The sequence below is a fragment of the Crinia signifera genome, chromosome 12 (assembly GCF_055691185.1).
Source record: "Crinia signifera chromosome 12, ASM5569118v1, whole genome shotgun sequence".
Lineage (NCBI taxonomy): Eukaryota > Metazoa > Chordata > Amphibia > Anura > Myobatrachidae > Crinia > Crinia signifera.
The window spans coordinates 83,165,085-83,303,546 of record NC_139228.1 but is presented as its reverse complement, the minus strand read 5'-3'; the positions used below and the strand labels follow the sequence as shown (position 1 = coordinate 83,303,546).

Genomic DNA, 138,462 nt, shown 5'->3' with positions numbered 1-138,462 from the left:
TAAGCTCACGGGGCTCGCCACACTATATAGAAGCACCTCCATGTCGACATGGATAGTGGGGGTATGAGCGTAGTAACTATAGTGGGCGCCCAACTAACATATAAGTACCCGTCATTCCTCCATAATGTTCGGACGAGTTATTCCTTATACAGTCCATGAATGATATGTAGTCCCGGCTGTCGGCTTGTGCGTACACCCGATGTGTCTGTGAACGCAGCCAATGAAGCATTTGCATACGCACTGCCATCCGAACAAACTATGTGCTGGATACGGTTGGAATATTAGACACCCTTTTGGTAAGTGCATATGCTCATATGCAGTCAATGTGACCTTTATCAACCAAAAAATGTAGCAACATGAGCTAAATTATATAAAGAAAAATTAAAAGACCATGCGTGTCCAAACTGTAGCCCTCCAGCTGTTGTGAAACTACACGTCCCAGCATGCCTTGCCATGGTTTTCGCATTCCCTAATAGCAAAACTGTGGCAAGGCATGATGGGACTTGTAGTTTCACAACAGCTGGAGGACCACCGTTTGGCCATGCCTGCTCTTCAGCGCTGGTTCCTAAACTGGGTACATTCAGGCACTCGCAGAGGTGCCCTTGGTTGGTGATTCAGGACTATTTAAAATTATTTATGGACAATGTAATAGGTGAAACTACACAGGCCGATGAACCACCGATATCTGCCATTCAAATGTATATTTGAATGGTGGATATAACATATATTTCTTGTACGTGAAAAACAAAGCGCACTATAACTAGGGTGCGCGATCCTGGGATTAGAGTTTTCATTCACTGCGCAGTCTAACGCCGGGTAGCGTCTGAGCACCTGCTTCAGACGCTGCCAGGCTTTTCCCGTTCCCTGGCATAAAGCTCTGTATAGCGTTACAGTCAGAGGTCACGCTGTGCAGGCTGCACCGCTCAGCCCCTTCTGGCGTAACCCGCAGCCGCCTGTTTTTGGCAAGAACACCAGGCCCGCACCGCCGAACTGCCCTGGCGCCCGCACTGATTGGCTGCCACTGCTGCACCATGTGAGTATGTGCCGTGTGTGTGTGTGTGTGTGTGTGTGTGTGTGGGTTTAATTAGGGAGGCCAGTCCCGCGGATCCTGGGATTGCGCATTTTTCAATCCCGAAGCCCAGGATTGAAAAAAAATGCCTCTGAATTGGCATCCCTTAATATAACACTTTGTATGTACAGTCCTGGTGTCCCCATCAGTGCGCATCAGGCAGAGTAATCTGAAGAACTGCACTGTACTATAAAATGTACGGACACCAATTTCATGTGATCAGACTTTTCCTATTGCATCATAATCTACCGCTCCGTTCTGATTCGTCTGTGGCATAAATGAATCCTGCTAATGAGGAGACATTATATGTGTGAAGCACAAAATATTACCTCGGAAATGTGGCGCTTACACATCGTTCTAGCATTATATCTTATGGTGGAAACCTAGTATTCATATTAAACCATGTGGTTTGTTTTTCAGATGTCAGGAAAAGGTCTTGCTTCACTGTGGGCAATAGCAAAGCCATACTATGCCCAGGCTTACCAAGAGATTTGGGTTGGTTTCTCCCTGGTGGCTTACTCCTACTATAAATTATCATACGGAGGTAAGTTTCTCATTTGCATACTTGATACAATGTCAGGTCCTGTATGCCAGCCTTGTCCAGGCGGCTCCCAATATTCTAGTTACAGAATGTTTGTGTCCTTTTTTGCTGAGCTTTCACATAATATATTGTAACCTGATTCATGCAATTAATGTGTGATTAATTACATATATACAGATGGAGCGGGTGTCCTCTTTGCAGGGGCTGGCACGCGCCTTGCCGCCAGCCCCCACCACGGGAAACCGGGACACGCATCCCAGTCAGATGTAGTGTCCGCTTGCCAGCGGGGGTGGTCTGGCGAGCCACGGCATTGGATGAGCAGCACTACATCTGTACATACACATGAAAATCCTGGATAGTCCTTATGGCCTCTTTATGTGTGTGCATAGAGATACCAACATTAGTCACCTGCCGGGTTGCGTTTGGACCTCACACAATGACACTTTTTTAGTTGAGTCTCTTAAGTAGTGGCCTCGAGAGTGGTGGGGGTTGCAGTGCCTTCTGCCAAGGTCTGCTGGCCCGCTCCCTCCTTGCAAGAAGCCAAGCATTCGGTAGAGCGATGACAAGCTGCCACAGCAGCGCAACCTCTCTTCTCGGCTCAGCACACGCGGCTCAGTGCCGTGTGCTGACCTGGGGAGAGAGACCGCTACTGCGCTCATCTATCCGCACAAATTACAAGGTGTTTTTTATTTTTTCGGGGGTCGTGGCTGTGCCCCTTCCTTTATTTTGCATGGGTCCTGCCAACCTCACACTAGGCCATTTTGAAATCAAAGTATCTCAGTCTTCCTGTTTTTAGTCACTTTGAGCTCAAATTCTGCTAGATTGTATGGGCAGGCGATAAGCGCATCATTGCCGGCCGAGTAAAACCACTGACCAATTTATCGTTCAGCGATTTTCACATCATCGCTCGGCAAAAACAATATAAAAGAAAGCCACGCTCATAACTCTAAAAGCCGGGATGGGGAACCTTCAGCCCTCCAGCTGTTGTTGAACTACACATCCCAGCATGCCCTGCAACAGTTTTAGTATTGCCACATAGCAATGCTGTAGCAGAGCATGCTGGGATGTGTAGTTCCGCAACAGCTGGAGGGCCGAAGGTTCCCCATCCCTGCTTTGTTATGAGCGTGGCTTTCTTTCATATGATCGCCTGCTATGTGCGCAGCTGCGTATCGCACACGGTTCTGCTGAAACATTGCACCCCCATTACCTGTCCATTTGTACATACAACACAAATATAGGCCCTTATTCAGATCTGATCGCAGTACAAATTTGTTCTCAAAATGGGCAAAACTATGTGCACTGCAGGTGGGGCAGATGTAACATGTGCAGAGAGAATTAGATTTGGGTGCGGTGTGTTGAAACTGAAATCTAAATTGCAGTGTAAAAATAATGCAGCCAATATTTACCCTGCACAGAAATCTAACTCTCTCTGCTCTGTTACATCTGCCCCACCTGCAGTGCACATGGTTTTGCCCATTTTGAGAACAAATTTGGGTACTTGTTTCCTAGCATGGCCACAATCGCATTGATCTTGTGCCCTTAATAGTGGTATGCGATGGCCCCCGACGCGATGTACCCGATTTCCCATTGAAATGCATTGAAAAGTTAAAAAATCGCGTCGGTCGCGTCGCATGCGGCTAAATAAGCATTAAATGGTCCCGACGCGATGGCCCCGATTTCCCATAGGGAACAATGTTAAATGGCTCAATTTACCCAAATCAACAGGGAACAATGTTAAATGGTCCAGAAAACCCCAAAAACACCCCAGAACAGTGAAATGGCCCCCCAAAATTAGTTAACGCCACCCCACGATCAACGTGAACCCGAAGCGTGGCGAGCGCAGCGAGCCCACGAGGGGCGGCGGTACGCGTCCTCCGACCTTTTCATACCCCCACTATCCACGTCGGCGTGGAGTTGAGAATAGAATAGTGTGGCGAGCGCAGCGAGCCCGAAGCGTGGCGAGCGCAGCGGATACCTTCACAGGTAAACGTGAAGCCCGCGAGGGGACGCGTATAACTGTGAAGGTATCCGCGGGGCTCGCTGCGCTCGCCACGCTTCGGGCTCGGTGGCTCGCTGAGCTCGCCACACTATTCTATTCTCAACTCCACGCCGACGTGGATAGTGGGGGTATGAAAAGGTCGGAGGACGCGTACCGCCGCCCCTCGCGAGCTCGCTGCGCTCACCACGCTTCGGGTTCACGTTGATCGTGGGGTGGCGTTAACTAATTTTGGGTGGCCATTTCACTGTTCTGGGGTGTTTTTGGGGGTTTCTGGACCATTTAACATTGTTCCCTGTTCATTTGGGTAAATTGAGGCATTTAACATTGTTCCCTATGGGAAATCGGGGGCATCGCGTCGGGACCATCGCATGCGATTTTTTAGCACGCATGCAATGCGACCGATGAGATTTTTTTACCTGCGATGCCCCCGATTAGAATCGGTGTGGCCGTGCTAGGAAACAAGTACCCAAATTTGTACAGCGATCAGATCTGAATTAGGGCCATAGTTGTATATACATGCTTATGGAGTATAGATCTGTCTCTGTAATGAATATTCATTACTGTACGTTGCCTTTTTTTTCATGCCCATCACCCTCCCCCACACACTCCATCTCCTAGCTGTGATGCAAGCAGAAATCCTATAAAACTAGGGTTGTGTAAACAAATGCTGGTACTTGTGACTGAACACCCGCGAGTGCCGGCCTTCCCAGACCTGGCAGCGCACTGATTAGAGTAGCAGCAGGAACTCCCTCCCCTAACGCCATTCACATGGTTCTGAATAGAACCTGCCGTTGATCTGTTGACGCCTATCACTGGAGAAGCGTCTGTGACCAGCCCTAATGTGGACACATGCACATTGTCATACCCCAGCAATCCAACCCAGGTGATGATCAGGGTTGGACCAGGTTTGCACCTGGGATAAGGGGTAGTGGAATCGCTCCCGACCCGGTATATTTATATACAACAGAGCTGATTGGAGCTGCTGGGGTATTGTTATGTGCGTTTTGTACGTGTTTATTGGCACTTTTACGTTTGAATATTTGGGACTAAAATAAAAGTACAAACTTTTTTTTTTTTTCATAAAAATATTTATGGTCTCTTCTTTAACCCCTTCACTGGCACTCCCAAGACTTTTCTGGGGTATGCGCCAGTGCGTGGACTGGCAAACCCTGAAAATTCTCGGGAGTGCCACTCCCTGTGCTCCCTCCCGCCGGGCAGTGCCGCTGAGATCAGCGCTACACTCAGTTTAAGCAGCTGCCTGGCCCCGGCTCTCTCCCCCAGCTGTGTGTGGCGTCATGCCGAATAGCCGAGGGACGGGCAGTGGCTGATGGACTGCCCCAAGGAAATGTTTTCTTAAATGGTGGCGCTTCACCAAGCCTATAGGAAAAACCAGGACTTACTTAAGTGTAAATGGGGCTGATCCAGCAATTTACCGGGTAGCACTGTAGTGGAAGTGTGCCTAAAACCCAGGTCCAGTCCGGTATCGGTCCAGGTACAAATTACCGGGTCTGACCCATGTTTCTAGTGGAAAAAGGGGTAATGTTTAATACATGAAGTATCTTATACTGTGAGCACCAATCTGTACCCTAATGGCTTTTTTGTTTCCTTACAGGCAAGAAGGCTGTAAAAGACAGCAGTAAGTATAGCACGGGCCTCACCATAGCACTGTGGGGAGCATCTGATTCTAATCCTTATTCATTCCAAATGACCTATTGCCAGTAATTACCCAGGTGTTAGATGTGTGTGTGAAAGGGGTATTCCTGTCCATGAGCATGCAGCCCATCTGTTCACTGGGGGGTATGGGTCATTGGCTCCACCCACTGAAGGTCGACAATGGCTATGTCGACAGCCAAAGGGTGGACATGAGTGTTTCACTCTTTTTTTTTTTTTTTTTTTTTTTTTTTTTGTCCCCTATGCCGACATGGACACCGTCAAAGTGTACCACGTCCCTGTGCATGAGTCGCCATGCTACGGGCACACTATTATAATCTCTCTCCACGCCCTAGTGCAGGCATGTCCAAACTACACATCCCAGCATGCCTTGCCATAGTTCTAGCATTACCTAATAGCAAAACTGTGGCAAGGCATGCTGGGACTTGTAGCTTTACAACAGCTGGAGGCCATAGTTTGGACATGCCTTCCCTAGAGGATGGTAAACACATAAACAACTCATGTCGACCTTGCCATTGTCGACCTTCCAACCCTGTTGACCTTCAGTGGTCGACCCAAGTGTTTCCTGAATAAGATCTGCCTCAGTGGTCTCGCTGGTCCTGAGGGTTCAGCCGGCAAATAACCGCCTCCGTCTGGGTGTGTGACCGGCCCAGTTCATTCATACCCACCAGTAGGTGCCCATATGAAGGAGGGGAAATACGGGTTCTTGTTTCCTAGCACGGCGCCCACCATATTAAGTTGTATGACATCTCATCGCCTTGCATGCGGGCATATGGCATGCCATGCGATTATAAATTGTATAAGCCCCTCAATGGGTGCTTACAATGATAAATGCACCCCCCCTGTCAACGTCATCCCGAAGCGTGGCGAGCGCACGGTACGCGTCCTCCGACCTTTTTATACCGCCACTATCCACGTCGGCGTGGAGTTGATTTTATATAGTGTGGCGAGCGGAATACATGTAAAGTAATACGCGCCCCCCTCGCGGGGCTTGCCACGCTTCGGGCTCGGTGGCTCACTGCGCTCGCCACACTATATAAAATCAACTCCATGCCGACGTGGATAGTGGCGGTATGAAAAGGTCGGAGGACGTGTACCGCCGCGCTCGCCACGCTTCGGGATGGAGTTGATAGCACGGGTGGCGTTGGTGGTGCTTTTAACATAGTAAGCCCCCATTACGGTGCTTATACAATTATTTATCTTATAGGGGGCACATTTAACATTGAAAACACCCATTAGGGTGCTTATACAATTTTAAATCGTATACCATTGTATATGGCATACAATGCGATGGTATACGATTTTAAATTGCATAACATTGGCTGCCATCGCGTAACATTGCATTGCATACCATCGTATGCCTTATGGTCTGCAATGCGATGGGCGCCGTGCTAGGAAACACGTATCAAAATATAAGAAATGTGGTTTAACAGCTTTGGTTCTAGATGCTGCAGAAACATATTGATCGGGATAATCGTTAATTTGAACCTTATTTTTTTTGTTTCAGAGTCCTCTGGGCACCATTAGAACAATTACCTGGCATGTCCGTTATCCCGAATCCCCTGTCTCCATCTAGGGCGCAGGACTGGTTAAAGCACAGAGAACAGCCTGATGCATTCTGTGATATTTAATAAAGTTGTTTTTTCAAAATGTGTTCTGATATTCCGTTGTTTGCTTTACATCCTATGCAGCTGCTTAGCAACTAGTGGCTCTACGGCATGCAGTACAATGGTGATCATGTGACCAGGGACTGTTGTGCTTTCCATACACTAGTGCAATTTGGCCCCTTTTCATCCGATTCCGACGGATTGGGTCGAGAAATTGTGTGAAGTGGACAAATTGCAAGTGTTGGATCCGATCGGATGTGTGGTCCTGTGCGCATCGGAGTTGCTTTCAAATCCGACCTTCGACTCGGACAGACTCTCGGCAGCGTGAAATGGGATTGCATGCAATATATCACATGAGATCCTGCATCCCGGGAAGTTCCCGGCGGCTCAGTGGGGATCGGCAACGAGAGCTTCTTGGGAGAAGACATTGTAAGGTATGGGGGTCTTAAGCTATAGTTCCTGTGCATTATTAAACACCTCCACAAAACCTGTTGGTTAAGTTGAAAACTCCTGGCATAGTGTACTGAGGATGTACCTGAGGTTTTGGAGGAAAACTCTGCTGCACCCTCCCTATGGAATGCCAGCATCTTTGTGAGGCACCTAACAAAAAATTATTGTAATTTGAATCTTTAAGGGTGGATTTAGTAATTTCCCTTACACCAACCTCAAAAAGCAAATGAGGAGGATTTGTGCTCAGCTGCCTATATCTTTGGACAGGTGGACTGCTAAATAATTGTATAGTGTATACTGCAGGGGTTCCCAAACTTTTTTGAATCGCGGCACCCTAGAGCATTAAAATATTTTTAAGGCACCCCTAGGCCAAATGCTTCTATCGAGAAATTCAGAAAAATAATATTAAATGAAGTGCATTGTGTTTATATGTCACAGTTATGTGGTGAGGGACAGGATTTGCTTCTGTTTGTTCCCATATATTATGATTGGCAGCCACCAGCACTGGTTTTGCCTGGTACATTGAACATAAATAATATCAATTGATCTTGGTCCACCAAGGCACCCCTGCAAGTGTCCGAGTAGAAATCGGGGCCAGAGACCTGGGAATTCTGGCACAGGTTGTCCTGTTCACACTTGAAAGGCAAATTACTGGGTCGACCTGCTTGACCTGGTAATTTGTTTGGCAGTGACCACATGTATAGCAGTCCTGGTATTTTGTAAATCTGTGCTGGGCCACCGGTGACGTAAATAGTTCCTCAGTCAAACTGATTTAACCATTGGTAGTGCTGAGCCATGGCCAGGACCGTTGGGGTTCCTTGGGACTGGGAACCTCTGCTAGAGCGTATGCCCAGTTTATGTACAGAGGGTGGGTAGGGTTATTAGATCTCGGCTGACCAGTGGCTCTACAACTGCTGTGAAACTGAAAATCCCACTATACACTGATCAGCTGGTAAAGCATGCTGGGACTGGTAGTTTCACAACATCTAAAAAAACATCACAGTTTGGACAGGACTGGATTATGTGCAGCGATTTGGAGTGAAAGGGCTTCTTAACAGGCCAATATTATTATTTGTCATACCGTAAGAAAACCTGCCCTGGTAGTGACTGGATTTGTCAAACCCTGATAAACGGTAAGAGCTGAAAAATAATCGAATCAATCTGTAACTGTTGTGGCTGTTCGCAAGTGTGTCCCCAATGTGTGGCTTTGTCTTTAACATTATTACCGCCATAAGACATTGGGCTGAGTCCACAGAATGACGCTGTTGGCTGCATCTCATAGGCTGTTCCATTTTCCCCATAGGTGATTCATGTGTGTGACGTAAAGACTCATCCCGGCCAGCAGGTGTCAGTGTTGCATTTGTTATCACAGTAGTGATAGAGCGAGGCCACTTCTCCATTGTGCACCAGGTGCATTCAGATGTATGTATATTTAAACAATGTTAATGTACTGTATAACCGTGGTTCCCAAACCTTTTTGAGCCAAGAGTATCAGTATTTATTATTCACAGCTTCTTATTGTCATCCGTAGGGTCAGATATGTGGTGAGGGACAAGATTTGCCTCTTTTTGTCCACATATAGGCCCTTATTCTGGTTTATTCGCAGTGGCTGCTTGTTTGAATGGGAACCGATATTTTGTGTATGCACAGTCTGATCCCTGGATCTGGGTCTCTTTCTAAGGCATGGGTCTTGAACCTGTGGCCCTCCAGATGTTGTGAAACTACATGTTCCAACATGCATTGCCACATTTTTTCCTATAAGTGCATGCCAAAACTGTCAGGGCATGCTGGGACATGTAGTTCCACAACATCTGGAGGGCCACAGGTTGAAGACCTGTGTTCTAAGGGGCTCAGTTATCTGCAGATTACAAGTCAGGACAGGCAGTCAATGGACCCTGCTGACTGCCTGCTACATGGGACTTCCCCTGGAGGGTCAGGTCGCCACCGCCTTCAGTGCGCTACGCTGAACCCAGCCATCAGTGCCGATGACTTGCCGTCAAACTACCTCCGCCACCAGGATATCCATTCGGGGGAATGGGCTCTTCACCCGGAGGGGTTCTCTCAGGTGGTTCACTGTTGGGGTTGGCCACAAATAGATATGATGGCCTCCAGGTGAAGCCATGAACTTTCACTGTAGTGTTCCCTAATGCGAGATCCAATGGTGGTATGAAATACTGCCTGTTGGCACAAGTTGTTGACCTATTTCATGGTTGACCCAATATATGTTGACCTAGTGACCGTATCCCTTACAAATAGTGATTTTTGCTTACTAAATTGACCATATATTTTTTGAATTGATCTTGGACAACCAACCCAAGGCACCTCTGCAAGTGTTTTAGGGAACCTATGGGAACCATTGATATATTGTTAATAAAATGATGATAAATAATTGTGCTTGAGTTGGTGAAAGTTACATTAGTGGCTGGGACAATGGTAAGTTTGGGGGCACAGCAGCCCCCATAGATCTCTATGGGGGCTGTGTTTGGAAAGGAGGGTACACAGCAAATATCAGAGACCGGTGCTGTGTTCCCTTCATGTAACCACTTTGGAATAATTAATATTTGCTGATAACCCCCCTGATAACGTGTTTTCAAGGTATATGCCATAAATTTACTAGAATGAATAGTGCCCATAGCCAGGTCAGTGCAGCAATTCTGGTGCATGTAATGCTCCCATCTCTGCTTCACACATGTTTTCTGTATAGTTCCAGAATTTTGCTGAGTGATAACCTTTTGAATTGACTAAATTGCTTTGATCCAGATCTGTCCTTTGTGACCACTGACACAATTCGAATGCATTTGTGAGTCAAGTAATAATTATTTTCTTGCAAATTGTTGTCGATATAACAATAAAACAATAATTGATGTAATTAGGTTTGTGTACACTTCTGATTCAGGCCTATGATTCATCCACAGTAGAAGGTGGCGGTAATGGGGCATACACATGGGGCGTTTTCTAAGCTATCTACTGGGGACATGATATGTAACTGGCACTACTGGGGATATGAGATGTAACTGGCACTGCTGAGAGCATCTGTAACTGGCACTACTGGTGATATGATATGTAACTGGCACTGCTGGAGATATGAGATGTAACTGGCACTACTGGGGACATGATATGTAACTGGCACTACCGGGGACATGACATGTAACTGGTGCTGCTGGGGACGTGATCTGTAACTGGCGCTGCTGGGGACGTGATCTGTAACTGGCACTGCTGGGGACGTGATATGTAACTGGCACTGCCGGGGACGTGATATGTAACTGGCACTGCCGGGGACGTGATATGTAACTGGCACTGCCGGGGACGTGATATGTAACTGGCACTGCCGGGGACGTGATATGTAACTGGCACTGCCGGGGACGTGATATGTAACTGGCACTACTCGGGACGTGATATGTAACTGTTGCACACTGCCGTCCGGGATCCCCAGCACCCGGACGGACGGCGGATGCTGTGCAGAGGGAGGCGGCCCAAGCCTCGCTCTGAGGCGGGGCGTTGCCAGGCAACGTCCCTGAACTTCCGCCCGGTGGCCGGGAACGCGCGCGCCTGACGTCACGCAGGCGGCGCGATTTTCAAATAAATAGCCAGCGTCTGCTGGGCACAGACGCCGGTTATAGCTTATTGCTTCTATATACGGTCCCCGGTGCCCCAGGTTCCTTTGCCGGAATTACCTTTCCTTGTGTGTTCCTGTCTCCCAGCTTCTCGTGGGTGCCTTGCGTCTCATCCAGTCCCTGGTAAGAGCCTGCGTCTGATCCACGTTCTCCATCTCCCCGTGGGTCACGTAACTGCTCCAGTGGAGCTCGGTCATTCTTTCCTTTTGCTCTGTAGCCCCCTGAGGCTTTGCCCCTCCGTGGGCCTTCTGTTCCCCTGTCTTGATATTTCTTTTCACTTCCCTTCTGGATCTCCCCTCAGCCTGCCTCCATTAGATCCATCTAGGCAGGGATTACCTCTTCCATCCTGGTCCCTGTTTTGGGGAGTCACTGTCTGGTGTTGTACCACTGTTTGGAGATTCCCCTCTGTCTCTGGTGTCTGCGACTAGGTCGCAATCCCGTCTTTGGCCTGGTGCCGGCAGTCAGGGGTCATTTCCCAGCTAGGCCCATTAGTTAGACTGTCCTCTTGAGCTTCCCCTTGGCGATCGCTCACCCCCTTGTCTATACCTAAGACCTAGCTGCATCGGGGTTGGAGCGGGCATAACTCGCTCCTTCGGACGCGGCGGCCACAGGTGAAGCCTAGCTCTGCAGGGGTTTGCCATCTGCCCGGGGGATTCAATAGAGTTAGAGTAGGATTCGCTGTGGCCGGCGGTCCCGGCTACGGGCTCACGCCTGAACTCCAGACGCAAATATCCAGCAGTTTCTCCCTGCGCCCAGGCGGGCATCGTAACAGTAACTGGCACTACTGGGGATATGATATGTAACTGGTACTAGTGGGGGACATGATATGTAACTGGCACTAGTGGGGGACATGATATGTAACTGGCACTAGTGGGGGACATGATATGTAACTGGCACTAGTGGGGGACATGATATGTAACTGGCACTAGTGGGGGACATGATATGTAACTGGCACTACTGGGGATATGATATGTAACTGGTACTAGTGGGGGACATGATATGCAACTGGCACTAGTGGGGGACATGATATGTAACTGGCACTAGTGGGGGACATGATATGTAACTGGCACTAGTGGGGGACATGATATGTAACTGGCACTAGTGGGGGACAGGATATGTAACTGGCACTAGTGGGGGACAGGATATGTAACTGGCACTAGTGGGGGACAGGATATGTAACTGGCACTAGTGGGGGACAGGATATGTAACTGGCACTAGTGGGGGACAGGATATGTAACTGGCACTAGTGGGGGACAGGATATGTAACTGGCACTAGTGGGGGACAGGATATGTAACTGGCACTAGTGGGGGACAGGATATGTAACTGGCACTAGTGGGGGACAGGATATGTAACTGGCACTAGTGGGGGACAGGATATGTAACTGGCACTACTGGGGGACAGGATATGTAACTGGCACTACTGGGGACAGGATATGTAACTGGCACTACTGGGGACAGGATATGTAACTGGCACTACTAGAGATATCTGTAAATGGAACTACTTGTGACATGATATGTAACTGGCACTACTGGGGAACGTGATATGTAACTGGCACTAAATATGTGCAAGAGAAATGGATTACTTAGCATTCAAATTCGGGTCCTGAGGACACAAACTTTTTTCAGGCATAAAAATGTATTTGTGCGTATTTCATTTGTTTGATGTGTTTATACAACGTAAATGCATTTTGTGTTCCCACCTGAGTCCCGTCCTCTGCGCCTGTCCCCTATTTGGCGACCTCCAACAGAAATAAAAGTCAGTGTAGACTGACTTATTTCCAAAGGGGAGAGAAATAATTTGATGGTCGGCAACCATGGAAGGATTCCTCTCCCCTACAGCCGCATGAGAGGGGATGTATTCCCGTACATCGCTGCTTAGCGAGTGATACTGAATAACCCCCTCTGTTCAGTCTCTTCTTGCATGTTACTGACCGCTGAAACCATCATACAGACTAGACTAGACGATGTCAGATTGTAAAAGGAGACTTTCTACTGAACAAGTCATGAGTGATCCTATAATATGCAGTAATTGCCGTGTTATTTATACATAAATTAATCCTAATTCTTTGCTGCTGACTCGCATATATAAAGATGTCACAAGGGCAGTTTATAGTCCTGTACATAGGTATCTCATAACCGCAGTGATTTGGAAAGGACAGAGATTTCTTGTGTCAGCCAATGGTGCAATTCAGGCGGTACGGCGTACCACTATATCCCAAACCGCCGGTACGCCGTACCGCTAAGAGAAATCCACGGGCAGCGCTAACTGCGCATGTACAGGAACACGGGCAGCGCTGACTGCGCATGCGCCGGAATGCGCAATGACTTCATTGCGCCGGCGCGTCCTGCGTGCCGCATCCACGCTTAACATATTCAGAGGACGTCACCGCGGCCAGACCATTTGGCGCCGGCGGGAATCCTCTGCAGCCAGCCTGTGACGCAGCAAACGGGAGGGGGACAGTCGGCGGCCTGAGAACTTGAAGCAGCTTGACTCGTGTGCCGCGCCCGCGCTTACTTATTAGAGAAGTTAAGTAAGTTGAACAGTTTCTCTGTAATCAGCCCTGGCTGCCCCCCAGATGTATGTACTGGCCCAGAAGTGTGGTCAGACAGCGTTGCAGAAATGTTTAATTATTAAACATTTCTGCAACGCTGTCTGCACCACACTTCTGGGCCAGTACATACATCTGGGGGGCAGCCAGGGCTGCTATGCTAGCCTAGTGCCTTTGTGACTTACTGTAAGCCCAGAAATAAATATGTATTAAAGTTTAAGGCACTAGGCTAGCATAGCAGCCCTGGCTGCCCCCCAGATGTATGCAAAAAAAGTTAGCAGTTTGCAAAAAAAAGGGGCTGTAAATTTGGTTATGCATGCCCCCTTTGTCGTGTAGCCACTCCCACTAGCGTCATGACCACACCCACAACCACGCCCACAACCACGCCCAGGCACAGTACCACTAAGACATTAATCCTACTTGCACCACTGCTGTCAGCAGGACTGACAGATCTATCACTACTTGCCACCATCTATTCCAGCGAACACTGTAATGTAGTGTTATTCTCTGGAAGGGTGTATGGCATCATATCACTACTTGCCGCCATCTATTCCAGCGAACACTATAATGTAGTGTTATTCTCCGGAAGGGCGTATGACATCATATCACTACTTACCGTCATCTATTCCAGCGAACACTGTAATGTAGTGTTATTCTCCGGAAAGGTGTATGACAGCATATCACTACTTGCCGCCATCTATTCCAGCGAACACTGTAATGTAGTGTTATTCTCCGGAAGGGTGTATGACGGCATATCACTACTTGCCGCCATCTATTCCAGCGAACACTGTAATGTAGTGTTATTCTCCGGAAGGGTGTATGACATCATATCACTACTTACCGTCATCTATTCCAGCGAACACTGTAATGTAGTGTTATTCTCCGGAAGGGTGTATGACATCATATCACTACTTACCGTCATCTATTCCAGCGAACACTGTAATGTAGTGTTATTCTCCGGAAGGGTGTATGACATCATATCACTACTTGCCGCCATCTATTCCAGCGAACACTGTAATGTAGTGTTATTCTCCGGAAGGGTGTATGACAGCATATCACTACTTGCCGCCATCTATTCCAGCGAACACTATAATGTAGTGTTATTCTCCGGAAGGGCGTATGACATCATATCACTACTTACCGTCATCTATTCCAGCGAACACTGTAATGTAGTGTTATTCTCCGGAAAGGTGTATGACAGCATATCACTACTTGCCGCCATCTATTCCAGCGAACACTGTAATGTAGTGTTATTCTCCGGAAGGGTGTATGACAGCATATCACTACTTGCCGCCATCTATTCCAGCGAACACTGTAATGTAGTGTTATTCTCCGGAAGGGTGTATGACATCATATCACTACTTACCGTCATCTATTCCAGCAAACACTGTAATGTAGTGTTATTCTCCGGAAGGGTGTATGACATCATATCACTACTTACCATCATCTATTCCAGCGAACACTGTAATGTAGTGTTATTCTCCGGAAGGGTGTATAACAGCATATCACTACTTGCTGCCATCTATTCCAGCGAACACTGTAATGTAGTGTTATTCTCCGGAAGGGTGTATGACATCATATCACTACTTACCGTCATCTAGTCCAGCGAACACTGTAATGTAGTGTTATTCTCCGGAAGGGTGTATGACATCATATCACTACTTACCGTCATCTAGTCCAGCGAACACTGTAATGTAGTGTTATTCTCCGGAAGGGTGTATGACATCATATCACTTCTTACCGTCATCTGTATGACATCATATCACTACTTGCCGTAATCTATTCCAGCGAACACTGTAATGTAGTGTTATTCTCCGGAAGGGTGTATGACATCATATCACTACTTACCGTCATCTATTCCAGCGAACACTGTAATGTAGTGTTATTCTCCGGAAGGGTGTATGACATCATATCACTACTTACCGTCATCTATTCCAGCGAACACTGTAATGTAGTGTTATTCTCCGGAAGGGTGTATAACAGCATATCACTACTTGCCGCCATCTATTCCAGCGAACACTGTAATGTAGTGTTATTCTCCGGAAGGGTGTATGACATCATATCACTACTTACCGTCATCTAGTCCAGCGAACACTGTAATGTAGTGTTATTCTCCGGAAGGGTGTATGACATCATATCACTACTTACCGTCATCTGTATGACATCATATCACTACTTGCCATAATCTATTCCAGCGAACACTGTAATGTAGTGTTATTCTCCGGAAGGGTGTATGACATCATATCACTACTTACCGCCATCTATTCCAGCGAACACTGTAATGTAGTGTTATTCTCCGGAAGGGTGTATGACAGCATATCACTACTTGCCGCCATCTATTCCAGCGAACACTGTAATGTAGTGTTATTCTCCGGAAGGGTGTATGACAGCATATCACTACTTGCCGCCATCTATTCCAGCGAACACTGTAATGTAGTGTTATTCTCCGGAAGGGTGTATGACAGCATATCACTACTTGCCGCCATCTATTCCAGCGAACACTATAATGTAGTGTTATTCTCCGGAAGGGCGTATGACATCATATCACTACTTACCGTCATCTATTCCAGCGAACACTGTAATGTAGTGTTATTCTCCGGAAAGGTGTATGACAGCATATCACTACTTGCCGCCATCTATTCCAGCGAACACTGTAATGTAGTGTTATTCTCCGGAAGGGTGTATGACAGCATATCACTACTTGCCGCCATCTATTCCAGCGAACACTGTAATGTAGTGTTATTCTCCGGAAGGGTGTATGACATCATATCACTACTTACCGTCATCTATTCCAGCGAACACTGTAATGTAGTGTTATTCTCCGGAAGGGTGTATGACATCATATCACTACTTACCGTCATCTATTCCAGCGAACACTGTAATGTAGTGTTATTCTCCGGAAGGGTGTATGACATCATATCACTACTTGCCGCCATCTATTCCAGCGAACACTGTAATGTAGTGTTATTCTCCGGAAGGGTGTATGACAGCATATCACTACTTGCCGCCATCTATTCCAGCGAACACTATAATGTAGTGTTATTCTCCGGAAGGGCGTATGACATCATATCACTACTTACCGTCATCTATTCCAGCGAACACTGTAATGTAGTGTTATTCTCCGGAAAGGTGTATGACAGCATATCACTACTTGCCGCCATCTATTCCAGCGAACACTGTAATGTAGTGTTATTCTCCGGAAGGGTGTATGACAGCATATCACTACTTGCCGCCATCTATTCCAGCGAACACTGTAATGTAGTGTTATTCTCCGGAAGGGTGTATGACATCATATCACTACTTACCGTCATCTATTCCAGCAAACACTGTAATGTAGTGTTATTCTCCGGAAGGGTGTATGACATCATATCACTACTTACCGTCATCTATTCCAGCGAACACTGTAATGTAGTGTTATTCTCCGGAAGGGTGTATAACAGCATATCACTACTTGCCGCCATCTATTCCAGCGAACACTGTAATGTAGTGTTATTCTCCGGAAGGGTGTATGACATCATATCACTTCTTACCGTCATCTGTATGACATCATATCACTACTTGCCGTAATCTATTCCAGCGAACACTGTAATGTAGTGTTATTCTCCGGAAGCGTGTATGACATCATATCACTACTTACCGTCATCTATTCCAGCGAACACTGTAATGTAGTGTTATTCTCCGGAAGGGTGTATGACATCATATCACTACTTACCGTCATCTATTCCAGCGAACACTGTAATGTAGTGTTATTCTCCGGAAGGGTGTATAACAGCATATCACTACTTGCCGCCATCTATTCCAGCGAACACTGTAATGTAGTGTTATTCTCCGGAAGGGTGTATGACATCATATCACTACTTACCGTCATCTAGTCCAGCGAACACTGTAATGTAGTGTTATTCTCCGGAAGGGTGTATGACATCATATCACTACTTACCGTCATCTGTATGACATCATATCACTACTTGCCATAATCTATTCCAGCGAACACTGTAATGTAGTGTTATTCTCCGGAAGGGTGTATGACATCATATCACTACTTACCGTCATCTATTCCAGCGAACACTGTAATGTAGTGTTATTCTCCGGAAGGGTGTATGACAGCATATCACTACTTGCCGCCATCTATTCCAGCGAACACTGTAATGTAGTGTTATTCTCCGGAAGGGTGTATGACAGCATATCACTACTTGCCGCCATCTATTCCAGCGAACACTGTAATGTAGTGTTATTCTCCGGAAGGGCGTATGACATCATATCACTACTTATCGTCATCTATTCCAGCGAACACTGTAATGTAGTGTTATTCTCCGGAAAGGTGTATGACAGCATATCACTACTTGCCGCCATCTATTCCAGCGAACACTGTAATGTAGTGTTATTCTCCGGAAGGGTGTATGACAGCATATCACTACTTGCCGCCATCTATTCCAGCGAACACTGTAATGTAGTGTTATTCTCCGGAAGGGTGTATGACATCATATCACTACTTACCGTCATCTAGTCCAGCGAACACTGTAATGTAGTGTTATTCTCCGGAAGGGTGTATGACATCATATCACTACTTACCGTCATCTGTATGACATCATATCACTACTTGCCGTAATCTATTCCAGCGAACACTGTAATGTAGTGTTATTCTCCGGAAGGGTGTATGACATCATATCACTACTTACCGTCATCTATTCCAGCGAACACTGTAATGTAGTGTTATTCTCCGGAAGGGTGTATGACATCATATCACTACTTACCGTCATCTATTCCAGCGAACACTGTAATGTAGTGTTATTCTCCGGAAGGGTGTATAACAGCATATCACTACTTGCCGCCATCTATTCCAGCGAACACTGTAATGTAGTGTTATTCTCCGGAAGGGTGTATGACATCATATCACTACTTACCGTCATCTAGTCCAGCGAACACTGTAATGTAGTGTTATTCTCCGGAAGGGTGTATGACATCATATCACTACTTACCGTCATCTGTATGACATCATATCACTACTTGCCATAATCTATTCCAGCGAACACTGTAATGTAGTGTTATTCTCCGGAAGGGTGTATGACATCATATCACTACTTACCGTCATCTATTCCAGCGAACACTGTAATGTAGTGTTATTCTCCGGAAGGGTGTATGACATCCTATCACTACTTACCGTCATCTGTATGACATCATATCACTACTTCCCGTCATCTAGTCCAGCGAACACTGTAATGTAGTGTTATTCTCCGGAAGGGTGTATGACATCATATCACTACTTACCGTCATCTGTATGACATCATATCACTACTTGCCGTAATCTATTCCAGCGAACACTGTAATGTAGTGTTATTCTCCGGAAGGGTGTATGACATCATATCACTACTTACCGTCATCTATTCCAGCGAACACTGTAATGTAGTGTTATTCTCCGGAAGGGTGTATGACATTATATCACTACTTGCCGCCATCTATTCCAGCGAACACTGTAATGTAGTGTTATTCTCCGGAAGGGTGTATGACATCATATCACTACTTACTGTCATCTATTCCAGCGAACACTGTAATGTAGTGTTATTCTCCGGAAGGGTGTATGACATCATATCACTACTTACTGTCATCTATTCCAGCGAACACTGTAATGTAGTGTTATTCTCCGGAAGGGTGTATGACATCATATCACTACTTGCCGTCCTCTATTCCAGCGAACACTGTAATGTAGTGTTATTCTCAGGAAGGGTGTATGACATCATATCACTACTTACCGTCATCTATTCCAGCGAACACTGTAATGTAGTGTTATTCTCCGGAAGGGTGTATGACATCATAACACTACTTGCCGTCATCTGCATGACATCATATCACTACTTGCCGTCATCTATTCCAGAGAACACTGTAATGTAGTGTTATTCTCCGGAAGGGTGTATGACATCATATCACTACTTGCCGCCATCTATTCCAGCGAACACGGTAATGTAGTGTTATTCTCCGGAAGGGTGTATGACATCATATCACTACTTGCCGTCCTCTGTTCCAGCGAACACTGTAATGTAGTGTTATTCTCTGTAAGGGTGTATGACATCATATCACTACTTACCGTCATCTATTCCAGCGAACACTGTAATGTAGTGTTTTTCTCCGGAAGGGTGTATGGCATCATATCACTACTTACCGTCATCTATTCCAGCGAACACTGTAATGTAGTGTTATTCTCCGGAAGGGTGTATGACATCATATCACTACTTACCGTCATCTATTCCAGCGAACACTGTAATGTAGTGTTATTCTCCGGAAGGGTGTATGACATCATATCACTACTTACCGTCCTCTATTCCAGCGAACACTGTAATGTAGTGTTATTCTCCTAAAGGATGTATTATATCATATCACTACTTACCGTCATCTATTCCAGCGAACACTGTAATGTAGTGTTATTCTCCGGAAGGGTGTATGACATCCTGTCACTACTTACTGTCATCTATTCCAGCGAACACTGTAATGTAGTGTTATTCCCCGGAAGGGTGTATGACATCATATCACTACTTGCCGCCATCTATTCCAGCGAACACTGTAATGTAGTGTTATTCTCCGGAAGGGTGTATGGCATCATATCACTACTTACCGTCATCTATTCCAGCGAACACTGTAATGTAGTGTTATTCTCCGGAAGGGTGTATGGCATCATATCACTACTTACCGTCATCTATTCCAGCGAACACTGTAATGTAGTGTTATTCTCCGGAAGGGTGTATGACATCATATCACTACTTGCCGTCATCTATTCCAGCAAACACTGTAATGTAGTGTTATTCTCCTAAAGGATGTATGACATCATATCACTACTGTAGTGTTATTTTCGGGAATAGTGTATGACCTCCTATTACGCAGAACGCACCTTTCTCTATTATTTCCTCTTAGCTGAAATATAATGGTGAAGAAATGGCACAATGCTGAGAACTTCTACATGTTGGAGAGACTGTGACCATACCTGCCTGGTCTACCAGGATATCAGGAAGACTCTCGAATCTCGGGGTACTCTCTTGGACACCTGGGAAAGTAGGTAATACTTCCTAGTGGCTGCCCAGGGAAGTGGGTGGATCTGTGTGGCTCTATTGACCAATCAATACGGGGTCAATGACAGTGTAGATCTCCTATATCACACTACATGCAGAGATTCTGACTGCTGCATCCTAAGATGCCATCGACGGTCAAACCACTGAAACTTTTACCAGCCCTATGACAGCTGCATCCATGTATGAACTAGTATGTGAGAAGTTGAGCATCTGTGTACCCAAGGACATCAGAACGCATTTACGTTGAGGGGGGCAAGATACAATTTTATTTCGGCACTCACCCATATGGACTGATGTCACCATGCATGGAGGGAGGGCAAGGATGACGAGGAAGGGACTACCGGTCTACTTTGAAACACACACACACACACACACACACACGGGATGATTCTGGTTGGTTTGCAAAAGCAAATTATGGTACTCTTTACCTAGAAGGGCGGGCATCGCATGCACATCGCATGCCATTTGCGATGCGGCCGATGCGATGCCTGCGATTTTCCATTGAAAACCATGTTAAAAATGTAAATCGCGTCGGTTGCATCGCATGCGGCCAAAAAAACGCATGCGATGCGACCGACGCGATTACCGCGATTTTCCATAGGGAACAATGTTAAATGGCCCACAGACCCCCAATTGTTAACGCCACCCCACGATCAACGTGAACCCGAAGCGTGGCGAGCCTGCGAGGGGCGGCGGTACGCGTCCTCCGACCTTTTCATACCCCCACTATCCACGGGGTAAACGCGTCCCTTTGCGGGCTTCACAGGTATCCGCGTCCCCTCGCGGGGCTCGCTGCGCTCGCCACACTATCTATTCTCAACTCCACGCCGACGTGGATAGTGGGGGTATGAAAAGGTCGGAGGACGCGTACCGCCGCACCTCGCCGGCTCGCTGCGCTCGCCACGCTTCGGGTTCACGTTGATCGTGGGGTTGTGTTATCAATTGGGGGGGCCCAGGGTGGCTATTTGGGGTCTGTGGCCCATTTAACATTGTTCCCTATGGAAAATCGCGGCCATCGCATGCGATTTTTTGGCCGCATGCGATGCGATCAACGCGATTTTTTTACCTGCGATGCCCATGATCAAAATCGTGGGCGCCCTTCTAGGTAAAGAGTACCCAAATTCCTTCTTTAATGGACAAAACCATGCTGCACTGCAGGTGGGGCAGATGTAACATGTGCAGAGAGAGTTAGATTTGGGTGGGGTGTGTTCAAACTGAAATCTAAATTGTATTCTAAGAATAAAGCAGCCAGTATTTACTCTGGACAGAAACAAAATAACTCCCCCAAATCTAATTCTCTCTCTGCACATGTTAGATCTGCCCCCCCTGCATTGCAGCATGGTTTTGTCCATTAAAGGAGATTGCTCTTGCAAACCAACCATATTCACCCCCACCACACACACACACACACACACACACACACACACACACACACACACACACGCGGTGGGACTTAAATGTATGCACAGTAGCAAATAATCACTCTACGACACCATATTCTCTTATTGTTATCATCAAGCTTCAGACCCACTTACACAAAGCACTGTGATTTGTGGGTCCGTGGGGAGGAAGTGGGGCTTTAATTACGTGAATTGTGACATTTTAGCCCCGCCCCCTCCTGCAGACCTGTGATTGGAAGGTAATTAAATCTCCATTCTGCCCACTAGCATGCAGGCAGAATGAGGGAGGACTGCCTGCTCTTCTGGGGGTTTGGGGATATACCTGAAAAGTCTGGAGCATCTCAGAACTTTGGGGAGAGTTGGAAAGTATACAGTATGTCCAGTGAGGGCCAGAGAGGTATTTGACATTCTCTTAATGCAGAAAAGTGAAATAGTCTATGGTGGACGAGTTAAAGTTTCTATGCCCAATCTAATACTATCAAAGCCCCATACACACGAGACAATCATGGCTGAGGCCGATATAGCTGACTATATCAGCCGCAGGAAGTCAACTCGAGTGTACGCACTGAACGATATTGTTCAGTGATGTCATTGGAAGACACTAAACATTAAGGTCACTGGCTATGGAGCCAAAATCGACCTGCAAGTTCTGTAGACAGGAGGGGTCGTTAACGGTGCGCATCGTTAACGATACTGAGTGTACACACACTGTTTTAAAAGATAGTGCTCAGTAGGGACTCGTTATGAAATCCCAGTGGTCAAAATCCCGACATTTAAAATCCCGACATTGTCAAAATACCGACATATAGAATGTACAGGTGAAAAAGTCAACATGACTTTCGGTTGACAGGTCGCGAGATTGACGTGGGTTATTTCACAGTTTTTTGCCCCGAATGTCAACACAGTCGACATGGACACAGTTGGAAGTGAACTGCAGCCCCTCGCTTCGCTCGCAATGCTTCGGGCACACTATTTTATTCTCCCACCACGCCCTAGTGGATGGTAGGGCATGATATACCGCCTGTCAGCACATGTTGGTTAAAAAAACTGAAAAAAACCCATGTCGACCTCGCGACCTGTCGACCGAAAGTCATGTTGACTGTTTCACCTGTACATTCTATATGTCGGTATTTTGACCTTGTCGGGATTTTAAATGTCGGGATTATGACCCATTCGGGATTTTGACTGCATCCCCTCAGTAGGCCCTCTCTGAGGGATATCTTCTACAATATCCTCTAGTGCCCATGGGGTTTGATACTGCCGATTATATCTTTGTCAGGATCCCGGAGGACTCGGAGAGGCACATTCCTATATAAATGACAGAATCAGGAAGCTTGTACGATGATTAATACTTTGGGAATGTTACATTCACTTTTATAGCAGACCGTATGGTAACGTGACCTCCTGTTACACAGATGAGATGAGGCACACGTTCTGTCACTTGATAAAAGCATATTATTAGCACAAAGGGCCTGATTCTGGGGCCTTCAGTCCCCGGCGTCTTCTCACAGGGGACCGATGTTTCCACCCTGTGCATGCACATATTCTCATATGCCCAACATTAAGAAGGGTGGATGAGGGATGCTCTTGTGTGTTGAAGGTGCGCCCACAAATTTTGGGGGCATGGCCCAGCGGGAAGGGACATGGCCCGTACTCGCGATGCTCCCAAACAGCCACGCCCCGTTTTCGCCACTACGGGGGCATGAATAGATGCTGTGCAGAGTGCGTGTATTCATGGATGTCAGGGGGGACTCCCAATTGCCAACCCTTACCCCCTCCCCCCCCCCGCTATGGGACACTGCCGGCCATGGGCGGGACGTAGCCAATAAACAGGACGTTCCCGTGGAAAGCGGCACAGTTGGGAGGTATACATATGTGCATGCGGCTTCGGGACCGGAAGCAGGTGACCCGCCGCGGCTGATTCCTCTTGCGGCGGTTGGAGCAGTTGCTGGAGGGTCTAAACACTTTACCAATATAGGGTAAGCACATTGTTTATAATCCTTGTTCTCACTTTGAAAATGTGGTGCATGTTTCCCCGAAACTTTGGGCATAGAGATATTTGTCACCTGAATGCATTAAAGAGTTTGCTGCTTCACGTTGATGAAGCCTCCAGAGTGCCACCGCTTTCTACAATCTGATACATATAGAAGGTTATTCTGGTTCACATGCACCCAGCAAATAATCTATATCGTTGTGGCGGTTCGCACACAGCAGCTGCACATGCACATACATGACTGCACATGCGCAGTCGTGAAAAAATCGGCGGTAATCGTGTGGTAATTAGAATAACCCCCATAGATTGTATCACTGCTTGGTACAGATGGAGCCCCTCTCATTCAGGCAGGGGCTGGTGGAAGATTCGCCAGCCGCCGGAAGGGGATGCGCGCACACGAAACGCACGTGCATTCCCTTCAACCGGAGCTCCCCCCGGGTCCCCGCCGCCGTCCCCCACCTCCCCGCTCCCCACCTAACCCTGCCCGTCTCCCTGAAGCTAAGACGGGCAGGGTTCCCATCCCCTGTCGAGGGGAATCTGGTACATGCGTGTGGGGCGCTTGCACGTCCCAGTCGGATGTAGTGTCCGCTCGCCAGTGGGGGTGGTCTGGCGAGCCCCAGCACAGATACACTATCCAGTAGGATCTCTAACATCTAGTCATCTGTCTAGTAGGCCTAGCATCTGTCTCCTCCAAGGCGGCGCCATTTTTGGAGGGACAATTTCATATGGACAGCCAGAGCCATTGGAATATGCAGAGACCATGTGACCCGACTAAATGACCATAGATGAGATATCTGATGTAGTCCGCTTACTGGGAACTGGGAAGAAATGACGCTGATTTCCTGCTACTGAGATCACAGTTTGTATCTTCCCTTTTATGTTCGCAGTCTAGATGCCCCCATACACCAAGCCAAGGTTTTGCATGCAGCCTAGCATGCGATATCTCAGTTACCGCATACGATACCTCGGAGATTCTGTGCATTGCAACAAATGGCCACGCCTCCTGGCATTGTGCCAAAACCTATGCCAAGAGAAAATCCAGGGTTTTTTATCTTGGCATCGGTGAACCCGATGCTGGCTAAGCTAATTTGTCTTGAATGTGGGTAATCCAGACACGGTTCGGATGGAACAGTCATTACCCCAGGAGTAAGGGCCGTATACCCAATCTACTGTAACATGAGTGCCACAAAGTCAATGAGTTATTTTGGGAAACAGTTCTTGTTAATCATAATGAGGTTCTGCACCTTGGTGGGTACCGGCAGTGAGCTCACTATGGTTTGAGGTTTTGTAATCCTAGCATAGATAGCGCCTTGGTTGTCAGAAGTGAAGGTTCTGTGTATTCATGGATCATTGGAGGAATAAGAGAAGACTCTCCTGCCAATCACCTGCAAGGGGCAGATTGTATGGACTGTGGTGGCAATCGTTCCTAAGCTGTGAGAGATTGGAATAGGGGTGCCTGGGCTAGATGAGCAGCTCCAAACATACAGCTGCCAAGGTTTTCCTACAATCTAGCCATGCTTAGTACATAGGACGAAACATACAAATAAATCCCAGGCTGACTGGGTATCACCTAAACATTATAGATTCCCTTTCTTAGGGTGGTAGGGGACCTGACACCCCTCCCATAAATATGCACATATTTGGGGTTACCACCTTCTCCCCTTAATTCCAGACACATATTCATTACACAGGTTCTGTGGCTGGCTGACTTGAAGACTCCATTTCACCTGGCTTTAATCAGCCACAGAACCTGTGTAATGAATATGTGTCCAGAATTAAAGGGATGAGGTGGTCACCCTAGCACTGGGGTAGCCAACCCTAGTCCTCGAGAGCTACCAACCGTGCATGTTTTGCAGGTCTCCTCACAGAATCACAAGTGAGCTAATTAGCTCTATCTGTGGATCTTTTAAAATGTGTTAGTAAGTAATGAGTGCAGCTGTGCAGCAGCTAGGTTGTCTGGAAAATGTGAACTGTTGGTAGCTCTCGAGGGCTAGGGTTGGCTACCACTGCCCTAGCACATATGCGTACCTGACAACTGCCCTGATTACAGTGGGACAGTCCCTGTCCAGTAGCTCCCCCCCCCCCCCTTCTTTGAGTCCGGGCGTGCCCTTGGGGTGGCAGGTCCTGATTTGAGACTGGCAAAAGTTGGAAGGTGTGTGTAAATCACTGTGTCTCATTACAGGCATGCTGCCTGTTGGCCCGGGTATCCTATGAGTCCAGCCCAGATAAGCCTTCTATTCTATAGAAGCAGGCAATAACTAGCCTGTTCTTAGGCTAAAGACAAGAAATGGGCATTTTCGATCGAGCCCTCCCTTCTCTCTCACCTCCAGATCCCCAGAGCCCATTATATGACTTTTACTAAAAGACCAAACTTTAATCAGGTCTGTTCCTGGGGGTCTAAAATGCATAGGCTGAAAACCTGGGACAAACATATCTCCAGAGCCTCTATGACAGCTTATATACCAACGGATCATGTGACCTTAGAGTAAGTCCAACTGGATATACCGGCAAACCTCCGTTTTAAAGGATATGCTAAAGGGAGAACAAGATCTAGAACGTGGAACATGTGACCACTCCCTGCAGCATAGTAATGATACTGACCAAATCAGAGCGCCTGTGAAGGCCTATCTTACAGCAGTACAGCATTTTAATTGGCCACCAGTGTCCTGGGTTCAGCACACTGAGTGCAGCACAGCAGAGGCAGTCTGGAGTTTGCGGTGCGCAAAATACACTAAACGGGCCCTTCCAGAGTCGGGGCCCGGGACAGCTGTACCCACAGCACTCCCCTATTGGCGGCCCTGTTAGTATGTACAGGATTGTGAATCATATGGAACTGGGAGATGATTGGTCAGTATCAGGCCTATACTTAGGACACGCGGCATGTACTGAGGCTCAAGGATAAGTAATTCCGTACTGAAATAAGAGGATTCTTCAACATTAGATCAGTAACATTCTGGAACTCATTGCCGATGGGGTGGTTACAGCAACTACTGTTACTACTGTGCATTTTTGCCCACTAAGGGAACCGTATAGATATGACTTACTCAAGTCAGTAGTTACAAGTTAGGTTGAACTCGATGGATTTACGTATTTTTTTCAGCCTTAATTACTATGTTACTATGTATGTTATATTTAAGGCCTTTTAAGGGATTTTGTCAGTGTGACCAATGCCAGACAGTGGCCGGGTACTAGAGCGTTGCTCTCTATTAGAAAGTGACAACATTGAGAGCATCATATTCTGCTAATATTACTGTATTTCATCAAAAAGAAATGTAAAATTGGTGGAGGGGTTTGCATGCTTCCACTACAAAGCAAACAAAAAAAAGGTAGCAGCGCTTCAAAGCAATTAAAAGGAGAAATTGGATGATCTTTACAGCTAATTTAATACTTTAATCTAGACAAAAACATACACAACTAAAATAAAAAAATAAGCACAGAATGGATATAATTAAAATCCCATTTCCACACTATAGTAACAATGAGGAGAGTCCGTTCCTAGTACTCCCAGAATGTCAAGATGGAAACTTTTTTTAGGTATATAAGTGAAAGGAGAAAAACAAAAAGTGGAATAATAAGACTAAAGACAGAGAGTGGAAGTTTTCTTGAGGGGGACAATGTAATAGCAGATAATATTAATAATTATTTCTGCTCAGTATTCACTGCTGAAAGAGAGGGGAAGGGGCCACAATTAAGTTGCAAGTATAGTCAGAAACCTGAGGGAGAAACAAGTACATTTACAGAGGAGAAAGTCCTCCCAGAACTCTCAAAACTGAAAGTGGATAAATCAATGGGGCCAGATGGGAGACATCCAAGGATACTAAAAGAGCTCAAAGGGGAGCTGGTAAAACCAATAACAGAATTATTCAACCAGTCACTAGCTACTGGAGTAATCCCAGAGGACTGGAAAACAGCGAATGTAGTCCCACTGCACAAAAGTGGAAGCAAAGAAGAGGTAAGCAACTATCGACCAGTGAGCCTTACATCAGTAGTAGGGAAATTGATGGAAACACTCTTAAAAGAAAGAGTTGTAGAATATCTCAAAACCAGCAATTTACAGGATCCAAAACAGCATGGGTTTACTGGGGGAAGATCATGTCAAACAAATCTTATTGACTTTTTTGACTAGGTGACTAAAGTAATAGATCAAGGTGGGGCTGTAGATGTAGCTTATCTAGACTTTAGTAAGGCTTTTGACACTGTCCCACATCGCAGACTGTTAAATAAACTTGAAAGCTTGGGATTGGATTCTAAGATAGTTGAATGGATAAGAGCATGGTTGCAGGACAGAAAACAGAGAGTTGTAGTAAACGGAGTACAGTCAAAGGAGGGAAAGGTTACAAGTGGAGTACCCCAGGGATCTGTACTTGAACCAGTGCTTTTTAATATCTTTATTGGTGATATTGCAAATGGAATTGAGGGTAAAATGTGCCTTTTTGCAGATGACACAAAGGTATGCAACAGGGTAGACACACCAGGAGGGGTAAAACAAATGATTGATGATCTAGGTAGATTAGAGGAATGGTCAAGAGCATGGCAACTACAGTTTAATGCCAAAAAATGCAAAATCATGCACTTGGGTTGCAAAAATCCAAAGACTAAATATAGTATAAATGGCACTATAATGGAAACTACTGAGGAAGAGAGGGATCTAGGTGTCACTATTTCAGGGGACTTAAAGGCAGGTAGGCAATGTAACAAAGCAATGAAGAAGGCAAGTCAGATGCTTGGTTGCATAGGGAGAGGTATCAGCAGTAGAAAGAAAGAAGTAATAATGCCACTGTATAGGTCATTGGTACGACCTCATCTAGAGTATTGTGTTCAGTTCTGGAGGCCATATCTCCAGAAGGATATAAATACATTAGAGCAGTGTTTTTCAACCAGTGTGCCGTGGCACACTAGTGTACCTTGAGCTGTTCTCAAGTGTGCCCCCAGATCTAGAGATGCCCAAACCCATTTACAGCTACCACCAGTTCAACTGTTATTTACTGGTCTCTTGTTTTCATGTAAAGGGCCAATGTATTTTATTTTTGTTACCTGTGGGGATCAGTGTGATTGTTTTTAATGAGGGGGCCAATAGTTTTTTTTTTTTTCCTGTGGTGGCCAATGTATTTTGCCCTGTGGGGATCCTATGGTGTGCCTTGGCAATTTTAAAGTCCTATTTAGTGTGCCGCAAGGTAAAAAGGTTGAAAATCACTGCATTAGAGACTGTACAAAGAAGGGCAACTAAAATGGTGCATGGCCTACATCACAAAACGTACCAGGAAAGACTAAAAGATCTTAATATGTATACTTTAGAGCAGAGAAGGGAAAGGGGGGACATGATAGAAACTTTCAACTATATCAAGGGTTTTAACAAGGTACAGGTGGGAGACATTCTTCACAGGAAGTGGAGCAGCAGAACACGAAACTAGAGGGAGGAAGATTCAGGGGAAATTTGAGGAAGAATTACTTCACAGAAATAGTAGTAGATAAGTGGAATAGCCTCCCATCAGAGGTGGTAGAGGCAAATACAGTAGTACAATTTAAACATGCTTGGGATAGGCATATTGATATCCTTACAAAAAAATAAGGATCAAATATGGTTTGAGGTAACATGTTTAAAAAAGGGGCAGACTAGATGGGCCAAGTGGTTCTTATCTGCCGTCAAATTCTATGTTTCTATAGTTACCGCTTCAAATGAGTAGATTGGCCCTTATTCTGATCGGTGCGGATATTCCCGCATTCTTACGGAGCGGTCCGCACGCCACGGTGTTCTGCCGCGTGCGGCCATCGTCCGTAGAAATGCCCACGGGTCCTCCGCATTCGGACGGACTCACTCTTTAAGAACAGGGCGTGTTTACGGACGACATACAAACCATGCGTGTGCGGGAGAAACACTCAGATTCTGCACGGTATTACAGAGTATTACAGAGTATGCTCAGGAATACCGCATCCGAACGGGAGCCAAGCGGTGCTACCGCACGTAAGCGGAGTATTTACGCCAAACAACCCACTATTATGTATCTTCTGCAATACATCACATGACCCACTTATTCAATTACCTATCCTCATAAAAAACTTCTTATTTGGAATTGGAATCAATTAGATGCCAATATATCCTTACAAGCATGCCTAACACATGCATTGCACACATTAACCCTTACAGCAATTGAAGTGCAATGGTTTCTATTAGACCCTGTGTAAAAGATTATAAACAATCTACACATATACTGTTTAATGTGCAAAGAAAACCAACAACTGTGAACTTGCATAAAACATTTATTATAAACCAAAATTAACATGTCAATCACAAAATATAAAATTATAAATTATATCAGGAGATCGCGAAGGTCCTGCAGATCTGCTAGTAAGAGCCTCAAATGGTGCTCCGCCCGCAGGAGGGCCCCAATAACTCCCTCATCTGCCGGTGTGGTGTCATCTGTGGGCATGTCAAAGGGGCAAAAATTAGTCATGATATTCATGCATACATTTCACATACTGCTACATAAATTGCACAAATGCTAGGTGACATGTGTATATATATATATCTATGTAGAGAGATAGAGACACACATAGATAAATAGATATGACACATACATATCTACATACATACACACTTATTTACTACATACTGTGTTTTTGTCCCTCTACCCTTTACTCTGCAGAAGACATAACAGTCATAGTGTTTCTTCTCAGTCACAACCCACCCATGACTAACCAATGACAAGCATGTCATGGCCTCCGTCAATAAGAACTTGTCACAATCTCCTCAGTCTAAGTTCAGTGATGGTTCGTGGCATGGGAGTTATGCAAATGTCAGGAATGCACAGTACACATCCTCCAAATCATAATTCTGTCTAAACCAACCTACAATTCTGTGACGGCAAAAAAACAATCTGAACTACAGGGGGTGTTTAGGTAGAGGAGGCTCCTGGGACACTGGCAACTTGTGACTCCATTCCAAGGTAGGCCGGCCCATACTCCATTTATAGCATACATCCTATAGTTTAGAAATAACATTCACCAACAATATAGATTCCACTATTTGATGGGTCATAATCAACGCTTGCAGCAGGTGAATTTAATCCACAAATGATCCACTCATCCCTTTACTCCAGGATCCTGTTTAACTACAACGGTTATGTGGCAGTCCAAATGGAGCTCCAAGCCATCCCACAAACCTGTGTAATTCAGAGGTGTCCTGGATGAAAGGGATGCCTTGGACACCCCATCTAACCCGTACCTGTATCTGTAGCTACCCACTTTGGGGTCTGTATATATAGTATTGTAACAACATTTATCATCACCAGTGCTACATAACAAATACCAGTACAACTACTTCATGAATGATGCATTATGTAAACATACCGATCAGATGTGACTCCGGGGCCTGACATGCCTCCTCCCCCTCGGAATCGGACACCTCTGGGGCAACCGTGGCCTCCTCAGCCCCCTCCTCCGCCAGCTCCTCCGCCACCATGACCTCGTCCACCTCCTCCGCCACAACCACCTCCTCCACCACCACCACCTCCTCCTCCACCTCCTCCTCCACCACCACCACCTCCTCCTCCACCTCCTCCTCCGCCACCAACACCTCCTCCTCTGCCACCAACTCCTCTTCCACCTCCTCCACCACCACCTCCTCAGGCACCTCCTCCTCCTCCACCACCTCCTCCACCATCTCCTCCACCATCTCCTCCACTTGCTCCTCCAACATTTCCTCCTCCTCCACTTCCTCCTCCTCCACCCTTGCCGCCACCTCCTCCTCAGGGTCTTGGGCCTCCTCCTGGGCCAGGGCTGCCTCGGCCTCTTCACGTGCCTGTCGGGCTCGGGCTCGTGCTGTGTGGTAGAAAAAAAAATCATGGTCAATGTCGGGTCATTGGGGCACATGTATTAATCCATAACAAGACATACATGGAAGGGTGATAATGATGGCAAACGATGCAGGAAAGTAGCTCCTTACTGTTAATGGGCTCCAAAATGTGACATTTAAATTATTATGTGATTGTTAGTAATTTGTTCAAACATTACAACCCTGGCATTTATCAATGTGTAACACATATTAGATCTGGCACATTGTATGCATCAGAATCCTCAATGCTATGTCATTACATATAAAAGCCACATGACTGCATGTTAACCAGGAAGAAGCACACATAACAGTCTATGGACTTTTAAACCCATGGACACCCACTTATCATGAGACACATTTTATTGTTTATATATGCTATGTTGTAAGTGCGAAATTTCATAGCTAAAATACTCACAATCAGCAATTTCGCCCCTGATTTGCTGTAGCAGCTGGGGCTGGCGCCTGCGGAGGTCCGACCACCGCCTCTCGAGCTGCCCGATGGACCTCCGCACCCGAGTGCGGGCGTAAATACGGCGCCCTGCCGCAGCATAGGCCCTCCGCTTATGGCGGTTACTGATAAAGGGCCCCGCACGGCCCAGCCTTGTCTCCATGACGGAGACCAGAACCCTCAGCTCCGCAGGTGAAAAGGGGTCTGCCCTTCGTGTCTCCGCCATGTTAACAATGGCATCTATCAACCAATCAGGTGGTGGCATTGGTTTATCACAGTTATTTGTGTTAATAACTTTATTGTTCATCTTTACATGAACAGCGTCTCTGCGCCAACACAAATGGTGACAAATTCGCATGCCTTCAAAACAGTAGTGCTGATGTATGGCAATGAACAAATCTGATATATATAAAACACAGTGTGTATGCACTTAGCAAATCCAATGACGCCTCGCTCCGCCAAGCAACGCGTGCTATAGCTTAGCAACGCATAGCTGTAGTTAGCATTACTTACTCTATGCATCTATGTGTATGCGTACATTTATGTTTAAAAGACACATACACATACTTGCAGGTATCCTGAGACCAGCATTATACACCAGCCCTGCCTGCCTGCCTGCCTGCCTGCCTGCCTGCCTGGGTGCCTGGCTGCCTGGCTGCCTGGCTGCCTGCTCCTTGAAATGTTGAAACATGTTAATAAATTTAAATATCATATATATAGATATATATATATATATATATATATATCTGCAAACAAATCATACATCAACACAGGAAAAAATCCCCAACACATTAGAGAATAAATCAATGTACTCACCAGTCATCAGGGATAGTATCAACTACAATAATGAAGATATAACAAACACATAAGATCCCTTGTACAAGGTATAATAATGAGCACCTATATTGAACTTCCCCCAAAACTAAGCACATATGATAAATATCTCCTATTTCTTTGCCATTAGGAGGGCAGGCTGGCTAATTTTCGTTTTGTAACACTGACAACTAACACACTGTACTTATTTGAAGGGGTGATTTTTACTAAAATTGGTGTGTTCTGTCAACTCGATAACATGTACCTGAAGTATCTTTGCGCCACAGAGTCCCGCAGCTGGTATCCCCTCCGGCATTCAGGGGCGCGGGATGGGCGCATGGGCGGATCTTGCGGCTCAGATGGTACCTCCCACTCATCAAAGGGTATCTCACGCCGCACAGCAATGTTGTGGAAAAATATACACAGGCCCACGATCCTCGACACCATTTGAGGCGCATATTGTAAGTCACCACCAGTGCGGTGGAGCACTCTAAATCGACCCTTTAAAAGGCCAATTGAGCGCTCCACCACTTGCCTGGTGGCAACATGCGCCCGATTGAATGCCTCCTGTGGGCCCGGTGCTGGGTAGCTGTACGGCGTAAGTAGCCAGGGCGTACATGGGTAACCGGAGTCACCCAGAACCCACGCATCACGGCCTTCCAGCTCTTGTAGTCTTTGCCATATCCCGGTTTGTCGGATGACATGAGAGTCATGGGCACTTCCGGGAAACTTCGAGTTGAAGGCGAGAATCTCCATGGATGGGCCACATACCACCATCACGTTCAGTGAGTGGAACAATTTGCGGTTCCTATATATCTTCTCACTTCGAGATGGAGGCACAAATGGTACATGGGTGCCATCCACAGCCCCTATCACATTAGGGAAGCCAGCAATTTGATGGAAGGCCTGCTGGCTTCTGCGCAGGGTCTCGGTGGCAAATGTCATGGCCATGAAGTGCCCCTTGCGCCTGAACATGGCCGACGTCACACGCCTCAGGATTCGGCAGAAGGCCGGCTGAGATATTCCAGCAAGTACTGCCACTACTTGTTGGAATGATCCTGAGGCGCAGAAATGCAACACCGCCAGCAGCTGTGTGTGAGGCGAAATTGCTGTCGTGATCCCATGTAGAGGTTCCAGATCACTCTCAATTAACGAGAGCAGATCTAGAATTACATGTGGCGGTAACCGGTACCTAGTAAGTACCTCATCATCGGGCATAGCAAACAGAGTCACCCGTGTGCGATAGATTCTAGCACGTCCTGGCCTCCTTGGGCGACGAGTGGGGAGAGCCGCAAGTGCCCTTAGCCTCCTCTCCATGTAGCGCATCATTGCTTCAGCAACCTATAAAGAAATGAACATAAATACTGATGCACCTATGCACATAATGGCCATATCCGACTACAAATAGATTTGTATGCTTCAATACGTACAATAGATGGCCGCCCCGTGAAATCCCGCAGATCCATTTGACTCTATAATGATGTAACAATAATATGAACTCAATACACACCGTCCTAAACACACAGATAAAGGTGTCAGCATTTTTTGCCGACATCATGTACTATGAGACATTTCATCTATTGCTGGGACATGTTGTCCTGCAATAGATGAACCCACACAGGTTTAAGACCTGTGAGTGAAATAGTGAACATGTGACATGTTGCAATAATGCGACACGCACTTTGCTGGCCCAACAATCTGTAGGCAGTGAGGCAATGGTGCATACATTCATACACTTACATTGTTAATGGATATCATATCTACAAGGAGCATGGAAGAGCTTACCTTAGACCCTGACAAGTCCAGATCTGGAGACAAATGATTCTAGCAGCCAGTCACTATTTATAGGCCTCTCACATGTGTGGTCTATAACAGTAGAGATGAGTATTGCATGACTTGTGGCCTGGATTATCTAAGGGATTGGGCTACTTTTAGCTTGCAAACAAACTCCACAATACCACAGTAGTCATGAATCAAATGTCATGTCATGCTAGCAAATAGCATGTGTATTGTGCAATAGTCACAGGTGTATCAGAAGATTCTATGCAATGTTAGCATTGGTGACCAGTATTTCATGTCGAACTTTCGCCAGGTTTTACACAATGGAATTTCCGCCACCGTATGCGGCGCGAAAAAACAGCGACGTACGCTCACGCACGGAACGCAGCTGCCGCTGATGTCCGCCAAACAGGATACACAAACAGTATATAAAGGTGTATTAGAAGGTGACAATGTTGTTGCTAACATGTCTGGATCACAACCAGAGGTGGACCCAGACCTGCAGCAACTATTTGACCAGATGGACTCCAGCACCACCTATGTGCCACTGCACATGCGGCCAGTGGGTAATGAGGAGGCTGCTGGCCCTTCTACAGCAGGGCAACCTGCACCTGACCATTCTACAGCAGGGCAACCTGCACCTGGCCCTTCTGCAGCAGGCCAACCTGCAGCTGGCTCATATGCACCATCAGCAGAATTGTTTGGAACACAACCGGGGACTTCACAAGGTAGTACCATGGCCAGCACTTCAAGTGCAGCGACACGTGACAGGGGGCGTGGCCATGGACGTGGCAAGGGGAGAGCCAGGGCAACAGAGGAACCACCAAAAAAAAATAAGGCATATGAAGCACAGGAGCTTGCCATCCTGGTTCCCCGAGCACGTGATTGGATTGAGTGTCCATCGGAGAAGCTGACACACACACGCAGATGGAAGATTTGGGAACAGATAACGGCAGAGATTAATGAAGTAGCGCCACAAGTTCGTGAGACGGACCATGTGAAGAAGAGGCAAGTTGTTTTGTGATACATGTGCCCAGTAATAGCCAAGTAATGATTTAATTGATGCTTAGATGGATTTTGCAAATGGCCCGTGAGGTTGTTACGATACACAGACATTATTGACATGTTATTTCGTTGAGAGTTAGAGTAGGGTGATTGTGAATGTGTATTGTAACGGTTGATATCATAGTTGCATGTAATATTATCTATTGGACATTAATCACATGTCGTAATATGTAGCACAGAGCAATGGCTGCAACAGCTAACATCTGGAGTGACATGTATTAATATGTCAACTTACATTGCAGGTGGCAGGACTTCAAAACCAACCTGAAGAGGAAGATGACCAAGCGGTGGGAACACAGCCAGACATCTGGGGCCGGGCCCATGCCATCAGGGCTAGAGCTCACCCCCCTGGAGTTGATGGCCGAGAGCTGTATATCAGTTGAGGAGATCAGGGGGGTGAGCACGATGGATAGCGAGGCCCCAGCTGAAGTGTTTGCGTCTTTTATTGAAGGTAAATATTGGTCATGCCATAAACTTGTGCAAGTAATTATCTTAGAATGTGTCCTAATTTTGTTTATCTTTTTCCACAGACAACCCACCGCTTGGTGACGACTCTGCTCAGGAGGTGGAGGAGTCCGTGCCACCTGGCCCCAGGGGTAGGCCTGTGCAGCAGCAGCCATCGGACCAAGCCGATTTGGCCGCCTTGGCCAACATGCTTGGGGACATCAACCAGCAGGGAGAGTTGGCATCAGAACGGATGCATAGGACCGAGGAGATCCTGGCGAGCTTGGTCAGCACCCAGCAGGCCATCGCTGCGAGCATGCAGGCCATGGCTGAGTCACATCAGGCCATGGCTGCAAGTGCTCAGGTGCTGGCCGAGCAAGCCACCCGCCAAAATGATCTCCTCCTCCACCATAATGAGCTTATGGTGGAGCTGGTTACCAGCAACAGGGTCCTAATGTCATCCGTTTCTGGTGCATTACCACCGGCAACACTCCCTGCTGGCAGGAGGGGTAGACCAGCCAACCCCTCAACATCATCTGCTCCACCTGCCCCAGCATCTGCCCGTGCCAGAAGAGCTGCTGCACAGGCCAAGGAGCCTCCCAAGGCCAAACGTGGTCGCAAATGAACTTGTGGCTGCATTAATCTCCACCGTTATGTGGTCCCAAATCTTCCATTGTGCTGTGTGTGTCAGCTTCTTGTGTCCAATCACGTGCTGAGGGTAACCAGATGAGCCCTTGCTTCATATGTCCTTTTTGGTGCCCCTGTTGCCCTCTTTTGCCTGCCATTACTGTCAGCTGTACTTGAAGTGATGGCCATGGTACTATCTTGTGAAGTCCCCGGTTGTGTTCCAAATGATTCTGCTGATGGTGCATATGAGCCAGCTGCAGGTTGGCCTGCTGCAGAAGGGCCAGGTGTAGGTTGCCCTGCTGTAGAATGGTCAGGTGCAGGTTGGCCTGCTGTCGAAGGGCCAGCAGCCTCCTCATTTCCCACTGGCTGCATGTGCAGTGGCACATAGGAGGTGCTGGAGTCCATCTGTGTGCAATTATATTTGTTTTGTATTCTTATTTATTTTTGTACATTCCTGCCATGTTGTTTTTGTTTGGGATTTTTTATTTTTTGGTCATTGCATCACAGTGGCATTGACTGTGACATGTATAGAAATAAATTTGTTTACTTTACCAAAAATGTGTGGTTTCATGAGTACATGTCGAATACACATGTGTATTGCTAGTATTAATATTCAGTCATGTCCATTGTTAGCAGTTTTATAGTGTGTGACAAGTACAGCATATGTGGGGGACTAGTAAGGTTTCCTTGAAGCAGCAATGGTTTCAATTAAAGCACTGACAAGCGTCCTATTAGTGAGTAATGAGTAAAGGAGTCGATTCTATTGGGTTCAGGTGTTAATGCTTGTAGTCATTAGGCGTACGTTTGCCTACCGCATGAACGAGTGGTGTCCGCAAAGCAATAGTACACTTGTGGACACCGCACATTTCTTCCCTTTTTGATCGCGTGCATTCGGAGTGGTATCCGAATGTACGCCCCCCAACATAAGTGTACTCCCCCGTGTCCGCCCATGTTTCCGCCCCGTTTTGCCCACTTTGAAACTACGCCCATGTGTCATTCCGCATGACGCCCATAATACGCCCATATTTCCCGACTGATTGCGGGGAACAGTTTTGTACGGGATTTGGCCGAACAGGTACGGAGTCAAGGCGTGGCACATGCGCGTTGCGTTCTCCACGCATGCGCAGACGCCGTAAAGACGCGATCCGAAAGTATGCGGTAAAGTACGCGTCAATCAGAATAAGGGCCATTGTTTTGAATGTCCTTATGTCCAAGTGGTCAGCCCAAGATGGCACAAATAACCGAAGTCCACTGGAGTAAGTCTGAGAACAATTGGATGGGTACCCTCAGATATCCTGGATAGTAATGTTTTTGGGAGGAGCGGTGATCCAGAGGTGATGGTAGAGTCCCAAATAAATTGGAGGGATAAAGTAGGGTCCTCTGCTGAGCTGTTCCGGACTGCAATCCAAGAAAGAATGGTGTCAGATGGGCAGCAGCACTACTAACGCGTTTCACTGCTGTCAAGCAGCTTTGTCAAAGCTACTTTATCACACCTTGGTGTACATCAAATCATCTCTTATACTAAGTGGGGAGAGATAAAGTGCCAATGATCAGCTCCTAACTGTCATTTTGAAAGCACTGTCTGTAATGTGTCAGTTAGAAAGTGATTGGCTGGTACAGGTTGAGTATCCTTTATCCGAAATGCTCGAGACCACAAGCATTTTGGATAAGGGATTTTTCTGGATTTTGGAATATATAGGGGGAGATTCTCTAAGCTAAAAATTTTGGGATGCTGTAACCCGGCGGGGGGCATCGCCAGAAAAATCTGGCGATGCCCCATAGAAGCCAATGGGCTTCTATCGCAACCCTCCGCCGCCCCGCGCCGATCCCCCGCCGCCCCGCATCGCCCCCTCCCCCCTCACCTGTGTCCGGGCAGCACAGCGCAGTGCTGCCCGGACCTGTGACCTCCTCCCTGCACTGATCCTCTTCCGGGTGCAGGGAGGAGGAGAGCCCGGCGTAGCAGCAGCAGCGCCGGGTGTGTGAGGGAGGGGAGAGCCGCTGGGACCCGGCGACTCTCACCGCAAAGGACAGCTCTTAACGCAAGAGCTGTCCTTTGCCTTAATTATTGCATATGTTACAGCATATGCGATAATTAAATATGCGATGGGCGGCGAAGGGGGACGGAGATTCTTAGAGAATCTCCCCCATAGTTTTTCCATACTTATCTGGTCCCCTGGTGCTGCCACGATGGTCCCCCGATGTCCACGGTGTCCTCCGGCGGGCTTCAGGATCCTCTTCAGCGGCATCTCCAGTTCCAGAAGTTCATTGCGTGCACCCCTGGGACTAGAGATGCCGCTGAAGAGGATCCTGAAGGCTGCCACGGACATCGGGGGATGAGATAAATATGAAAAAAGGGGAGGGGACACCCCCCCCCCCAAAAAAAAAATAAAAACACACACAAACTATTATGAAAAACCATGGTTTTCTGAGTAATTCAGTTTTTGGAATACATGGATAAAGGTGCCCATACACGCTCCGATTCCGGCGTGCATTCTGGGCTAAAATAGCATCCACTGCATTGCATTGCATGCCTTGTGCATGCAATGCGATGCGATAAAAAGCAAGTACAAAAAGTATGCGCAGCACATACTTTTTGTACTGTGCGATGAGGTGCCGCGGGAGCGCGCACCTCAAAGCACACATCGCACCGCCGGGATCGGAGAGTGTATGGGAACCTTAAGGGAGAGCCTGCCTGTACTTTATTTCTGCCCACTTTATCTCTCCCCAAGACTTAGTTCATATGTCCCACAACAGTACCACAAAGAGCCATATGTTCTGAATTGTCTTCCTTGAGGTTATGTCAGTTATGTGAAATACATCAGCCATTTACTGTCCTAGCCCCACTGGGCACTTGTTTGCTAGGACAGCGACTACCGTTTGATTTTAAACAGAGAGATCAAGCCAACATCTGACGGGTATAAATGCTTCAGACATTATTTTATATTTGACACAATATAAATTCATGTGAAATGATAAAACAATTGTAGGGTATAGAACTTTATAGACAGGAACCACATTTTTATTACTCACCGGTAGCATACTCATACCTCTGAGCAAATGATCAGGGCAGTATTTAACATTTATGCTTCTATAAACAAAGGCAGCTGTACTGTACTGGATGTTTACATTGGATTATTCATAAGTGATTAGCATAGATGTAATCTGTACAAATATACTGTATAATGACAAACCAGCACTGTGCGAAATGAACCATGAGGTACAATACTGTAATATCCATGATGTTTGGGAAATATTGGTGAGATGCGACGATGTAATTTGGCGTTTTTAGGAGTTTCCTGGTGTCAAAGAAACCAAAACCAAAACCTTCAAACAAACAAAAAGTCAGTAGTAATAGGGCATAGTTTTTGATTTGGTAGAACCAGGGCCAGTGAAAAGCTTCTTGGCACCCTAGCCAGACTTCAGCCTACTGTCCTTCCCCCAACCCCACACTGCCACCAATACCCATCTGAGCGGCAGCAGCTGGGAGGTTGGAGCTTGTAGTAGCATTTTGCAGGGCGTCGGGATGCGGCTGCTGAATATTTTAAAGTTACTGGCTGGATGTTGATTGGCCAAGACTCTCAGCCAATCAACGTCTGGACAGTCATTTCAAAATATTCAGCAGCCGCATCCCGCCACCCGGCAAAATGCCTCTACAAGATCCAGCCACCGCCGGCGCAACGGACCCTGCTGCCCCCCACTATGGGCTGCCCACCCCCAGCTGGCCAGACCCTGCTGCCCCCCCCCCCCCAGGGCGGAGGTCCCAGATCGGGTAGTAGGACAGCCAGCAGGTCCGATCACCCACTCGGGTCCTATGTGTAAGGGACCGCGCATCGGAGCTGAGGGGACATCAAACTGAGCCGACTTGGCCCGATTTCACGGGCCGATTCATCGGAAATGGATTGGCTCAGTGTATGGGCACCTTAAGAGGTTCCACAGCCACCACCTGCATTAAATATAACAAGGAAGTCTTCCTCATAGAGAGCCTTCTTTTTGTGATAGGCAGACTCAGTGGCGACCGTCCTCCCCAGATCCTCGCACCCTAGGCAGCTGCCTAAAGTTGCCCAATGGTAGAGCTGGACCTTAGTAGGACTACCAAGATATCTGGAAGGGAGAGATATATGTGACAACTGTAGGGGCATGGTGCAATGAATTATATCAAGGCCCCGTGTACAGTGTACAATGCTGCAATGCAAAGCGGATGGCCGAGCTACAATAACACAATTCCCAGTGACATGCTTCATTATAGCCTTGCCCATTTCACTACGGAACAGTGACGTGATTCACAGTGAAATGCGTCATTATAGCCACGCCCATTTCACTATGGAACAGTGACGTGATTCACAGTGAAGCACAGCATTATAGCCCTGCCCATTTCACTATGGAACAGTGACGTGATTCACAGTGAAGCACAGCATTATAGCCCTGCCCATTTCACTATGGAACAGTGACGTGATTCACAGTGAAGCACAACATTATAGCCCTGCCCATTTTACTGTGGAACAGTGACGTGATTCACAGTAAAGCGCTTCATTATAGCACTGCCCATTTCACTATGGAACAGTGACGTGATTCACAGTGAAGCACAACATTATAGCCCTGCCCATTTTACAGTGGAACAGTGACGTGATTCACAGTGAAGCACAGCATTATAGCCCTGCCCATTTCACTATGGAACAGTGACGTGATTCACAGTGAAGCACAGCATTATAGCCCTGCCCATTTCACTATGGAACAGTGACGTGATTCACAGTGAAGCACAGCATTATAGCCCTGCCCATTTCACTACGGAACAGTGACGTGATTCACAGTGAAATGCGTCATTATAGCCACGCCCATTTCACTATGGAACAGTGACGTGATTCACAGTGAAGCACAGCATTATAGCCCTGCCCATTTCACTATGGAACAGTGACGTGATTCACAGTGAAGCACAGCATTATAGCCCTGCCCATTTCACTATGGAACAGTGACGTGATTCACAGTGAAGCACAACATTATAGCCCTGCCCATTTTACTGTGGAACAGTGACGTGATTCACAGTGAAGCGCTTCATTATAGCACTGCCCATTTCACTATGGAACAGTGACGTGATTCACAGTGAAGCACAACATTATAGCCCTGCCCATTTTACTGTGGAACAGTGACGTGATTCACAGTGAAGCGCTTCATTATAGCACTGCCCATTTCACTACGGAACAGTGACGTGATTCACAGTGAAACACAACATTATAGCCCTGCCCATTTCACTACGGAACAGTGACGTGATTCACAGTGAAGCACAACATTATAGCCCTGAATTTCACTATGGAACAGTGACGTGTTTTACAGTGAAGCGCTTCATTATAGCCCTGCCCATTTCACTACGGAACAGGGACATGTTTCACAACTAAATGCATCATTATAGCCCGCTTATTTCACTACAGAGCAGTGACGTGATTCACAGTGAAGCACGTCATTATAGCCCGCTTATTTCACTACAGAGCAGTGACGTGATTCACAGTGAAGCACATCATTATAGCCCGCTTATTTCACTACAGAGCAGCGATGTGATTCACAGTGAAGCACGTCATTATAGCCCGCTTATTTCACTACAGAGCAGCGATGTGATTCACAGTAAAGCACGTCATTATAGCCCGCTTATTTCACTACAGAGCAGTGACGTGATTCACAGTGAAGCACGTCATTATAGCCCGCTTATTTCACTACAGAGCAGTGACGTGATTCACAGTGAAGCACGTCATTATAGCCCGCTTATTTCACTACAGAGCAGCGATGTGATTCACAGTGAAGCACGTCATTATAGCCCGCTTATTTCACTACAGAGCAGCGATGTGATTCACAGTAAAGCACGTCATTATAGCCCGCTTATTTCACTACAGAGCAGCGATGTGATTCACATTGAAACGCATCATTATAGCCCGCTTATTTCACTACAGAGCAGACGCGATTCACAGTGAAGCACGTCATTATAGCCCGCTTATTTCACTACAGAGCAGCGATGTGATTCACGTTGAAACGCATCATTATAGCCCGCTTATTTCACTACAGAGCAGCGTTGTGATTCACAGTGAAGCACGTCATTATAGCCCGCTTATTTCACTACAGAGCAGCGATGTGATTCACAGTAAAGCACGTCATTATAGCCCGCTTATTTCACTACAGAGCAGTGACGTGATTCACAGTGAAGCACGTCATTATAGCCCGCTTATTTCACTACAGAGCAGTGACGTGATTCACAGTGAAGCACGTCATTATAGCCCGCTTATTTCACTACAGAGCAGCGATGTGATTCACAGTGAAGCACATCATTATAGCCCGCTTATTTCACTACAGAGCAGCGATGTGATTCACAGTAAAGCACGTCATTATAGCCCGCTTATTTCACTACAGAGCAGCGATGTGATTCACATTGAAACGCATCATTATAGCCCGCTTATGTCACTGCAGAGCAGTGACGTGATTCACAGTGAAGCACAACATTATATCCCTGCGCATTTCACTATGGAACAGTGACGTGATTCACAGTGAAGCACAACATTATAGCCCTGCCCATTTCACTATGGAACAGTGACGTGATTCACAGTGAAGCACAACATTATAGCCCTGCTCATTTTACTGTGGAACAGTGATGTGATTCACAGTGAAGCACAACATTATAGCCCTGCCCATTTCACTATGGAACAGTGACGTGATTCACAGTGAAGCACAACATTATAGCCCTGCCCATTTTACTGTGGAACAGTGACGTGATTCACAGTGAAGCACAACATTATAGCCCTGCCCATTTTACTGTGGAACAGTGACGTGATTCGCAGTGAAGCGCTTCATTATAGCCCTGCCCATTTCACTATGGAACAGTGACGTGATTCACAGTGAAGCACAACATTATAGCCCTGCCCATTTTACTGTGGAACAGTGACGTGATTCACAGTGAAGCGCTTCATTATAGCACTGCCCATTTCACTATGGAACAGTGACGTGATTCACAGTGAAACACAACATTATAGCCCTGCCCATTTCACTACGGAACAGTGAAGCACGACATTATAGCCCTGAATTTCACTATGGAACAGTGACGTGATTTACAGTGAAGCGCTTCATTATAGCCCTGCCCATTTCACTACGGAACAGTGACATGTTTTACAACTAAATGCATCATTATAGCCTGCTTATTTCACTACAGAGCAGTGATGTGATTCACAGTAAAGCACGTCATTATAGCCCGCTTATTTCACTACAGAGCAGTGACGTGATTCACAGTGAAGCACGTCATTATAGCCCGCTTATTTCACTACAGAGCAGCGATGTGATTCACAGTGAAGCAACGTCATTATAGCCCGCTTATTTCACTACAGAGCAGCGATGTGATTCACAGTAAAGCTTGTCATTATAGCCCGCTTATTTCACTACAGAGCAGCGATGTGATTCACATTGAAACGCATCATTATAGCCCGCTTATTTCACTACAGAGCAGACGCGATTCACAGTGAAGCACGTTATTATAGCCCGCTTATTTCTCTACAGAGCAGCGATGTGATTCACGTTGAAACGCATCATTATAGCCCGCTTATGTCACTGCAGAGCAGTGACGTGATTCACAGTGAAGCACGTCATTATAGCCCGCTTATTTCACTACAGAGCAGTGATGTGATTCATGTTGAAACGCATCATTATAGCCCGTTTATGTCACTACAGAGCAGCGATGTGATTCACGTTGAAACGCATTAATATAGCCCGCTTATTTTTAACTACAGAACAGTGATGTGATTCACAGTGAAGCACGTCATTATAGCCTGCTTATGTCACTACAGATCAGCGATGTGATTCACATTGAAATGCATCATTATAGCCCGCTTTTTTTTAACTACAGAACAGTGACGTGATTCACAGTGAAGCACGTCATTATAGCCCACTTATGTCACTACAGAGCAGCGATGTGATTCACGTTGAAACGCATCATTATAGCCCGCTTATTTTTAACTAAAGAACAGTGACGTGATTCACAGTGAAGCGCGTCATTATAGCCCGCTTATTTCACTACAGAACAGGGATGTGATTCATATTGAAACGCATCATTATAGCCCGCTTATTTCACTACAGTGCAGCGATGTGATTCACGTTGAAACGCATCATTATAGCTCGCTTATTTCACTACAGAGCAGTGATGTGATTCATATTGAAACGCATCATTATAGCCCGCTTATTTCACTACAGAGCAGCGATGTGATTCACAGTGAAGCACGTCATTATAGCCTGCTTATTTCACTACAGAACAGTGATGTGATTCATATTGAAACGCATCATTATAGCCCGTTTATTTCACTACAGAGCAGTGTTGTGATTCACGTTGAAATGCATCATTATAGCCCGCTTATTTCACTACAGAGCAGCGATGTGATTCATATTGAAACGCATCATTATAGCCCGCTTATTTCACTACAGAGCAGCGATGTGATTCGCGTTGAAACACATCATTATAGCTCGCTTATGTCACTACAGAGCAGCGATGTGATTCACGTTGAAACACATCATTATAGCCCGCTTATGTCACTACAGAGCAGTGAAACGTGCTGCAGTGTACCATTGAAATCATCAATGGTCAAAAAAAAAGGATGACCATCGATCGGTAAAAACATTGATAGTCATCCATTGCATAGTTTAACTCTATCGATGGCCAGTGCACTATTGCCATTGATGGCAATGATGGCCATTCCTACCATGTAGTGCAGGGGTGCATCGCTAGGCACATATATACATTTTATCATGTATGTAATATATATGCTAGGTGGATCCCCCAGGGATTGGCAGCACTGTACATATTTGGTGCCATATGGTGCCCGGGAATCAGCATAGGTAAGCCATCACACACTCTTAAGCCTGCCCCTGGACCCGATGATGCAATTTAAATTCTGATCAGGAACGGCTGCTCCAGGCACCCAGTTTTCTACTGACAGCCTCCTAAGGTGGCGAACACAAATGGGGAATAAGTTCTTCGTTTGGGTGCACAAATTACCATTTCGTCCTCTAACCTGGACTTTCAATGGGGTAAGCCGCTATACCTGGCTAAAGTATTTGGGCAGAACAAGTATGATAATGCCTGAGTTACCCTTAAGATAATACAGATGGATGTACAGACTGCATTGTGCATGTGGGCTAAAGGCTGCCAGGTACCTCCAAGTGACAGTGACTGTACTGCATCAGGGCCATACACCTTGGGCAACAACACTTCTCATACACCCCAAGGCCTTGATTACACTTAATGGGAGGTGTGCAAAATGCGTTGGTTTCTCTATAGGCACATATGCGAGCTTTCACTTTCTGAGCAAGCCGCAGATTAGAGTGGAACTTTCTGCCATTGGGTTTGCTACCAATGGTCCATGACTTGCCATTGATGACGGAGGTCATTACCCCATTAATCACTATTTGGTGCTGCCCTCCAGTCCCTTCATCCTCCTTTTCCAATTGGCCTGCTGCTATCATATATGTGCATGTGTTCCAAGACCTGATCTTTCAAAAGCATCAATGGTTTCCATCGATGGAAGCGAAGATGTCCACATCGATGAAGGCCACAGGTTTAAAAAAAATGTGATGTCTTTCAGTAGCGCAGAGCGAATTCACTAAGGAGGCTCCATGCAAAGAGGTGCAGCCCTTGATCTGCGTCATCCCAACCTCAGGGGAGGCAATGTGCAGACTACAGGTGGGCCCCCACCTCTTCATGGTGCAGTAGACTATGCATAGGCAAGGGGTGCCGGGTGTGCCCCCTAATGACCAGCTCCCCACTTACTCAATCTGACAGGCAGCGGCAGGGAGCCGGTACCCCAATCTGTCCACGGTGACCAAATCCGCATTGTAAGAGACAGACACTAGAGGTCGGCACTGTCAGAGGTGCGCAGAGCACCCAGCACAGTGCTATCCGGAAGTGCAGATTCCGGTAGCACTGGGGTGCTTTTAAAGGACTAGGCAACGAGCAGTCCCCTTGGCAACGAGCATGTAAGTCCCCCCTAGTAATGAGTATGTAAGTCCCCTGGCCAATGAGCAGTCCCCTTGGCAATAAACATATACATCCCCTCTAACAATGAGCATGTAAGTCCATTTGGCAATGAGCATGTAACTCCCCCTTGGCAATGAGCATGTTAGACCCCCTAGCAATAAGTATGTAAGTCCCCTCGACAATGAACATGTAAGTCCCCTTGGCAAAGAGCAGGTAATGTTCCCCAGGGCAATGAGCAGGTAAGTCCCCTTGGCAATGAGAATGTAAGTCCCCTTGGCAACAAGCATGTTGCTCCCCATGATAAATTCTGAAGCCCATATACATAAATAAGTGACCATCTATTTTGTTTGTATTGATGCGCAGTAGACGGTGATAGACACACCCAGTAGGTGGTGATAGACACGCCCACTAGGCGGTGATAGATACGCCTCTCCATTCTTGCACCACTTATAAAATAGTCTGCACACGGGTATGAGGCTATGGCACCATGCATCGTGTCAGAGCCTACTGCACATGCGTAAGTCCCCAAAAACATGGCACTCGCCATTGAAGACAAAAATTCCTTGGCTGACATTTTCTCATCAAATTTATTTGGTACTTTCTCATCTCTGCGGCCACCGCTTACGCCAGTTGTCTTAGCCGCTTTCAGAGTACTATCATCGTCCCCTCGCGGGCTCCCTTCGCTTCGTGCTCAGAGGCTCAGCTTCCCTCGCCACAACTTTACTAAGGGTAATAGATGGGGGCGTGGACCCAGCAGGGTGGTGGTGCGCAAAGATTCCTACATAAATTCCGGTGGCCGCAAAGATGAGGAAGTACCGTGTTTTCCCCCCGGGATGGCGACTCTGGTGAGGAAGGGTGAGCATGAAACCATGGGTGCAGTGCACAGTGGTGTGGGCCCCCTGGACCCAGGTGCCCATGTGCACCACACACGTTGCACCCATTATAGAAATGTCCCAATCTGTTTATTATCCAATGACCTGTGGATGATGCTCTGTATCACTGTCTATTAAAATACTAATTAGGATGTTTCTGACGACAAATAGATAAATAGAAGCGGTCCTGCAGCTGCACCACCCTCACAGGCAGGTGCCATGTACTCCATCACTGAGGACTGGCACTACACGCTTCTTCCTGCTGCCGGGACACACACGGGTGTACACGCTGCTGTCACCCTGAGTCACCTCAAGCACATGTCGTCCCCAGGCTCTGCCACCACCACCTTCCACCTAGGGTAGGAGATGGGAGGGGCCAGCGGCGGCCCCACCCTCTTTCCCCGCATTCCCGAAATTCCACGCCGCCGACGTCACGCCAGGCAGACCGAGGCACGGAGCTGTCAATCACACGCCGATGCCGCGCCCCTTCTTACCTGAGCGCCGCCCCTCCCTGGCTGCGCTGTCCCCGCCTCTCCCGGGTGTCTGACACGCCCCTGGCCCCGCCCCGCAGCTGCATCCCTTCTCCCCAACCTGTGGCCGCGTCCTGATACCTATCATCCCCCCGCCGCCGCCGCTGCTACCACAGCCAGGAAGGAAGGAAGGAAAGGGAGGGAGGGAGGGAGGAGGAGAGCAGCGGGAGGGGAGGCCTGCCCTGCGGATTCGCAGCCATTTGGATTTCCCATCCTCCTGATCCCTGGAGCGGAGTGCAGGACAGTGAGGGCGGGGGGGATACAGCCCACACACCGGGCTCCCCCATCTGTCACCCGGATCAGGCCCCGGGCCGCTGCAGAGATGATGCCGGTAAGACCCGCAGTGTGCACATAGGAGCACATACTGCTGATGCAGTATGTATGTATGTATGTATGTATGTATGTATGTTTGCAGTGCTATGTGTGTATGTATGTGTGTATATATATATATATATATATATATATATATATATATATATATATATATTGTATCTAATACAGAGCCATCTGTCTGTAGGCAGTGCATGCATTGCAGTGGTTGCTACCCCATGAAGGGCACTGCAGTATCCAGCTGATGGGGGATGTATACAGCCCTTTCCTGTCATTCTGTTCTATTGCTGTTCTATGGATCTGCAGCAGGCACGGGCAGTGTGTGTGGGCCCTGTACATTATGATATACAATGTCTGCGGCCTCCTGCATGTCTTATGTTGCTGCTGACATCCAGGAATGGTTGTTGTGTATTCTATCCATACAGAATAATCTGGGCTGGCACAGTAGATGCACGCCAACAGTGCCATCCAGAAAATCTGGCCTCCCAGGATGGTTGCTGATGCGCCGTGGTTCATCCTCCATCATTCAGTGTTTCTGACATGTGTGTTTACATGGCCGATGATACATTTTGTTGTCTGCTATTACCCTAGTCTCCTGTATAGCTGCCATCCCTAAAGCTGGTTCCTTCGTCTGATACTGTAATACTTGGTTGGCAGGAGTATAACACTGCAGCAGTCAGACCCCACTACACCCACGTACAAGGACACTTGCTCTGAGACACATTCGACCTATATACTGATTAAAAATCTAGAGATACTTGGTGACCTTTCGCTGCATCCGTGGGTGGCCCCTGTCGCTCTGCTCTAAGGATTTCCTTTTTAATTACATTTAGTCCAATTCTTCTTCTGATTACTTTTTGACTCAAGGGGATGTAAAAAATCAATACAGTTAACCATTTGGTCTGTGGTAATAAGCAGCGCCTCTGGCGTGACTTGGAAACCCTTAATGTGCCATTCTTAAACCCTACTGCTCGGGCCTGGACAGGGGTAGCCCAAAATATTATGGAAGCCGATGGACTTGTACAAGCATATTGTATATTGGTGATGTTAGGAGGCGTAATGCTAGGTGACATTCTGTATAACAGTGGTCCTCAAGGACCCCTAGCGGTGCACGTTTTCCAGGTCACCTTGTCAGGTGCAGTCATTGGCCCTTATTCTGATTGACTCGCTTGGATGCGAATTCGCATCCTTAGCAAGTCACCCTAACCCCGCCTTGCTAATGGTTAGCCGGCGCCACCCATTTGCAAGCGGGATTCTTTGGCAAGGCTTGTGAATGGATGATTTACATGAACATCCATTCGCATGCCAGTGGGAACCTCCCCCATCTTTCGATGGTAGCCGACCATGGAATGATGGTAAAGGCGCAGGCATATGTAAGGGTGGGTCAGACCACTCTTACATATGTGTGTAGAATTGCAGGGAATTGGGTGGGCGGATGACATCCAGTTATGTCAGCTGTCCGCCCCCCACACTCGTGCATCATGGACGCCCAGTATTTTGATGGGAACGCCCATGAAACATTGGGTGCGTTCACATATGCTAATAGACCAGCCCAGCACCCTTCCACTCTGTGCACCCGGCGAACAGACTTTTTGCCAAGTTTGCACGCACACAGCGTATACACATGCGCAGAAATGCTGCTGTGTATGCGCTTACGCAAAACAGCCCCCATGCGAACGAGCGCCCGCTGCGAATGAGCCAGAATAAGGGCCATTATTCACTGACTCATTATTCACTGACTCATTATTCACTGACTCACTGTGCGTGGAGACCTGGTAAACGCTGTTGGGGGTCCTTGAGGTCCGACGTTGAGAACCACTGCTGTATAGGGACGCATGGTGAGGGCCAGATGTCAGCGGGGAAGTTGTGTTTTCATTGTTTGTGGCTACCCGCTGTGTTCCCCAGGACTTCTGTTTGGTGGGGGCACCTGTGATGGGCCAGCTTCCATGCTGTATCATCAAACAAGGCTGTGTTGCAGCCATCAGAGTACAGTTGTGTGGCCGGGGATTAGTACAGACAACAACACTGTGTGATGTGTAACGCAGGCTGTAATAAAATCTGCTGACATTCCACCCCGGACACCTCACACGCTGGATTTTTGGGAGGATGATGCCAGGCCGTTGAGTCATTACCAGCGTTGCATTCTGATTGTTTTACATGCATATAAACGCCAGGTGTTATTGACGTGATTACATCCCTTTTGTACTGTACATATGATTAATGTAAGAAAACGAGGTAACGCGCCGTTCTCCATGTGACTATTTGTAGCCGTTCGTTCATTATTTCCTTGCAGAGCATTTGGACGTCTTACGTTTGGGGGGTGGGACTGAGAACAGATGAGCGTAATGTTCTATCCTGTGTTTCTTCCTCAGCAAATCCGTCCAGAATACTTGTGGTAAAACTATATCATAATTCAAACCCAAATGATGTTGTAATAGGACGTTTGCCCATCAAATGTCATTAAAAATAATCCTAAGCCCCGTGAGTATGGTGTCCCCGTTTTCTGTCATTATGGTGGTGTTCCAAGGGCTGCTGGACACGCCCCCATTCCCTCTCCTGTGAACAAGAGCAATGACCAGTCCCTCCACCACTGGACACCGCCACCCACTGAGGGCAGTAATGGGCCCGATTCAGACCTGATCGCTGGGCTGCAAATCTGCAGATGCCAGCGATCAGGTAAACTCGCTGGCTTTGTTTGGATGGTTCGCACATGCACGGTTGTTCGATAATTGCTCTTGCTCTGAATTTGCAGCCGGCAAACTGGTCTGAATTGGACCCAGTGTCGGAAAGCTGAAATTAACACCGTTGGGAGGTATGGATAAATAACTAGAAGCTTATTGGTTGCTATGGGCAACTTCTGCACATTAGGTTTCAGACGTCTCTCCATAGGGGTAAGTCTACAGCGGAGAAGGCCTTGGAGAGGGAGAAACTTCCAATCAGCCTATAACATGGCAGCTAAAAGCGGATTGGCTGGTCCTTCAGCTCTATAGTGCCTATAGAAGCGTAGAAACAATAAGTGTGGCTGGAAGGAAGTAGCTCCGCCATTGATGCAGAGCCATCTTAACGCATGGACACACTGGGCCGTTGCCTATCTTCCCACAATTCTAGTGTCCTTCAAAAAGAGGCAGGTGCTGGTCATCCAATCAGAGCAGTAAGGCAGCCTTCTCTACCTGCCTCCCTGCCTGTGGTATGTTTTTTTTAATTGGTCCCCATGAATGAGATGTGTAAGGGCCCCAGTGTATTGCTTTGCCCATGGCCTTTAATGTTGTTAAGGCGACCCTGCCTTGATAGTCTGATTACTTGATTGGAGAGCGCTGAGTTGGTCTTTAGGACCCCCCCCTACCTAAAGGTCCCCCCCTACCTAAAGGCCCCCATACACTAGAGGGATGCAGCAATGATTTGACTTGAAAAGTTCCATATAATATACGATTAACCTCCTGTTCTGATCGGATGTGCGTCCACCCGGAACATCAGGAGGATCTGTGATATCCAGCAGCCATGACTGGGATCACATAGGGTACATCGCATGCTGTATCCTGCATAATTGTATGGGTGCCGATAGGGGTTGTAGTCTCATATCTGATTAAGTTCTGACCTTCTCTAGAAGAATCTCAGGAGTATTTGAATGTTTTATTTTTTCAGCTTTTTACTGTTTCTATGGTAACAAAGTGGATCGTAGTTCCAATCTCCAGCTGATGGTTTATTTGTATAGGTATGAGGTATTTTGTGTGCCTTTGCGGTAATTTTGATATTTTACTATTTATGTATAACCTATTACATTGGGGTGATGCAGACCTGTTCTCTCTATTCGTGGATAAAAGTAACTCTATACTTACTGGACGGAGATGACTGCAAAGTGGGCGGGGGCTGATGTCATGTGATATCAGTCACAGCGGTACGCCCTTTAAATGCTGGGCATTTCCTCTGCTTTTGCCCCCGCCTACCCACTATTGAGCGACCGGCCTGGCGCGTATGATACTCGCTGAATCCATTACCTTCTGGAGTTGCCCCTATATTGCTCCGTGTGTAGGGGCCGTAGCTGTGCACTGCGCCTTGCTTCACTATTGCCCGGCGATTAAGATACTGGATAAATCTAGTTAATCGCTGGTCACTGGAGAACACTTTGCCCTGATAGATCGCTCAGCGCTGACAGATTGCTGTGCGCTCAGCGATCTTGCAGAGCATCCTACATTGCTCAGATCGCTCAGCAACATCTCCCCGTGTGTAGGCTTCTTTAGAGTTTCACACGTTGTCCACATTAACCCCGCGTCGTCTTTTGTTTATGATACATACATCCGCATTCCCTTCATGAAGCTGAACAAACTGCAGGTAAATCATCCATCAAGGTTGGTAGTTCCCTCTTCAGCGCTATAATTGCTCTGGTATAATTGTTTTACAACTCGTTTAAAATACCTGTAGTTAATTCTAGTGCTGCCCCCATGCAGTTCTGCAGCTTACAGGTCATTAGGTCACAACGACACGTCAATCAATGTGACATTATCTATGTTGAAAGTAAATTTGAGGAACATTATGTTAAAAAAAATAAGTGTTTCATGTAGTAATTGTGTATTAACAGGAGGCTGCAGGGAGAAAGCTCTGGGACACTCAACTGAATGGTTTATGGAAGTACAAATTACTTCCAGCAGCTCAGGGCAGAGCGGACGGTGCAATGTTGTCATTATTACCTGACAGCCCTGAGGTCCTGGGTTTGATTCCCACCGCAGCCCTAATTGTGTGCAGTTTGTATAGTCTCCATGTGCATGTGTTCTTGCAGGCGCTTAGTCTTCCTTCCACCATCCCAAAATATACCAGTAGTGGTAGGTTAATTGCCCCCCCAAATTTTTTTTAACCATAATGTGTCCAGGTATATTTTTGACCTGAATGGTGACACAGTTGACATGGATACTGAAACCTGGTGCCGCGTCCCCTTGCGTGGCTCGGTGCACTTGGCATGCTTCAGGCTCGCTGCACTCGGCACACTATTTTGTTCTCCCAGCATGCCCTAGTGGATGGTAGGGCATGAAATACCACCTGTCGGCGAATGTCGGCTCAAAAAACAATGATAAACCCCCTGTCGATCTTTTGACTGTCAACTTAATGCTTGTGCCGACCTTTCAGCATGTCGACCCAATGATTGTAATCCGTACTAAGTCTTGGAGAGAGAAAGTGGACAGAGCAAAAATACCAGCCAATCCGCTTCTGCTGTATTTGAAAAATAACAGTATCTGATTGGTTGGTAATTGGGGTCTGATTCAAGGGAAGGGAAAATAGTGACAGAAAAAGCGTATACATTGTAAACGCAAAGCAACCAGAGCCTGACTGACTGCAAACTGGCGTTTGGGGGTGGTAATTGTCCGCAGGCGTGCCCAAGGCAGTTTAAGGGAGGTTGCATGATGTTGGCGCCGTTCTCTGTTGTTGGAGGGTCAGACTTACTGGTAAATCATTAGATGGCTCAGGAACTGTGTATGGATTATGGTTAGCGATGGATCCGTTCGCAATTCACTCGCAGATTGACTCATAGACTTCTGAAACTCTGCAGATCAGGGATCTGGTCTGAATCGGTACCTTAATCTCCGTCCACTGTATCTTTCTCCAATGCTTAGTAAAAAGACCCAATACATTATAAGTTGCTTGTGGTAGGGAATATAGATCCTGAACAGCCATATATTCCCTGTCATGTGCTGCAAACTATTCACTACATGATTTGGCGGCGGTTCTAACAAAAGAGTTCAGTATGTCTAGTTGAAGATCATTGGTCATACAGATGGTGTAATGGTTAGCATTACTGCCTCACAGCACTGAGACCATGGCCCTAACTGTGTGGAGTTTGTATGTTCTCCCCGTACTTGCCTTTGTTTCCTTCGGGTACTCTGGTTTCCTCCCACATTCCAAAAATATACCGGTAGGCTAATTGGCTTCCAACAAAATTAACCCTAGAATGTCTGTGTGTGCGTGTACATGTGGCAGGTGATATAGAGTGTAAGCTCCACTGGGGCAGGGACTGATGTGAATGTTCTGATATTCTCTGTACAGCGCTGCGGAATACGTGTGCACTATTTAAGAAATGCACCCCACTTATTCAACGATGAGTGGGGTGCATCATCATGTCTCTGAAATTTCGTATAATGTTTTATACTCCCAATCCTGACTGAAAATGGTCCAGATCGGCAAATCGAGCATTTTTAACAGGTTTCATTTTGCCCAAACCACTGACGCCGCCGGTTAATGATCGTCGGAGATGGCTGCAATAACCATGTTGGAACGTTACAATTCCCCAACCCCACCATGGCACATAGCAGTGATATACTGCAGATATCAGGCGTCAGAAGTTTTATTGGGCTTTTCCTTTCCCCCCCCCAGTGCATATGGATGTTCAAGCCCCAAGGAGAGTTTAGGGATGGAAGTAGGTCCTGTGGGAGACCAGTAATATAGGCTAGACCAGGCATGGCCATGCTGTTGTGAAACTACACATCCCAGCATGCCTTGCCATAGTTTTAGCATTCCCTAATAGCAAAACTGTGGCAAGGCATGATGGGACTTGTAGTTTCACAACTACTGGAAGGCCACAGTTTGCCATGCATGGGCTAGACGTGGTCACAGCTGATAACAGGAATTCCACAGAATCCCACCTGTGTCCTGCAGACATGGGACGCCTCGTAGCCAGCCGCAGCCCCCTTACCCGAGGTCACATGTCTCAGGGTGACTTTGTTACCCCTGTTGGGATTCTCTCCGTCCGCCGGTCATCTGTATGTAATATATAGAATGAAGTTGCTGACATCATACATGGCGTCCACACCAGCACTGAATAACTGTCATTTAGTAGATTTAATTAAAGATAATTATTGTATTTTAACAGTAATGAATTATTAAGTGTTTTATAGGTTGAAGTGTTATAAATGTGACCAGAACTGAGGTGTGACCGCTGACACTATGACATGACGGACTGGAAATGTAGCCTGTTCATTTATGGTTTTTGCGTTACATTATTACTGGTGCTGATGTCCCTTTATGCTAGGTACACACCAGAATGATCCTGAGACGATTGTACGATGGTTGCACAATCTGCACACGATCCGATCAGGATCTGTACCCAGTTGAATGGATCTTGTACAGATCCTGACTGCAGCAGGTGGGATCTCCAAACGAACAGCGGGGACGCGCATCGGAACGGAATTGGATCTAAAACAGGCCAAACCCTGCCCAATTTACATACAATTGGTTGAGATTGCATTGAAATTGGGGAAATTGAGGCCAAATCGTTCTGGTGCGTGTCTAAATCTGTATATAGCGTTGTACTTTTTATCATTTTTTTCTTTCTTTCTTTGTCATTTATATCTTCTGTTGTACTTTGTGTGTACTTTTAATTCAGTTTTATTGGATTTTTACTAAAGAAAGCACAAAATAAACAATTTTTTTTGGGAATGTGTATAATCATACACAGGTGAATTATCCACAGATAGAAATTCTCAATGCTTGATCTGTAAAGGTGCACCCACACCTAATGTTTGCCGAGGGGTGCTGGCATCGGCAAGCGCATAAACACACTTGTTGCAGAGAAACGACGAGGGGTGTGTGTGTGAGTGATGCTGAATTCCGCAGAATGTATCTTGTTAACAATCCGCTCCCTTATCTGTACATGCACAGAGGACGTAGGAGACCATTAATGGTCTGTGGGAACACACATTGGCTGTCGCTGGGCGATAAAATGAGCGATATCGCTCGGAAGGGCTAAAATGAGCGATATCGCCCAGTGTACACAGGGATTTAGAGCTACTTGAAGGATGAGGTTGAAGACCACTGGTTTATTCCTCTGTCTCACAGAGCTTTTGACCCGTGTTGCGGCTCAGCGTGCATCGGTCCTTGGAAAGTAGCTCTGGTTGATATAGCAAGGTTGACAATTGGAAATGACCCAGGTTACGTTGGCATAGTGAATCGGTCATACAGGTCATTAGACCCGGGTCATGTTCATACGCCATGGAGATCTGTCTTTCCATTGGTCGGGAATGATGTGACCTTCAGCAGTAGAGTTCCGCCAGACATGTGCATTGTGAATGGCTCCAACCTGGGAATAACCCGGGGCGGTGCCACGTTGTGAAAGTGGTCTGGCCATCTTCCAAATCCCAGGTCAAACCCAGGACTTTGGTGTGAAAGTGTTATACGTTAGGCTGGGAACAGACTATGCTGAAAGATTCACTGAATGGCAGATCGGGTGTGGTACAGGAATCCTGACAGTTGGGATCCTGACAGTCATTAGCCCGACATCGGGATCCCGACTGGCCGGACTCAGACAGCATGGCAAGCGCAACAAAGCCCCTTGTGGGCTCGCCACGCTGCAGGCACGGTCACTCACTACGCTCGCCACCTATTCTATTCTCCCTTTATGGGGCTCGCGGACCCCCACGAGGGAGGATTGCCGGTGGCCGTTGGGAACCCGTACGTCGGTATTTTAACAGTCGGGATCCCGGCGTCGGGTAAATGACTGTCAGGACCCGGTCCGGCACCCGGCAGATCTGCTGTCGTAGCGGCCAATCGGCGGATCCATATGCCTGTGCAGATATCACACGGACACCCCTGTGACTGAAGCCCTTGCAGCCAGTGCACGGGATCAGTGGGTTGCCTTTATTACGTTTACGTTTGCAAAATATATTTTCATCCACTGGTGAAGGCATCCACCAATCATCCACTGGTGAAGGCATACCCACCTGCGAAAATCCACCAATCTGCTTTCAATATGTCCTTCGCTGCTTGAATGAACAATATATCGTTCTAATGTGTAACCAGCCTTATGCTGGATACACACCAGATCGATTTGGACTCAATCTCCCCAATTTCCACACGTCTATTGACTGATTGTATGTAAAACGAGCAGAATTGGGTATGTTTTCAATGCGATTCCGATCTGACGCGCATCCCTGCAGGTCGTTTGGCCGCTCTGGAGATTTTACCTGCTGCACTAAAGATTCTCATCTGCATTGGATTGGTACCTATCGTGTACTCAAATCCAATCGTGCGCCATCGTATGACTTCAAGGAAATCGCTCACAATCGTCGCACTATCGTGGTCGTTCTGGTGTGTACCCTACATTAAGGCTCCTGTGCACTAGTCTGTCAGGATCGAGTTGAAGAATCATCGGAAATTGGATGTGTTTGACACCTGATTCCAAGCACGGTCCCGTGCGCTTCGGATGGGATCCCAAGGTCCTACCTGCAAGCAGGTCCGACCTCTGACTTTTACCCCCCTCCCTGTGGCAGGGTCACATGCAATACACCCAATATGAAAGGACTCCATGCAATGTATCAAGGGGATCGGATGGCCATACACTGACAAGAGTTGAGTTTTTGAGCCGACATGTGCCGACAGGCGGTATTTAATTCCCTACCATCAACTATGGCGTGGGAACGTGGTGCACTTAGATCGTGTCCATGTCGACTATGTTGACATTGGGGAAAACCTTTTCACTGCCGACCTATTGCTTGTGTCGACCTTCTGACCCTATCTACCTTACCCATATCAAACTATTTCAGATGTCGACGTAATAACCGTATTCCAGGACAACGGTTTTGAGATGGAAGTTTCCAAAGAGCATTTGTGTCTGTCCTAAGGATGTTCGTGCTTTTGTCTCCCTCAGAGAACTGGGCAGCCATTGGTTGTTTGCATCCTGCCATTCATCCCTCACAATGCGTCACTACCTGGGCGATGACTCTTCCAGATGTCTCTTTTGTTTAAGACGCATACAGGAAGCCGCTCCAAACAAAAATATGCCAAGAGGAAAATTCCAGTGCCCGTTCCGCTGTATGAGTAAGCACTATGGCAGAACAAGGCCGTAAATGCTTGTTCTGTTCCTATGCCCTGTAGCTGCTACGAGTGGCGCTGGCGCTAGGTCCCTGTTGCCGGCTGGGGATTTTTTTAGTTTGTTATCTCGCTCCTCATTATCTTTTAAATAGTCCGCTCGCTACGGACTTATTCTCTAAATAATGGATTTTTGTGAGAATCCCATTTTAGCAAAGACTATTCCTGTCACCCAGTCTGAAAATGGCTTCTTTTGTTTGGTTTTCAGATCTTGTCCCATTTTCTTTATTTTGAATCTATTATTTGGGACTATTTTTCTTTATTTGGATCACCAATGTAAAAGACTGTGCCAAATGTTATGCTAAATACTGTGAGGTAAATATCCTAAAGATTCAAAAAATAAAGAGATGGGCGACCATTCAGATTCTGGGCGAGAGGTACTAAGCTTGAAAAGTGATAAAATGGAGAGTGATAAACCACCAGCCAATCAGCTCCCACTTGTCATTTTACAAACACAGCCTGACATGGCAGCTACAAGCTAATTGGCTGGTGATTTATCACTTTTTGAGGTTAGTACATCCGGCTCAATGTCTATGATTCCCCCCCCCAGTGTTCTGTACAAGAGTGACTTTACTATGTTCCTGCTGCTCCCTCCGCCAGTGTTATGCGGAATGAGCTGATAACGGCGTCTGTTTTACGCCGGTTTAGCGGAACCGTGATGGCTTCCTGAGATTAGGGATCGTTCATTATTCTCTTGCCTGACTGACGTCCTCTGTGTAGCGGCCAAACTGGAGTGACGCATCTAACTCCACACACACGCATCTAACTCCACACACACACAGCTAACTCCCAGACGGCGCTGTAAAAATAGATGTGGATATAGATGTGGATCTCATTTATAACGGCCAAATGGCAAAATGATTGACTAAATAGTAATACAAATGTTAAACATGAATTTAAAAAAAGTCACTCACGAGAACATGTAAAAACAATATAGACTGGTAACATCCCATCCGATATACTGAGTATATACTTGAACCAGAGAACGCGGTTAGTTCAACAGTGTCCAGGTCGTCAGTCAAAAGGCCGACACACAAAGGCTTTTCATGTTTTTCTCTTCTTCAGACTCTGTAAACCTTCATAGACATATACACACCTTAAAAACCTAATGTCAACATTTTTTTTGCTTGTGTCAACTTTTTAACCATGTCAACCCAACGCATAGGGACATTTTTTCATGTGTCGACCTTTTCCATGTCTAATGTTTACGGTTGACCTTAGTTGTGTCGACCTTATAACCCTACGGCCACGGTAGGACTCCAGTGTAGTAAGTACTGTTGGTACCTAACCAGTGGATTTCTACTGACCTGTACATTGGGCACTAATGGGACCCACGTTATTTATATGTTCTCATGAGTGACATATTTTATGTATATTTTTTGTCATTTTTTTTTCTTGATTTCTTAAATAATTTTTGTTATTATTATATATTGTTTGCTATCATCCATAAGGTACAATACTATTCCCTTTTGTTCCCCCTTAATAATCATTGCCCAAACGCACTTCTAAAATGACCTGTTAGATTTTTGAGGCAAATCTCTTTGTGACTATTGTTAATAAGATGTAGATGTGTTGACACCATAACAGAGGCATACGGTACTTATGAAGGAAAGGGGCAGAGGTACATATGGGGAGGGGGTGGTGTAAAATAAGTTGTAAGATTAGGACAACTAAGGTTATTTCAATTGGGTAATTGAGGAACTGTTTGGTGATGCACTTCCTGTCTCAGGGTATATAAACCTTGCTTGAACACAGTGTGGTACACCTTTGAAAAAGTTGTCCGAGGACGACGAAATGCGTCAGTCCACACTTTTTTGTTGGATTTGTACCCTCTTGATACCCACTTGGACCAGCTCTCCACCATCTTCTGCTTATTTGGATCCCCATTATTTTATTTCGCCTACTGGGTAATCAGATAGGGGACACCACCACCTGCTTACAACTATGATCTATAGAATATGTTGGTGATCATTGTATTCTTATTAAATTAATTTTTATATGTGATACCCAATTGATCAGATTTTATTAGTGATTATTTAAATATTTTGTCTATTAAATATATTACTATCGAGCGCTCCACCACTGTTTTCTCAGGAGGTGGAGGCAGTCACACTGGGAGAGAGGGTCCGAGGCGCACAAATAACCCAAGTGTACAGGGAGAAAGGGCCATTTAGACTATCCCGGGTCCAGCAACCCGGGAATCCGACCCAGCATAAAAGAAGTGTGATTCCCAGGTCGGACCCGGGTTGCTGGGCAGTGTGAACGGGTAACCTGGGTCGAGCGACCCGGGTCCCATTCACTTCTGTGGAGGAGGCACCTGGCATTTGTGATGAGAAAGGGGTATAACTGATGATTCATGGAAGGTCGAAACAAGCATTAGGTCGACCGTTGAAAGGTTGACATGAGTTTTTCACGTTTTTTTGCGAGCCAACGTGCCGACAGGCGAAATGTCTATTGGCCATTGGAGGACGCCGGTTTTCCTCCTCTTACCTGTACGTCTGGAAGATGAATCCTCATATCCGGATAATAAAGTAATGTATTAACATATGTACCAATGAAAGGGTCCTATACAGTACATAGCTTACAGACTACAGGTAGGAAAGACGAAAGGTCCTATGTGTAGTCATTGTCCCTACACTATGCTATACAATAAGATCATGGCCTTGTGATCGTGATTTATGTATGTGCTGAACAGCCGCCCTAAGCCAATATCAGGCTTTCTGTTTCCTTATTACTGTAAAAAGGCTTTACACGGTCAGTTCCCATTATACAACTAGTACACACTGTGCTGCAGCTTCTGCAAAACATATTGTTCCACCCTTCGCTTTCAATGTCCAGTGATGTTCCCTTATAGCCGCCTTCTGTGCTTTGCAGCCAGGTCCTTTGTTCTTCTGTTCTAGCCGCCTTCTGTGCTCTGCAGCCAGGTCCTTTGTTCTTCCGTTCTAGCTGCCTTCTGTGCTTTGCAGCCCTGTCCTTTGTTCTTCCGTTCTAGCTGTCTTCTGTGCTTTGCAGCCAGGTCCTTTTTGTTCTTCCGTTCTAGCCGCCTTCTGTGCTTTGCAGCCAGGTCCTTTTTGTTCTTCCGTTCTAGCCGCCTTCTGTGCTTTGCAGCCCTGTCCTTTGTTCTTCCGTTCTAGCTGTCTTCTGTGCTTTGCAGCCAGGTCCTTTTTGTTCTTCCGTTCTAGCCGCCTTCTGTGCTTTGCAGCCAGGTCCTTTTTGTTCTTCCGTTCTAGCCGCCTTCTGTGCTTTGCAGCCCTGTCCTTTGTTCTTCCGTTCTAGCCGCCTTCTGTGCTTTGCAGCCCTGTCCTTTGTTCGTCTGTTCTAGCTGCCTTCTGTGCTTTGCAGCCATGTCCTTTTGTTCTTCTGTTCACGCTGCCTTCTGTGCTTTGCGGCCAGGTCCTTTGTTCTTCTGTTTACGCTGCCTTCTGTGCTTTGCGGCCAGGTCCTTCATTTTTCTAGCGGCCTTCTGTGCTTTGCAGCCAGGTCCTTTTGTTCTTCTGTTCTAGATGCGTTCTGTGTTTTGCAGCCAGGTCTTGTTCTTCTGTTCTAGCCGCCTTATGTGCTTTGCAGCCAAGTCCTTTTGTTCTTCTGTTCTAGCTGCCTTCTGTGCTTTGCAGCCAGGTCCTTTTGTTCTTCTGTTCTAGATGCCTTCTGTGCTTTGCAGCCAGGTCCTTTGTTATTCTGTTCTGTGCTTTGCAGCCATGTCGTTTTGTTCTTCTGTTCTAGCTGCCTTCTGTGCTTTGCAGCCAGGTCCTTTGTTCTTCTGTTCTAGCTGCCTTCTGTGCTTTGCAGCCAGGTCCTTTGTTCTTCTGTTCTAGCTGACTTCTGTGCTTTGCAGCCAGGTCTTTTTGTTCTTCTGTTCTAGCTGACTTCTGTGCTTTGCAGCCAGGTCTTTTTGTTCTTCTGTTCTAGCTGCCTTCTGTGCTTTGCAGCCAGGTCTTTTTGTTCTTCTGTTCTAGCTGCCTTCTGTGCTTTGCAGCCAGGTCTTTTTGTTCTACTGTTCTAGCTGCCTTCTGTGCTTTGCAGCCAGGTCTTTTTGTTCTTCTGTTCTAGCTGCCTTCTGTGCTTTGCAGCCAGGTCTTTTTGTTCTACTGTTCTAGCTGCCTTCTGTGCTTTGCAGCCAGGTCATTTTGTTCTTCTGTTCTAGCTGCCTTCTGTGCTTTGCAGCCAGGTCATTTTGTTCTTCTGTGCTTTGCAGCCAGGTCACATGTAGGAGTAAATTCACTAAAACTTATATAGCAACGAAACAGATTTTGTCATTTCTAGGATTGCCTCCTGTTCCAGTAACTATTGGATAGAAATTCCTGAAAAGCAGAGACTGTTGCATAAAGCACAGACTATGTAGATGGTATAGGTGGTATAATTCCCAAAGAAAAGTGCAAATCATTCATTCCTCACACTCCATCGTCTGTGTTTGTTGTGTTATTAATAGACAGGTAAGGTTACTTAGCACAGCTATAAATATGGAGTCAGCATGGAGCGGTCACAGGACTTGTTGTTATGGAAGGAATTTGAACAAACTGGATGTATTAGTTAGACGTCGGTCCAGTCAGAGGCGGAACTGCCACTGCTGCAGCAAATGCATTGCGCTGGGCCCCTGACGACTAAGAGGCCCACTGCTGCCCAAACCAGCACAAAGTTATCCCCTGGCCCTCCCACAAATCATTTTGAGCAATGTTGAATGAATGGCCCAGTACAGGGAGCAGAGTAGTCCGCACTGTGTTCCTGCCTCCACCAAGGTACATAACCCCTGTTATCTGCACTGCGCAGGACCTGCCACTTTACCCCTCTTTCTCCCTCTCACCCACTGCCATCTTGCATATTGTGAACTGGAGTTCGGGTGGCGGCAGGGGCTCGGGCCATTCTATATTTTTGCACCTGGGCCCACAACCCACATGTTCCACCACTGTGCCCAGTTTATCAGAACTGAATTCTAATTCAATGTTAATAAATGCCATTCCTTGTTTGCACTTCTGTGGGACAGCCGAGTTCGACAAAGTACATTGTATTTCCCCATAAAACGATTCTTGTAGTTCTGCATATTAGACCTTATTCTGCTTCACTCGCAAAGGCAAATTCATTCTCAAATGGACAAAACCATGTGGACGGCAGGTGGGGCAGATGTGACCTGTGCAGAGAGAGTTAGATTTGGGTGAGTTATTTTGTTTCTGTGCAGGGAAAATACTGACTGCTTTATTTTTACACTGCAATATAGATCTCACTTTGAAGTCAAACCCCACCCAAATCGAACTCTTTGCACATGTTACATCTGCCCCACCTGCAGTGCAGCATTGTTTTGTCCATTTGAGAATTAATTTGCCTTTGCGAGTGAACCAGAATAAGGGTCATTGTACATTATTATCCTGGAGTCTGCTGCTCAAAGTGAAGATTCCAGGTCTTTTTACTTTTGGAATATTTTCTGCCGCCGCAGTGTTCCCTGTGCCAAGGGTATCCATTGCACAATAGATCTTGCCTAGCGCTTGCTTGCCTAATTAGGCGAACCGTAATCCAGCGTATCATGGAGCTGTCACATCCATGGCCTGCTTAGTGTCCTTATCAGCGCTTCAGAGCTGCACCAATCTCCAGACACCAACAGTCTGGGAGCTCAGTCCGCCTGCACACCTTCCCCTTACTGGACTCCTGGGCTGCTCGCTGGACCGTCAGAACCCAAACTTTCCCCTGGATGAGCTCCTCCATCCTCCGAAAAAAGACACATGAAGAATTTTTTCACAATGATCCTGCAGAGTCTTATAAACAAACCTAAAGACAAGTCCCAGCCTTGTGGCAGGACCGGTGCGAAACCTAACAGGGGGAGAGACAAAGTCATCCTGCAGAAGGTAGGCAAGTCCCGGTACCAGCCGATTACTCTGGCCCCCTGTGTTCTGTTACGCTCTGGACCGAATGCTACCAAGTTTAAGAAACTCAGAAGCTCCTGGCGTGGTAGAGAAGATGGTGATTTCAGGGAGGGGGAGGGATAGAATCTGAAGTATTTTCTCTGAAACACCCATTATGTTATTTAGACTTTCTTTTAGCTTTTAATATTTATTTTAAAATCACTCCTAACCCGTCCCCCCCCCCCCCCCCCCCCCCCAAAATGTGTTGGTAATCCTGGGGATAGTAGAAATGTAATCTATATGCCAGAGTCAGTACAGGAAATGTGATCAATAGCTTCACAAAGCAATGTGGCTCAATGATTTCAGTTCCACATGCATTTCATTTTTGTGTGGTCACTTCTTAGTGTAGTTTCATTGTACTGTACCTGGGCACCTATTTGTGTGGTTTGTGTGTGTGTGTGATATATATATATATATATATATATATATATATATATATATATATATATATATATATATATATATATATATATATATATATATATATATATATATATATATATATATATATTTCACGTGGAGGTTATGGGTTCTATTCCCTCCGTGGCCCTAACTGTGCAGAGTTTGTATATTCTCCTCGTGCTTGCGTGGGTTTACTCCGGGTACTCCGGTTTCCTCCCACAATCCAAAAATATATTGGTAGGTTAATTGGCTTCCAACAAATTTAACCCTAGACTGTCTGTGTGTGCGTGTACATGTGGTAGGGAATATAGATTGTAAGCTCCATGGGGCAGGGACTGATGTGAGTGTATATATTGTTATTTAAATATTTTTTTCACCTGTCCCTTGTAGTGGGAAGGAAGTGTGCGTCAACACTGATATTTAAAACACATAATATATCATAATAAATAAAAATATAAGGTGCAAAATGAATAAATCTATATGTATTATACATGGTAGTGTGCACTTACATGTGGGACTTGGCTGTGTTGCGTTGTGTAACACGTTTATTATTCAGTAACCTAGTTTAATGACCGACCCATTTGTTTCTATGGCACACTTGTATATTTTAGTAACGCCAGGTGTTTGGGGTTTCTAAATTTATTTATTCTGTGATGTTTGTCTGACCGTGAATGTGTTTTATACTGTAACTGTCTTGTGTATGTATGGTGAGGTTTGGGGTTTGGTTGCTTTTATTTAAGCGTTCCTCCTTCGTGTCCCTTCTGCCCACTGCTTCTATGTAGCGCTGTCTGATAGATGTCACTGCGTTGATGGAATCGCACACTATTGTATCCATGGTGATGACTTTTATTTTACTTCCAGCCCATTTTGCACAGTGTTGTGACTTCTAAGCTGTTTTACAGTGTTATGATCGCGTCAACAATTTTCATTTAAAGCTGGATACACAGATGATTTTTAATTCTAACCGATTTGTAGTTTTGAGCCAAATCGGAGTAACTATCGTCCATATCGCCAGTGTGTGCGCACTATTGCGCCCTCCCATCTTCCCATCTGCCAGACTTACAGGTCAATCTGTTGCTATAGTCTACGATTTTCAGCAATTTATTTATTTATTATTTATTATTTATTTGCAGTTTCTTATATAGCGCAGCAGATTCCGTTGCGCTTTACAATAGTAAACAGTGATAAAACAAACTGGGTAACAACAGACAGACTTGGAGGTAGGAGGGCCCTGCTGCAAGCTTACAATCTATAGGGATATAGGAGGGAAACACAAGGACAGGCACCAGTAATAGCATAGCAGTCCCAACAAGTTACAAGTCCAGAAGGGAAGCTATATAATACATAAGTGCCTCAGAGGGTTATGCGTGTAGAACTTAAATATGATAGGCTTGCCTGAAGAGGTGAGTTTTCAGGAAACGCTTGAAAGTTTGGAGGCTAGCGGAGAGCAATAATGATATGCGTACCGTTAACCAAATTTCCTAATGATGCATGATCTATCGTTTGGCCGTTTGTAAGAACGTACCATATCATTTGTTTGACGGAAATCAGGACAACCATTGCGGTATATTTAATATCTTTTTCGAGCAGTGCTGACTGGTTTCCACGTCGCTGGGTTTTTGCAGCGAAGTGGAAACGGCGTGTGTGGCCGCTAAAACAGCAAGACAGCGGGCTCCCTGCATTAGCCACGAGCCTCACTGTTTGAGGTAATCCTCACCATCATCTGACAGCGAGGGTTCCCCCGGAACATTGAGTAGGGTGAGCGGCCGGCGTGGGGGTTAAACGGTGAGGGTCGCTTGTTTTTGGTGATCCCCACCATTTAACCTCCTCGCCGGCCGCATTGAATACTGAACATTGTGTTGCCATTGTACCAGTTTAATTATCCACTACTAGCCACTTTCTTAATGAGGATCTGTGACGTAATCTGAAAATGAAGAAGAAACATGTATTCCAATACACATGCTCATCTGAGATCTTGGTGGCCATTTTGGGATAGGTCAGGAAGTCTCCCCTTATTGGAACCCAGCTTTAGTGCCCTTTTTTTCTTTATTTTTTTTGTCAAATACGAAATGTTATCATGACAGAATTTTAATCTACTGCTAATTATCTACTATATTCTTCTTTTTTGAGATGTATTGTCAGAGCCCCTTTTTTATTGTGCCAGTTTATTCTGGCCCCTAGTGGGTGTGGACAAAACATCCTGTAGTGTAGCCAATCAGATCATCCCAGCAGAAAGTAAGGATTGTAGGAATAATAGTGTTAACGAGGACAGCGCTAAATGTGGGGAGGAGTAATGGGGGCAAGAGGGCAGCTACAGACTAGGAGGGGCAGCAAAATAAATACCCCTCCCTCTCCATAAGAACAATGATATGAGGCTGCATTTACCCTGATGCTAGGAGATACATTTTTTGTTTTTGTTTTGGGAGTGTGGAAGGAGAAACCCGAGTCATGGAAACCCACAAAAACATGGGCCCTTATTCAGATCTGTTAGCAGTTTTTAACAAATTTGTTCTTAAAATGGGCAAAACCATGTCCACTGCAGGTGGGGCAGATGTAACATGCGCAGGGACAGGTAGATTTGAGTTAGTTAGAGTTATTTTGTTTCTGTGCAGGGTAATTACCGGCTGCATTATTTTTACACTGCAATTTAGATTTCAGTTTGAACACACCCCATCCAAATCTAACTCTCTCTGCACATGTTACATCTACCCCACCTGCAGTGCAGCATGGTTTTGCCCATTTTGAGAACAAATTTGTACCGCGATCAGTTCTGAATAAGGGCCATGGGGAGAATATATGAACTCCACACAGATAAAGACTCAAGCCCAGGGCTGTGAGGGAGCAATGCTAACCATTACAGCAACCTTGCACAATTTTATTGATCCGTATATTCAGAAGATCTACAACTTACCATAGCAAACCTAATTAGAAAAATTGGTTGTGACCGTGGGGGAGGGGTTGCACGGTCCTGGTTGCATCACTGTTTTGGCCGTACGGGCCCACACTTGGCCCCATTTTCGATGGTGAGGGGTCTGCGCACGTGCAGACCCCCTGTGGGAACGCCTTTGGCGTGGATGGCACTCACCCAGGCATTTGTACGGCAAGCGAAGGGGGGTGCAGCATCAGGGGGACACCCAGCGTTGTATGGGCATCTCCATGAGAATCCCGAACGTTCCCCAGGTATCACCGGCGATCAGCGGCGTAAATTATTCAGTGTAGTCTGACTGTTATTTCCGAAATCATTGGCGACCATCGAATGATTTCTCTCTCCTTTGTCCGCTTGCTGTCGAGGGGATGCGGGTGGCGGGGTGTTCGCTGGGGCGGCAGGTGGCACTCACTTGTTCGCTAGGGTTGCGAGTATACGCAGCAAAACTCCTGTTGACCTTTTGACCCTGTGTCAGCCTTTACAACTCCTTGGCCATGATGGATATATAATCTTGTTGGTTATGACGGGCACATCGCAGTGACCGCATTCTATAATGGCGGGCAGCAGAACCCCTCCATCCTTGGCATTGTTAATCCTCTACATCTGTTTTCTACGACCACCACTGTAGCGAGCGGGCTGCCTGACCAATGTCATTGTGTTCCCTTCCCCTGTTCTGTGTTATGATGCACGAGGAGGAATCCACTCTGGTGACCTAGTTTTTAAGTCTGGAATTCTGTCCGCACCGTTCCACTGACATCGTCCTGTTTAATATTCATAATATCTAACCTGCAGCAAATGTTACCCAGGAATCCCAGCAGGTTGTACACGTGAGCCGACCTGAGTGTTATAGAGGAAGGGGTCACCCTCAGATCCCCTCCCCAGTTGACCTACTGTACTCGGCGTATGAGTGTAATCTCATTCACGTTACAGTTGAATAACTTCATGATAGAAATGTCATTTTAACCTGAATTAAAATGCATCTGGTTGGGTTGAGCCCAATATTGGTGCGGTACGGATTCGTTCATAAGGGGTGACCGCACTGACCGCGCAGCCGCCACTGCAGGGGGCGGGGGGATCAATAGCTGCAGGCACCTGTATGTTAAGGTGTTGGAAATCTATACAGAGATCGCCGTGGTAACAGGAAGCGCCTACTAAATAAGTTGTGTTGTTTTGAATATGAAATCCTGCATAATGCTCACAGCAATGCTTGTTGTCGCAGTCCCAATCCTGTGTGACCAATGATCTACTTCTTTCTATTGCAGACAATATTAACAGTATTTCTTAGCAACAATGAACAAATATTAACTGAAGTCCCAATAACTCCTGAGACAACGTGCCGCGATGTGGTGGAGTTTTGCAAGGAGCCGGGAGAGGGGGCGTGTCACCTGGCAGAAGTTTGGCGCGGGAATGGTAAGCAACTCATTTATTTGACTTTTCATGTTTACAAATGTCTTAAAGGGCACTGCCCCCATATATTTATATCCTCACTTTGTGCAAAAATGAACCGATGAAAACTATATTTGTTCTATGGTTTTACCTGGTTTCTATGACTGTACTAGTTGGTGTGCTGGCAATGCTTATCCATTAGTACAGTTCCGTTGTTTGACTCCCCCTGCCCCTCACCCAAATGCATTCATGTTCTCCCAGGGGGCCAGGTGCACCAAGCTTTTAAAAGGGATACAGTGAAGAGTGATATACAAGTAGCCAATTAGCTCCTAGCTGTCATGTTACAGGCTGGGTTTTAAAAATGACAGTGATGAGCTGTAGTTTATCACTCTCCACTTTTCATAGGCACACTTTGGGAGTTATGCCCCTGTTCCCCTCCTAAAGACAATGGAATCCCCTGCATCTGGGCTCCAGGCCGTGAAGGGGCACCTGCATTGCATGTACAGCTCACAGTGGGATACAAATGTCATCACTGCTCAGTGGCTCTATCCCAGAAGTTGCTATGAGGAACAGAAGGCTCCTGCCTGGTACTCAGCCAGCAATGGAGCACACGCCTCTGCTGTTGCTGGGCTGTGTGATGGGAGTGGACCCACTGGTGGACGCTCCTGAGTCTGAGCCAGTGGAGCAGTAGAATAAATGAGAGCTGGACGAGGAGATGGAGGCAGTCTCTACCCTCCCATTAGTGGAGGACATGAGACAAACACCTCCTGTGCCCCATCTTCCTGCAGCTGCTGCTAGTACGTGTCTGACGGGTACCTGCAGCCGATGTATAGCACAATAACAAAGTGCTTCCTACTCATTGGCTGATATCTGTATGTGAACCAGAAGCAATTCCCAGGTGCGACCATCGGTATGCTGTGGGCTCTCCTGTGATACCAGAACATTGGTACCAGCTGTACCCCCTGATGCCAGCCCTCTGTGTGGTAAGCGGCCATTAGGTCGCAAGTGTCTAGGCCGACACATGATATGTCGACATGCATTTGGTTGGCATGGTCAAATGTCGACATGTAAAAGGTTTTTCATGATTTTTATTTTTAAACTGACTTGTTCCTAGTTTACTATCCCAGTGGGCAAATCTAATAGTGTGCTGGGCGCAGCGAGGCACCGTGCCCAGAGCAGGGCAGTGCAGCACACTTATACGTTGTCTATATCGACATAAACACACGTTTTTTTTTAAACTTGTGGCCCTTTTTACATGTTGACTTTTTGACCATGTCCCTACCCCTGTGTGTGTCCTCTTTGGGGATGGGGGGTAATATGTAATAGTTACTGAGTCCTAGGGGCTGTATCCGCTATGAGCGATGTGCTATTGGAATGTCCTCAGAGCGTATATGCAAATACTAGAGCACTCCCATAACGTTGTGTAGGAAACTGACCGATCTCGCCCTGCTGTAATAACGAGTGAGGCACTTATGTATTATATAGCTGCCCTTCTGGACTTGTAACTTGGTGGGGCTGCTATGCTATTACTGATGCCTGTCCTTGTGTTTCCCTCCTATATCCCTATAGATTGTAAGCTTGCAGCAGGGCCCTCCTACCTCCAAGTCTGTCTGTTGTTACCCAGTTTGTTTTATCACTGTCTACTATTGTAAAGCGCAACGGGATCTGCTGCGCTATAATAGACACTGTAACGTAATCTGCTGCGCTATATAAGATGCTGTAACGGAATCTGCTGCGCTATATAAGACGCTGTAACGGAATCTGCTGCGCTATATAAGACACTGTAATGGAATCTGCTGCGCTATATAAGACACTGTAACGGAATCTGCTGCGCTATATAAGACACTGTAACGGAATCTGCTGCGCTATATGAGACACTGTAACGGAATCTGCTGCGCTATATGAGACACTGTAACGGAATCTGCTGCACTATATAAGACACTGTAACGGAATCTGCTGTGCTATATAAGGTGCTGTAACGGAATCTGCTGCGCTATATAAGACGCTGTAACGGAATCTGCTGCGCTATATAAGACACTGTAACGGAATCTGCTGCGCTATATAAGAAACTAACGGAATCTGCTGCGCTATATAAGACGCTGTAACGGAATCATATATCACTGAAAATTGAATCTGACACCTATTCCATTAGACCGTGTAATTTATATATTGATAGATTATAATATATACATTGCCATGTGACAAAGTTTGTGTCTCTGAGATGGTTACATTACCTACGGCAAATCTAGAAAATTGTTCCTGATAATGACCCGGTTAACTCATTTTATTGTCCATTTTTCCGGAATTACTTTTCTAATCCATTTCAATTGCTGCAGATTTGTGACAGTCGGAAGATGATGTATCAATTTGCTTTACACTCCTCCGTGTGTCATTACATGTATGACTAAGTATAGTCTAACAGCAAGTCACTTAGCGGGGGAAGTTTAGTAATAGTGTGTGTGTGTGTGTGTGTGTGTGTGTGTGATACAGGGCAGACGTAAATGACACACGCTGACATATGTTGATGTTCTGTGTACAGACTAATTACCGGTGATATCGGGTGATGTCACCAGATGCTCTCGTACTGAGCGATGTACATACAGGAGGACTATGAATGCTCCTACAACCGTCTCGTATACGCTACAAAGTGTTAATGACACAGAGATTGTGCCAGGCACATGGGTGATGATAACACATTATAGGCCTTGTGTAAACAGCGGCAATGCATTTACTCAGCACTCGTGTTAGGTGACCACAGATCGCATTGTAGTGTACAGCGTATACTAGTGCTAATGTTTTATATCAGAGTTTGTACGTGTAAGAAGGATGTTTCACCCCTGAAATTGTCTTGTGTTAATTCTGCGGGGGTCACTTAAAGGGATTTTACTTGAAGTATTTGGGAAAGATAAGAACGCAGCACATTTATACGGATGATAAGAACGCAGCACATTTATACGGATGATAAGAACGCAGCACATTTATACGGACGTCTTGCTGTTCATTCCTTTGCCGTATGCTACAAATTGTTAATTAAAAAAAATGACTCCGAATATGTTTTATTACTTGTTGGTCCACGATAACCACGACCAGAGAGATTGGTAAAGGGCGATCTCCAGTGTTCTGCTAACCAATCAGCACTCTCGCTCTCCGCGCAGCGAGTTCACAGCCCTGCTGGTTATCGGGCAAATGTGTATGCTGTGTGCAAAGTCCGCCATCACTGGCTGTCCGCAGGGGGGTTGACATTCCGCAACTGTTTTTTTTGGGGGGGGGGTTAACCCAGCATTTTATGGGAGTGCCCCAGGAAACACAGGCGGCCATTGGGAGGGAGGGCCGCTGTGGGGCGATGTTTACCTAATCGATGGGCTCCGTAGATTCGCCTGAATCGGGCCCTTTGTCCGGATGTTCTTTGTGGAATCGCCCCTCCAGGCTCAGCAGTCGGAGCCAAGTCTTGCCGCACTCACACTTCTGTTCCGGTGCCAGGCAGACAGATCTCTTCAGGTGCCACTTGCTGGATAATGGGCACACACACAAACCAATCGTGATCCAATCCTGAGACTTTCCAGCTTGTCCAATAATGAACTGATGACAGATTACTTATCGTTGGGCATGTGGATCGTTTTGAGACAGTCGGCCATTTTGACCTGAGTTCATGATGATGACTTCCGTATCTCAGGAGGTATCCAGATGGCTCATAGAATGTCTAGGTAGACAGTCAATATGTCGACAACAAAAAGTTTACATCGACAAAAGGTCGACATGGAAACACTTGAAATGGTCGTTTTGATTCTTGTTAATAATCTTTCTTTTTTTGGGGGGGGGGGGGGGGACTTTTTCATGCATTTCTATTCCCACAAATTGGGGCTCCACGTGATCAGATGTCGACATTGCCAACAAAAACCCTGAATCCACAATGTTGACCTGGTCCCGTGTCGACCTTTTTCGACCTTTTTCCATGTCAACTTTTTTCCAGTGTTGGCCTAGTACATGTTTTCTTTTTGGTGTCAACCTAATGACTGTTCCTAGACTGTGTGCTAATCTACACCCATCACATGATGTTGGACCTGCTTTAATTCTCCAATTGTTGGGTTCTGAGTCTCCAGTTGTGTATTCCTGATTTAGGCTGAGACAGTGGAGGGTTTGGGTCGGCCTGGGGCAGGGGGGGAGGATTTGTGTCGGCAGGGGCAAGGGTTTGTGTCGGCCTGGGGCAGGGGAGAGGGTTTGGGTCGGCCTGGGGCAGGGGGGAGGGTTTGGGTCGGCCTGGGGCAGGGGCAAGGGGTTGTGTCGGCCTGGGGCAGGGATGGAGGGTTTTTGTCGGCCTGGGGCAGGGGGAGGGTTTGGGTCGGCCAGGGGGAGGGTTTGGGTCGGCCAGGGGGAGGGTTTGGGTCGGTCTGGGGCAGGGGGGGAGGGTTTGGGTCGGCCTGGGGCAGGGGGGGAGGGTTTGGGTCGGCCTGGGGCATGGGGGGAGGGTTTGGGTCGGCCTGGGGCAGGGGGGGAGGGTTTGGGTCGGCAGGGGCAAGGGTTTGTGTCGGCCTGGGGCAGGGGAGAGGGTTTGGGTCGGCCTGGGGCAGGGGGGAGGGTTTGGGTCGGCCTGGGGCAGGGGCAAGGGGTTGTGTCGGCCTGGGGCAGGGGTGGAGGGTTTTTGTCGGCCTGGGGCAGGGGGAGGGTTTGGGTCGGCCAGGGGGAGGGTTTGGGTCGGTCTGGGGCAGGGGGGGAGGGTTTGGGTCGGCCTGGGGCAGGGGGGGAGGGTTTGGGTCGGCCTGGGGCAGGGGGGGAGGGTTTGGGTCGGCCTGGGGCAGGGGGGGAGGGTTTGGGTCGGCCTGGGGCAGGGGGGGAGGGTTTGGGTCGGCCTGGGGCAGGGGAAGAGGGTTTGGGTCGGCCTGGGGCAGGGGAAGAGGGTTTGGGTCGGCCTGGGGCAGGGGAAGAGGGTTTGGGTCGGCCTGGGGCAGGGGGGGAGGGTTTGGGTCGGCCTGGGGCAGGGGGGGAGGGTTTGGGTCGGCCTGGGGCAGAGGGGGGGGGGGGCGGTTTGGGTCGGCCTGGGGCAGGGGGGGAGGGTTTGGGTCGGCCTGGGGCAGAGGGGGAGGGTTAGGTATAAGTATCTAAGAGGAGGGTTAAGGTTTGGAGCTAGTCACATAGTTTGAGAGCCGATAAGAACCAGTTGACCCATCTAGTCTTCCTTAAACACCCGAAGCACCATAGGAGAATATGGAAGTCCTCATCAGCTGACCACCAGACCCAGGCGACACTTCTGAAGCCAATAAATCACCACTGCACCACCGGGAACGTTATGTTCACTCTATACATATTGACATTCCATCAGGATTACATGATAAATGTCAACATGTTGACAAATGAAACAACGTCCAATAGCTCTAGAATCCATTCTTTATGGCGTTCTAGATTACGAGCCATCCAGATGCCAGTAGTGTAGTGGAACATGAAATCACATGTCGCACACTTTGTATTCATAATAGAACATTGTTTACACGCCGTGAAGTCATTCTCCCAACGTTTAAGGGCCACATCTATGCTCTACCCTGATGAAAGCGCTCTTCTGAGCCCTGAAACGTTGGTAAGAATGATTGCGTGGTATTTATTATTACATTTGCCCTCTTTCTGTAGATAGCTTTGGCCGTTCCATTAATCACCATTCAGTAATTTTTCTGTTCCAAATAGCAATTGGGATGAGTAACCATTTAAATCTAATATTCCCCGCTCTGCTGCACCGTCTATAAGGGACGCGTTCGCTAACAGAATCAGAAGGGCTCGGCACCATGCGGCTCTGATCCCCCTTTCTGGAGGCATTTAATGCCTTTTAAAGTTTGTCCATGCCGCAGGCTCCGACTTCCAGATGTTCGGTGCCGGGACACATTAGTGCTCACATCGGTTACGAGCACACAAGCCGCTTTCTGGCGGAACCTTTACATATTTTTTTTTTTATGTTTTCGTTGAAATCCTGAACTCGAGCGGTTCACTCATATATGAGTCTCTAATTTTTCCCCGCTCCACACGGATGACTCATTCCCATAATGGTTTTTGAACCTAATAAATATTGTTTTAGGCTCTGTTGCTCATCTCGCCCGGACAGCTGTTAGTGTTTGCGATAAGCAACCACCGTCAAGGTCACAACGGACATTGTATTTCCAGAGAGCTTGTTTAAATTGCTAGAATTATACAGTTTATATTAAGACCCTATGCATAACTAACGTGATCTGTTTCTGGTGTATGGCCTCAGTGTAATGGTTCCTGGGCTCAGCAGTTCCTCATCAATCAGCGTCTTACCCTCCTGCTAATTTATAGTTACATCACTCTGTACCACCAGACCCCCCCCCCCTCTCATTCATTCGTCATACAATCTGCCCCCACACCTGCCGTCCTCCCTGCTCTTATCTTGTTCCTGCTGTGTGGAATAGAAAATATTATTTCAAATTGCGGCTGTTTCTCTAATAGTGTGTACACACGGTACAATTTGCCTTCCGATGTTGACGATATAGTCAACATCGGATCGGCATCGGATGCAGATCGCAAGGGTTTTAACCCTTGCGATCCCGATGCGCGTTCACATATCGTAGCCAGAAAGTCTTGGCTGCCTTGGCTATATAGTGCAGATCTGCACTATATAGTCAAGATTGTATGCAAATCGGATGTGCCTTGCGATCCGATCTGATCGCATCTCCAGGCACATCTCACCGTGTGTACACACCATAAAAGTAAGGAATGAGATCATCACGTCCACTTGTTTTATATCCTGTATTGTCCCTACATTCCTGGATTCGAATTCTGAAAGTACAAATAAGTGTTTTTTTTTTGTTTTTGTTTTTTTTACTTTTTTTCGGTATACGGTCATTAGGTTGACACATATTAGATCGACAGAGCTTTTGTTGACACATGAAATAGGTTGACTTGTTTGGAAGGTCAACACAAGCATTAAGTCGACATTGGTTAGGTAGGCATGTCAAAAGGGCGACATGAGGTTTTTAAAAAATATATATTTTTCTTTGAGACGACATGCCGACAGGCCAGAGCTGGGCAACACCGGCCCTCCAGATGTTAATGAACTACACATCCCAGGATGCTTTGCATTAGTTTTGCTATGTGGCCATGCTGAAAACTGAAACTGATGCAAGGCATGCTGGAATGTGTAGTTCATCAACATCTGGAGGGCCGGTGTTGCCCAGCCCTGCGACAGGCGGTATTTCATGCCCTACCATCCACTATGGGTGGAGGGAGAATAGGATAGTGTGCCGAGCGTAGTGCGGCACCGTGGCCGATGCATGGCGAGAGCAGCGGGCCATGCGAGGGAACGCGGTGCACTTTGACTGTGACCAATATTTTGGGGGAGAGTTTTTTTTCATTTACCCTGAAGAAACCAGGTTGATTTTGCGGCTTTAAAAAAAATGCGGAAACTCTCATAAAAATCTCACACATTTGGCCCAATGTTACTTTTTGTGAAATGCATGTCCCCTTTAATAGTAGCAGCCCCTCCTCCCTACAATAGCGTCCTGTCTTGCATATAATGATACCATTGACTTCTGTTTCTTCAGAACGGCCTTTACCGTTTGATCATCTGATGTTTGAGCACCTACAGAAGTGGGGACCGCGTAGGGAGGAGGTGAAGTTCTTCCTGCGCCATGAGGATTTCCCGGCAGAGAGCAGCGAGCAGAGTGAGTAACCTTAGTGTTATGTACATTGTTGTCTGTGTGTCAATCTCATTGTAACCCAGTTGTGTAGCTGTAGTTAGTGCGATGTCACAACTGTATGTATGCATGTAGCAAAGGGGCCCATTCAGACCTGCTCATTCTGCTCCGAATTCGGCCCCATCTCTGATGGTGCGGGACTGCGCATGCGCAGACCCACACAGCAAGTACTCGCCGCGGCGTTCACATAGTAATTGGCAGCCAGGGGCCGTTATGCGGTGGACACTTGGCATTTCATGGGCGTGTCCACAAAAAGGTCACGGCAACAATCTAATGATTTGTCCTCCGTGTGGGCACTTGCAAACGGACGTGTAAGTGTGCATCATAGCGAGGGGATCCGGTGGGGGTGGGTTTGTGTTCGCCGGGGTTGCGTTAACCTGTTCGCTAGACTCTGTATATACGCAGCCTAGCGGGCTGGTCTGAATCAGGCCTCAAATTTCAACAGTAAAAATGTTTATCAAAAATAATAAACTATAAAGGTCACATTTTAGAAAATAACTAAACTAAGCAAAATGTTTCTGTGGTTAAAGATGAAAACGGAAAGTAGAACGGGACATTCATCGGGGGATTTTATTTGTCCTAAATGAAGAGACAGATAGGTTAGAATGGAACGCTGCCCGAGTTTGGCGGTTGTGCCGGACGCCGGACGAACTGTCAGTTTTTTTAAAGTGGCAATCACATACAGGGCTAAACCAGGCCTTGCAAGTGGTTACTGCTTTAAAAAAAAAAAAACAGTCTGAGTTCCGACGGCATCTAGCACAGCCGCCAAACTCCGGCAACGGATCCCCCAGTCTGGTGAGTTCACAATGGCTACAGTTGTCGACATAGGGGGAAGGGTTTCCATTTGGCCACCTAGGGGAATAGTTTGCATGGGATTGGATCATAGGGTCAACACAAGCAAAAGGTTGACACATGAAAAGGTCAACATGAATTTTTCATGTGTTTTGTGTCCATGTTGACCCCTGAGCACGTGGACCAGCAATTTAGTGTATTTTGTACCCTCGCCAACTTTACTTTTCCCAGTCAAAATCCACTTGGATGCTTAAAAAAAAAAAAAAAAAAAAAAATACACTTATGTTCAACTTTAAATGCGACGACCATTGCCATGACAGTTGACAGTTTGCTTGTGTTGAAATTCTGTGCGTCGACATTTTGGTGTCTCCCTATTTTCCGGATCCATTTGGGCACTCGGGATTACATTTTTCTTATTTTTCTTGCTTCGCGCCACCCAAATTTTTTTTTTTTTTTTTTTATCAAGATTCCATTGTAAGGATTGTGACAGCTAAATGGTTAATCATTTATCAGTAGCAGTAGTTAGTGTCCATCTATGTCGGTGTGTGTCTATCTGCGACGATGCCCTCACCGGGCCAGCTAGGAGAACACTTGTTTGTTTATTATTTCCCCGGTTGCTACTTCCTGCACGGTTGGCCTCCCTCCAGCCAGTAAGAGTGGTGGCACAGGGTACGCCGGATTAGCGCTAAGCAGGAATTCAAGTCTCTGTTTTACTTTATGGCCTGGCATCGTGCCACCTCTTTAATTTCATGGCACTCACTTTGATGTGTATCAGGAATGATGCCACGGGCACTTACAGGTTCCAGCTCCCATTGTGCTTCCGGGGAAAGTTACTCTGTTTATGTAAACCAGCCCATTGATAGATTTGTGTCATCTCCGCTGTTGGGGCCCGTTTATAACTTCAGTGAAGTTCCAACACTTTCAAGTTTTTGTAAGCTAGATTTGACTTTGTGTTGTATATTTGGGCAGGGTCGCAGCAGCCTTCTGATCCCCTATGGTGGAGAACTGCGTTGTGACTACACCTAAAGAATAATAGTAATGGGGATAGATTGTTTTTTCTTCTGTCAATCTCATATTTATACTGGGTGTGGGTCAGTAGAGCTACCACATGAAAAAGTCAGGTTAAAAAATACCTTCTGAAAAAAAAAACATGTCTACCTTTTCCTGTGTCAACGTTTTTTTTCATGTCTGCCTTTTACTTGTGTCAACTTTTTGTCAATGTTTACCTAAAGCCTTTCGGCCTATTTCCATGTGACGGCCCATCCACTGTCGACCGTTAATGGCCGACATTTTGACTGTCATCCTAATTAGACTAATCGACTGGATTCCAATATACCTGAGGCTACAAGAATCTGGCTTTAAATTGATCGTATTGTAAACCTGTCGTGTTTAATTTAGCCTCTACCGTTAGTAAATTGGAGATCATTGTATTGTTTTTAAAACCGTTGCAGTGAATTTGAAAGTATTGAAATGAAACGACTAATACCAAGCTTCAGCTTAGCCAGGTAGTTAATGAGAGAGGTCAAGCAGACTTCACCCCTTTTACACCACCGCAAAAACCCGGGTTTTTCCCTTGTGGACACAGGTCAAGTGGTAGCTTAAAAGGGGTTAACCCGTGTCCCTTTACACAGGAATTATACCCAGGCCCTGAACAGGGTAGAACATGGGCAGGACCTGGGTAGAGGGCAGTGTAAACGGGTAAGACACGACCCGACTCCTGTTTACTGCAATGGGGGAAGCCCAATCTCCGGACCACAGCATCCTGCGGTCACCATGGAGGTTGGGCGGGGGCAGCACACAGCCTCCGCTGCTGTACTCTGCAGACAGCAATGGAGGCAGGGAGGAGGTGAATGGATGCCTGTGTGCGGCATCCATTCACCTCGCAGGGGGCTGGGGGTGCACGGGGGCTGGGGGCAGCTTAACAGCTAACCTTGGTGCTGGACATGCCCCCAGCGTGCCGATTGGTGGTGCCAGTGCTTGGAAATAATTTTAGCCTGAGGACAGGAATTAAACCCAGAAATGTTGCAGTATGATTATTTGTATACTGGATGAAAAGCCCGGTGAGTGCAGGACAATAGGCAACTATACTTTACAGATTACCTACACCGCGGCCATTTCAAACTGAAGGATGAGTGCTTGCCTATACATTACTGCTGGGGTAGCCAACTCCAGTCTTCGAGAGCTACCAACAGTGCATGTTTTCCAGGTCTCCTCACAGAATCACAAGTGAAGTAATTAGCTCCACCTGTGGATCTTTTAAAATGTGTCAGTGATTAATGAGTGCAGCTGTGCAGCAGCTAGGTTGTCTGGAAAATGTGAACTGTTGGTAGCTCTCGAGGACTGGAGTTGGCTACCACTGGTTTATTGTGTGTAATTCTATACAAAGCACAGTACAATCTTTAATTTAAAACAAAGCTTTTACTGGCAATTGTGCAAAAATAATCGCTAATAAAACCAATATACATATATTCATTTTTTTGTTTCTCCAGATGCTCGTCAAGCCCCAAATCAGCGGAATGGTCTGACAGGAGAGAAGAGGCTGGAAAATGGGGTATGTAAGATCACCTTAGATATTTATATATCGGCTAATATTGATAATTTGCTCTGTGTATCTTTTAACAAGTCGTCTGTAGTTGGTTACCGCCGGTACCATAAATCACTTATTATCTTGTGCTCATTACTATTTTGTCTGTCGCTTTTAGATTTTTCTATAAATTAACTTTGGTAAATTATCAAATACAATTGTTTCTAGAAGTCTATAATCCTATATAATAAAAGGCAAATGCTGCTCCTCACCTCTAAGGGGGTTGTTGTGTTCTGGTGGCCACTAGATGGCGACCAATTGAGAAAGTGTTGCTCCGTGACATCACATAGGGCAGGGATGGGGAACCTTTGGCCCTCCAGCTGTTGTTGAACTACACATCCCAGCAAGTCCTGCTACAGTTTTGCTATTTGGCCATGCTAAAACTGTTGGAATGTGTAGTTCAACAATAGCTGGGGGGGGGGGGCAAAGGTTCCCCATCCCTGACATAGGGTAAAATTCTGGATGGCACTGCCAATAGTTCATCGAAGCCTGGGAGACGGGCAGATATACTAAGCTTTGGCGGCAGATAAAGTACCAGCCAATCATCTCCTTTCAATTAAAATTCAAAAACAAAAAACAGTGCATATAACATAAAAGATGCTGATTGGATGATACTTAATCTCTCTCCGCTTTACCACTCGCTAAGGCATAGTACATCTTTCTACGTAGTGTGCACACATAGGAGGTGATTTAAATGGTTTTTTTTTTGCCCGTACTAATTAAGATCTGCCCAATTAAGCAATTCAGTTGTTGCGGTCTATGGACTGGTGTCTGATACGGACACTGCAAATAGTTCTCGTGTTCTATTGTCTCCCCAACATGCAGCCTAGCGAACAGTCCTGAATGAGGCCCTTAGTAAATCTCTGCTATGGAGAGGCTGCCAAGGTTTCACCTTTCACCTGGCACCAGAGTAACGGCCCACGCGATCACCAGTCTGCAATCCTAGGGCCCGATTCCGTTAGCCACGAGGCACCATCGAAGCCGTTGTGTTCTATGTTCTTGCTCATATTCCCGGCGGTAATACTAATGATTCTGCTCCGCACAGTCTGCAGCCAGGACCCTTGTCCCCCTCCGCCCTGTGACTCCGATGGAATCAGCCACTCGGCACAAATAAGTACAGAACTTTCACTCCCTTCTAGAGGAATGTATCGCGGCCTCGTCAGGAAACAAATGAGATTATCGGATGCCAGGATGCTGTGACCTTCATGTGTTTACATTCACAGTTAATAACTGACTGCTCTGAAGTTCATCTGTGTTCCAGCGGAGTCGTGATGGGGCTTTTACAGCTGTATTTTCTGTGCAAATCCTTCCATTTATCGTACGTAATAAACAGTTATCAATCAAGAGACTGGGGGGGGATCCACCGCTGTGTCCAATGTCACTGTGTGTCCATGCGCAGGGGGGCGGGGCATTGTGACCAACAGGGAAGCCCCATACACGTTAGACAGTAATGACAACGGTTTTCCCTTTAGCTCTCGGGCGATCAATATACACACATGGAACGATCACGCTAAAGATATCGTTCATTGGCATCATCCGGCCCCTGCTTGAACGTACAGTCGCTGGGGATACAGACAACACCCCGCAGGAGCACCCACCATTAACCATATGGCTGGGCACAAGCAAAAGGTCGACATGAGTTTCCACGGTTCTGTCGACATGGACACCAAATAAGTATACCGCGGCCCCTCGCATGGCTCGCTGTGCTACCCGTGCCTCGGGCAATATTATATTCCTTCTCCATGTCCTCTGGGATGGGAAAGTATGAAAGTGCGAAAAACTTATGTTGCCTTTTTCATGTCAACGTTTTGCTTGTCGACCTCTTGGCATGTCGTCATTTTAATGCATCAACTTTTTGAATGTCAACGTGCAGTGGTCGACCTTTGACTGTTGACCTAGACACTGTCCACCTAATGTCAGTCTCCCACGGATCATAACCGTAATTGCGACGCTGATGAGTTGTAATAGTGTTCTGTCCCTGTCTGCTGCCAGTATACAGCACGTGGGTCTGTGAGCAGCTCTGTTATCTGACTGTGCAGCATTGTCGCATCCTTGGGGGGGGGGGGGGGAGTCTGGGCTGGATTTATAGACTTGTACTCTGTAGAGGGGTAATTACAGAGCATGTTGGAGCCTGCTGCGCCGAACGCTCCAGGACAACACCGGGCTCTGTTGTTCTTTGGTTCCTGGCTGTTTGTTTTGTCCCTTTCCATAAAGCTGGTGGTTCTGTGGTTTTTATCGTGAAGTTATTTTGTGTCGTTTTGCTCCTAGCCGTATAATTTTACCTGCTTATCCAGCGAAACAAAAATCCCGATCTGGGAGGAACAGTATGACCTGGGCACAGATATTCCTTTACTTTTAACTATAAGTGAATCCTACTGTATACAATACTTACTAGTAAGATGACTTTGGTTCCCATATATTTCTTTTTTATCTAAATTATGTCGTCATCTTCAAGCGGAGCACTGCGCCCGTCTACGGTGTGATCAGCGACGGTCTGGGAATAACAAGGATTGGTGTCGCAGTGAAAAGGGTTCTGACCCTATTTGGAATGGTGTTCCACATCCTGGTTCACTCCAAGGACCTAGGTCAGGCATGTCCAAACTATGGCCCATCAGCTGTTGTGAAACTACAAGTCCCATCATGCCTTGCCACAGTTTTGCTATTAGGGAATGCTTAAACTATGGCAAGGCATGTTGGGATGTGTAGTTTCACAGCAGCTGGAGGGTCATAGCTTGGACATGCAGCCACAGGGGTCAGTGTCCATGTGTATAAGGCTGTGGGGCGCTATCATCCCCATATACAAAAGTACTGAAGTGCAGCTTAGAACGCAGCAACACTGGAATGTAGTGGCTCTTTTTTTATTTGGGCCCCCCCTTAGTGCCCGTGTGCCATTTTGCTAGAATATCTTTGGATGTAGCATTCATTTTTGGGGTCACGCGTGGTTTTCGCTGCTCCCAAACATCACATTTCTATTCCTGTTGCGCTATCTTGGACTAGGTCATTGTACTGACATTAATGAGTTCGGCAGGGTTAGCAGATATTTATAATTAAGATTTATAATTAAATAAATGTTTTAACTACACCTGTTGCATGCTTTTTAGCGAGCGCGGTCTCAAATCCCCCTCTTTCCAGTACACCATTTTTCTTGGGTCAGACTTCCCAAGTCCAGAGACCGCAGCTTCAGCAAAACAACTCCGCTCAGGCGCCCCTCAGGCCACTTTCAGTGACCCACCTTCCTTCCTAATTAAGAGGAAGGTTTATGCAGAGACCTTTCGGTGGCAGATGGAATGGATGATTTTGCAGCATCCCTACCACTACTGCGTTGCTATTTCCATCTACATAACAGAACTGCAACCACTTCTCCACCCTTGTCTCCAACTATCTCCGACTTCTGCCCAGTGCCGGCTAAATCTCATCACTCGCAGGCTCATTCCTTTCGCTATTCCCAGTTACAGGAGGCGTTTAGCGATGCACCCACCCTGGTGACTCCCGACCACCACCACCGCGTCCTCCTCCTTTATGCTTGCATTACATAGTAGTTAAGGCCAAATAAAGACGTGAGTCCATCGAGATCAATCCACCTTCTTACCCAAATTCGTTCAATCCAGTTCCCATCCCTCTACAGCAAAGGTGACCAAACGGTATACCTCGTTATGTCAACATGCTTTGGGTCGACCACAGAAGGTCGATGTGGCTTAGTCTACACATCTAAGGTCGACACAAGCATTAGGGTCGACATGGGGTTTTGCACTACTTCTTTTTTTAGCCGACATTTGCCAACAGGCAATATTTCATGCCCTACCATCCACTAGTGCGTGGCCATGTGAGGGTACACTTTGACGGTGTCCATGTCGACATTCAGGACAAAAAAAAGTTTAAATTTTTTTTGTTTGTTGAGCTTTTGAGTGTCGACCATTGTTGACCTAATGCTTGTCTGTTGACCTTCCAACCCTGTTGACCTTAGCCATGTCAACCAATTTCATTGGTCGGCCTAAACCACATTGACCTTCAGTGGTTGACCCAATGCATGTCGACATAATATTGGTCAACGTAATAACCCATACCCGGCCAAACCGTCCTCAAGGACCCCGAAGCCGTTCGTCTTATGCAGACCATCTGTGGATCTTTACAAAAAATTTACTACAACTGTGCACCAGCTATGGGATCTTAGGAATGTGACAGTTGGTAATGACTACAGCTGTGCACCAGCTAGGTGATCTGGGGAGTGCAACAGTTAGTAATGACTACAGCTGTGCACCAGTTATGGGATCTTAGGAATGTGACAGTTAGTAATGACTACAGCTGTGCACCAGCTAGGTGATCTGGGGAGTGCAACAGTTAGTAATGACTACAGCTGTGCACCAGTTATGGGATCTTAGGAATGTGACAGTTAGTAATGACCACACCTGTGCACCAGCTAGGTGATCTGGTAATGTGACAGTTAGTAATGACTACAGCTGTGCACCAGTTAGGGGAGCTTAGGAATGTGACAGTTGGTAATGACTACAGCTGTGCACCAGCTAGGTGATCTGGTAATGTGACAGTTAGTAATGACTACACCTGTGCACCCGCTCGGTTATCTGGGGAATGTGACGGTTAGCAATGACTGTGCCTGTGCACCAGCTAGGTGATCTGGGGAATGTGACAGTTAGTAATGACTACAGCTGATCTGGGGAATGTCACAGTTAGTAATGACTACAGCTGTGCACCAGCTAGGTGATCTGGGGAATGTGACAGTTAGTAATGACTACAGCTGTGCACCAGCCAGGTGATCTGGGGAATGTCACAGTAATGACTACAGCTGTGCACCAGCCAGGTGATCTGGGGAATGTCACAGTTAGTAATGATACTGCTGTGCACCAGCCAGGTGATCTGGGGAATGTCACAGTTAGTAATGACTACAGCTTTGCACCAGCTAGGTGATCTGGGGAGTGCAACAGTTAGTAATGACTACAGCTGTGCACCAGTTATGGGATCTTAGGAATGTGACAGTTAGTAATGACTACAGCTGTGCACCAGCTAGGGGATCTTAGGAATGTGACAGTTGGTAATGACTACAGCTGTGCACCAGCTAGGTGATCTGGTAATGTGACAGTTAGTAATGACTACAGCTGTGCACCAGCTAGGGGATCTTAGGAATGTGACAGTTGGTAATGACTACACCTGTGCACCCGCTCGGTGATCTGGGGAATGTGACAGTTAGCAATGACTGTACCTGTGCACCAGCTAGGTGATCTGGGGAATGTGACAGTTAGTAATGACTACAGCTGTGCACCAGCCAGGTGATCTGGGGAATGTCACAGTTAGTAATGACTACAGCTGTGCACCAGCTAGGTGATCTGGGGAATGTGACAGTTAGTAATGACTACAACTGTGCACCAGCCCGGTGATCTGGGGAATGTCACAGTTAGTAATGACTACAGCTGTGCACCAGCCAGGTGATCTGGGGAATGTCACAGTTAGTAATGATACAGCTGTGCACCAGCCAGGTGATCTGGGGAATGTGACAGTTAGTAATGACTACAGCTGTGCACCAGCTAGGTGATTTGGGAAACGTGGACCGTTGGTAGATCTCGAGGACCGGTTTGGCCACCCCTGGTGTTTGGTGACTTAGATGGGGAGTAGAGAAATGTGCATCTGCTGAGGACATAATCCTAGAGGAAGGCTGCACCCGAATCACCTGCAGTTATGTAACACATCAGCTGCTGCCGGTCTCCTCCTGTCCCGGTTTCCTAATTTTCTTAAATTAATGTCAACTCCTCAGCAGCCAAGCTGGTGTAAGCAATGCGCTTCCTCTCCCTGCAGCGTATTTGTCCATGTTAAATTAAATTTGTGCAAATCATTCTGAATAAATGCAAATAAAATGTAATCGGAAGGTGGCCAGATATCGCAGTGTTCCCAGCGGAGATCAGGGTGTGCAGAGGAGGGGTGGGGGGGATCCGCTGCATCCAGACCTTGTGCAGCCAGTATGGAGGGTGTAGGTCATCAAGCTGATGGGAGCTGACAGCTGGCTGATCTTGCCTTGATTAGGTGTCTGACTGCTGGCAAAATCCACTAGTCGTTTCCATCCATGATTGCTGGTCTGCACTCACAGGCAGCTTTTCATATTGATAAATCATGGTGCCAATGTCAAATTAAAATGTGCGACCGGAGAGACAGCCTTCTGGATTCCACCTAGCCGAGCGGACTTTTTCTACGGTTCGGTTATTTAACGTTCTGTTTCTGCTGTTGTCGTACGGTTTGATTTATGTTCCACCTTGGGGGCAACATAAGAAGAAACAAAACTAGGAACTGCGTCGGTGTCATGGAATTGACGCGCTTGGAAAGTGTTCAGGAGTTTTTATCCGATGGGGAATTCAGCAATATCAAAGTGTCCTCCTACACGGTCACATGGAAGAGTGTAGCCACGGTAAGGCCAAATACAGGTCTCGTTCTTGGTCTTTTGTTTGTTATCTCATCTGTTTTTTTTATGATCTGTAACCTTGTAGTAGTCGGTTGCGCGGTGCGGATCAAAGATAGGTTATACCAGGTTATCTATCCGTCTGCTATTCAATAGTTTTTAATTACATAGCTACAGAAAATGTTTTTTATGTGCGTTGTGTATAGGATTGGTGTGCAGTTGTTTTTCCCCAAATGTGTGAATTTTATGGTACAAGGTAGTCGGCTTGTTGGAGGTCCGTGTCGGCATTCATAATGTTTGCTGCGCATTGTTGTTTGTTATGATGTCAATATTGCTGAAATGTCGACCGCTAACATGTTGACATCTGTAAAATGTCGACATATAATACAGGAGCTGTTAGTGTATGTGTTGGTGGTTGAGGCTAACTGATGCGTTTCCAGTTTGGGGAGGCGGTGGGAAGAAACCTCAGGGACAGTGGGTAATCCTCTCTCTTCCCGAGCGATCCTCATTAGGGGCGACAGTCCGTGTTACAGTGATGGGGGAAACGGGAAGCTCTTTGTTTCCTGTGTCTCTGGCCTGACTAACTCATCGCTGTTATTTCCCTTCTACCATCGGCCTTGCTGAAAGCTTTAGCACGTTGTGTAATGTAATAATTTAGCACGGCACATCTTTAACCCTTTTAGTGCCCACATCCCCTGTGAGAGATGTGCAGAATGCCTGCTAAAACTGCCAGCGCCGTCACATGTGTTATATAAATTCAAATTTAAAAAAAGTTCAAAATTCAAATAAAGTTGTGTAAAAAAACAAAAGATGATATTTTCCATATGTCATTATGATGAAATGTTTGCTTGGAAATTTTCATATTTATTTTGACAAATTCATTTGGCACTCGGAGGCTTGTATTCCTATACAGATTTTCATAGTAATGGTATTTTGCGAATAAATAAGACGTAGAATTTGGGCAATTTATCATCTTCAATCGAACTCCCATTTTAGTAAATTTAGTTTCCACAGTAATAAACAAGGGAGAGTAGAAAATGTAATGTTTTTTTCAATTGTTTATAATCTAGATATATTTTCCCTCCGATTATTTTGTTTCTCTGAGGTAATACATGGGATTATTATAACTGTGCTTCAGCTCATGTTAAGCTGTGGATTGGTCGGTGGTTATATCCATATATGTCTGTTTTGTTCACCTGTGGTCAGTGAATAATTCCCAGGAATGATCAGATGACAGACGTGTTTTCTCCCTATCTGTGCAGTATATGAGTGTAAGCACATCACATCTCCCCACTATGTCTGCCTTCCCGCCAGTCACTGATAAACACTTCTACCTAACCCATTATTTCCTGTCTGACAAACACTTTTCAGCTTTAAATAGACTTTATGGAGTCCGTGGCTTCAAATTATATCTGTGTGGGTGATTACAGCTGAGTCGTTTTCACGGTGACTTCTATTTGTAATTCAATTCCAAACTTCCAGCTAATTTCCCAGGAAATCTGAGTTTCTTTGTTCCTAGCCATGGGCAGGAGGGTGGGGGAAATGTTTATTTTATAGTTGGATTGTAAGCTTGCGAGCAGGGCCCTCCTACCTCTATGTCGGTTTGTCACTACCCAGTTGGTTTTATCACAATTTCTGATTGTTAAGTGCAACAGAATTTTCTGCGCTATATAAAAAGCTGTAAATAACAGGACACCGTACATGATTTCTGGTAGACCCCTTCTAATAAATACTGTCGTTTGGCCAATAGTGCATTTCTTAAACCACTGGTTACAGACCTTTCTTTGTCCTTCAAAGTACGGGATGTGGTCATTAGGTTGACAGTCAAAAGGTTGACCACTATGTGTCGACACAAGCAAAAGGTTCACATGGAAAGAGAGCGACAGGAGTTTTTCATGATTTTTTTTTAACCAAGCTAAAAAGTCCCAGTGGGCATAGAGGGGGAATAAAATAGTGTGGCGAGTTCAGCGAGGCACCGTGCCAGCAGAGCGCAACGGTATACTTATTTAGTTAAAGCAAAAGTCGACCTTTTTCCATGTCTATCTTAAAGTACTTAAATATAATTTTCCAGCATTGCTAAAAAAAAAAAAAAACATTTTCAAACCTTAATATGACCACGAACAGCCTCGTATGTGGCCCTCAGATCTTGTGGGTCACGATCATTTTCCGGAATTCTGAACCTCGCCACATTGTATTAGATTTTTGCAAACTCCGCTACTACAGTAATTGACCGGACCCCATAGATTGCAAGCTCTGGTGAGCCGATCCCCCGATTAATCTCGTTCAGTGTATTGTTACTGTCTGTGCTCTAGTTGGCTCCTGCTTTGTTCCGGCTGCGAACAAGGCACGTTCTATAAAGGAGACGGATATCGGCTGCATTATGTATCCTAAATACACTGGAGTTATTGTCAGATTCATTTACCCATGATGGATAATCCTCAGAGTCCACGATACTGTCACATTGTTGGCAGGAACCTGGATACTGTCATCAGAGTTTTTCCGGTTATTAATATTTGGAACTTATGTTATATCTGGGCTCCCGTTTTTCTTATGAGACCGCGTCCCCTCGCCATGCTTCGGGCTCGGTGGCTCGCTGCGCTCGCCACACTATATAAAATCAACTCCATGCGTAGTTGGATAGTTGGGGTATGAAAAAATGGGGTGCATTTAACATGGGAGCCCAGATCATACAGAAGTACCTAATATTTAACGTTATTTGTAGCATTACACCTTGTTTTCGTTTTACACGTTCTAAGCACTATAGCTCAGGGGTGGCTGAATGCTAATGGGGTGAAGATAACTGCTCTGACGGGCTCTTTGGGTTACATTTACAAAGTTGGGAGTTTTATTGAAACTGGATGTTTCTATGGATAACCAATCAGATGCCAACTATTGGTATATATTCAATTGATGCCGGATCCATCCCGAAATTCTTTTGACGGAATGGATCCGGCATCCATTATTCAGTGCAGCAGGGACAAATCCAGATGTCGGATTTGGACGCTGATTGATGCTCACCCGGCCTGTGCGCGGACTGGGTGAGCTGCTCTCACCTGGTGCGGTAAGTGAGTGTGGGAGGCGGTGGGATGGGTATGGGAGTCAGCGGGAGGCGGCAGACAGGAGGACGGTGCCGTGTAAGCTGCTGCTGCTCACCCAGCACCATCCTCCCTGCCTCAGCTTGCCAGAAACATGGCCAAGTCCGAATTAGCAGCTATTCCGTCAATCCACCTGGTTTTCAGCAGGTCGGAACATTTCGACCTGCCAAAACCCCCCCCAGCTAGCATTGAATAGATTGGAACCACTTCTATTCATGTAGAAAACAGCTGTCTTTTTTTTTGGCAAGACAGCAGTTTTGACATCAATTGAATATACCCCATTATCTTCTAGAACAGTATTTTTCAACCCCTGTACCGTGGCACACTAGTATGCATTGAGCTGTTCTCAAGTGTGCCCCCAGATCTAGAGATGCCCAAACCAGTTTACAGCCACCACCAGTTCAACTGTTATTTACTGGTCTCTTCTTTTCATGTAAAGGGCCTATGTATTTTATTTTTGTTACCTGTGGGGACCAGTGTGATTGTTTTTTTATATGGAGGTTTTTTTTTCCTGTGGGGGCCAATGTGTTTTTTGCCCTGTGGGGATCTCATGGTGTGCTGTAAGGTAAAAAGGTTGAAAATCACTGTTCCAGAAGGTGCTAAATAAATAACAATAGAAACTGATTGGTTACTATGGGCAACATCCCATGTTTGTAAATTTACCCTTTTTTGTTTCTGATATGGAACATTTGTATCCCAATGGGTCATTCTAAATATTTTCTTCCTACATTATGAGGCCGATTAAGACCAGCTCGCTGAGCTGCGAATTTGGCAAATGTGCAGACCCCCGCAGCGTGCGTCTTCGGCAGATTTTTTTTTAAATTGGGTGCTTGCTGCCTGCTTGACAGGCAGTGGGCATTCTGGGGTGGACACCCGGCCTTTCGTAGGCATGCCCATAGAAACACTGGACGGGCCCCATGGAACGCAGGCATCCCCTGCCTGCCTGCTTGTGGCGGGTGGATGACCCATGACGTCCGCGCACGCCCCCAATTTGGACTTGGAGCAGAATGGTGAGTCCTGGGATACTGGTACAGATGGAGCCGCCGTTGTTCATTGCCGGCGCCCACCAGATCCTCCACTCTGGCGGACGTGGATGCGAGACGCACGCGCGTCCCAGTATCACGGTGGCTGGGCAGCGTCTCCCTGACAGTCTCCACTTCGGGGACACAGGCAGGGTCGGGGCGGCAATGGGGAGCGGTGGTGGATGGGAGCGGGCAGCTCCATTGTCACGGGGCGTGCCAGCCCCTGCAAGGATGACAGCGTCTCCATCTGTAAGTCCTGGGATAAAAAATATAGGGCCGAATTCTTACTGCTCGCTCGGTTCTGAATCTATGCAGCCTAGCGAGCAGGTCTGAATTGGGCCCTTTATTTTTTGTCTCCATATGGTCCCTTGATTATAATTAATAGTTATGGATGTGTCCTGTACCGTGATTACATTGCGTCTTAGTAAATAGATGTTATACAAGCATCACATGAGCTGGGGCTAGGCATGCTGTGACTTGTGGTTCTCTAGTCGGCTTGATAACGGATTGCGTGAATAGCGAATAACCAAGTGACCCCGTGATTCAAAGTAACCTCTGTAATATTTGAATCAGTTTCTGAAAGCACATAATCCGTAAATCCCCCCACACGCGCGCACACACACACACACACACACACACACACACACACACACACACACACACACACACACACACACACACACACACACACACACACACGTGTGCCTCTTGTTTGTTACGCAGCCTCCTCCCCGGCCTTCTGGGTCCTTCTTCCCCTGACCTCCATAACACTGCTGCCAGGTTCTAATAAGCTTTTATCTCTGTCAGCAGCAGAGGAATGTCCCGTTCAGCATATTGTTCCTTCTATAAACACTGATTTAGGAAGGGCACAGGAGACCGGCCATGACCTCCGCTGTAATGGGCCCTCTCCCTGGTGTTACAGCTGGGTGTGGGTTGTATGCGACAGAGTAGATCTTTCTGACAATCTTCTCCCCCTTGGTGTAAAGAAATGCGACGAAGGGTCGCGCTGCACAGCGATGCGTCGGCGCTGAGTGATATGTCGGGGCAGTGTTCTTCGGTGAGAACACTGGCCCTGCCCTGCAATATTACTAGATTTATCCAGCATGCGATAGCGACACGTGGGGCCGCACGGTGTTATATCTGTGGCCTCTACATACGGACCAATGGCCTGAAATCCCTCAGGTGTAGGCCCCATAAGGCCTAGTAGTATTTCTATATATACCTAGACCAGAAATGAACATGCGCCAGCAAGCGGCCTTCCGCCAGTCATAGAAAACTATTAATAGGGTCAGGATATTTTCTAAATGTTTGGGAGGTATCCGGTCGCTAGGTTAATAGTTTTTTATTTTTTTCATATTAACTAGGGCAATGTGCTTAGGTGACGACAATGCCATGGTTAGGTCATGCTAAGAACCATGCTTGTCGGCCCTCTCTGCCACACCCCCTGCCCTCTTTGCTGCGTACGCCGCCCCTCCTGCCCTCTTCATGTCCACCCCCCCTCCTGCCCTCTTCATGTCCGCCCCACCCTTTTCTCTGTGTCTGCCGCCCCCCTGCCCTCTTTGCCGTGTCCACTGCCCTCTCCGCCATGTACGCTGGCCCCCTGCCCTCTCCGCCAGGTCCACCGACCTCTGCCCACTCTCCCCTTTCCAGTGCGGAACCACGTCAGGAATCCTGGGAATCACAGGATTGACAGTTTTTCAATCCTGGTTTAAAAAAAAAAAATGGCCTGGGATTGGCCTCTCTAATAACAAGTGAACAGATTGGAGTCTGTTTCCTTTGCCAAAACCACAAGGGCAACTTAACAGCCATGTGTCAAACTCTGTCACGGTTTACAGTGGGTATCATTGGCATTTAATACAATGACATTAGGTCGTTCCGTTCGGGCCGAACCATATTTTTAGCTGCACAACTTTCTGCAGTGATCTTGTGCGACTGATGGGCCGTTCTGTTGCTCTCAAATAGAGAATAGAGTATTTCTTGGGTTTGTCTGTGTGTGTGTGCTTAGTAACATAAAAGGGCATTATATACTATAGTATCTATCTAATAATAGGCCAACACTGCTCCACATCTCTAGGGGGGGAATTCAAGTGATGTTCAATTTAAGTGTTGCTCTGTTCAGGAGTGCACAGTACTGACATTGCTGTTATATTCCATCATTTTGATGGGCTGGGAACCAGTATTACTACAAGTCCCGTAGCTCCGTCCGTGCTAGAGGATGCTGCGGTATTTTGGAATGGACACCGCTGACCTGTTGGATGTTTTTCTTTTCTTGTTTCTATGATGATGATTCCAACAAATGTTCTGATATGCAGAGTCCCTGGTGTTTGTATAGTCAATTCCTGGTAACAAAAGGATAGAACGTGACACACCCACCCTCCTCCACATGCAGACACTACACACCCAGAACTCTGGAAGGGAAGTGCTATTACTGAAAAAAGGCAAACACAGACGGAACTTAACCCTGTGAATGCTTGTTGGAAGAATGTTTATAGGAAGGAATAGTTTATCGCAATCATGAGACATTCTGCAGATTATTGCATTATAAGCGGATAACGCCACCCAATGAGATTGGCTTTGTCCATTCTTTTGGGAGAACCGTATTAGGCTGCATATCTGCAGTATATTACATTTACTAAGTCTGCAGAGATGGCTGTATATGCCAGCTGAGGCTATGCCCCTGTATCACTGCTGGAGTGTACTTATGTATTATGTAGCTGGCACCAGGGGCGGATTAAGGTCTGTGTAAGACCCTCCCCCCCCCCCCCCAAGGGGACGCTGGTACCTGGGCAGCGTAAGCTGGCAGGGGGTCCCTGCAGCGGTCTGGGCAGTCAGCAACCAGACCGCTGTAGTGGTATTGACTACTAGTTCCCATCCCAAGGACCGCCTGTTCTGCGCCGGCCACCTGCGCTGCCTGAGCACAGGGCGACAGGAGCCCCAGTCCGGCAGCAGTGCCGGTGTGGGGGCTCCTTATGTATGGGGGCATCGTGGTGACCGTCCCCGTTGGCCCGTGCTTAATCCGCATGTGATAGCTGCCCTTCTGACTTGCAACTTGGTGGGACTGCTGTGCTATTACTGGTGCCTTGTGTTTCCCTCCTATGTCCCTATAGATTGTAAGCTTGCAGCAGGGCCCTCCTACCTCCAAGTCTGTCTGTTGTTACCCAGTTTGTTTTATCACTGTCTACTATTGTAAAGTGCAACGGAATCTGCTGCACTATATAAGACACTGTAACGGAATCTGCTGCGCTATATAAGACACTGTAACGGAATCTGCTGCGCTATATAAGACACTGTAACGGAATCTGCTGCGCTATATAAGACACTGTAACGGAATCTGCTGCGCTATATAAGACACTGTAACGGAATCTGCTGCGCTATATAAGACACTAACGGAATCTGCTGCGCTATATAAGACACTGTAACGGAATCTGCTGCGCTATATAAGACACTGTAACAGAATCTGCTGCGCTATATAAGACACTGTAACGGAATCTGCTGCGCTATATAAGACACTGTAACGGAATCTGACGCGCTATATAAGACACTGTAACGGAATCTGACGCGCTATATAAGACACTGTAACGGAATCTGCTGCGCTATATAAGACACTGTAACGGAATCTGCTGTGCTATATAAGACACTGTAACGGAATCTGCTGCGCTATATAAGACACTGTAACGGAATCTGACGCGCTATATAAGACACTGTAACGGAATCTGCTGCGCTATATAAGACACTGTAACGGAATCTGCTGTGCTATATAAGACACTGTAACGGAATCTGCTGCGCTATATAAGACACTGTAACGGAATCTGACGCGCTATATAAGACACTGTAACAGAATCTGCTGCGCTATATAAGACACTGTAACGGAATCTGCTGCGCTATATAAGACGCTGTAACGGAATCTGCTGCGCTATATAAGACGCTGTAACGGAATCTGCTGCGCTATATAAGAAACTGTAACAGAATCTGCTGCGCTATATAAGACACTGTAATGGAATCTGCTGCGCTATATAAGGCACTGTAACGGAATCTGCTGCGCTATATAAGACACTGTAACTGAATCTGCTGCGCTATATAAGACGCTGTAACGGAATCTGCTGCGCTATATAAGACGCTGTAACGGAATCTGCTGCGCTATATAACACGCTGTAACGGAATCTGCTGCGCTATATAAGACGCTGTAACGGAATCTGCTGCGCTATATAAGACACTGTAACGGAATCTGCTGCGCTATATAAGACACTGTAACGGAATCTGCTGCGCTATATAAGAAACTGTAAATAAATTAATAAATAGCTGCGGACACTCCTGTAACCTGTAGGAGGCTTCTATCTGAGTCCTAAATCTCCTGATCCCCTGCATTGACCTCCTAATTTCCCGGATTCTGCCATGTCTGCCACTAAGGAGTTTCTTTTCAAGGACATTGATTTGCTGCAGCTGCTCAGGAGTCTCTGCTGTTGACTCTGATTATCCCCTTTTGGGAACCCCCTGACAGCAGAGACAGCAGCACATGATCACCCAGCCTTATCTGTACTGGTGTGTACTCATCCATAGCATGCTGTTGCTGTTTGTATTCTGTTTTGACTTTGGGTGAAAAAAAAATCTTACCCTATCACAGGGCTGGGCAACACCGGCCCTCCAGATGTTAATGAACTACACATCCCAGGATGCCTTGCATCAGTTTCAGCATGGCCACATAGCAAAACTAATGCAAAGCATCCTGGGATGTGTAGTTCATTAACATCTGGAGGGCCGGTGTTGCCCAGCCCTGCCCTATCAGAAGCGCCTGTTTGCTATCCTCATTTTGCTGTGGAGATGGATCACCCACAAGGTATCCGACGCCAGGCACACCCATACACCTAAGAGTCTAACTTGTGGCGAGGGGAGAGTAGATGCCAACGGTGTCTCAGAGATTTGATGGGGGGCAACAAGAGGGTACAGTATATAGAACATCAATATGCACGGACAGTGTAGTGGTTAGCATTACCGCCTCACAGCGCTGAGGTCATTGGTTCGATACCCACCATGTCTGAGGAAGATAATATTGACACTGGAGTTAATATTCTCCCTGTGCTTGCGTGGGTTTCCTCTGGGTACTCCGGTTTCCTCCCACAATCCAAAAATATACTGGGAGGTGAATTGGCTCCCAACAGAATTAACCCTAGAATGTCTGTGTGCGCGTGTACATGTGGTAGGGAATATAGATTGTAAGCTCCACTGGGGCAGGGACCGATGTGAATAGCCAGATATTCTCTGTACAGCGCTGCGGAATATGTGTGCGCTATATAAATAACTGGTAATAATAATAAAACTCATCAAGTATTTCCTATAGAGCAACCTATGTGATATAATCCAGCTGCGGCTCATGCCCCAGTATATTGGTGTGTAGGAGGCTGCGTGGCACGGACACGACCTGGTAGAGCGACTCCTTTTGTTTTGTTGTGGGTTTGGAAGGGAGGATCTAATGCTCAGGAGCTGGTATTAAGCTGTCAGATGTGTGGGATTGTACGAGAGATTGCTTGGCCTCCTTAGTGGAGATGCTTGATCACTGGCACGTCTCTTCTCCCTGTCACTCACTCAGCAGCCTCCTCCAGGGACCGACACCAGCTTCCACCTGCAGCCACCCATTGGGGCGACCTCTCGCTACGCCACACTATGTGGGTGAGACTCAGAACCCAACACATCAAGCTCCAGGTTTTGCTCTAATTCTTTTCTACCCCCCCCCCCTCTTCCCACTCCCCATTTTAAATGATGAATTTCTTTCTGCTGCTTCCTCAAGGGCTTAAGAGTGGGTGGTAGAAGCATTGTTTCAGCTTCTCTAATGCTGAATGAATTAAGAGGATTTCCTGCTGGCTCCTGTACTAATTGTATTTCAGGATTTGCACACAGTCCCGTAACCCTTTCTGCCTCCAGTGACACTGGGGGTTGGGGGTGGCGGCAGCTGGAGACGTGGCTGTCGTTTTTTTTTCTGGGGCTGGGGGATCCACTAATAGTTACGAATGGGTTAAATTCCTAAATGGGCACAGTATGTCTTACCTGCCTTAATAATAGCAGCGCGGCACTCCTTGCTACTGTTGTATATTGTGACTGTAGTGTACTTACTGCACGGTGGTTGACACATGTAGACACTCTATGGGCCAGATGTACTCAGCTTGAAAAGTTATAAAATGGAGAATGATAAAATACCATCCTGTTGGCTCCTAACTGTCATGATACGGACTTGGTTTAAAAATGCAAGTTGGAGGCTGATCGTTGGTGGTCTATCTTTGTCCATTTGATCACTTTTCAAGTTTAGTACATCTGGCCCTTTGTGCTTTCTTTATGGCTGTGTAATTGTGTGACCTGGAGAATGAGAAGTACCGCACAGTGACTACGTCAGTCTGGATACCGCCGCCTCATCACCGATGTTCCATAAGGCTGGGGCAAATTTGCACAAACCGGGTGGATCCACAAGTTTGTAGGTTATGTATTTACAGTGTGTTTGTGGCTTTTTGGAGATGGTGGTGCTCAGGTCTCGGCGGATTCCACTGTCCCAGCAACGGAACGATATTTACAAATTAGAATAATGAATATTTATGACCGTAGGGAACAGAGGGGTCTATGGAGAGATATTAGTGGGGGGAGGGGGGGGGGGTAGATATATATATATATATATATATATATATATATATATATATATATATATATATATATATATATATATATATATATATATATATATATATATATATATATATATATATATATATATATATATATATATATTCTTTCTTGCCCAAAATGTTTTTTTTTTTTTGTTTTTTTTTTAAGTAATTCAATAAATGCCCCTTTTTTGCTTTAACATGTACCCATTTTCTGTGAAACTGCAGTGTTACAGGAACTTATCCCGGATCTCTGTGTTTTCATGATCACAAGATTTCTGCACTTATTGCTGATGGTTTTTTTTTTCCTGCATCCTGTCCAGTCAAACAAAATGACTGATATTACTGGCTATCTGCATTAATTGAATTAGCCCCGGGGATCAGTCATGTACTGTGGCTAATTGAATTCCCCTGTAAGTACCAGCCAATTGGCTCCAAACTGTTATGTTACAGGCTGTATGTGAAACCTGACAGGAGCTGGTTGGTATTTTGGGATGCAGTTATAATCCCGGCGGTCGGAATCCCAAATCCCGACACTTTCTCCCTCTATGGGTGTCCACGACACCCATAGAGTGAGAATAAATTAGTGTGCCGAGTGTAGCGCGCCCGCAAGGGGGGGTCAATCCACGTCCCCCCCCCTTGTTGGGATTCCGGCGTTGGGATTTTGAACCCCGGGATTCCAACCGCCGGGATTTCGTACCAATCCCGGTATTTTATCTCTATCCATTATCTCTTTCCAAGACCCCTGAAAGTCTCAGCAACCTGGCTATCCCTGGAGGGTTCATGGCTGTCTTCCAATGCTGCAGATTATCCTTACTGTCTGCACCCGTTACTTACCCCGCTTATTAGAAGTGATGAAACCTAGCGTTATATGACTTGGCATTGCCCTGACAGGCACTGATGTCCCGCTATGGATAACGGGATGGAAATCAGTTCCCCAGGCTTTCCGAGTTATACCTGACTTCAGCCTAATGAGGAAATGTTTTCCCCTTCTGAGCTGGATTATTTGAGCAAAGAAAAAATCTGTATATCTTAAATAGAGGTGTTGCTCCCAAAATTCCAGCTATCATTCTGAATAATGTCCTAGGTAAGATCGCTAGGATCTGATTGGGCACCACCCTCACGTATACTTTTTAGGTTTGATCCAAGCTGAAATGCAATTGGTTGATCTGGAATAACATGTATTTGTGTCCTCTGTGCACATTTTCTGATTGTTATTTTCCGAAGAATGTTGTCTTGTTCTCATTCACGTCTGCCCCCCCCCCCCCCCCCCCTTCTGCACACAGGTGGGGAACCCACGCGTGGAGCTGACTCTTACGGAGTTACAAGACATGGCCTCTCGCCAGCAGCAGCAGATTGAGAACCAGCAACAGATGTTGGTAGCGAAGGTACGTACGTTAGTCCTAGGATAGCAGTGCTGTAGTATTACAGGGAGCACCAGTCAGTGTGCCCTATTAATCCTAGCAGCCGTATAATGGCGATCCACCACCCTGGGCTTCCTTTGGTGGATACTAGTGCCAGGTGGGCGGAGCACCACCAGTAAAACGGGCTGTAATCAAGTCCACAAACAATGAGGTCTCTTATAATAGGAGACGTTGCCAACAGGATCTTATTAAACGGACGTCCTGCTCTGAAGTTCTGCGTTTCTGATGGTCTATGATTGAATCGTATCAGTAATTTGGACGAGAACTCTCCAGCGTTTCAGCGCACGGTGAATCAGCCCCGGTTTCTATACAGCTCATCTTTTTTTATCCTCAATGGACCAATTAGCCTCATGTTTAATTACTGTGTCCCCTGTACACAAGCATTAGGTCGACAATGGGAAGGTCGACAATGGGAAGGTCGACGGTCAGTGTCGTCAGTTTTTCACGTTTTTTATTTTTTTTAGCTGACCTGTATTGACAGGTGGTATTTCATACTCTACCACCCGCTAGGGTGCGGATGGAGAATAGAATAGTGTGCCGAACGTTTGATGGGGTCCATGTCAACTATGTCGACATTGGAGATGGAAAAACCGTAAAAACTCATTTAAAATGTCAAACTAATGATTGTGTCGACCTTAGCCATGTCGCCATGTCCGCCTATTTCATGTGTTGATATAAGCCATGTCGTCCTTCAGTGGTTGACCAAATTCATGTCGACGCAATGACCCACAGCCCTATAAACCCACAATCCGTCTCCGGCTCCTTTTCACTGACTGATATATATTGTTTAAATCTTAATGGGTCAATATACTGATCCCTGAACAGAGATAATAAAGTACCAACCAATCAGCCCCTAACTGTCATTGTATAAGTGTTTTTTTAAAGGACAATTAAGGGCTGATTGGCTGACACTTTCTCGCTCTCCAAAGCTTATACAAAGACACCTTAGACAATCTCTGTGCTCAGCCTTTCACATTGTTAATGTACCAGCCCGCCAGCTGCTAACTGTCATTTTTTAAACCCAGCCTGAAATGTTAGCAGCTGAGTGGCTGGTACTTTCTCTTTCTGCTTTATTCTTCTACAAGGCTTATGGGCCTAATTCAGACCTGATCGCAGGGCACATTTTGTTTACAAATGGACAAAACCATGCTGCACTGCAGGTGGGGCAGATGCAACATGTGCAGAGAGAGAGATTTGGGGGAGTTGTGTTTCCGTGCAGGGTAAATACCGGCTGCTTTATTTTTACAACTGCAATTTAGATTTCAGTTTGAACACACCCCACCCAAATCTAACTCTCTCTGCACGTGTTACATCTGCCCCAGCTGCAGTGCAGCATGGTTTTGCCCATTTGCAAACAAATTGTGCCCTGCGATCAGGTGGGAATTAGGCCTTTAGTTCATAGACTCATTAGTCTGTGGTGTATTGCTATAATTGACTCCCAGCACAAGCTTTCCATAGGGTATACAGTATTATTATTATTATTTGTGTAGTTGTTGCTTATTGGTAGCAGCGGTCTGTTGTAATAGTTTTCAGTTCATTCCCGTCTGCATGTGCCCACTTTTACACACACGCACATTGATCGCACATTGTTACAACATTGCCAAAGCTTTGTTCACACACTCAAATCTGCCACTTGAAAGCACTGCAGCCTAGAACATGTGGGTCGGCCAATCCCTCTGTGGGTCAAGGTTAAAGAAAGAAGTTGATGTGAAAATGCATTTGCTGATTAGAATGGTTTCAGCTCTGATCTCATCGCAGACCTTCTGTTATAGACACATGCTTGGTTTTGGGGGGATTTTTTTAAGTTCCATCCCATTTATAAAGAATAATAATATTTATATTGTACCCTCTGCCCTTTGTGTTGTATGTTTTTTAATAAATATTAAATCGCACATTAATTGTGGAGGAATAGATATTGTAATGTAATATCAGTATGTTTAGTATTAGTTATGTTTGTGTATTATTAGTAATGTTTGTTTGGAACCGGTACATCTGTCAGAATGAACTTAGGTCTACAGTCATTAGGTCGACCCCATTAGGTCGACTGGCTGGAAGGTCGACCTGATTTAAGGTCGACATGGGCCAAGGCGGACATGACTTAAGGTCGAATTTGCATAAAGGTCGACAGGAGGAAGGTCGACTGGTCATAAGGTCGACATGGGTTTTTCACTGTTTTTTTATCCGAATGTCGACCTCGCTTCGCTCGCGATGCATCGGGCACGGTGGCTCGCTTCGCTCGCCACAGCTTTAATAACCTCCTCCACGCCCTAGTGGATGGTAGGGCATGAAATACCGTCTGTCGGCTCAAAAAACAGTGAAAAATCTCATGTCGACCTTATGACCAGTCGACCTTTTTCATGTCGACCTTTATGCAAATTCAACCTTGGCCCATGTCGACCTTAAGTCAGGTCGACCTTCCTGCCAGTCGACCTAGTGGGGTCGACCTAATGACTGTAGACCTAAGTTCATTCTAATAGATGACCGCTTCCCGTTTGTTTGTTTGTTATTAGTAATGTTTGTTATTAGTAATGTTTGTTAGTAATGGTTTTTAGTAATGTTTGTTTGTTATTAGTAATTTTTGTTATAAAGGTGCTCATACATGGTGCGATTGCACCGTGTAATGCGATGCGTGCTCCTGGGGGCATCTCATTGCACAGTACAAAAAGTATGTGCTGCACATACTTTTTGTACTGTCTTCTAATCGCATTGCGCATAAATCACATGCGATGCGATATAGTACAAAACGCACTCACCGTGTATGGGCACCTTAAGTAACGTTTGTTATTATTAATGTTTGAGTAATGTTTGTTATTATTAATGTTTGAGTAATGTTTGTGATGAGTAATGCTTGTTATTAATAATGTATGTTTGTTTGTTATGAGTAATGTTTGTTATGAGTAATGTTTATTAGTAATGCTTGTTATGAGTAATGTTTGTTTGTTTGTTATGAGTAATGTTTGTTATGAGTAATGTTTATTAGTAATGCTTGTTATGAGTAATGTTTGTTTGTTATGAGTAATGTTTATTAGTAATGTTTGTTATGAGTAATGTTTATTAGTAATGTTTGTTATGAGTAATGTTTATTAGTAATGTTTATTATGAGTAATATATGTTTGTTTGTTATGAGTAATGTTTATTAGTAATGTTTGTTATGAGTAATGTTTGTTTGTTATGAGTAATGTTTATTAGTAATGTTTGTTATGAGTAATGTTTATTAGTAATGTTTGTTATGAGTAATGTATGTTTGTTTGTTATGAGTAATGTTTGTTATGAGTAATGTTTATTAGTAATGCTTGTTATGAGTAATGTTTGTTTGTTTGTTATGAGCAATGTTTGTTATGAGTAATGTTTATTAGTAATGCTTGTTATGAGTAATGTTTGTTTGTTTGTTATGAGTAATGTTTATTAGTAATGTTTGTTATGAGTAATGTTTATTAGTAATGTTTGTTATGAGTAATGTTTGTTTGTTTGTTATGAGTAATGTTTATTAGTAATGTTTGTTATGAGTAATGTTTGTTTGTTATGAGTAATGTTTATTAGTAATGTTTGTTATGAGTAATGTTTGTTTGTTATGAGTAATGTTTATTAGTAATGTTTGTTATGAGTAATGTTTATTAGTAATGTTTGTTATGAGTAATGTATGTTTGTTTGTTATGAGTAATGTTTATTAGTAATGTTTGTTATGAGTAATGTTTGTTTGTTTGTTTGTTATGAGTAATGTTTATTAGTAATGTTTGTTATGAGTAATGTTTATTAGTAATGTTTGTGATGAGTAATGTTTATGAGTAATGTTTGTTATGAGTAATCTATGTTTGTTATGAGTAATGTTTGTTATGAGTAATGTTTGTTATGAGTAATGTTTGTTATGAGTAATGTTTGTTATGAGTAATGTTTGTTTGTTTGTTATGAGTAATAATGTTTGTTATGAGTAATGTTTGTTATGAGTAATGTTTGTTTGTTATCAGTAATGTTTATTAGTAATGTTTTTTATGAGTAATGTTTTAATTATGAAAAGAACACAGATACATATAGAAAAACAAAAAGAGGGTATCTAATCATAAATAACATTTTCAGTGGGAGCCCAGAGCAGAAGTATTAGTATTATAATCAGACCACAGACTGGCTAGGGCAACTTGCTGATATTAGCAGGAGCATAAAGAGGCAATCAACAGGTTCAAATGTTAGCCGTGACTATGGTCAACACAACAGACAGATGTAGCCATGCTTATTGTTGCCACGGCAATTGGCATGTGCGATTGTGACGATCCTGTCACTAAGTGCGTATGTTTGATTTGCTCCCGCGGCACACAGAAACGCGCTGAGCGGCAATGTTGCAGTGTGGCGATTCCACACCACAGGTGCGAATTTCTAGCTCCAAACAAGCACAAGCAGCGAATTGCGGCAATACTGAGCTCGGGTACATCTGCTGGGGTGACACAAGTTCTCTTTTGAATACTTTATTTTACCTTCTACGTGGACTACAGTTGGTAACGGTAATCTCCTTGTCCCGAAGCTTGGCACGTGAATGCAGTACACCAATTGGGGGATCGTCCTGAACCTACACTTTGACACCCAAAAAACATAAACTTGTAACAACCTTTTCTTGTGTCGACCATTTCCATGTCGACCTTTTCATTGTGTCAACCTATTTCACAAGTCGACTTTGTGCATATCAGCCATTTCGGGTCGACCTAGACACTGTGGTGCCATATAGCCACTGATGGGAATCATTCAGTACTAATAAATCATAACTGATCTGAGATTTCTTACGCCCTCCCATTTACTGGCATGTGTCAATGCTTTGACTGACATTTAATCCAAGAGCCTAGTTCTCTGTGTAAAATGTGCCCTACTAGAGCTCGTCTTCATTTTATGTGCCAAAGTAGTGCCCTAGTTCTAATTATACCACACAATGCCCACCATTCATATTATGTCACATTGTAGTGCCCCAAGTCAACAATATGCCACATTGTACTGCCACCAGTTCACATGTCACACATTGCCCCAGTTGGGATTATGTGCCGTTCTTCCTGGTGTACCAATTTATGACCTGGATGCAGTTAAGCCAGATCCCAGAGGTGAGTCATCTACATCTGGCATATCAATGGCACCCACTGTAGCTATGTCCATGGTCCTTACATAGTGACCGCACCAGAAAAAGCACCCAGACCCTGCCAAATAAATAACATTTCCAGACTGACGCATTTCATAATACTTTGCGTTGCGTTTCGTTTTGGCATATCTCTACATTTAAGTGTTGTTAAGAGCTTGAGTTAATGTCAAATCTTAATGTACAGTGAGGGAGTTTCAATGATGTAGTACATTGTACACGTTCCATAATTTGGATCTAATTTATATCTTGCGCAATTTTGTATCTGACCCCACCTTTTCTCCATTTCTTTACATGAGTATTTTGGTGGTGGTACTCTGAAGATATCCCCAGGAGCAGGGCCCTGGTCTTTACTGTTGCTAATGGGGACCTCTACTGGCCAGCTTGTGTAATGGTATAGGAGTGCTAGAAGAGGGAGATATCAGACACACAATGGTTAGCTCCTGGTCAATAACAGTAGGGCTGGCCATCTGTGGGGTTATCCATTGATGATCACCAGGGGGGTCTCTGCGTTCCAACACCTTGAAGAAGGAAAAATAAATATTCAGTAGCTCCATGTCCTCAATGGCGCAGAAAACCATCAGATTTTTTTATTAATCGATGTTTGGTGGCCATCCCAAGGCTACAGCAATCCATTTGGGATCTGATTGTTCTTTAATTCCTCATTCAGAAGGAAACCATTATAGAACCTGTCCAGAAGAGGTTGCCACTGATGGCCCCCGGAACCTGTTTCATGTGACTGGCAATGGTGTAACTTAATGGGCATTGAACATAAAGAAAACAAAAATAAACTGTTGAACATATTTGGTAGTTTGTGGTAAAAAGCTGTTGTATGTTGGGATGGCGGCTATTGTCCTCTACCCCGGTCACCACTTTATCTCCGATCTAGGTGTTCCCTGGGAACACGGCTGTTTAGTAGAACGCACCTTCCATTTTGTTTAGCTGTACTGTAGCCTGGTTCTCTAGCTGGGGCATTGTTCAGGGTAAGCTGTGCCAGCAGCAATGATTTTTTCCATGACTTGTTTATTGGCAGGGTTGGTGCTTGCTCTGGCCAGCTGTCATCGCCGCTCATCCCAGCTTACATTTGTTTTATTATCTCCTCGGAGCTCTCACCCCTTATCTGTGTTTACTTCTGGAAGCACAGAATTAGACACGGGAAGCCATTTTGTTTCATCAGGAAGTGGCAGCCAGGTTGCAGGAAATGGACGGTGAAGGAAGCCACAGAGATGTTGGAATTCTGTGTTTACATTGCTATTGTGTTTTCTAGCATGTGCAGAATATTTATATAGATCTATGATCATAAAAAAAACACACAGAGGTCTGAATAAACAGTGTCCCCTCCCCTTTTTGTTGGCAGGAACAGCGACTGCGCTATCTAAAGCAACAGGAACGCCGCCAGCTCCAGTCCGTCTCGGAGAGTGAGAAGCTCCAGAAGCTGAAAGAGCGAGTGGAGACCCAGGAGAACAAACTGAAGAAGATCCGCGCCATGAGAGGCCAGGTGGACTACAGCAAAGTCATCAATGGAAACCTGTGTATGTTCTCCACCAACACGCAATGCAATCTGTTCATTTCCATTTAGGTGATGGTGAATAGGTCGACATGGTCAATTGGTCAACATAAGGGTGGTCATCAGTTTTTCCACACTTTTTTTTTTTTTTTTTTAACTTTATCGTACTTTCCCATCCACGTGGACTATGTCTGTGTGCCAAGGGCAGAGGTAGCGGAGATGAAGCATGGCGAGCAGGCGGTACGCCCATGTGCTACAAGATTGACACCCCAAACCCCTAAAAAACCTCATGTTGACCTTTCCATGTGTCGACATTTCCAGGTGGATCTTTTTTAATGTCTACCTAGCTGATATATTAGCATAATCTACACATTACATGTACCTTCATAGTGTTCATTCTAGCTCCCTGCATCTTTCAAAACCCATGCAGTTCCTCTTCCCAGCCTGGGGTGTCGCTCACTAATATGGTGCTTCTAGCACAGGGTGGTCTGCAAATCAGTGCTGAAATACAGACCACACTGTGATAGAAGGAACAGATTAGAGCATGACACCCCAGGCCTGGAAGAGTGACTACATGGGGTGCTTTTAGCATAGTGTGGTCTGTATTTCAGCACATATATATGCAGACTACGCTGTGCTAGAAGCACCACATCTAGAGAGCGACACCCCAGGCTGGCGAGAGTAATGGTGCTAGGATGAACAATATCAACACCTGCTATATGTTCCGGGAGGGCTGTAGCGGATGAGCTGTGCTTCTGTCCCAGCCATGGGTTCTAGAGTCCTTGGTATGGCTGACCGTTCCCGCCCTTTGCTCAGGACACTGCGCTGTATTAGAGCCTCACTGTTATACTCTGTATTCCATGTCAGCTACTGAAATCGAGCACATAAGTGACCTGTTCCAGGAGAAGCAGCAGGAGCTGCAGGCGGCCGTGGGGAAAGTGGAGCAGCTCACACAGCAGCTGGAAGACCTGCGCAAGGGGAAATTAAATGGTTTCCAGGCCTACAATGGTCAAATGAGCGGGCCGGCCGCTCTGGAACTGAAGAAGTTGTATCAAGAGCTACAGGTAAGTAGCTATTAGCCAGCAATGAATGTGCCCAGCTTACTGGGGTCTGGCTACGAATATGACATTTAGGGATTATATACTGGTGGAGTAGACCTGATTGTACTTTCTGTGGTGTATTAGGGTGTCAAAGCTAATCCATCCACACAGTTGGAGTAGAGTTTGCACCAATGTAGACTGCGTGACAAGTATGGTACAAGCCTTTGCTTAAACATGGCTCCAAGATACAGTGTAAAGGTGCCCATACACTGAGCCGATTTCGCACAATTCCGATGAATGAAATTGGCCCAAATCAGGTCAGTTTGATGTCCCCTCAGGTCCAATACGCAGGTCGCAGACCTGAGCAAGTGGTCGGACCTGCTGGCCTCCCGACCTGGGACCTCCCTCCCCAATGCGGCGGGGAGCGGACAGCATGGTCCGTGGGGCAGGCATCTCCTAGTGGCGGGGGGTGGGCAGCTCATGGTGGCTGTCAGCGGGGTCTGTCCGAGCAGCAGTGGCGGCATTTTGCTGGGCAGTGGGGTGGGGTGTGGCTGCTGAATATTTTGAAATGACTGGTCGGACGTTGATTGGCTGATATAATTCTCTCAGCCAATCAGTGTCCGGCCAATCATTTCAAAATATTCAGCAGCAAAATGCCGCTACAAGCTCCCAGCCGCCGCCACTGCTGCTTGGACAGACCCCGCTGCCCGCCACTATGAGCTGCCCGCCACCACCACCAGCTGAATTTTCATATTCTCCCCGTACTTGGGTGGGTTTCCTCGGGGTATGGGTAGATGGGCCAAGTGCTTCTTCTCTATGTATGAGGTTCTGTGTTCTCTGGTTCAGGTCACAGAATGTCTTAGTGGGCGGGATGTACCAAGCACTGGTGGTACATCCTGACGCCCATTGTGCCAATGCTCATCACATATGTACTAACGTATGCGATGAGAAACCTAAAGGTCCGCGTATTCCTGATGAAAACTGCCCTTTGCAATCCCTGCTGCTGTCTGGACTTCCTCGGTTCTTACAGGGAAGTCTCTCTGCGCATGCGCGGAAGCTCGAGGTCGCTGGGCATGCTGGGAGGGGTCCGCGGCAGAAGTCCTGCCTGGAGGGGCCTTAGAGAATTTGAAGATGCGATAAAAACCCCAGAAACTGTTTTTTTCATCCCGCCCGGTATCTATAGGTCACACATGTATTTTAGAGCAGCGATGTTACAATGATGCATTTCCAGAGATTTATTCCAGACTCTGCTTGTGTTCTAGATCCGGAATCGTCTCAACCATGAGCAGAACACAAAGCTCCAGCAGCAGAAGGAACTGTTAAACAAGCGGAACATGGAGGTGGCCATCATGGACAAGCGAATTAATGAGCTACGCGAACGTCTCTACAAGAAAAAGGTTGAGGCACGTCAAAAAGAAAACATTCCCGTAAGATTTGCTCTTAATCTCCTGTATTGTCAGTTTTGCCATCTTGGACATTTTACTCATTGTTCATCATCATCATCGTCATCATCATTATTTACCTTCCTTTTAACCGTGTGGATTTAGTGGTTGTTGACTACTACTTCTGTCTTACAGCTGAATCGCATCAACGGAACGCCATCTCCCCAGTCCACCCTATCGGCGTCAGGGCGGGTAGCAGCGGTGGGACCATACATCCAGATCCCAAGCACGGTGAATTATCCTCTACCCGCTGATCCAGTGAAGCCGCAGTCTCTGTCACTTGCTGCTAGTGGAACGCACGCCCGCTCTAAATCCGGTAGGTCGGTGTTTGGTTACAAAGCGGAATTCTCTTACACATTGAGGAAACCGTTTCCCTGGTTGTGGGAATTGGCTGATTTTCCTAAAGCCTCAGAGTCTGAGATTTGGTTATATTGCTGTCAGGGTGAAAACCGGACAAAAATCAAATACAATATTTCACAAATTAATTCAAAATAAAATGGGCAACGCTATTTTTATTAAAATAAATGATGCCATTTGTGTTTTCAGAGCATTTTCATAAATCTATGTTTTTTGTGTGATGGTTATGAATATAGAACAGGTATACAGACTATTCTTGGTCTCCCTCTAATAAGACTTTATTCCTTTTCAATAAATAATTTCAACAATAAATGTAATACAGTACAGGAACAATAAAGTACATAAATGATACTTAAGGGAATTACAGAAATGCTTGAGTAAACAGGAAAGTCTTGAGTCTGTCGTCTCTCCATTCTGGATCTTCAGTGTTGTTCTTTTCATGTTGAGGTTCACACCTACTAAGCAACAGATACCCACATCAGCAGTGATAGTCATCCCCACTAATATGCTGGTTTCTTACGTTTGTATCCCCAATGGGAACACTGACTGGGGTACACGTCTATAGTATATGTCTGAAGTGCTTTATACATAAACGAACAAAGAAATGATTGGTTATCCATCTAGCCACAGTGCCAGCTATACCACGAGTGCCCAAACAATGTCCCATCTAATTACCAGACCTGTGATAAGGGACAGGGGGGCAGATTTATTAGGGCAAAAGTGGGGTGTGGCGGATTAAATAACAGGCGCTTCGTTCTGATGTATGAATCACTGGTCTTTGTAAATGTTAAAAAAAATGTGGATTTCATTTTGTTTTAAAAAAGCAAATTAATGATAAAAAGACAATGTTCCTTTAAAAAACATAAAATACATATAATCCAGCAACTCCGGGTTAAATATCCACAGGGCAGATTTCTTAAGCCTTAAAAAGAGATGAACTTGAGGGTGGTAAAGAGTGATAAACATCCAGCCAATCGGCTCCGAATTGTCATGTTATAGTCTGTGTTTGAAAATGGCAGTTAGGAGCTGATTGGCTGGACATTTATCACTCTTTATCCCCCCCCATATTTATCTCTTTTTTAAGGCTTAATACATCTGTCCCTGTATTAGTATTGGTCCTGTATAGTAATAGATCCTAATTGGTCAGGCTGTAGAGTAGTTTACAAACTTTTGCAGCGATTAATAATAAGGGTTAACAGTAGCTGCGTTTTGTGCTGTTTCCAGGGCTAAATATTTTAGTTTTACAGATCCAGTGAGGAAATAATAAACTTAGTGTATCTTGCTACTGACTGATAGAGGGAATTTGTATTTTATGAGATCGTGGTTGAGATTTAATAGGATGAGAGATTCAGACAGTGAGAGATTTGGGAAGAAATCTCCAGTTTTTTTTAAAGCGGCAATCATTTACACTGCAGAACCAGTTTGATTTTGCAGTGTAAATGATCGCCGCTTTAAAAAAAACTGGAGATTTCTTCCCAAATCTCTCACTGTCTGAATCTCTCATCCTATTAAATCTCACCCTGTATGTTTATGTATCATTAACTATCAGTGTGTTTTTCTATTCACTAAAACCCTGCAGAGGAACTAAACCCTCCTTCCATATACAATGTAATCCATGTGGTCTGAATACACGGGACACGGTTGTTTAGTGATCTGTTTGGACATTGTTGGTCATCCGTATGTTCACCATTATTCATCATTATGTGTATGGTCTTATTTTCTATTTAAAGGAGGTGCAAAGGTCGTCCCAATCCTGCGGCCGTAGGAACTGTTCCCCTGACTATTAGAGATCTGTGTGGGGTTTATCTTGGGATTATAGCAACTCTTGTAACTAGGTATAGAAGTCCTACGTGTCGCTCAGCCTGGAGTAAGGCAAATGTTATTGGTTATGATGGCAAATTAGCCTAATATTACTGTGTGTATGTTACCCCAAAGCTATCGGTATACTGACAACCGTAAACCAATAAATAGTTTTCGGGCTTACTTATATTTCTGCTATATTTGGACCATGCACTGGTGATATTAACTGCCCTGCCCAGTGGTATGGATGTTATGGGCGGTATGGATGTTATGGGCGGTATGGATGTTATGGGCGGTATGGATGTTATGGGCGGTATGGATGTTATGGGCGGTATGGATGTTATGGGCGGTATGGATGGTATGGGCGGTATGGATGGTATGGGCGGTATGGATGGTATGGGCGGTATGGATGTTATGGGCGGTATGGATGGTATGGGCGGTATGGATGGTATGGGCGGTATGGATGGTATGGGCGGTATGGATGGTATGGGCGGTATGGATGGTATGGGCGGTATGGATGGTATGGGCGGTATGGATGGTATGGGCGGTATGGATGGTATGGGCGGTATGGATGGTGTGGGCGGTATGGATGTTATGTGAACTGGAGATTGTAATAGGATTTTATATCAAATAGAATTAAGCCTACTTTGAAAGTAAAGATTATGATCACTTATTGTACGACTGGCTATCAGGATGCCGGCGGTCAGAATATCCACCCCCCCCAAACCTCCCTTCCAATGTGCCTAAACCTAACACCCCCCGACCACTGCCTAGTGCAGTGTTTACACGGCAGTCGGGATCCCGGGGCCACTATACTGAATACCGACATCCTGACCGCTGGGACGCTGGCTGCTGAGAGCCATCAAAATGCGAATGCAAACTATTGCTTGGGGTGAGAGGCGGGAACACGCATGGAACCGTTGGCCAATGATTGCAGACCCCAGCAAATCCTGGTAATTCGGCTAATCCTGAACTAATGCCTGCTGACTAGTTGTGGTAGCCACATGCATACTAAGGGGGGTATCCAATTACCGATGTACTTTATCAGACTATTCAATTAAATCACCCGACAAAACCACATTTCACTGGGAACACCCGGTTCAGTGATCTCACCCCGGTTCAGTGATCTCACCCGCTGCAACCTCAGGCAGGGGAAACAAAACCACGATCATCCGCGGCACCCACCGTCTTATTGGGAGTAATTAGATTGCCCCCAGTGAGCCTATTACCTGCCATCACCGATCATGGGTAATCGGATACCACCCTAAGATTTACACCTGCTCTGATGTATAGACCCTAGGTGGTCAACATACTGAGCGTGCCAAACTACAATCCCCCCATGGTTGCTATGGGAAACAACCCATCTTCAATAGAACTCTCATCTTAATAAATTTATCTCTAATAGTCGTGGGTACGGACCACGTTAAAAAATATATATATATATCTATATTAATAATCATTTCAGGGGCGTTGCACCTCATTTAAAATTGCTTTGCTGATTGATGCAATGTCATGGCAACTGAATTATTGGTTGTGTGTCTTTTTCTCACATCACTCTTCTCTTTGCTTCCTAATGTCTTGTCCTGTGTCTTGTGTCTCTTCTTGGTCTGTGTGCCCCCGTTTTTTTTTTTAACCCCCTCCTGATCTCTGGTTGGCTGCTCCCACCTGTGCTCCTCCAATAGAGGCAGACAGTGAGTGTGTGAAACAATCACCAGGTCCCTGGAAGGTTTCAGACTTAGACATCCTAGTGGATCCCTTGCGGCCATCTCCCACCTCCTGTCTCCAGTCTTCTGATCTCATCCATCAGACGCCTGCTCTGTCTGACACCCTGCACAGTGAGTCTGCTCCGCAGGATTGCCTGATCACACACCGGATCTCCTCGCCTTAATCTACCTGTAGACTAATATGCACCGTTCCTTATGTCGGAGGGGCAGGAAGACGCCACCAGCCAGTAACCCGTCCTTCTAGTATACATACATACATGGAATTTGATGGTAGATTAGAACCACTTGACCTATCTACTCTGCCCTCTCCATGGAAACACTGGGCGTACATATGCTAATGCGTTTGGGCGGGGGACGAACAGGTGACATAACCGGATGCCAGCTGCCTGCCCATTTTTTTCGTTCATATGTACGAGTAGTCTGGACCAGCCTTACATATGCGTGCGCCGTCACCATCGGTGACCATCAAAAGATGTTGAGTGAGGCAGTAATGCTGACCATTACACCAACCGTGCTACTGTTTATGTCGGATGTCTCATACTGTGTGACAGTACTGCCAATGCACTGAGCGACTCGGATGCATTCTTGTGTGAATGTCAGCATAGTGTGCAGCTGAGTCTGCTGTCTCTGCTGCTATACTGGACCAGGCTGGGAGAGGTGCTCCGGCGGTCATACTGCCAGTCTACTGCTGCAACAGTGCGGGTCCTGGGGGATTGGGAATCCGCAGGGGTGTAGCTCCTTCCATATGAATGTTACTAGTAACTTATATGATGTAACGTTCTGGTTACCTCCTGTCAGCACATCACTGGTACTTCCCCAGCATAGAGTCACCTCCTGTCAGCACATCACTGGTACTTCCCCTGCATAGTCACCTCCTGTCAGCACATCACTGGTACTTCCCCAGCATTGTCACCTCCTGTCAGCACATCACTGGTACTTCCCCAGCATAGTCACCTCCTATCAGTACATCACTGGTACTTCCCCAGCATAGTCACCTCCTATCAGTACATCACTGGTACTTCCCCAGCATAGAGTCACATTCTGTCCTGCTGGACACGAACAGGAGCCCGGGGCCAATACAGAGAACGCTGAGAGTAGTTGGAGGCGGGGTTTCAGTGCAATAATTTCTGATTGGATGCCCACAGAACCTGTCCAATCGCATGCTGCCTACACCAGTTTGTGCTCAGACCTATATAACATGGGGCCTGATGATCGTGGGGGGGGGACCCCTCCCATGCCGCCACCGCAGGAGGAATCATTCGATGATCGCCGACCATCAAATGATTTCTCCTGCCTTCGCAAATAAAAGTCAATCATGTGACGGCGCCTCTGGCTGGCATCCGCCTGCCCGCGTACCCATAAAATGCTGGACGTTCCCATGGCGCAGTGCTGCCACCCCCACCCCCCCTCCTCGCTGCAAACAGCCCGACGAGTGAGTAACTCTTCGCTGCCATTTGCAGTCGGGATTTGCACATGCCCAGAAATGAGCCTGCGCTAATCCAGACCACAGGGACGCGGTCCGGATCCGGATCACTACGAGTGACGCCTGTCTACAGCCGGGCGTATAATGTACAGTACCGGTATAGTGTCAGAAAGGAATCTCATGTCTCGGAGATGACCTTGAAATCCTCTCCAAAACGAAAACCCCAAATGAATTGTCTTAATTATATCGGTTAATGAAACGTCAGTTCTAATGGGCTCATTGTTTCCTGGTAATTGGTGCGTGACCTGGGGCACTGGGAACGGAGCCATTTAATATCACTGGGGATGGAATGTAACGTGCAAATGGTAATACCAGCGCGTCCAGCAATTCCAGCGCGTGCAGATACAGGTCATAGTATTCTGTTCATATGGACATGAGCTACAGGACAAGGCACAAACCACACCCTGATCCTGGCAGACACACGTGGGCGATTCAGCACGCCCCCTTCTTTTGGGCGGGGTGAGGAGTTGGGTCAAAAAGCTAAACTGCTGGCAAGTGTGCGCTAGGGTTAATAATACATTAATACGAGTCTGAATGATAGGATTCCTTATCGCATAAATCATATATTTACAGGGCCACCGGCAGGGGGGTGCCATGGGTACAGCGGTCCCGGGGCCCTGCCTCTGGATGGGCTCGGGCAGCTGTCCACAGTGGCACAACGCCTCCCCCATATTTATATACCCACATCAGAAAACGGTGCATTTATATTGTACCACGTCACCGGCACAAAACGCTTAGTACAGGGACTCGTGTTCTAAAAACATCTGTAATTATGGCAAATTATCAAATGTTAATTACTGCCTTTCTTTAGAAAAAAATCTCTTTAATCACTGTCACATGGTTTCAATGATCAGAAATTTTTGTAATTTCTGACTTTTTTCCCCCATACTGCTAATTCTAAATTAATTGGTATTTTTTTTTTTATTAATTGGCATTTTAGATGACCGTAGCCTGTATTATGTATTGCGTGATGTAATGCGTTCTGCTTTCCCAGCTAATGACGCAAACTGGCCGACGCTGAAGCAGAACGCGATATCCGTTGTCAAAACGCCTCCTCTCAGCGCCTCAGAGTGGAAGGATACGAGTGTGGAGGTGGGGTTCAAAGCCGGGCCTATATCCAGCCAGCCTACCCCCACTGCTGGTGTGCCTGGGGAGAAGTTGGTGAGTATACATGTAATAAGTTGCAGGAGGGGAGGCAGATTTCCGTACATTAATTTTTTGGGGGGGGGGGGGCGATATTTACGCAACCTCAGCAGTTTGTGGAAGCGAACAATTTTTTTCAATCATTTCCAATTATTTTCGGGCTTCCTTTTTGTGCTTTTAAGACGTGTATTTCTATAATCGGACACAAATGTAGTTCATATTTTGCTCCAGCTCTGTTGTCTGCATTGAATAGAGTTCTGTTTCTTCTATAACCATAATGATATACAGTCCAGGCTGAAAAGGACAGAAATAAATCTACGAACCAATAATTTAGTCATCCGATAGTTGTGATCCATTTTCTGATGGTAGGGAGATGTTCTACAACTGCGTAGTAATATGAATAATCCATACTCCGCTATGTAAGATCAGGTTCCTGCCAAATCCAACAATTGTCATCGTAATAAGTGGGCGTGGTTTAAGTAATGCCCTATGAGTCCGTTTTGTAGAATATACAGTTTTTTGTACTAAATGTTTATCTTTGACTCATGGGGGTATTCAATGTTGGATTCCGACTGTTGGAACGTCCCGACAGTCGGAATCCCGGGCCGTTTTCAGTCCGCTCCCAGCAACTCGACAGGCTGAATTCAATGTCCCACCTGTCGATTGTCGAAAAGTGGGCTTGTCAGCGAAAACGTCTGTGGATTGGCGAGATACGGCCGTGACCTGTTTTGTCAAACTCCACCTTCAAAAACAGCAGCATTGAATAGGAGGCGGGCGCCATTTCCGAAAGGCATTGAATTCCGCACTAAATGAGAACCTCTTTGAAGTTCACGTCTACAGACTATGGTGGCATTGTCTTATAATATTAAAATATATTTTATTTCAACACGATTATTCTCCATTCGTTATTTTTGAGTCTCCAGGAATTTGTGCTTTTTGTGCATCATGATGGTTTTGTATTTATGTGTGTGGTGTTTCTGACCATTGTGTAACATCTAAACCTTGTCTGTTTTCAGCCTGGTGATGCTGGGAAGCTCCCTTCTCCGATGCCCGGACTAAGTAAAACGCTACCCCATAATTATGGCATGTACCAGGGTCCTCTTCCTTTAAGCGCTACTAATTCCTTAGAAAGGAGGAAGGATGGCAGCTTGCCGAGACCTGGGTCTGGGCCCACCACCCGTTCGCGGCCTCTCCCGTTACCGCCTGTGAGCAATGTCCACCCTCCAGGATCCTCGCAGCAAATACAGCAGAGGATTTCTGTCCCTCCAAGTCCCACCTACCCACCGTCCTCTTCCCCCTTGTTTCCTGGAACAGACGCTAGGCCTGACCCTCCTTTAACTGTGGCCATTCGACCTTTCCTGGCAGAAAAAGGATCAAGGCCGCAGTCTCCGAGGAAAGGCCCTCAGACCGTGAACTCCAGCTCGATTTATTCTATGTATCTTCAACAATCCACTCCGCCAAAGAACTATCAGCAAGCTGTATACAACACCCTGAACAAATCCGTCAAAGCAGGTAATAAAGTGCATTATCTACTATTGTTCGCTCCACTTCGCTGCGTTATATCGCAGCAGATTAATGCTTATACATAATGTGTAAATGTGAAAATAAATTCTTATTTCATATCCACAGAGCTAATAAAAGACAAAAAAGGTGAATTATGTTCTGATAGTGTAATATACATAGGGCATCAAAATTATTTTGGCTGCAAAACAAATTTTTTTTACCACAGTTTTTTTTTTGCTGCACTTTTTTGGAATTTATCTGGAATTTGTTTTTTTGCCTTCTTGAGGCAGGCGAAACGAAATCCCTGATAAGTGCCGGAATTGGAGCTAATTGTATAGCCTAATCAATCGTAATTATACAAAGGTAAATTATGATGCATAATAGGGTATCGCCCATAATTTTTGAAGCCACGTGACTTGATGTGTAATGTTTTGGGGGTGATGCCAGAGTGTCACGTCCATATTTCTCGTCACACCGGGTTCTGGTATTGGTCAGCTCCCAGCATCTCCCAGGTCGCCCAGCATAGTGCGGCTTCTTGGTGAAACCAAAATATAAGAGCAGCACTGCTATTTTAGGGTCACCCCCTCAGATGGTGTGCCCTGGATCCCCTCCCCTAGAGAGGCCACAGCTTGAAATGGTCTTTTTACTTAGTGTTTTACTATAATAACTTTATTATGGAAATACATTTTATCTATTTAAATATATATATATATATATATATATATATATAATATATTTATAATAATCAAGGGCCCCCAAATGAGATCTATACCCGCAGACTGGCTACCAGCTCCCCCCCATATTATATGTACGGTATGTGCCCTTTCCCAGTGACAACATGAAGAGCCCCCCAGTCGATTTCATCTTCACTACTGTATTTCTGTCTAACTACCCACTGAATGTGTTGCCGGGGATGGATGTGTTCCGTTGGAGAGGACTTCTTACATACATAGTAACATAGTAATTAAGGCTGAAAAAAAGAAGTTAGTCCATTGAGTTCAACCTCTTTTAGTGTTCCCGTTAGGCTGCTTTAGCGGGCGCTGCGCCCTACCCGATTTTTAAAGGGCAAAATGCGACCTGCTAAAACATCCTGCTGCCTGTCCCTGCCAGAAGCACGGGAAGCCCAGCACCGCCGTAGATGCCCAGCACTTCCCCTGGCAGTGACTTTGGCGGGACCAGGCCCGCCCCTTTTGGTGATGTCGGCCGGTCTTGCTAGCTTCCTTTCGTGACTGCGGTGGCTGGACCCGCCCCCTTTCATGATTTTGGCAGCCCGACGATGTCACCGTTGTGGGCGGGCCCGGTCCTCCCCCTTTATGCTGCCCCCCGTGCAGCACCACCCTGCCCTGCCCAGTTCCTAGAAGAACACTACTATTTGACCTGACTAAGTCATATCTGTAGGGTTCCCTTAGTGGCCAAAAATGCACCCAGTTTTAATTTAAATTCATTAACAGTAGTTGCTGTAACCACCCCACCGGCAATGTGTTCCAGAATGTTCCTGCTCTAATGGTGAACAATCCTCTTCTTAATTCAGTACGGAATTTGCTTTGTTCCATTCCAGCAAAAGGTTGACTTATTGCAACGCCAGATGTCCTGCAGTATTTCATAATGTCCGAAACAGTGCAGTCGGTCTTCTTGTTGCCCCTGTATTAATATATTAATCTTCATGTATTGCAGTGTATGGCAAACCAGTTGTCCAACCTAGCTCCTCCAACTCCTCGCCTCTGCCTTTCCTTCACTCTGCCGGTCCTCCCAGTGCTGACAAAGAGGTCGAAGCAGAGGCCGCACCACCTGCAGGAGAGAATAGTGGGGTGGAGAACATTCCACGTCCCCTGAGTCCCACCAAGCTCACCCCCATTGTCCACTCTCCAATGAGATATCAAAGTGACGCAGACCTGGAGGCCCTCAGGAGAAAACTTGCCAACGCCCCTAGACCACTGAAGAAAAGGAGTTCTATTACTGAGCCAGAAGGTCCAAGTGGTCCCAACATTCAGAAACTACTTTACCAACGCTTTAATACCCTGGCTGGGGGCATTGAGGCCCCACCTTTCTACCAACAGTGCAACTCACAAGACTTTGTTGGCGTCTTGGCGGATGTGGACAATGGAAATGCTGGCCCTAATGGTAATATTGAGGAAGCGGTTTCTCTGCCACCTGCGTCTCTCCCCCCTACACTTCCTGTTCCCCAACCGCCGCCCCCCGAACCACAAATCTCCGCAGATGACAATGACAACAAGGTTTGCTCGCCCGTCACGGAGGAACTGATTAGCAGTGAGATTATAAATCAGCTTTCAGAAACCACAGAGGACAACAACAATAACAATCCCGCCATAGTCCCTTCTGTTGAGAAGACGCCAAGCCCTGTACTGGAAGTACCATCACCGGTGAAAGAGGAAGTTCTGACACCGCCCAGTGTTCCGGCACAGGCACTTTCTGTAAGTCACCGCTTTATCATTTCTGTAATACTGATTTATCGGTGGATGTAGTACGTGCTGAGTGGATCATACCACTGATCTCTCTGTTGCTATTATACAAGTGATAAGATCATAAGGGTGTCTCTGCAGGTTTAGGAGGGTGGCGCAGGACTCTCCCTTCCATGGTTTGGGAAACAGCCTGACGGAAAGGTCAAAACAAAAAGTCTGGCGTCTTCCCTTGTAGTGGTGTGGGCTGCCATGTTGCTTGCTATGTTTAGCAATGAATAGTGCCTGTTCTTCTAAAGTATAGTGGATTCAGCTGTGCGCAGGCCGGCCAGCCTGGTGGAGATTCTTAATGATGTCATCGAGATTCATTGTTCTAGTGCGTAAGAGACGCTGTGATATCACATAGCACAAACCGTGACCTGTGTCACTTTAGTATGTCGTCACCAATATTTATCAGGCTATTGCATATAATCGAAGGTATAACGGTGTATATATAGGACATGGTCACAGTGATATGTAATATAGTTTAATCAGCCATCTTTGTTTTTATGCTGAGGTGAAGAGTTCTGATATTGGCGGAAGTAAGGTCTGGACGTGTGATCACTGAGTGGGCTCGGCTTGTGCACGGTCACAGTGTGCCGTAACCACAGACCACAATCCCTGCAGCTCAGTTTGGTACAGGGGACATCTGACCGCCTGGAAGGACATGTGATGTAAAGTACATGCATCCGCGTGACGGGAGCCAACATGTCCTCCTATTTGTGCTTCCAGACTGTCTAGAAGATCACTAGTAATTAGTGTTACTGTGTAATCTGGGAAAAGCAGATGTTGCCAGTCTGTTGTACAATGCTTTGTGTATGGGCATGTTACTGAGGAGGTAGGTAGAGGGGGGGAGGGGTAGTCTGGAGACAGCAATACAGCCTAGAACACAGTCAGCATCCGCCCAGTTACCAAATACATTATCTTGTTCACATGAAGCTGCCCCATTATCAGCACTACAGCAGTGACATTACAGGCCTATGTATTACTGATTGGGGTCACTGTGAGTGCAGGCCTGCCATATATTGATTTATATACTCGTGTAGTCCGCCTGATAATGCTGTGAGGAGTGACAGGGCATATGATGGTAAATGATAAATACCTGTACATTTTTTTTCCGCTCGTGTTGAATGTAACCATTAAAGTGACTAAAGGTATAAAACTAATCCCATAATCGACACAAAGAAGGTTGGTCAATCGCACAGGACCCTCATCAATGTTTGAGGAAAGAGTGTTGGACCCCCCAGAGATTTCAGTATACTCGATAATCCTTTAGGATAAACTGTTGGGAGGTGTGCTACCACTGGACACAGTATGAAATATGTACACAACAAGAAAGAAAAAAGGTGTGTCTCGGTGTGGTGCACCTAAAGTAATTCACACACATAAAAATTAACTTTTATTATTATTAAAATAAAAGACTAGCGAAATATAAAAACACACAGGACAAGGACGACATAAATGAGGTGTGTTTAAAAAACGGCGGCTCACTCTCTCAGCTCTGTGTTACAATTTATAATACACTGTCAACAGGTACTCTCCGTCGACACCTATTTTATATCACGTCAAATGGATTAATATCCTGTATATCGGTGTTCAATTCGGATTCCAATGTGGGGTACGTGTCAACTGTTTGAGATGTCCTCACATATAGTAGACTTAGTGTTGAATCAATAAGATTACAACCATTGTGTCATTTTCATATTTGTGGCAAGTGCATCATGTTTTGACCTGTGTCGATTATTCTATCTGACACATGCGTTCTTATAAATCATGACCAAAGTACATGGGCAATATTTCAGGTCAGTCTGATGCTCTGTCACCTGTCATAGGTCCTCACACTGAGTTATGCTACAACAGTGTGTTCCCGCTACAGGTTCTAGGTACACTAGTATTGTATTCCCTATGTGCAGCCGCACTTTATTAGGGATGTAGATGTGCCTAGAGATCATACAATACTGCTGGGTAAGTTTGTGCTATTATATCAATATCCACTGCAGTTGTACTTTATTATTGCCATAAATTCCCTCTTGGGAAAATTGGACCCTGCTGGGCAAGGGTTGTATCATATAATAGTATCAATTATACACATCAGTCTATAAATGACTTCAGTAATCAGTCTAAGGATCCATATAGTGAGTGTTGATTCAAAGTGACAAACTGTGTGTCGACTTTTAGTGTCCACACTAGTGCACTAGGTTTTAGTTTTACCAATTATTATAAATTCAGAGCATATGGCCAAAACTATCCGCATAGATCAGTATTGGTTAGTATGTTTCTGTCTCTGAGTTATTTGAACAGTAACAGTTTCTTTAGATAGGGCTGTATCGGCTTTTATAAATTAGCTACAATTGCTATATGTTGCTATATAAGCAGAGGCCGAGCAGTCCTACCAAGGAGTAATTCCTCCCTAGTGTGCACAGGTGTTATGGACCAGTAACCGCAGACAGAGTCATTAAATATGCACTCTATCTACACATGGTCCAGCATAAGTCAAGCGTGCCCAGGCTGCGTTCGTTCTAATGATAATGGACAGTCACACAGCTTAACACCGCACCCCCATGGTAGTACCCGTTAAATAAAATACAGATCAAATATACATTTCTAAGTGCTGATTGAGAGTCCTCTCACATAAACCTGGATGCCCCTCTATTATCAATTGTATGGGGGAATTAAAATCCAGGTCCATCTTATGTGTTTGGTCCTGAATCCAGTTTGAGACCCGTACCCGCGTGCCACTGTGCACTAGTGCTACTCAGAGAGTGTTATTTCTACTACACACCTCTGAATGCATTTTTGTCCTCCCTGGAATTTAATTCCCCCATAGAATTGATAATAGAGGGGCATCCAGGTTTATGTTAGAGGACTCTCTAAGACCTGGTCACATTGTTCTGGGCGCTACCCATCCATAAAGCGTCCAGCTACTAATGTGTGGTCTATACACAGATTGGTCGACGGTTACGGTGTCAGTATAAACGGCAGGACATCATACCTATGTGAAAAAGGAGTTAGAAGAGGTATATTACCCACTCCTACACCGCCACTTATAAAACGATATAAAGAACACGTGGCAATACCGCAGAAAGTCCAGTGGACCTGCACTAATTGCACTATTCTAAGGTCGCCTACACACTATACAACCATTGTTGGAGATACCCTACAACACTCCAGTTTGGCACCTCACTGTATGATCTGTTAGCATTCCTCGCTGAGAACCCAGATCTGCGATGATTGCACAGATTTAGGTAGCCCATACTTGGTTGTATCACAGACACACATGTAATAAATTCTTTATTAAAACAGCGTTTTCTGCCTGCCACCACAAGTTTTAAATACCCATTTATGTTGTATGTTGTTCTTTTATAATATTTTCGCAGCCTTTTAATAAAGATTAAATAAAGGTTAAATTTTAAATACATTTTTCTCTGAGGTGCACCTAACAAAGGACATATCTTTTCTTTCCAAATACTTGTTCCTATGCCCATGTCCCAAGGTAGCACACCCCTGTCTTTCAACCAACTTTCAGATTGTACATTCTAGGGGTCCGATTATTTTCAATTGTTATCTTGTGTGATCGACCCAACCCCCTTTAGGCTCTTTTCTTAGCAATGCTTAGACAAATGGGCCCACTCTACCTAACTCTACCCTTAGGTACGTTGGATCTGTGATAGGTCCAGGTCATTATTTGGTATGGATTTTATTAGGGTGACGCCAATGAATCAGTTGAACCCTATTGGATTGCACACCGTACCTTGAGAATGGTGATGTCCTTTCAGTGCCTGCGATGTGACGTTTGCTCTGCTTTACCGATAGGTTAAACGGACCAATCTGAAGAAACCAAACTCTGAGAGAACCGGGCATGGGCTCCGAGTGAAGTTCAACCCTCTGGCTCTGCTGCTGGATGCATCGCTGGAGGGAGAGTTTGATCTGGTGCAAAGGATTATATACGAGGTGAGTGCGCTTCTTATACCCGTTAGGACCTAGGTTCCTAGCACGTGTCACATGGACACCAAGGAGAACCTCATTCCTCTCATATAACACAAAAACAACATTACTTATATGGGATAAAACATACACAATACACGGTAATTGTAAAGGATAAATCATACGCAAAAGCGGAATTATAGTTTTTAGCATTTATGACACGCCACAAGTTGTAGCAGCGCCGCACATGGCACAGTTACAAATCAAAGTGAACAAATAGTCGTGCCTACAACGGAGACCGTGGATTATTATACTGTGATAATTGTGTGGGGCGAGTACTGACTGTGTCCTTACTCAGGTGGAGGATCCCAGCAAACCCAATGATGAAGGCATCACTCCTCTGCATAATGCCGTGTGCGCCGGACACCACCACATTGTCAAGTTCTTACTGGACTTTGGTGTCAACGTGAATGCAGCAGACAGCGATGGCTGGTACGTACAATCTGCATTCGTTTAACCTGGCCTTACCTGCAGGTGGTCGCTGCTGTTACAGTGGGGCTCCCGACTTCCAGGGATAAGCTGCTCTGAGCCGGTGTGTCGCAGATATCCGAGGACAGAGTCCTGGCTGAAAGATTCTCCAGGCTCTTTGCACTTATTGATAAACACCCCTGTTGTACGTATTAAACCATACCAGGCTCTGGCGCTGGGGTGCGGCATGACTTACCGACCACCGGGATTCAGACGGTCGTTTCTCCGACATTGGAATCCCGACTACACAGGTTGTTTTTTCCCCTTGTTGGGGTCTACGACCCCCATAGAGGGAGAATAGATTAGGTGGCGATCCTGCAAGGGGCTTCAATGCACTCGCACCTGTCGGAGTATTTACTGTCGGTAAGTCATACCGTACCCCTGGCACTGCCTTTAGCACCCGTCACACTGGGCTGCACTGATGGCTGTGTACGTGTGCTACAGGCTCTAACCATCGTATTAGGGATTGTGAGAAATCTGTGAACTAGAAATGCATGTCTTTCCCCTACAGTAATAGCCTCAGAGCTGTTCTCACAGTACAGGACAGAGATGCACCTGGCAGTAGATGTACAGATAGCCAGTACGGTGCCGTTAGTCAGCAATATAATGCAAGATGCTATGATGCATAGAAATGTTGGTGTAAAGCAATAGTTCCCCTTATTAAGTCTCATCAGTGTGTTATTAAATGTCCCTGTTGCTTTGAAATCGTCCGCATTCATGTGCACTTACCTACCGCCCTCGGCGGCTGTTTGCTCTCCTCCCAGGACCCCATTACACTGTGCAGCCTCATGTAACAGCGTCCACCTCTGCAAGATGCTTGTGGAATGTGGGGCGGCCATCTTTGCTACCACAATCAGTGACATAGAGACGGCGGCAGACAAGTGCGAAGAGATGGAAGAGGGATACATCCAGTGCTCCCAGTTCCTTTACGGTAACCCTTGAGTTTGAGTCACATTTGTGCGCCCACGTTATTGGCCGCTGTAATACATGTTATTACAATAGAGACTCCCAGCATGTGTGATTTGTAATTCCACGGATGCTATAGAAAGCTCTGCATTGTTGGCCTGGTTCCAGATGATTGAGGATGGGGAACCTTCGGCCCTCCAGCTGTTGTTGAACTAGACATCCCAGCATGCCCTGCAAGAGTTTTAGCAGGGCCAAATAGCAAAACTATAGCAGGGCATGCTGGGATGTGTAGTTCAACAACAGCTAGAGGGCCATAGGTTCCCCATCCCAAATGTAGCCTATGTATTGTGTCGCTGAGGCAGTAAGTGCACCCCATTTTAGGATGTTGCTTTCTGAACTCCGCTGTCTGTTTCCTATGTAGAATAATAATAGGGGGTTATTCTAGTTCACTCTTTCTGACAAAATCCTTCTTAGATGGACAAAACCATGTGCACTGCAGGTGGGGCAGATGTAACGTGCAGAGAGAATTAGATTTGGGTGGGGTTTTACTTTAAAGCGAGATCTATATTGCAGTGTAAAAATAAAGCAGCCAGTATTTACCCTGCACAGAAACAAAATAACTTACCCCAATCTAATTCTCTCTGCACATTTTACATCTGCCCCCCTGCAATGCACATGGTTTTGTCCATCTAAAGGTGTGTACACACGTACAGATTTTTCTGTCTGATCTATGTGGTGGGAACAAAAACCTGGAAATGTATGGGAGCATGTGAAAATCAAAAATTTCCACCCAAATGCAGGAAAACAGAAAAAAAGATATGCTTGTATAAATTTGTTATATCAGAACGATTAAACAATTTGTCTGACTGATCACTGTCTGTTTTCAAAAGTTTGGGATCAATTATTTTTTGATTGTCATTTGCTCCTATACATTTCCAGGTTTTTGTTCCCACCAGATAAATCAGACAGAAAAATCTGTACGTGTGTACGAACCTTAAGAAGGATTTTGTCAGAAAGAGTGAACTAGAATAAGGCCTAATGTTATTACACAGATTGTAGGCGTCTGTGCAGAGGCCCATTACCGGCATCCTCTAACCCTATACCCTCTGTCCCACGCAGGAGTACAGGAGAAGCTGGGGGTCATGAACAAGGGGCTGGTGTACAGCCTGTGGGACTTTGAGGCTCAGAATGCTGATGAACTGTCATTTCGGGAAGGCGATGCGGTCACAATCCTAAGGCGCAAAGATGACGCCGAGACGGACTGGTGGTGGGCTCGTCTCAACGACAAGGAGGGATACGTTCCCAAGAACCTGTTAGGGGTAAGTCGTTGTCTATCCGTATCCAGAGGTTCCGACTCTCCGCCGAAGCGGTACAAGTTGTAAGGATATCTATGCTTGGGCCCAGGTGATTAAATCTGTTTGATCAAGCTACTCATTAAGTCAACTGTGTTTAAGCATAAATATCCTTAAACTCTGGCCTGTAATATGTATTGTATTGGTTAGTGCAGCGATGGAAGGGTTTTCTGGCTTTCCTTCTCCTTGGTGACATTGTGCGGCCACCAGTGCGAGGTCTTAGCTGTCAACATGTTGCCCTCCAGCTGCTGTGGAACTGGTATATGGTCGACAGTGTCAAAAAGGTCAACACAGGCATTTGGTCGACATTGGCAAGGCTGATAGCTTTATTTATCACTATTTTGAGCCGACATGGGCCGAGCGCAGCGTGTCATTTGTGGGGATGCCGTGCACCTATACGTATCCATGTCGACATTCGGGATGAAAACCCTATGTCAACCTTTTGACTGTCTACCTTTCCTATATCGACCTAATGCTAGTGTTGACCTTCGGCATTTTGACCCTTTTCCTGTGTCGACATAAGGCCTGTCAACCTTCAGTGGTCAACCCAATGTATGTCGACCTAATGACCCATACCGGTGGAACTACACATCCCAGTATGTTCCAATAGTGGCAAGGAATGCTGGGATGTAATACAGAAGTCATGGGTTGGATTCTCACCATGGCCTTAACAGTGTGGAGTTTGTATATTCTCACCGTATACTGGTAGGTTACCTGGTTCCCGACCAAGAATTTACCCCAGTATTTAGGGAAGACCAGCTGGACCAAGTGGTTCTTCTCTGCCATCAAATCGGTGTATGTGTATCTACGCTGTCATAGCCCAGCAGCGGGAGAGAAAGGGGTACTGGTTTCCTAGCACAGCGCCCACGATTTTCAATCGTATGGCATCTTATGCATTGTATTGTATTGTATTGTATCGCATCGCATGCCATATAGCCACATGCGATGCAATTTTAAATTGTATAAGCACCCTAATGGGTGTTTTCAATGTTAAATGCAACCCCACTATCAACGCCAACCCGAAGCGTGGTGAGTGGCGGTGGTACGCATCCTCTGACTTTTCATACCCCCAGTATCCACGTTGGCGTGGAGTTGATTTTTTTATAGTGTGGTGAGCGGCGGTGGTACGCATCCTCTGACTTTTCATACCCCCAGTATCCACGTTGGCGTGGAGTTGATTTTGTATAGTGTGGTGAGCGCGTATTCCGCGTGCGCTGGCCATGCTCCACACTGACGTGGATGGTGGGGGTATGCAAAGGTTGGAGGACGCGTACCACTGCGCTCGCCACGCTTCGGGTTGGCGTTGATAGTGGGGATGCTTTTAACATTGAAAGCACCCATTAGGGTGCTTATACAATTTAAAATTGTATCCCATCGCATTGTATGCCATATACAATGGTATACGATTTTAAATTGTATAACATCAGGTCGCATCCCATTGTAAGGCTTATAGTATACGATGCGATGGGCGCCGTGCTAGGACCTCTCCTTCCGTTGGTGGCCACTGGATCTCCGGGATATGGCCGCTAGGTTGACAGAACAAAGGGTGACATATATTAGTTCAACCACTAAAGGTAGCCACAAGCATTAAGGTCGACACTCAAATGATCGACATAGGTTTCGAGTTTATTTTTAAAAAAACTACCCCCAACAGTGCACGTTCTCCAGGTCACCCGGCGGCAGGTGCACTCATATATTTTAAAAGATCCACAGGTGGAGTTAATTATGTCACTTGTGTTTCTGTGTGGAGACCTGGAAAACGTGCGCTGTTGGGGGTACTTGAGGACCAGGGTTGGGAACCACTGCTCTAGGGCATGGAGGGAGAATAGAACGGTGTAGTATTCCGAGTGCAGCAGTACACCTTAGATACAAGAATGACTACAGCTACTTGCGCTCACAAAGAGGTTGCTGCTGGGAGTAACCACAAAAGCTAGGATACCAAACCCAGAAAGTTTACGCCAAAAAAAACAGGACGTGGAACTCCTTAGCGCTACCTCCGGCAATATCTTGATCCCTTTTTGTATAAGTAGGGGGAGAGTGGTGCTCTCCAAATGTATATAGGGAAAAAAAACAACACAATTTTCTTATTAATGCAGATCAATGTGCAATTTTCTATAGGTACTCCGTCCCAGATTGACTCACCTAGTCAAGCTAGGAGATGTTCCCGTAGCGGTTTCTTTTATAAGTGGACAACGTATATGGTAAATAAGATCGAGAACTCACCAGGGGGCAGTGCCCTATGTTCGTCAAAAGGTTTCTTTTTATTTTATCGTCAATCGACAGGCCAAGATCATACGTGTATTCAGAAAATGTAGACTTTTATTCCGTTTAAAAGCAGGACATCCACCCTTTCCCCAACGCCGGATTTACCTTTCCCACCCGGAATGAGAAAGTTGAGTCCCAGGTTGAGCGTAGCTGGTAACATGCACAAGGTTGGGGGTTCAGTCCAAAGTTTAAAAGGTCCTTAACACCAACGCGTTTCGAACTTTTGAAGTTCTTCCTCAGGGTGTGGAGCACTTCAAAAGTTCAAAACGCGTTGGTGTTAAGGACCTTTTAAACTTTGGACTGAACCCCCAACCTTGTGCATGTTACCAGCTACCCTCAACCTGGGACTCAACTTTCTCATTCCGGGTGGGAAAGGTAAATCCGGCGTTGGGGAAAAGGTGGAAGTCCTGCTTTTAAATGGAATAAAAGTCTACATTTTCTGAATACACGTATGATCTTGGCCTGTCGATTGACGATAAAATAAAAAGAAACCTTTTGACGAACATAGGGCACTGCCCCCTGGTGAGTTCTCGATCTTATTTACCATATACGTTGTCCACTTATAAAAGAAACCGCTACGGGAACATCTCCTAGCTTGACTAGGTGAGTCAATCTGGGACGGAGTACCTGTAGAAAATTGCACATTGATCTGCATTAATAAGAAAATTGTGTTGTTTTTTTCCCTATATACGTTTGGAGAGCACCACTCTCCCCCTACTTATACAAAAAGGGATCAAGATATTGCCGGAGGTAGCGCTAAGAAGTTCCACGTCCTGGTTTTTTTTTGCAGCAGTACACCTGTTGACCGTCAGACCCTGTCCATCTAAAGGTGCCCATAGACGGTCCGTTCCCGGACCGTCTGTTCTGAGATGCGCGCTCCCGCATGTGTGCTGCACATACTTTTTGTACTTGGTTTACATCGCATCGCATTGCATGCACAAGCAATGCGATGCGATGTGTACTATAAAAGTACAAAACATACCGTCAAAATGGACCGTGTATGGGGGGCATTAGGCCTGTTGACCTATTTCACGACCCATACCCAGATATCCACGGGGAGTACCCTAACACCACTTTTGGACAACAGAAAAGTCCCCTCAGTCCTTTGAGTGCCATGTTGTTTTGCAAAAAATAAGTGTAGAGGGTACTTATGTACTAACTGGGCTGCCGATTTTGAAATCGGGTCCATTGCATCGCATCCGACCATATCGCATGCGATGCAATTGAATCCTATGGAAAAATCGGGTCCATGTTAAAATGGACTGAGTCCATTTTAACATGGAATTCAATGGGAAAAGGGGTCCTTTTCATACCCCTACTATCCAAGTGGGCATGGAGTTGGATATAAACCTGTGGCGAGCGTAGCGAGCCCGAAGCGTGGCGAGCGGACACAGAATACCGTCCCCTCGCGGGGCTCGCTTCGCTCGCCATGCTTCGGGCTCGGTGGCTCGCTACAGGTTTATATCCAACTCCATGCCCACTTGGATAGTAGGGGTATGAAAAGGACCCCTTTTCCCATTGAATTCCATGTTAAAATGGACTCAGTCCATTTTAACATTGAATCCTATGGAAAAATCGGGTCCATCGCATCGCATCTGATTGTATGCCTTAAGTTAAGGCATACAATAAAAAAAAAATCTGCAGCCCAGATAATACATAAGTACCGTGTAGAGAATTTCAAGGCGCAATACAGATAAAAAGCAGCTCAATATACCCACAGACCTTGTTCAACCAAAAAAACAAGTAAAGACAATAAGCACAGCACAATATTGGGGTATATCCAGAGCGCTGTCTGTAAGTGATTCTCCTTCTCTCGTCCTCCCAGATGTTTTATATGGAAAAAGAGAGAAGAAATCAATGAGTAGGACTGTATGGAATATTTTCTTTTTGATACTTTAAAAATACAGCAGAATTCTCAATAAGACATACACCACACTCACAAATAGTGTGTGTGTTAAACATTCATAAAGGTTTCTTTTGCGGTGGTGTTTAAAGCCTTCACCACATTACACCATGTGATCACGAGGTATTGAACATACGTTTTGACTCGGAGACAAACGGGACACACATATAAAGGTTTCTCTAGTATGGGCGTACCGATAACTCACAACTCATCTGGGTTTCTTTTACTTGAAAGTAACCAGAGGATGGAGGTTTAATCCCAAAAAACTTTTTAATGTGATAAAATATTTAAAATGTTGGGGGTCACAAAAACAATAAGGCAGGTGGAAGATGTATCGGGGGGCTCACTTGACAAAAAAGATGACCTTCCGGATCAGTCAAAAAAGTTGTCGTGGAGTGTACCACACAATACCTTACTGTAAATGTCCAAAAGTGTCCAACAAAAAGAACGGTGGGGAAAAGTCCCAAGGAAAGAGTCCACAAGAATAATGTATGTACAGATAGCCACACAACGCGTTTCGATTCTTAAATCTTTTTCAAGGCCTCGTGAACACATGGTGTAATGTGAAGGCTTTAAACATCACCGCAAAAGAAACCTTTATGAATGTTTAACACACACACACACTATATGTGAGTGTGGTGTATGTCTTATTGAGAATTCTGCTGTATTTTTAAAGTATCAAAAAGAAAATAATCCATACAGTCCTACTCATTGATTTCTTCTCTCTTTTTCCATATAAAACATCTGGGAGGACGAGAGAAGAAGGAGAATCACTTACAGACAGCGCTCTGGATATACCCCAATATTGTGCTGTGCATGTTGTTTTGCAGTTCGCACCCTGACTTCCCCTTTTACACAGAAAAGCAAATTACCGGGTCAGATATTTCTTCGGTGTGACAGGATCAATCCGGGTCGAAATTCCTTTGTCGAAAATCCGGGTTGACCCTTTCACACAAGAAAAGGACCCGTGTTGAACAGCAAATTACTGTATAGAAATTTTCAGTCCGAACAATTTGCTTTTCTGTGTGAAGTTGTATCAGAGAGTTTTACGTTCCACTGTTCAAGATCTGGTGCTAGACTGCAGAGTCTAGTCTGGTCCCCATTCCTGATTGGCTTGTGTACCAGCCAATGGCTGGGGGTCCTAGCAATCCCGTGAAAGACAGCTAGCTCACTATTGCCAGGACAATCCTCTGAGTATAGTCTCCTCAGCAGATTATGCACAGTGAAAACCATGTTTAAAGACCACAAATCTGCTCTTTTATACAAAGGCAAACAGACGCTAGTGGGGCCAGTACGGATGAGACCTGGGAACCCTCTTATGTTGCATTTACACAGAAGCCTCACAGATTACGCTGGCACTCGCAGAGTAACTTGTTCTAATCAGAGACTAAATGATTTAGTGTTCTGGAAGAGGGAGTTAATTGTGTGTTTTTGGATCTCTCTTTTTGCAGCTGTATCCCCGGATCAAACCAAGACAGAGAACTCTAGCTTGAATAATAAATCCCATCCCTTCCTCACACTGGAAAATGTAAAGCATGTGTTGGAACCATTACATGATACAGCTGCAAGCCCATTTCTCAAGGGACGGGAGAACACTCACCGCATCTTGTATAAAGGGTCACCGTCCTGAGTTGTACTGGAAGTCCCCATTGGCTGGAGTAAGAGCCCGTTCTCCTAAAACTCTGGACAATAATCCTGCAGCAAACATTTCAACACGGATACTGCGCAGACTTGCTGTCCTCCGCTACGGTACCACAGCAGTCTCCTCTTTGTAAATACGACAAGGTTTTCTGTTCCTTCTGCCTGCTTTCTACCAGTAATGTTTTAGTGCATTTAGTAAAAGGACGCTCCACCCCTGTATCTTTACCTGTGATGGGCACCGCAACTCAGCTGTTTTAGGTTTTGCTTGCCCGAATCTTTGTGCCAATCAGAAGTGCCCAACAAAGTTTTGGGATACACATGTGAAAGTTGAAGAGGAATCTGCATGTAGACGGACGACTGTGATGAAGTAGAGAAAGAGGCGTGAATGGAGCGCAAGCTCGCTCAACAAAGTGTTTAAAAAGTGCAGCAAGTGTACAGTGATGAAGGGATTGATACGTTGTCTAGGTTACCGATGGAATCTGGAAGGGGCAGGATTGTGTTAGCACTTTGATCCATTTCAGCAGTTACACAAGTAGATGTAGCGTATGGTACATTGTGTGCCGCTTGTACAAAACGCCATACGGCGTGGTTTGCTTACAGCGGTACCTTCCTATTAGAACTGTAATCTCCAAATTGCACTTAGGAGATCTGAAATGTAATATCCTCAATAAATAACAACCAGTACCCCACAACCCTGTGCTTGGGAGGGAACCCACTTCCATTTGCTAACTAAGAACTCGCTAATTTACACTGTTTTCTAGGTAAATCTTTCAGACCATGTTTGATGTGGGTTGGAATAGTAGAAGAGAAGTTAATTTGTAGTGATAAGGAGATTATAAGTTATACGCAGGACATTAGTGACTAAAGTCCACATCGCAGCTGGCTGGGTATGATGTGGATTAAAGGTAGTGTTCATCTTGGCACCCTACATCTTCCAAAAACCTGTGCAGTTCTTCTTCCCTGGCTGGGGGTGTTGTATGCTGCTGTGGTACTGCTAGCACAGTGTGGTCTGTATTTCAGCACTGACAAGTGCTAGAAGTATCAGAGCGGACAAAGAGACACCCCCAGCCAGGGAAGAGGAACTGCAGAGTTTGGAAGATGCAGGTTGCTAAGGTAAACACTATTTTAAGGAAACAGCTGGAAAGCCAAAGATTGCTTTAAGGCAGGTGTGTCCAAACTGTGGCCCTCCAACTGTTGTGAAACTACACATCCCAGCATGCCTCGCCATAGTTTTAGCATTCCCTAATAGGAAAACTGTGGCAAGGCATGATGGGACTTGTAGTTTTGCAACAGCTGGAGGGTCATAGCTTGGCCATGCCTGGTTTAAGGTAATGTCCACCTGACTGCAGTGTCTGTAGACTTCTGGGAAACCAAAGTGGCCCTTGGCACACATCCACATAGCTTTAGCTAAGGAGGTGGAGCCAGAGTAACTGCACCATGGGACAGTTGGAGAGGGCCAGACTAACTGGATTGCACAGGGTGGACGTTGCCTTTATACTGTGATTATAAAGAGCTTTAGGGAGGTGAGGAGTGTGATTGGAACGTGTGAGAATGAGTGAATGGTGACTGCAATAAGCTATACACACTGTATCGTGGGGGGTAACACTCACACTTCACTGGAACGCACTGCACATGCTTTAATACCAGAAGTATTCGTTCTCTTAGTTTTAGGCGTGTTCCAGTCTTCTCCTGGAGGGGAACAAGACACAGCCCTGACACAGACGTGTAATTTATAAACGTTTTCACATATGCCGTGCTAAATCTGCTCTTACCATGTTTGCATTACGTGTATATATTGTGGTGATGGTGGAAACCAGTATAAGGGGATTTGTTTAAAGTTATTTGCTACTACTGAAGTTTTCTGAGAAGATCTAGTTAAGATTTCAGAAAGAAAACCCCCATTGTAAATTATCAATAAAATGCTAAAGCATGTTCCAATGTGGTCTGTCCGGTGGATGTTTTTTTTTTTTTTTTTTTTTAAATCTGTTTTCTTTTTGGAGTTTTAAACATTTGCACCCACATAAAAAGAAGGGGATAACATGAACTAGCAATGACCATATAATAAGACCATACATTAAGGGCCTCATTCGCACCGGGAGCGATGTTTAGAGACTGCGAATAACCATTTATGCACATGTGCAGGTGCGGCCTGTGCGCACGCTGGGTGTTCCCATGGAAACTCGTGGGTGCCGGGGGCATGTATCTGATGTCAGCTGCCCACTCTCTTCCCGTACAGATAGCACCAGAGTGTCTTAGATCTGCGAGCGCTAGAGAAGTGGTTCGATGGTTGGCAACATCGAACCATGGGAAATTCATGGTGCAGGCAGCGTTTAGATGACCCGCAAAGCTGAAAATCTCACAGCTTTGTGGGTCAATATGAATAAGGGCCTAAATGTAGCATATGCAGTGTCCTAGGACATAGCCGGATTAGACTGGGGCGGTACACACGTCAAAAAATAAGGCGTGTTTTAAGGCGAGCTCAGGGGAGGACAGAAACCTTCCACGGAGAAGCAGTTTACCCCCTTCTGCACCTCACAAGGTTTCTGCCCTCTCTGAGTTCACCTTAGAACACAACAATATGGGTGCCCAAAGGGTCCATTCAGGCCCCCTGCAAACATAATATAGAAACATTTAGATTTATATAGAGCAGGGCTGGGCAACACCGACCCTCCAGATGTTAATGAACTACACATCCCAGGATGCTTTGCATTAGTTTTGCAATGTGGCCATGCTGAAACTGATGCAAGGCATGCTGGGATGTGTAGTTCAACATCTGGAGGGCCGGTGTTGCCCAGCCCTGATATAGAGGATCAATATAAATGGATCTGCATAAAAATGACAGATTCTAAAATCAGAAGGGCCTCCGTACCCAGTACTAGACAAGACCATACAGACCCAGTGTATTATATTCTCAGCAGTGTCTTATAATGTCCAAAACGCACGGTGCACATCGAACTAGATACGATGATCTAGTTAAAAGTATCCACAGCACAAACTCTTTGGACTGTACGATGTGCGCAGGAGGTTGCATCAGCAGCCCAGAACGCATGGTGTTTGGCCACTATTAGTGCTATATACGCATTATGCAGCAGCATGGTTAGGATGTGTTCACACGCTGTAATTTTACTTGCAATTCGATTGGGATTTAATCGAATGGCAAGCAAAACTCAGTTGATTTGGACTATATAGTCTTGCCTGCACAGTCTATTTTTCTGTTAGATTTCGATGCTGTGGGGCCACGCATCAGGATTGAAGCGGCATCGAATGTGGCTAAAAAACGTTCCAATTTGATTTAGCTTGAAAAAAAAATAGACCACATGGAACACACTGTACAGAGCATTAGGGAATAGTACAAACCACACGTAACCACTCCCTACACACGTTGTAGACTAATGTTGCCATGTGTAGAGATGACGATTCACTTTTATAAAGATATTACACCCAGAATCCTAGCGCTGTTACATTTGAAAAAAATAAATAAATCATTTACTTACCAGTAAAGCCATTTCATGGGGTATTGCTAACAGGGTACAGGAAATAAATTGCAGAGTTGTAGTTAAGCTCCTCCCATGTACACCATCCTACCAATAGAAGCAGTTAGGATATAATGGGGCAGATGTATTAAGCCTTAACAAGAGATGGTACTCTTTACCTAGAACGGCGCCCGCGATTAGAATCGCGGGCGTCGGGGGTAAAAAATCGCGGGTACATAAAAATCGTGTACCCGCGATCACCGCGATTTTCCCATAGGGAACAATGTTAAAAAGCCTGATTGACCGCGATTTTACTTTAAAATGCCTCAATGCCCGCGATTTTCACATAGGAATCAATGTTAAATGGGCTGCAGAGCCCAAATAGGCACAATTAACCCTTAAATGTCACCCCAATTTTTGTACGCCACCCCACGATCCACGCCAACCCGAAGCGTGGCGAGCGCAGCAAGCCCGCGAGGGGCGGCAGTACGCGTCCTCCGACCTTTTCATGCCCTACTATCCACGTCGGCGTGGAGTTGAGAATAGAATAGTGTGGCGAGCGCAGCGAGCCACCGAGCCCGAAGCGTGGCGAGCCCCGCGAGGGGACGCGGATACCTTCACAGTTATCCGCGTCCCCTCGCGGGCTTCACAGGTATCCGTGGCGAAAAGCGGACACCTGTGAAGCCCGCGAGGGGACGCGTTTACCTGTGAAGGTATCCGCGTCCCCTCGCGGGGCTCGCTGCGCTCGCCACGCTTCGGGCTCGCTACGCTCGCCATTCTATTCTCAACTCCACGCCGACGTGGATAGTAGGGCATGAAAAGGTCGGAGGACGCGTACCGCCGCCCCTCGCGGGCTCGCTGCGCTCGCCACGCTTCGGGTTGGCGTGGATCGTGGGGTGGCGTACAAAAATTGGGGGGACATTTAAGGGTTAATTCTGCCTATTTGGGCTCTGTAGCCCATTTAACATTGATTCCTATGTGAAAATCGCGGGCATTGAGGCATTGAATGCAAAATCGCGGTCAATCAGGCTTTTTAACATTGTTCCCTATGGGAAAATCGCGACATCGCGGGCGTCGCGGCCGTTTATGTACTGCCCGCGATGTCGCGATCACCGCGATGGGCGCCGTTCTAGGTAAAGAGTACCCAAGAGATAAATGCAAGAGTGATAAGGAGAGATAAATGTCCAGCCAATCAGCTCCTTACTGACTTATCAAACACAGCCTGTAACATGGCAGTTAGCAGGTGATTGGCTGGATGTTTATCTCACCTTATCACCCTTGCATTTATCTCTTGTTAAACCTAATACATCTGCCCCAGAACCATATTCCTTCCCATCACCACTGTTCACCTCTTGTGCACATCTAAAGAACAATGAGGCCATTCATTCTACAGAGATCCCCAAGGTGCTAACCATATCAGTGAGGGCTAGGAATGTGTGGTCAGTCTCACCACAGCACAGGGGGGACAATAGCGTGGTTAGGAAGTCCTGTAAGCACCACCTTGGCCTGGACCTGCTGTGATGGCTGACTGTCATTGAAGAAGACTTGACATGGAAGCCAATAGAGAGGTTTCTTACTGAAGCAAGAGCCAGATGCTGGTGAGGTGAAGAAAAGGTCAGGACCTAAATAGAACAATGACGCACATGACACTAGTGCTGTAAGCTTGATGCCAAGTCAGAGGAAGTAAGAACTTTGTGCCTCTCATGCGATACACTGGAGGATAATCCGGCTTTGTGGGAATGAGTCAGAGACCGGCTCATGATCTGAATGCTAGACCTCAACAGCAGTGGTGTGAAGACCAGTGGTAAATGGACTGTATCCTCCATATCCTCACAAAGTACCCCTCACCCACAGAAAGATTGTTCCCTAAAATACCATAATCTACAGCAGTGACATACTGAATGGGGAACACGGCTTTCCTGTCACATGGTGCCTCAGCTGGTCTTCGCTTTAACCAATGTTTTACTGGTCTTAAGCTGGATAAATCTACACACACACACACACACACACACACACACACACACACACACACACACACACACACACACACACACACACAGACACACAGACATTCTAGGGTTCATTTTGTTGGGAGCCAATTAGCCTACCAGTATATTTTTGGATTGTGGGAGGAAACCAGAGTACCAGGAGTAAACCCACTCAAGCACTGGGAGAATATACAAACTCCGCACAGTTAGAGCCATGGTGGGAATGGACCCCATGACCTCAGTGCTGTGAGGCAGTAATGTAACCATTACACCGTCCGTACTGCCCTGTATATATATATATAACACATGGTGGGGATAGAACCCATGACCTCAGCGCTGTGAGGCAGTAATGTAACCATTACACCATCCGTACTGCCCCGTATATATAACACATGGTGGGGATAGAACCCATGACCTCAGCGCTGTGAGGCAGTAATGTAACCATTACACCGTCCGTACTGCCCCGTATATATATCACATGGTGGGGATAGAACCCATGACCTCAGCGCTGTGAGGCAGTAATACTAACCATTACACCGTCCGTACTGCCCCGTATAGATTACACATGGTGGGGATAGAACCCATGACCTCAGCACTGTGAGGCAGTAATGCTAACCATTACACCGTCCGTACTGCCCCGTATATATAACACATGGTGGGGATAGAACCCATGACCTCAGCACTGTAAGGCAGTAATGCTAACCATTACACCGTCCGTACTGCCCCGTATATATAACACATGGTGGGGATAGAACACATGACCTCAGCGCTGTGAGGCAGTAATGTAACCATTACACCGTCCGTACTGCCCCGTATATATAACACATGGTGGGGATAGAACCCATGACCTCAGCGCTGTGAGGCAGTAATGCTAACCATTACACCGTCCATACTGCCCCGTATATATAACACATGGTGGGGATAGAACCCATGACCTCAGTGCTGTGAGGCAGTAATGTAACCATTACACCATCCGTACTGCCCGTATATATAACACATGGTGGGGATAGAACCCATGACCTCAGCGCTGTGAGGCAGTAATGTAACCATTACACCGTCCGTACTGCCCCGTATATATAACACATGGTGGGGATAGAACCCATGACCTCAGTGCTGTGAGGCAGTAATGTAACCATTACACCATCCGTACTGCCCGTATATATAACACATGGTGGGGATAGAACCCATGACCTCAGCGCTGTGAGGCAGTAATGTAACCATTACACCGTCCGTACTGCCCCGTATATATAACACATGGTGGGGATAGAACCCATGACCTCAGTGCTGTGCGGCAGTAATGCTAACCATTACACCGTCCGTACTGCCCACCTTCAGTGGTCTGTCTATCCAATGATCCATGCCCCTGCAGATATATTATCCATAGACTGATCAGGTAGCATGTTCTCCATACATGCTGCCCAATCAGTCAGGTCTGACATCCCAAATGGGTGGGTGCGTGTTCCTGCCCACAAAGCTGTCAATCACTGGCAGCACCGGAGTGATTGTGTGGGCGGTTGGTGGATTGCTATTACATACAGCACAATGCACCGATATAGCGGGTATCGGCTGTGTTGCACACCCGACGCGATATTTGTGAACGATGCTGTTCACCGATATATCGCTGGTACACACTGGCCTATGGTGCATCAGTATATCGGCCAGTGTGTGCACACCTTTACTCACTCCCTAACATGTCCAGGATACCTCGCTAGCAGCCACCCCTATTACCTAGTACACATACACCGGCACAGTACAGAAACTGTAATGGAACAAGTCCCCTTCGCATTAACAGTAATCAGCCCTGTTGTACTAGAACCTTGCCCAGTTAGCATTCATTGGTGAGCAGCAGGGGAATCATTGGCCAGTCACCACCTCTAGGAATAGAACACCACCTGGCCATAGTACATTAGCACGGCTCCTAACAGCTCACTCTCTCCAGTAAAGGATTCTGTAAATAGCACAGCGCTAACCATAGCAATGACTTCCCCACAGCAGCGGTTACAAATAACACACAACAGGGAAAAGCTCTGACACATCAATACAAATCATTTATCAAGTCATCGGATTGAACTTAATGCATGTGAGCTGGGCAAAACCAAAACTATGAGACAGATGGATTCAGCCTGGTAA

General features: G+C 46.0%; 2 protein-coding genes across 4 annotated transcripts in view; both read left to right on the top strand.

Annotated features, from left to right (window-relative positions):
- ATP5MJ (ATP synthase membrane subunit j) overlaps positions 1-6,932 on the top strand; it is a 27,019-nt gene extending 20,087 nt beyond the window's left edge. The window contains exons 3-5 of the mRNA XM_083166105.1: positions 1,490-1,613; positions 5,222-5,245; positions 6,788-6,932. Of these exons, the coding sequence (XP_083022231.1) occupies positions 1,490-1,613; positions 5,222-5,245; positions 6,788-6,807 (168 nt within the window). The 3' untranslated portion in view covers positions 6,808-6,932. The remainder of the gene's footprint in view (positions 1-1,489; positions 1,614-5,221; positions 5,246-6,787) is intronic.
- Positions 6,933-48,494: 41,562 nt separating this feature from the next.
- Positions 48,495-132,803, top strand: PPP1R13B (protein phosphatase 1 regulatory subunit 13B). 3 transcript variants are annotated; one of them, XM_083166227.1, is made up of 18 exons: positions 48,495-48,679; positions 69,009-69,156; positions 76,674-76,793; positions 80,108-80,169; positions 98,650-98,751; positions 105,255-105,429; positions 106,272-106,468; positions 107,707-107,871; positions 108,022-108,202; positions 111,726-111,878; positions 114,245-114,411; positions 115,410-115,905; positions 117,571-118,328; positions 122,166-122,303; positions 122,635-122,768; positions 123,569-123,735; positions 124,830-125,029; positions 130,682-132,803. In XM_083166227.1, the coding sequence occupies exons 1-18, from the start codon at positions 48,671-48,673 to the stop codon at positions 130,721-130,723; spliced, it is 3,414 nt and encodes a 1,137-aa protein (XP_083022353.1). In that variant the 5' UTR covers positions 48,495-48,670; the 3' UTR covers positions 130,724-132,803. The 3 variants fall into 3 exon arrangements, with proteins under 3 accessions (XP_083022353.1, XP_083022352.1, XP_083022354.1); XM_083166226.1 differs by lacking the exon at positions 48,495-48,679 and adding an exon at positions 64,100-64,361; XM_083166228.1 differs by lacking the exons at positions 48,495-48,679; positions 111,726-111,878 and adding an exon at positions 64,102-64,361.
- The last annotated feature ends 5,659 nt before the right edge of the window (positions 132,804-138,462 follow it).

Excerpts from the sequence above, each read along its gene's own strand:
- PPP1R13B (XM_083166226.1), top strand. The coding sequence starts at position 64,239 with ATGAAGAATTTTTTCACAATGATCCTGCAGAGTCTTATAAACAAACCT. Across the intron at positions 105,430-106,271 it reads AGTCATCAATGGAAACCTGT|CTACTGAAATCGAGCACATA; the intron begins GTATGTTCTCCA and ends ATTCCATGTCAG. Across the intron at positions 118,329-122,165 it reads TTCCGGCACAGGCACTTTCT|GTTAAACGGACCAATCTGAA; the intron begins GTAAGTCACCGC and ends CTTTACCGATAG.